At 42.4% G+C, this 103,417-nt stretch overlaps 1 protein-coding gene across 1 annotated transcript; it reads right to left on the reverse strand.

The window, feature by feature from the left end:
- Positions 1-12,290: 12,290 nt before the first annotated feature.
- TAFA4 (TAFA chemokine like family member 4) lies at positions 12,291-81,690 on the reverse strand (the record flags this gene model as incomplete). The annotated part of the gene is made up of 6 exons (XM_083869285.1): positions 81,582-81,690; positions 56,960-57,095; positions 53,834-53,949; positions 18,458-18,613; positions 15,156-15,280; positions 12,291-12,302 (listed from the first exon to the last, which is right to left on the reverse strand). Exons 2-6 carry the CDS (start codon positions 57,037-57,039, stop codon positions 12,291-12,293), a joined length of 489 nt encoding a protein of 162 aa, XP_083725411.1. The 5' UTR covers positions 57,040-57,095; positions 81,582-81,690.
- Positions 81,691-103,417: the final 21,727 nt, after the last annotated feature.

Consider the following 103,417-nt stretch of genomic DNA (forward strand, 5'->3'; position numbering starts at 1 on the left):
GTTCACAGCTCCTGTCTTTACCCTGTTTGATTCTCCTTTGCACAAACAGCCCCACTCTCACCAGTCCCTGCCCTCTGACATTGCATTCCTAAAGGCAGCACCCCACAAAAAGTTTACTTCTCATTATATTTCTTGATCTTCACTGCCACTGTCACCTCCTCCCACCACACCATATGTTCCTCATCTCTTCCCTGCTGAGCAGTCTCTGGTCTCTGAAATCTGACAGCTGAAGTGACCTCCACCTCCTGTCCCCAGCTCTGTCTCAGCAGAAGTCAGGGACTGCAGTTGGCACACTCTGCTCTCCTCAGCAACACACCTGCGAATGAAGGTAAAAGCAAGTCCTCATTCCACCCTCAATCAGCTCTCTCTCCTGATGGGTTTTTTGGGACACAGAGGTCTCCTGTTATTTGGCTATAGAGTGTTTCAGCAGGTCCTCTCACCGGGCTGAGGTCACTGGGTGCTTCACAACACAGAATCTGCTCCCATATTACTACAGACTGTCTGTTTCTAAACCTTTCTGTCATATTTTTCTCAGCAACACCACAGGAGAGTTTCTGCCATGGTGTGAACTCTCAAAGAGATTCTCAAGACCCAAGGTCAGCATCCCACCCACAAACAAACCAGCTACTCCTGTTCGTGCTCCAGCTCCTCAGCCAGGACTAAAATAAAGCAAAGTCAAGTTCTCTAATCTTCCACAGTATAAAACACCCAGCAATCAGAGCCTTATTAGCAGACAATGATTTACTTTCTATCCACCAGTTATTTGCAAAGATCATCCACTCTCCCTGTCTGAAGTGTCATCAGGGTTCCTCCAAAAGTCTACTCCATTTATCATTAAGGGGATTTACACTGTAAACAGGACAGCTGCATTACTAAGTCTAATTACCCTGAGAAGACAAAGCACCGTGTGCCTACACATCACACTGGAATTAGAAGTCCAGGTAGAACGAGAGAGAGGCTTTTAATTAAACAAAGTCAGTTACCTTTCACAGAAAGCCTACAATTTAATTTAAGCACACACATGGGAAGAACAGCAGGTCAAGCACCTTCCCCATCTCGTGAACCTGAAGCCTGGTGATTGCCACACACAACACAATCATTTCTACCCACCTGCCTCACATTTCTCTTTAGGAGTATTTCATTCTCTTCTTGGCTCGCTTTCCTTTAATTAGGAGTAAGGAAAGGTTGTAGTGGTTTCATAGCATGTCAGATTTAATCTGCATAAGACCCCACAACATGTTGGGGGAATGTGTGGCAGGAGTTTTTAATAAAGGATTACAGAATACACCTGCTGTGGCTGAAATATTGTGAGCTTTTCCGAAGCTCTGGGAGGCCTGCATTAGGTCAGCTTTGACTTGAACATTTATTACTTCTCAGCCTTTGGCGTTGGGATGGAGTCTGGAGCATGGTGATGATATCAGCTGATTTAAATTGCCAAAAAAGTGATCAGGTTGTTTGCACAAAACCAGAGAAGTGTTTGTCTTAATGGCTGCTGCAAAGATGGGTAGGATTCCTCTGCCCCAGACAATATTGGTTTTTGTGTTCCCAAATGTCATCAGATAATGACTTTTATGCCAACAAGTTAATTGCAAAAGCAAAGCAATGAAAATATATTCTCAGCCATAGTCACGTATTTTCTACATTTGCTTCCAATTTAATGTAATGAACAGAGAGTTTTGTGAAGGAAGATTGCAGATGCCATGGAAAATAAATGCTGTTTCTCTGCAAAACCATCACACAGCCAAATGAGCTGCCAATTTTCCCCTTTCCTTGCACCTCTTGTACTATTCATTTCTCCCACCTTCTGCAGGGTGTGGGAGATGGGGTCAGTCACTTTCTCCATGTGAAGGAGCTCAGCCCAGAGCCCTCCAGGACACACCTTTGGCCACCTGGTGCAGGTTTGGGACAGACATCCTCACTCCAGCCAGCTCGGGCAGGTCCAGGATTCCTGGGGCAGACAGAGGCAGCACCTGTACACTCTCCTATGTGATTGAGGAGCCTCCTGCTGACACTTCCTTCCCATTTTCCGGTTTTGAGGTGGTTTGAACTAAGAAAAGCTCGCTGTAGAGCACTGCTGGCATGTGCAGCTGCCCTGCCTGGTTCAGCAGCTCTGCCAGCCCCGAGCAGAGCCAGGAAGGAGTATTTGCACAGTTCACCTCACCAGGGCTGCAGAGCTGGACCAGCAACCCCAGGAAACAGCCCCCTTTGCAGTGTGTCTCCTTTTGAATCAATCACTTGTCAGTCCATTGCTCACAGCTGCCAGCCTGCACCAGACTATTTACTGCATCCCAGCCCTGTGCCTTCTAATGGCTCACAATAGAAGTGAGAGACATCCTGAAAATACTCGGAGCACTGGCAAGTGCTAATGGGACTGCTCTCCTGCTTTAAAGCAATTCTATTAACACATTATGCTGCAACTGAGGGTAATTATTTCCAAGGGAAATGGCTCCCCACGACCCACGATGGGCTCTCAATGGCGATTAGACTCACATGTGACTAATGCACATGAAGACATTAACTGAAGTTTGAGGATTTATTAAGATTTGCAGAGACCTCTCCAGGGCTGCAGAAGACAAGTCTCCTTGGGTTGCAGAGACCAGATACAAAGTAAGAAAAGTTCTCGTTGGCTCATGAAGCTGAGTAAATTAATTTCAGATTTTCGGTAGTACTTTAAATTATAAAGGAATACCTCTGCAAATCCAACATTTTATTTAGCAAACACATGAAAATAAAAGGGTTGTCACTCATAACAGGTAATAAAGTATTACATTTTACCTTCAGTTAACACTACTTTTACCTACAAGATTGAAGAAAATCCAAGAAGGGTTTGGACAACACTCTCAGGCACCTGGTGTGATTCTGGGGCTGTCCTGTACAGGGCCATGAGTTGGGCTTTGATGATCATTGTGGGTCTCCTCCAACTCAGGCTATTCTATGGTTCTACCTCTGGATATCAAGATAATTGAGAAAAATTAGAAAGGGGTTTTTTAAATAGTGTTTACATTCCACTGTTTCTCATCTAGTATTGCCTTTGTCTCGCTTCCTGCAACCTGATGGAAGCACAGCATTGTGCATTCAATCCTTCCCTGCCACACCTATAAGCAAAATACTGATAAATGGGATTCTCCTTGTTCCTTTGCAGCACCCAAGTGGCAAAGCCAGTGCTGGAGAGGGATGAAAGCCAGCAGCTGATTCCTCTGCCACTGGAAAATCTCCACCTCTCTCCCTCCTGACACTGGTTCTCTATTACATGCCAGTCATGCTTCCATCTACCCCCCTGTAAATCCATCCCAGCAGGAGCTGTAACAGGACCGACAGCAAAGTGACAATGCAAGTTCTGCTGTGCCATGCATGCTGCAGCCTGAGAGTGTAACAGCCTTGCCAGCAGCAGGGAAGGAAACCCTCCCAGGGGCTTCCACAGTGGCTTGTGGTGAGCTCTACCACCACAGACAACTGAGAGGGTTCCAGTGAGCCTCCCACACCTCCTAGGGTGGCTCTGCTCTGGAGGGATGGCAGCTGGCTGCAGCCACAGAGCAGCTGGCAAACCTTTAGCCCTTTACAGGAAACCATTCTGCAGCACCTGTCTGTAAGAACCAAATGCTCTGATGAAGAGTTTCCCTGGCTGCACAATACTGTAAATGCTCCTGAAGAACAAATTGTGCAGTTTTGAAAGGATAAATGATTCTCATCTAATTCTGCCCATGCAGGAGCAGTGCAGGAGGCTCTAATGACTATCTCTCCATTGCCTTTTGAATGTGTGTTTATGCACAGTTTGGATATAAGGAGTGGAAGGAAAAGGAGAACAGAAATGAGGAAAATTTAGATCTACATCTCGGGCTGAATGAGCATAGCAGCAGCTTTCACCACACAGCCAAGTTTTCCACTGCCTGTAAAGCCTCACAGTAGCTGCACACAGTCAATATTTGACAGACAAGTTGGCAAAGCTCTTACATCTCACATTACCTGCTTGCTACACAGCAGACTGAGCTGTGGGTGGTTGGGCTGCAGGAATGCACACTGGGGAAACACCACAGTCTGGCTTCTCCCTTGGACCTGTGCCCTGGGGACAGGATGGGAACAGCCCCAGCCTCTGAGCTCTCACTGTCACAACCAATAAAGCAGAGAGGGACAGAATTGCTTTCCAGCATTGATGGAAAACCTTTGGGCTCCATCATTCATGCAGGATTTCTATGGATAAAGGATATCCACTGCATTTACCAACCTACCTGCATTTATTCAACCACCTTGGTGCTGCCTGTGTGCCCCAGCCTGCAGCTGGATCTCAAACACAATGTCCATAGCAGGACTCTGGCTAGGAGCAGCACCAAATCCAGCATTCCTCTCTCCCCTCCTGCTTGGCCACTCTCTGAAATCAGCTGAGAGCCAAACCTCATAGGTGCAGAACAGGACATTTATGAACTTGACAGATACAAAAAAAAAAACCAACTTAAAGGACTGACATTGTCATTCATCAAATATTGATTTGTCCTAGATCTGAGGACACAAGGAATCGCCCTCTAGAACATAATGTGCAGTGGGCATAAGCATTAATAAAGGAAATAGTTTATAATTTCACAGTCTATTTGTTCATATATATATATGAATAGCATACTTATGAAGCAGGATAGGTTCTTATCAAACTTATCAAACACAATCACTTACCAAACTTACTTAACTTATTTATCAAACACAATTGGTAAGCTCAAAAATGTCATTCCTTCATTGAAAACACCTCTAGAATCTCCAAAGCAATTCTTGAATTGAGCCTCCCGTAAGGAAAAATAAAAATATTGCTGGAGAATACAGAAAACATTCCTGCCTCTTTCAGCCTGTCTGACAGAATATAATTCTGCACACCTATGGATCAGCAGATCAATGATCCAGGAACATAACTCTGTTGAAATATTCTTGATGTGGTGAGCATTAATGGCTCAGAATAGGCCTATGGGGTCTCACCCATCAGTGCACCTGCAGCAATTCAGAAAACTGTAGCACCTCTGAAACTGCCATCAGCCCATTAAACCACAGGTCTACAGAAGCACCTGTCTCTAAAGGAGGAGCAAAATCTGATTTGGTTTGGCAGACTCAAACAGCCTCATCAGAACTATTAACTAAAATATCTTCAAAGGTGCTTGTGGGAGCTTTAGATCTCATTGAAAACCCCACACCGTTTGCATGCCGTGAATCCAAATGGATAAACCAAGATTCCATTCATGAATTCCTGTCCACACAACACAGAAAAACCTCCCCACATAGCCCAGCCAGCCTTCCCCATCCCTCAGGGTCTTTCCCCAAAAAGAGGATGTCCAAAAGGGACTGGATTTGTGCCATCACTGCTCAGGGGTACAAGGGGGAAAAGACACAGCATTTAGAGCAATACCCCATCCATATTTTAAGGTTTTTCTGCAAAAATATTTAGAGATACTTAGAAAAAGCCTCTCTAAAATAGGAACTAAAATATTGATACATTAATCATAAATAAATATGTACCACAAATGCAGCTCTGTAAGAAGAGTCCTGAAAGGTATTATAAACACCTCAAAAATTTCTTCTTGCATGAACTCCAACACTCCAGATCTCTTTGGTGTTAGGCTTAATTCTCAATCATGTGAAAAAAAAAGGTTTTGCTAAAAGAATGCAAATATCCCTCTGCTTCATAAAATAAAGTTCCTTTTTTGACATGATTACCCTAATCTAATTAAAAACTGTGCTTGTCACATCATGGAAAATTAACTGTCTTCACACAGGGCAAGTGCTATCATTTCAAAAGGTCACAATAAATTACTTATAAACAAGAAAACAAAATTAATTCCTGATCTAAGCACCAAATTCTTTGCAGACCTAATTAAAGAGCAAAAACTCAGCATCCTGAAGTGACTCTGAGATGCCTCTCCACTTGCAGAAATCTGTGTTTAAGGGAACAGCTCAACACATTTGGGAAAGAGATGGAAAGCAGCAAATGAATAATATAAAAGATGAGAGGCAGGATTTTATGCAAATGCAATATGCATATCAATACACCCCAACACTAGAACAGTGAGTGCATCATTACTGTGGGAGCTGGGGGATTGGCTTTGTTGTCATTCAATGCCAAAAATCAATGCTCAGTATCCTTTTCTCATAACACTGTTACAATTCATAAATTATTAACTGCAGTCTTTTGTAAAAAGTTCCTGTTTACAAGGTTACTCTGTAAGTTAAAATGTTTGTTTGCCCTCAGATCTCTGCTGTAAAGCATCTGTGGGTAGATTTACATGATGAAGTTGATAGATTTGTATTTTGACAGTACATCTGTCATCCTGGCTTCCCGTGTCAAGAGGTCAGGTTTGCACTTGGTGTTATCAGGTGGCTCATTAGTGTCCTCTGGGATGTGCTACCTTGTCTGCTTTGCTTTAAGTGACAAAAAGCACACGATCTTTCTGGTCCTTGCTGCAGGAATTCACATCCCCTCTGCAAACTGTATTTCCTTACTGCCAGAAGATTGGATGCTCAGCACATGGACAGAGGGAATGTCTCTGGACACAGCACTGCGTGGGGGGAAAGCTCAATCCTTTCACATACACCCTGATCCATCTGAGGGTGCAGAGTATCCCCATGGCCTCTTCCTTACAAGCCCTGGAATGCATATTTAGACACTCAGCACAGCCACATCACATCTTGCATTATCCCTGTGTAAAAAATGCACCTTAACCAGAGCCAAGGAGCCCTGAGCTCACTGCCAACCATGGGCAGGCACTTGTGCTCTCTGCAGGGCTAGTGCCTGGTCCTCAGGCTGTGAAAGCCATGGGCTACTGTGGGATGATGCAGTTTTCTCCGTTACTTTCCAAAGGCTCTGTAAAAGTTGTTGAAAGCAGCAGCACATTCCTCTGCTCTTCCTGCAATATTCCTCACGGGTTTGCTAATGCCTCCTGCTGACTGCAGGCACATCTTCAAAAGGCAGATCGAGAGCATCATTGTGCATTCATGTGGGCCCCTGTGAACACATCAGCTCCAGGAGTTCCACAGGAATCCGAGTGACAGCAGAGTTTAGTCCTGTGAATAGCAGGGCTGCTTTACAAAGCACCGATTTTATTTTGTTGGGAGTTAGAGTAATGCATTTTACATTGATTTTACCACTGTAGTAGATTACTTTGTGAGCTACTTAATTTCAAGGGTAAGCAAACAGCTGACAATTTTGCTTGCAAATCACTTGTTCTAGTGAATTTTAAGCAGTGGGCATATTTGTCGGGAAACACGGTAAAGAAAAAATCATCATGAGTCTGTAAACTGGAAAATCACCCAGTGCACGAGCTTGGGTGGATCAGTATAGTGCTGTACAGCAGACAAATAGATTCTGTAGCTGATTTTGTTGTATTTTAGGCTGTTTTCCCACTGCTATAATGTTCACCTCTGTCTCACGGCAGCTCAAGGATAGCATCGTAGGTGTTCCTTTAAGGTGCATCAAAATTATTTTGCAATTTATTGTGGCTGTCTGAGGCCTCAGCCACATGAAGGCCACAGGTTAACAGTCCTTGAAATGTCTTGCCTAATGCTTTGTAGTAATAACATGAAGTATCTTGAGGTAAAGTTGTCCTACCCATGTCTCATTGTCACTCCTCTGGCTCACTGAGAGCATTTGTGGGGTTGGATGAACTTTGCCCCTCACAGATTTCTTTTCATGTCTGAGCCAACCATTCCCTCTGCTCAGAAGAGCCAGTAAGAAGTTCCCTGACTGGAAGGCATTTCTGTAAAAAAACTCACTGATGATTTAAATTAAAAAAAAAAAAAAAAAAAAAAAAAAAAAATAAAAAAAAATAAAAAAAAAAAAAAAAAAATACATCCACCCACAACCTTGAACTGCAAAGAACACGAATCAGGATTCTACAGCCAAGAGCCATGAATGGGATCCCCAAACCTTCACCCAATGAGAACACTAAAGAGCAGAAGGGATGCTGAATTACTACAGTTTGTACAGTTTTGTGTAAATTCCTGTACCAGCCATGCAACCTCATGGCAGCATGGATTGTCAATTAGTGAAGCACAACTCCAGTGAGCAAACAAAATGTTTGTGTTCCTATTTCTCTGCTGGAGGACTTCAATGCCTAAACACCAAGATTGAAAGTGGGGTGAGTTCTGCAAAATTTCATTTACAATAAAAACCTTTTATACTCCAAATTTAAGAAGTCACTGCTAGTGCTGGGTTATCCAGTGTCCCTAAATAACCCCTGTGAGGCAGATATAAAGCAGGTTATGGCTGAGACAGACAACAGAGAGAGTTAAGAGAGCTTTAAAAGCTGCAACCTTCAGAGCAGCTTGAGGTACCTCACTTTATATCCACAAGGAAATATGGTACCTGCATTTCAGCTAAAGCTCAGTGTCCTGATTAGATCACTGCTTAACCACTTGTGATCTGGCCATGCTCTCAGATACCTTCCAAAATGGAAAACTTACATGGGCTAGAAGAGATTTATAAATCTCTGAACTTCAGTCCCAGAAAAGGGCACAAAGACTGAAAGTACAAGTGTTTTCTTCTCTGTTATGGAATGGGCCAGGAGAGTGAAAACAGAGCTGATTTTCCAGTTAAGTCTCCCTCATGTCTGCACCCTTTACAAGTCATTACATCTCAAAGGACCAGAAATATATATTCATTTCCAGGACCCATCTTGAGCTGGTAAAATGCAACAGTGGCTTTTCACAGGTTTGAGCCTCCATATCCAGAGCAGCCTGTAGTGATTTTTCTGGCTATCACTGACTATTATTTTGCATAAATGATGGTAATAACAATATGCTACCAATAAAACATGCTACCAAAACTGCCCTTCTTTTGAGTGCATGTGATTTCTGTGTAATAATGGGAATGTCACACACACAGGGCAGGGCAGAGTGGCCCCTGAAGTGTTTTTACTCAATTTCTCCTGGTGGGTGACTTTGTCTTCACAACCATAATAAAGCTGTGGTTCTCTATAAAATGCAAAAGGTCTCCTGGAGGTTGGCACATGCTGTTATTCCAACCCCCATCTGTGAAATTTCATCCAAATTAGAAAAATCAGGTAACTGAGACATATTCAACAATAGAGTTCTAGACTCTAAAGTACAAGCTGTTAACTCTGCCCAGGCACTTTTTTGTTTGTCTTTTTAAGTAACTTTAACAGCAAAAGACATAAAGAGAATTATTTGGAGAAATGCTGTTTATTCATCAAGGCAAAATCATCATGTGGGAAAAAAGCTCCAAGTTTTATCATTGTTTAGTTAATCCTGCTCTTACAAATGGGATTCTGATTTCTCAACTAAGCTCTAAGGTAACTGAAGTGAAAAACAGCACATACTTCCTCTTTTCAGATGTAGGATTCTCATTCCCAGGCAGTGAGAATCCCTTAACCTTCAAAAAAACCACCCTCCTGAACATAACCAATATATTCCAAGTTCCAAGGTGAGCAGATCTGTTGTGAGTTTGTCCAGAATTATTACCCCAGTGCATTGCTGAGAGACACTGCGCTGCAACAAGCAGTCCTTTAAATGACATTATTACAGTTTAGAGGTACTAATTTATCCCAAATGTTTGTTACAGGATCTTCTCTATCTCAATAGATACAGAAGCATCTATTGTTATGACAGAAGTCTTAACTGTTCTCTTACCTCAGGGTCTTTTCAGTCTGCAAGCAAATTGTGAGTCTTCAAAGCCATTTTCTATTGTTGTAGGTTTGTTATAAACTAACCCTTGAGAAAATTTACAGCAAGTGTAAAAAATTTATCCACTCTCTTTAGATCCAAATTTGAACAAAAATCCTTGAAGATAACAGACTTAGAGGTAAATGGAAAATGAAAAAAATCTATCATGAATTTAACAGAGTTGTAGGATGCAAGGGGAACCTTGAAGGGAGTTATATTATGATAATTTAATTTCTAGATAAATAAAGTGCCATATATCTAGTTTAATCTATATATCCAAGCATTTATTTTGATACCACAGATATTTCCTTATCTAACTGGAGAAGACAAAGATGGTGGTAAGGAATGGCTGAGGAGTGAGCAGTGGCACTTCCTGCTCAAAGTGAGACAGGATGGAGCCTCTCACCAGTCAGCCCTGCCAGGGTTCAACACTCCTGTGTGGCAGCAATGGCAGATGCCAAATAAAGCACATCATTCTGGCAATCTGTGTGCAAAAACATTCACCAAAACTGCCAGGAGGGCTGCAAAGGCAGGCAGAGGGGAGAAAATGGACATGAAGAAGCCATTGTTATTTTATGCCTACTGAAATGTCACCTGGATGAAAGGAAAAGCATCAGGGTTGTCCTGATGAGGGACAAAAAGAACCCAGTTAAGAAATAAGATATAGGAATAGTCAGGATATAAATATATTCCAGTTACTGGTCAACACTGTACAAAGAGCAAATAAAAAGGATCTTCCCTGATGACACCATGAATATATGTGCAGAGAAACAATAGAAATAGTAAAGGTCCTTTTAAAATTTAATCAGAAAATCAAAACAATGGAAAAATATTGGGAATGTAGAGCTCATTTGGGCAAGCAGAGTCTATTAACTGTTCAGCTGTCCAAGCGCAGAGCAGAAAATCTCGTTTGCTTATCACTGAGTACAATGACCACTATGATCCCAGCTGTCATCAAACACATAATTGAAAGTGACCTAAACCAAGGAAATCAAGACCAAGAAACACAGGGCCAGATCTTTCCACCACTGACTCTGGTGGAATTAACTGGCTGAATGCCCCCACTCACTCCAGCAAATCAGAAGTTAATAATTATGACCCTGAACATCTTTCCACTGCTGATGGGATCTTTCCCATGTGCTAGAAAGCTTATGCACAATGACTCACATTAATTCAAGACATCTTTTTTTTTTTTTTCCATCTTTCTGTCTATATAAAAATTGGATGTGCATTGTTACCCCAGTATTTACATAAAGCACAACAATGACTTCTGTCTCTGGGTCACCAGCAGTTCATCTGCACCACTGCACTTCAGTCTGCTGCAATGTCAGAGGGAACAGACTGGCTACAGCTTCACCTCTACCCTCTAATCTATTTACGAAGACTGATGACAAAAAACTCTAACAGGCAAATAAGAAAAATAGCATGAAATGCATCTACAATAATAGGGAACAATTATGTGTCTCAAAATGTAACCACTCAGAAATTCAGTCTGTCAAGGAACTGGACATTTAATTATTATAATCATTCTAAACAAGAACTAATTGAAACTGAAGATTCACTTTTATCTAGAATTTTCCTTATGAATTTTAAGTATGTTACCTATTAGGATATAGCCAAAGCTATGAAAATCCAAACAAATTACTCCCCTCCCTGTAAGCCTTCGTTATGCAGTACAAGCCTGCTCTCCTTTTTTTTTTTTTTTTTTGAGGCATCTCAATGAATATTTCTAGCTAATGGCTAAATTCTTTTCCATATCTAGATTCAAAGAGGCAAGGAATATGTATACTTTGCTATTCCCCTAGAGAATGGATTTATTTTAGGACAAGAAAAACTATGCCTGCTTTCAAATTTTATCTCTTCCTCATGCTTTCCTGCCATCACTTATGAATGTAAAGGTTAAACTACCTAGAACTATCTAAGGAAATAAATCTAATTGCACAGCTATAACCAAAGTTTGCCCTACAATAATTGCTACTAATTCTATAAGTTCCATCTTTTCACCTTCATACCACCTTGATAGGTACTAAATTACAGTTAAAAATACACTAAGACATAACTTACTAACACAGTCCTATCAACTCACTGGGATCAGCTTTGTATTTTTGTGTTGTACAGTATGCCAGGAACACCTCAGACAAATCCATAGAATCATATAGGTTGAAAAGACCTTTAGAGATCCTCTGTACCTGTTCTAACGTCAGCATTTTCTTTCTATGATCCCCTAAGTTACATTCATTACCTAAGCTCATTTAAAACAATTTTACATATCTTTGTGTCATTAAGAAAGTCTTATCCTTGGTGCACCACAAGAAGCTCAGGTGTGTTATTCCACAGTTTTCAGCCATGTCTCAGATCCCTGAAGAATTGAGAATCCTCGAGATCCTTGAGAATCCAAGGTGCATTTCAGGTAGAACCAAATCTCCTTGTGTTTTCTTGTGAAATTATAATGTTCCACTGAATAGCAAAATCCAGGTTCAGGAACTGCAGCCACGGTCGAAAGGAGAAGTGCTGTCCTTTTTCCCAACTCCTTTGCAAGCTCAAAGGATTAAGACAATAACCTCTTGACAAAAAGGGGTCTCTGTGTAACAGCCAAGGAACAGTTCCAGAGTTCTGAGAGTGACCCTCAGCATTAGCCTTTGCTACCGTGTTACCTATAAAAGAAGAGGAAAGAGTTACTAACACAGAATTGACAGAGAATAGGGTGATATCAAGTGCATTGTTACTGCAAAAGAACTGTGCACACAAACAGACAATGAAGGAACTTGTCCCAGCCACATCTTTATACACAGAGAAACAGAATCTCTGTAGAAATGTTAATTACACTGTTATTTGATAGCATGAGGGGGATTTGCAGATAAAGAAATGGCAGTTCACCATCAAATTTGCCACCAACATCTCCTGGAAATTTCCTATTTTGCTTTGCTTCATGTCATTCCCAACACCACTTGTGCCTCCAGCACAAGTGTGGGATTTACATCCCAAAGGGCCATTCATGCAAACTGCTGCCCATTCCCAGAGGTCCATCCTACCAGGGAACCAGGGACCAGGCAGCACACGGGGAGAATAAACTGTTCTTGCAGCAGAAATGTCCCCCAGACAGCAGAACTCCCCCAGGACCCTGGAGGGGCTGCAGGAGTGTGTTCAAGCCTTATTGCACACACAGGGCACAAACCAAACCGCTCTGGCTGCACACTGAGGAGGGTCCTGTTGGATTTCCTGTCCTGGAAATGGATGAGAACAGGCAGCTGGAAGGAGGAAAGCTTTGTCAGCTCTGCTCTGCAGTGTCTACATGTGTCACAAAACTAAACAGACACTCAGCATAGAGAAGTTTTTATCTCCTTCCCTGAGGGAACTGATGGAGGATGCAAATTCCTCAGCTTTGCACATTTTAACTGTCCCACTCAGACACTAACTATTCATCTAAATACTGAGTAGTGTCAGCAGTCTCCTGTGCTTCAAATATTTTAGTTACACTGCTTTTACTTATTTTCAGAAAATGAAAAGATAGAGGACTTAAAATTGATTAAATGGTATTTCCTCTCTCAGTGTATAATTAACCTGTGGAAGACACTGTCCCACGTAGCACTGATCCCAGGGTCTTAAAAAGCTCTAAAAGTTGATTACAAATTTAAATGGTAATGAGATCATCTCTGGTGCATAACACAGAAAAAAATTAGTATGGAATGGATCTCAACTATTGTGTTTTAGACATAAGGGAGTTATTAAATTGGAAAAAATCATGGATGTTTACACTTTCTGTAATTGTCCCAAAGGGTTTTGCTGAGTCTGATTTGAGCATCCCATTGCTGAGGCTCACAAGGGGCTGAACAGTTTGGGCTACTGGTCTGACAGTTCAAACAGTCCTCTTTGTGTAAAATTTTAATAATATACCTAAGAAGTATTTTGTTTATTGATCTGACCTTTGGTCATTTTCAAAATAAAAATATGAGTTACACCATTCTTCCCTTTTACCTATGACAAGGGAACTTGTCTTTCCATTCTGTTTTCCTTACTTCTGTCCACAGGAAGAGGCAGCTGCATGAATGAGGATTTGACACCTCAGGTCCCCAGTCATCAATGCCAGCATAAAACTCTTTGTTCTGCCCCCCACCCCTCAATACCTGTCAAAGGTATCAAGGATGATTAACCCTCATTCCATGGCTAATTAGCCTGACTCATTCTTCTCCAATAAGGTCCTTTTGGTATAAATTGTCATCTCTCTTCTGGTATGTCCAGAGATGAAGCTATCTTGTACAATACCTAGAGCTCCTAATTCACCAGTCTCAACCTGCAGTGTGATGCTACAATGCTACTCCTTATCTACAAAGGAGTAGTTAAAAATCAGAACTGGGGAAAAACTGAAGGGCTGAGGGTAACCTTTATCTTGCAATAAGTGAGTCCCAGTTACCCACATTGATTGCAGAGTCTATCAAATTGCAGCTGCAGTGGCCACCACAGGATCCAGGCATTCTATAGAACACGCATTTGGCATTTGCTAAGGAACACTGGCCATTGGAATCACAGAAAGGTTTGGGCTGAAAAGGTTCTTGAAGGTCTTCCAGTTCCAACCCCTCTGCCATGTACAGGAATGCCACTTCCTCTGTGCCACTGTGCAATGTCTGCAGACCACCACAGCTGTCAAAAAAACATCCCATTTCCTCTCACCCATCCAGAAAATTAGTGCAGTTTCCACTCCTCAGAACAGCCTTTACTGAACAGCATTTGGTGACAGTACTGCTTATTAACTCAGGCTGTAAACTAATGAACATTCTTTCCCAGCTAGAGGAGGCTGTAAAGGGAAAAGCTGAGCACATGTCTCCCCTTGCTATTGCCTGCTAAAGACTCCTGGTTTATGATGTATTTAGACATGCAGTTTGCTGTGACTTGTTGAACTTCAATGCACTCAACTCATTTTCAATTGTCAAGCAGACAGAGGACATGATATTTTCTCTCCATTAATTAAGAAATAAGATGACATAGCAAAGGTTTGGTTCAAATTTAAAAAAAAAAAAATCATGCCAGCTACAGGGTGGTCTGGAATTAGAAATATTCTGAACCAGCCTGATTTCCAGTGGTGCTCAGTGTGGCACAGTGGCATCAGTGCAGGTTCCCAACAACTCCCAAGCCAGGCTGCTACTTTTAAAAGACAAAAGGCTGTCCAGTACAGGAATCTAACTTTATGTGACAGTGGTAAAGGTCTTGGATTTCTGTACTCAGCCTGGAAATTGAAGAATTGGTTCTGGAACATCATTATCCCTCTAGCACTGAGCACAACAAAATAATTTCTTTGGCTCACTGAAGACTGAATCAGAACCACTTTCAGTTTGACTGCAGGAGTGAAGGGGCAGTTCTGACCTAGTACATCCTCTCTGAGAACAACTACATTAATCACAGCTTTCCAAAACTCTGAGAAGGCCAAGACTGGTTCTCACACCCACATACACAACGCAGTAAGAGCAGTCAGCAGACTGGCACCTTTAAATACAGGTGATCTCTGTACTTGCCTTTGTGGTTTTGACTTTATTTCCACTGCTGCAAGACCAACCTGAATAGTCTGGTAGCACTTTACAGTCCTCTCCATCCAAACAGGGGTTCATGTGACACCACCACTTCTGCAGGACAATGGAAGCTGGAAAAAAATGAAGCAGGAAGGAGAAGCAGGAAGGAGAAGTTATCTTTTTTAACATTGCTGTTTGTTTGCAGGGAGGTTGTCTGTTCAATTGCTTGATTTCAAAAGGTAGAAACAACAATTACTGGTTTAACAGTGAATTACATGGTGGTTAAAAAGTGGCTGAACACTTCACCAGCCCTCAGAAGGGTAAATGCCACATGTAAATGGTGAAGAGGTAGGCACCACCAGAGGCTGACTCCAACATTTGAATTGACCTCTGGAAGAGCCTTTCCATTTCCACTGACCACAAAAACAACTTGTCTCTGTCATTTGCATCTTCAGCCAAGTACCTGCTGTAAGGGGGAATGAAGCTGAGGCTTCTTGTTTAACCCATGTATGCATTTGGGAGACTGGACAGAGAAATGCCAGTTTCTTCCTTCACTGGGTGAGAAAATAGAATTGCACAGAGATGTAAACCCATGAGGTCTGTCAGCAAATACTGCAAGTAAGAATGGGGAAACCTCTGGAATGCACTAGAGTATGAGTTAAAGATCTACTTGCAGTCACACTGCCACTTTTGCAATATGTTTTGGAAGGCTTCAGTTGTACACCTTAACTGGGCAGATTTAATAATTTTCTACCCTTAAGCCAATTTCTATTAAGACCCTGCCTATTACTTTTAGAAATGTAGTCATGGCTTTATAAACCTGCTGTTAACAACAGCACAGACACCTGCATGTATTTCTCAGTTTGCATTTCTCATTTTTCCATTGCTCATGGCACACATCAAATCCCAGAAAATTATTATGAAATGTATCAGTACGCAATCCTACATAATCTATATTGGATTTCAAAATAAAATATGGCTTAAAATGTTGATTCAGCTGGTCTGCATTATGCTACTGTGTGCACAAAATATTGAATCCTATGCCTTAAAAGATCACACATTCAGAAGAGAGGAACAAAAATAATGGAGTTCACTTCTTGTAAAGCACTTTTTTTTTCCCTTTTAATTTCAAGACATATTTGTTCTTCTGCAACCTTTAAGTTAGGGTGTCAAGAAGGCAAGCTGACATCAGGATATTGCCAAAATCTTCATTCAATTACTTTTGTTTTGCACTTTTACTGAAAAGTGTTATGAAAAAATTCACTTCTGGAACACTGCTTTGGCTTTTATAAACTAATCTTTCAGCCTTACAACATTACAAAATAAATGTATGAAATTCCACCAGTCAATTGGGTTTCAGATCATTTGCTTTGATACTGATTGATTGTGGACATCAGGTTGTGGACAAAAAAAAAAAAAAAAAAAAAAAAAAAAAAAAAAAGGGTGAAACCTGGCTGTGCTTCCTGGGAGGTGAGAAATAATTTCTGATAAGGTCAGTAAGGATGGAGTGAAAAGCACCCAGAGAAGATGGCAGCAGCCAACAAGGCTCCTGGCACAGAGAAAAACAGACAAAACAAGAGAGTGTGGGGTGGAAAGAGGCACCATGACCCTTCCTGGAGGAGTGGGAGTGAGGAATGCCAAGCCACAGCTCTGCTGGGGAAATGGGCTGGGTGATCTGAGGTGGGAACACCAGACACCAACCACAGCAGTGAGAATTGCTGCCCTAGTGCAAATGATCACCACTGCTGGATAAGACCTGAAGTTCAATAAAAATAAAAAACAGCTACAAGCAAAATGCTTTATAAAATCTCTTTTCTTTTTGTTTTTGGTTGGAAAACTCTATGCTTTGGGTATATTCTTCCCTTTAAACTCAGGAAAAATTAGAGGCAAATTAAACAAGCCTGAATTCAGGACAAAGGTGCTGGACAAATACCCTAAATATCTGTATCAGTCTGCAATATGCAAATTCAAGAGCCAAACAGTTTCTTGCTTTCACCATGTAGGAGTCCACTGAAGGGTATGTGTAGAGTGGGAGAAAACACATCTAATCTTGAGGATAAGAAAAGAGAGTTACAGTTTCTGTGCTGCAGCAACTCACTGTAGTCCCAAATGCTTGCAAAAATAAGCAAAGCCTGCTAAAGCTTACCCACACAAAAAAGGTGTGAGAGGGAATCAAAGGCTCCCACTTTAAAAGTCAAAATCTCACATTCATAATATTTTATTGCACTTAATTAGAACGATACTTGAAGAAAAAAAAAGCAGCTATAAAAGTCCTTCAGCAACTGTTGACTGAATCAAGATTCTGCAGTATTTATATATTTCTGCCACAGAATGGCAGTGTCAACTTCGCAGCCTTTAAGTGAGTTTAAAATAATGCCCGACTTCTATTATCTGTTAAATGTAAAAGTATTTCTGCTATTTGATGTGTCGTCTAAAAATGCAGAAGACACTTCTGATGTAACAAGAAAACTCTCTAAGAAAACGTCCAGTTAAACTTGACTGCATTGCTGAATAATAAAGCATAAAAACACTACACCTCAAAAATATATTTTTTAAAATCCACTCTTTAAAATATCTGTTTTGACAGCTTTATAATAGGCAAAAAAAAAACCCTTAAACAATGGATACACGTGTATTTAGAGTTTTATGTCTGACACTGAATATTTCTGAATATTAGATTAGAATTGGACTTTGAAGCTTTTTGTTTTATATTTAAGCGAACAGGTTGCAATTTTATGTGTAAAAGAATGAAAACGGGATCTTGCTTATGAATTAATGAAATGAGGGATTTTGGTACCTTTAAGATTAGAAAAAAACAGTGTATAACAGTGTATCTTGAAGTAGATTTACTAACTTAACAAGAGCAGCAACCTCTACAAAAATAAGCATTTTAAATGGGCAATATCAGATGTCCCAGCACCACCTGCATGCCCAATGTTAGGGCTGCATTTTTTAACCAGCGAATTTTGAGCCAAGCTACTAAGTCTTAAGACATCTGGAAGAGTTAATAACATAATCTTGAATTTCCTGGCTTATGCTGTTTCCAAACTAGTTTTAGAGGAGAATTCTTGTGTGAAAAAAAAAATTAAGAAGTTTTATTGGCACAAACCTGAAATGGGCCAGCACATACATTAAGAGGATTAATTACACCGAGATTTATGCACAGGCTCATTATCATCAACGCCCAGAGATGTTTCCAAAAATTAACAAAAGGAAGGATTACGCTCTTTGAGGCAGCAGGAAGTCAGACATCAAGGAGAACAAACTTCTCCAAAAAATCTTAACCAGGAGGGAGCAGAGCCTCTCACCTTCCACACAGGAGGGCTGAGCCCGCGTGGTCCCGGCCACCTGCCCCGGGAAGCAGGAGCACTTCACGGTCTGGGAGCGCTCCTCGATCCGGTTCTTGTTGCAGCACCTGTGCACGGCCACCACCTCACACGTGCCTTGCTTCACCTGGTGCTGGCCTGGTCATTCCAGAGGTGAGGGGTGGAGAGAGAGAAACACGTCAGTGCCTTGAGGAGGAGGAGGAGGTTGTGCAGCCCTACAGGATGCTGGATCTCCCCATTGCCGGCTTGAACCCCAGGAATGCAAAGAAGCAAAGTGTCTTGTAGTATATGGCTCGTTCCCTGAGTTTATATACTATTTTTTCTTATAAAATTAGTTTTTGTAAATCAGTTTTCCAGTCCATCTTCCGTCACCCTTACAAAGCCGTAGGGAGAAGAGCAGGTTGGAGTGTTCAGTTAGAGGATGAAGGCAAAAAGAACGGAACACGCCCCTCTTCCTTTGCCTTCCTGACATCCATCAGGTTTTATATTTAATTCTTTCCCTTCATAAATGGACACAATAAAGGGCATAAGGGATTTTACAGCAAGTTGCCAAAATGCTGAAGATAACATAAAAGTACCTTACAGAGCCACTGTAATAAGTTTACTGGTAGACTCCAACTTTTCATGCAAGTACCTACTACCCATAATATTTAATACAAGAGAGACCTCTTAAATAGTCGGGAAACTTTTTAACACGTCAACAAATAAGCACTGCTTGCTGTGCTTGTCATCACAGACAGGCTGAGAACAAGGTAGGCTGTAAAGTTGTCACGAATAGTCAAGTTTTGTCCAAAAGGAAAGAAAAATAACCACCCGAACTGTGTGGATTTTTTCAGTTCCCTCCCAGACCATTCTGGACAAACCTCTGATAAATATTGTGTCCTCCTGCTTTTCTCATGATTCACTGTCCTCTATTTCTCCAAGTTTATTTTCCCCCTCCCTTTCTCTTCCTTGCTCTTGCCTTCACACCTCACCTCACTGCTCCTTGCAGCTGATCATTTTCCTGCACTGCCAAACTTCCTCTCCATCCTGCCCAAATCCTCTCTAAGAAACTCCACAAGCCCCTCAGCTCCTTGCATAAGTCATTTCCATGTCCTCACTTCCCTGAACAGCTTTCAAGTGCTTCATCTTGCGTTTGTCTTGTCTTGTTTAGAGTAGAGCCTTGGATGGCTCTTATCTCTGTTTGTAAAGCACCTTGTAAATTAACAGCACTACAGAGCAGGGTGAGTTATTTCATAAGAGAGCGAGACAGAGAGACAACACTGAGGATAATAAAAATAGTCACCATCAAAGCAGCTCCAAGTGTGAGAAAAGAGACAGATATGGGTGTAGGTGTGGCTGGTATCAAAGGCACAGAGAATAAAGAGATGCAGGAAGGGAGAGAACTCTTCAAAACAGACAGTCCTCCAAGCAACAAACCTGAGAATTACCCTGCTCCCTTCCTCACTCCATGTTTGCCCTGTTTGGAGGTTTTTGTTTGGATATTATGGGTTGGTTTGGGGTTGGCTTTTTTTATTATTATTTTTTACAGTATCTGCTGCTAACTGATATCAGGCACAACATTACAAACAAAATTTTACTGAGGGATTAAGATCACTGTAATTTTTGTGCAGAAAATGTTATGACTTGATAAGGTGTGAAATCTCAACTTTCAAAGAGAGTTAGCAATGCAATTTAGGCTTCTATGGAGGTTCTTAAAAAATTAAATACATACATATAACTTTTTTTTAAAAGTTGGCTTGGCAGTGTTCCTTACTGTTTTGGTTTCACAAGTATTTCAAGCACAGCTGAAATACTCATGAAAAAACACTTGGCTGCCTGAATTTTGTTGCCAAATTTGTATTCATAACAACCTCAATGGACAAGAAACTATGCATATTCAATCTTGAAGTGGAAATGTAGTGTTCTACTTGAGCACTCAACTTTTAAAAAAAATTATATATACTGAGATTTTGTTGCTTTACTTTTTTCCTTTTTTTCCCCTGAGGACAAAGCTACACTACTTTTAAGCAAAATGTGCTACAGTAGAAAAATGCATAAGGTATTTTACAGCAAGTTGGCAAAATGCTGAAGATAACATAAAAGTGCCTTACAGAGCCACTGTGATAAGTTTATTGTCAGACTCTGACTTTCCATGCAAATACCTAATACCCATATAATAATAAACTGCTACTTGTCAGGAGGACAGCAGCTTCTCTCTAATTCAGTATGGGAAACAAATACACAAAAGAGAAAATAAATTTGCCACTTCTTCCCAAAGTATTGTTCCTCAAAATACCTGACGTGACAATGCTTGGAGAAAAGGTGGCACAAGTTCTGACAGAAAAGATTCTGTAAAATGAGATTTTTAATTTAAGAGTGGTTATTAATTTAATGAGGTTGTTTATTTATTTATTAAATAAATTTAATATTTATTTAATTATTTGTTTTTTAGTGCTGCAGCCTGAATCAACACTCTTTGGAGTAAAGAGTAGAAAATGCTCATTGGTTTCCTACAGTGCTCACTGTGGTGCTCCTGCATTCACTGGAATCAACAGCAAAGTTTCTATTCACTTCAGGAGAGCAAGGTCAGAGTCTGGTTTGTCTCTTGAGAATGAGATTTTATAAGGGAAGCAATAAAAAGCAAAAATTCTGAGCTTCTCAGGCCACATATTTGTGTTTCCCATGTAACTCATCTGAAAGACCAAGTGGCCAGGTCTTGTCCTTAGTCAAAGTCACTATTCACCAGACATCAGATGCTGAGACAAGAGAAGAAACCTTTTTTCCAGGAGGTACATCATAAGAATGGACAAGATCCAGCTTCAAGGATCAATATGTACCTGCAGGGATGTCTATTTTCCAGCTCAAATCCTGCTTCCTTTAGGTGAACAGTCCTGTTAAGCCAATACCAAAGGCAATCAAACACACTGTCCCTGAGTATACAGCCCCAAAAACCTGGGGCTCCCTTTCAATTATCTTGTTTGACTTTTAAAGCAGTGACACTGCTGCCCTGGAGTGCCAGGAGTCAACACACACTGCTGTTTGCAGAAGGTGAGATTAAGTTTCCTCATGAAAGCAGCCCTTGGTGCAGGAGCTGTTTTTCTGTCACATTCCTGTTTGGCAGCTCCACGAGCAGGTAAGGGAAGGATGTAGCCCTTGTTTTCTGCCTGAGATGTTTTGGTTTTCTGGAATTCTTTTCTCAAAGAAAACAAGAAAAGTGTTTTTGTGAACTGTACTTTGTTTTCATTCCTTTTCCTAGGAGGGATTTCTTCTTGAGGTCCCTCTGGTCTGACCAATGTGATTGAAGAAGTTTCTTACAATCAAATTGGTCTGTGTAAAGAAGTATATTAAAAAAAAAAAAAAAAAAAAAAAAAACCACACATCCCAAAAATAAAAAAGTTGTTTTCAACCTTCTAAAGTCAAAGTCTGTGTCATTGTACTGTACAGCAATATCAGATGGTGTCCCCTCTTCATCCCTTGGGAGGAGTGGGATGCCCAAGTTTGAAAACAGCCACACGAGGGAAGGCAGCACTCCCCTCCCTCATCCCTAATGCACAGCTCTTATGGAGCACAACAGTGGAGGCACTAAACAGCCACAGACATCTGCATGCATCATTTGCATTAATTGGATTGCCCTTGTAATAGTCTTTCCCCTCCTACACGCTCACATCGATATTTCCTCCTGCTTGTTCACACACATCCTGACACTTTTTATGCTGTTGAGCACCATATGAATTTCTCCTTAATATTCAGACACATCTGTGAGCAGGTGCTGAACAAATGCTGGGGGTTAACGTGGTGCCTTTCGGTCCTGTTTTTGCCGGTGTTCAGAAATCTAGAGGATAAACACTCATTTGCAGAGTGTCTTTCACAGGTAAGAAAACTCACAGAAAATCTTAACCAGCCCTAACTCAATCTATTCCTCCCTAGATCTACTGAAACCTGTTGTAGCTGCATTCAGCAGCAAAAAGAAAAAATATAAGAATTCTCTCCTGTGTGTTTTAACATTCATCTTGCACTAAATAAACCTTCATCTTGGGTTTAGTGTACTTTAGTACACTTAACATGCAGCTGAGATTATACTGACAGAAGCACTCAAGAAACACCTTAAAATACTTTATAATCAATGGATTCTCCAGAAGCCAAGTCATTAGAGGAGCAGGGACTGAAGAGTTTTTAAAATGTGAAGATCACAGTAAGTGAATTCTATGCTGGACACATCAGGAAAGCCATTTCAGGGAGAAATGCAGTGAGAGAGGGGGAGAAAAGCTGTGGGGAGCAAAGCCCATAAATTCATAGCTCATCACCTATAAACCTATTCAGACCTGCAGCTTAAGGGCTGTCAGTGTTTGCAGTTGAAATTCAGTTACATCTTCCCTTTTAAATAAGAAAACTGTCCAGAGGGACAAACCTTTTATCAGCAACACCACCACACAACAGCCTCTGCCACAGAGCAGCTTCTGCATGTTGAAGAGTGAACATGGGCCAGCCAGGCAGGGTGGAGGACAGGGGATGAGTGCTGAAAACCATGTAGCTCTGTGTTTCCTCTAGCCAGGAGTTTGGCACTTGTGTTGCTATCCATGTCCTAATTTCTTCACAGCTCTGCTTCCCCAGAAACCCCAGTGCTGTTCTGGGACACACTTTCTCTGTGTCCCAGTACCAGGCACAGACACAACAGGACAATGCTTCCCTAATGGAAGCAACCCCCAGAATACACCCTGCTATCAATGTTGCTGCCTTCCATAAGGAGATACCTGCAGGTAACAACAGCCCTCAGGTCTAGAATGATCCTGAATGGCCTCAAGGAGTGGCCACACGAAGGTTCTGTGACCATTTATTTGCCACCTGTAGGATTTTCATCCCAGGAGAAGGTGCTGTGTAGAGTTACAAGACAACCCCTCTGGAAGTTCAGAGAACACAGACATCATCTCTGAAGAACAAGAAAATACAAACCAGGAAGTCATTAGGCTTGGACATTACAAACCAGCACAAGTGTTGTGAGTAGAGTTGACTCAATACTCACTACTGAGCTGTTTATTCTCAGTGGTGTTCTTAATATTCTCTGTATTATTCTTAATGTTTTTTTTCAACAAACATATTTGACAAGACCTTATTTTCACTTTCTTCACAGAAGTCAGAGGGCAGGTACTCAATTAATACTTCTAAAACTCTTTGAAATGCTCAAAAGAAAAGAGGGAAATACAATTATTGTTAATAAAATATCAGACATGGTAGTGATGCACTTCAAAACCACAAGGAACTTATCAAAGAAAGAAAGAGGCTTTCAGAAGGTTGCTAACCAATTCTGTCCACATCCATTTCATCTCTGTGACTAATTCTGATCACTCCCAGGGAGTGAGTGCTGTCTCAATGCAATATACATGCAGGCAGCATGCCTCTACCAGAAATCCTGAACAACCACCTCTTCTTTTAATTTCTTGGCTAAGAAACATGAGGAAAAGACAGATTTAAAGGGAGTTTTTATCTCTGTTTCATAATCTGCCACCTCTGATGAAGAGAGTTGCTATGCTGTGGAGAGCAAATCTGGAGTAGGATGAGCCCAGCTCAGCACATTCCTCAGAAAAGCCTCAAAACCAGTGAGCTTGGTCTGCACAAAATCAACTGCATCATTTATTTAAAGGGTAAGAGGATGGATGTCAATAGGAGGATGAACAGCTATGGAACTAAATATTGTAGACAACATTAAGAGAAACAAATTAGTTTAGAAGTCAGCACTGATGCTGTTTGGAAGAGGAAAGCACTTAAAGAAGCTTGGTGCCAGTTCATCATCTGCCTTCATCTCATGCTGGCTTTTGCTTACAAATACATGAGCATGGGAAGCACACACCAGAAGGCAAATATTGTTAGAAAAACACAAATATTAGAGGAAATAACACTTGCTATTTTTGGTATTCTTCACCAAACATATTTACAAAAACCAATCCGGCTCACGTGGCAGGTTTTTTGAGGGGTAAAAGGGGAAAAGGGGTATTTCTAAAGATGACAGCTCTTCTAAAAAAAAAAAAAGAAGCTAAAAGTCAGTTGGAAAGTAAAATTTACACACCATGTTAGAGGCTGAGAATATCAGCAGAGCTTTTTCTCTACTACCATTCCATCAGCTACTGGATTTTTTCACAATTTCACATTCATGTCACAAGGTTCTATCTTAGATGCTCTCCTCCTTCAAGGATATACAGTATATATGTGTATACACACATACACTTTCTCAGAAATTGCCTCCGAATACACAAATCAGTCCAGTTCCACTTTTAAAGTTCAACCTTTTCACTTATGGGCAGTCAGGGAGTGCTCAGAGATAGTCCAGAACTGCCACAAAAGCCCAGTTCAGCTGTTCGGGATAAATAGACAAGAAATATCTTCCCATAATCACCTGCCTGTGATAGTAGGAAAAGTAAGATGTAACACACAAAAAGAAAATCAAACAAAAACAAACAAAAAAAGGAAAAAGGAATTGTGTTTGCTAACCATTACTCTTACAATCCTCAAATACACTGCAGGATTGTGATTTCTAGTGCTAACATCTGTAAGAAAAAAGCAAGCAAAGATACAAACATTTTCCAGATGTAGGAATAGAGGTTGGAGCTTCCACAACGTGCAGGTTTCAAAGCAAAGAGTTTTTCTCACAACTTATGAAGTTACAGATTTTGCTCCCATCAAGACATTTGTGCTGTTTTCCTTGTGGAAACCAGCAGTGTGGAATGTGCAAAATCACAATCAAGATTTTAACTGAAGAAATCAGGGAACCAGCCCTGAACCACTTTAACTTGTTTCAGGTGAGAAGTGACACGTGGGGTAGAAAAAAAACCTCTCAAAACAAGCAACTAAGTAAAGAGGAACACCAGGGGTACAGTAGGTGCACCTCTATATTTGAAAATAGGTGAGTGCCCTCAAAGCCTGATAATGAGACCCACGGAGTTAATGAAATCATAACCCTTCAGAGCAGGTGGAGGAACCTGCTGACACAGCTGGAGAGAATCATGTAGCACAGTGAATTCTGCACTGAGTGTCAGAGGTCACATCCATATGGAGATTAAAGTCCCCTGGAATAAGGAGCACGGGTGACCTTAGATCAGACACAAGCACAGAGACTCCTCTAAGGCACGAAGTATTAAATCTGAGTGGTCGATAAATCAAAACAGCTGAGAAGGTGCTGGAAATAAGGGAGGGGAGGAGGGAAAAACTGCTGCAAACAGAAAGGTGGATGGAGGAAGGGTGACCTGGAAGCAAAAGCAAATTAAGACATGAGTGTCTCTATCTCCTGGGGGGCTCGCTGGAGTCGATCAATGAGGGCTGCTGCCTTTCAGCTGGGCACCAATATTCATCCTGGTTCCAGCACACACATCACTTGTGCAGACAAAATCCAAGAGCACAAAACCTCACAGGGCACCTCAGAGCAAAGCAGTGTTAATAATTTCCTAAGGGGAGCTTCCTACTGTGGGGCTATTTTAGGTGAGGCAGAGGAGAAAATGCAAAGGAAAGATTTGGTTTTCAATCATAACTTGTAGCAAATGAGCAACATTGTGCTCTCTAATATAGAAGTATTTCCCAGGTGTCCCATTAACACTCAACTCCTGCTATTACACACGGACCTCTATTTTTCTCTCATTTGTTCCTTCCTTCACAAATTTATCATGAGAGAAAGGGAAAGAGAATGAAACCAGCTCCCTGGAGAGATTTCTGCTTGCCTGAAGAAAGCAGGTACACACACATCCATACAGGCCAGGCTTATGGTTACTCACCACTTTGTAAGCAAAAATTAAATTTTCCGCCTCAAGTGTGAGAGCTGATTTCCTCTTAAAACAGGGTTGTTCTTGCCACAGGAAAGAAAAAATAGCATATTTGGGACCACAAACTGAGAAAGGCAGTCCTATCCACATCAATAATGAAGCCATCCTGCCCAAGGTGCCACTAACACGGCCCTTGCAGGCACCAGCAGCTCACTGCCAGTCTCAGGGCTGTGCTTGTTGTCTCAGAGCAGTTTATTGCTACTCATCTATGGCATGGCAGAAGTTCATTTAATAGCATCATAATCTTTAAGAAATTTTTAAAAAAAAAAAAAACACCTTTAAAGTCTGTCCCATCCATGCAACAAAATATATTTTGAGGATTAAGCCTTGTGCCTTTCTGAGCATTCCTTCATCACCTGAAATACCTAATGATCATTTCAGGCTTACTTGTGTAAAACAAACGTTTGTAATCTACTAAATACCAGAGGTATTTTTAACCTAGTTCGAGGTCGTTCATCAGACAAGAATAATATTTGTTTAGAGAATATGAAACACTAATTGTCCTCTAAGTCATTAGGCTTTGCAGATTAAGTAAATGGAAACTGCCAGAAAACAAAGTAGATTTTTGGGGAAAAAAGGATTCCCTTCATTTCAAGTGAAAATTGGATCTTTATTCTCATGTCCAAATAGAATCAGTAAAACTGGGAGAGCAACCAAGGAAACATGAACTGTACTCCATTTCACTGCTCAAACCAGCTCACATTTACAAGACATAAAGTATTTCTGCTTTTCTGGGGTTTATTTTTATAATGCAAAGGTATATATCTCTCCTTAAATTACTTTGATGAGACTACAGAATAATAGGACTTTGCCTGAATTTGACAGTTTGAGGTAGGCAAATAAATAATTATTCATTAATTAACCCTCATTTGGCAATCTGCTCCAGAAAGATCCAGACATAACTGTTATCATTAAATAGTGTGGTTTATGAAACTCTTCTGGTTGTCCTGTTTGATATTCTTAATTTAAAAGACGGGCAGTGAATCCCTCTTTCCACTAATTGCTCTGTGTTTATTAAAATCATAGAGCAGCATTTGTTACCACTGGAAGAACTGTCTTCTGCAAAAAGCAGCACCAGCAGATAAGACTGAACCTGAATTATAGATTTCACTGCTGAAGTGGAATGAAGTTTTCCTGCAAGAGGCAAATCAGGCAAATGGAATTCTGAGGAATGTTACAAGCAATCAGATCAGTTAATTCACTGGGCACCAGGCCATCAGGTCCTCAGCTGCTTTTTAATCCCTGGGAAAAGCCCTATGTCTTGATCACCACTGATTAATTATTTTCAAAGTTTGTCTCATTCTAGATCAGCTTTTATACAGCTGTAATGATTACCTTGGGTTTATCTGATGGTATAGACAAGGAAAGCATCACAGCAGCCCGAGTATAAGATCCAGCTGCCAGTTAAGCAATAACAGGTCATAAAACTAAATTGAACAAATGCATTTTTAACTCTGAGTGCCACGAGGACTTCTAAGTGGTTTCAGCATGCACAGACTCCATCCAACCTGGCTGAACAGTTCATTGAACTTCAGTTGTTTTAACTGCTATATCCAGAAGTGTAAGGCATAAGTGAAATTTCCAGAATGTCATCATACATTTTTTTAGTCATCATTATTGAAATATGAGGGGGAGAGGGGATTCTTACATGAAAAAAAGAAAAAAAAAAAAAAATACACCACAGACTGCCCACCACTTCATGCTGCACTGTAACAGATACACAATAAAACATAATCACAATGAAATAAAGTGAGAATCAACCTGGTAACTGTTTCCCATAGGCCCACATTTAAACTCCTGACCCCAACTTATACTGCTAATGACAGAATAATACTTTAAAGGTCAGAATTCAGAAGTTGTCAGGGTCTGTACATTTCCTATTTTATCCTGACAACTTTCTGTCAAAGCTTCACCATTAATACTTTTTCTTTTCAAGATTCTGCAGCTCTCTTGAGCCTCTCAACTTTCACTTTTTAATCTTCTTTACCTAAGAATAAAGGTGCAAGACTAAAATTTTAACATTCTAGTCACAGGCTGTAACCCAAGAAAATCCCAGAAGGTGCAGTTCAAAGAGCCAAATGTGGGGATGGATCTCTGCTCTGTAACTGGGCATGCACAAGTGGCTGCTGCCACAACACACAAACTGTGCTGATCTCTCACCTTATTTCCTCCATGCCATTTATATTATTAATCCTATTATTTTCTGCAGCAAAAAGTTGTTTTTGAAGTCAGTGTAGAGCTACTTCTATATAAATTTAGCTTTTTTCATTTGGCAACTAGCAATAATAAAGATACTTCACCCAGAATTAAAATGTGAATTACTACACAAAAGCTGCTTGATTCAGTAAAGACAGAGTGCTAACACACCCTTCTCAGAAATGAAAGAACTATCAGTTAAAACATTATTTTTTTTTTTATTCCACACATCCCATTCCAAGCATCCAAGAGTCCAGCTCTTCTTCCATTCTTATTAAGATTGACAGTCCTTGACAACTGTTAGGTAGATTTTCCATTTTAATTAAGCCATTCAGCTTGAAGTGAAAAGTTAAACACAACTTTATAATGACATATAAGCCATTATACCCTGTAATTTGTACCACAGGAACCAACTGGAGAGCAGCATCAAAAGCCTCCCCCCACACCATGTCACAGCTTTGACAGAAAGAGACAACTCTGGGAGAAACTCTGAGAGTTTGATCCTTGAATCAAACTCAATCCTCACTGCCATCACTCAAAGGACTAAGAGAGCTCTTGACTCTTGCAGATTATTGTATTTGGAAGGGGGGTTTTGACCATGAGATGGAAATTTGCCCCCAATAACTGAGCACATTTATTTCGTGATGCAGCAGAGGCAATAACAGCATTTCCCTGTGCCTGAAGGAAACCAGACAGACACTGGCTTAGCTCCAGGACACTTGACAAAGCATATTTGGATTAGAAGCTCAGTGGAGTTAGAATTGAAAGGGAAGTCTCAAATTCCCAAGGGCTTTTGAATGTCCTGTTCTTATATTGGCAATGAAATATGTTTGAAATCAACAGCAATTAGATGTTTAAATAGAAGGATAGAAGGAAGACACTTGGATATTTTTCTAGATGTTGGCCAGAAAAAAATAAATCATGCATGTACGTCTGAAAAGGAGATTTACTTCATTCACCACAGAAGAGAAGGATTGCTCTTTTTAGCAGGAACACTTGTCACAACTGGGCAAGTTGCAGAAACAATGTAGTGAAATTGTCCCTCCAAAGTATCCCAGACAGCTTGTCAGATTTGACAAAGTTTCATTCTTACCAGAAAACAACAGGCTTCCTCACCCGGTGAGTTTTTCCTTGGCCGTAATAAGACTATCAGCAAATGCAGAGATGGATTAAAATAGTCATTAAGGAGACAGAGCATAAAAAATGAGCCACAGGAAAGGTCAGAGCAACGAGGGTGAATGAGGAGGAGCACGTGCCCTGTCACCACCACTGCAGATGTGAAGGGAAAAACCAAGGGAGAGAAGCAGATGTTCCTGTTAAAAGTCGTGCAAATTTCATGGCTGCTTTCAAGGATAATGGAGCAGCCATAGGTGGCAGGAGAGGACATGTCATTACCTTCTGCAGTGCTGGCTGGGCTCCCCCAAGAGCCATTGACTTTAACAGCAGTGCTGCACCATCTCCTGTCTGAGAAAGTTAAAGGTGACCTGGCACAGTTGTCATTGGTTTCACTCTTTCCACAAGGATGGTACTCCAAATTAAGCAGTTGGGGTTTCCACTTGAAGTCAGCATATTAAAAAGGGGAAACTTTTAATAGGTTTCTTCTGGTCGTATTCTCAAAACAAAATTTCAACTCACAGTTTATGTGGAGGTTTTCTATCCTTTAAAATTGTGTTGACTTTATCTTACTAGAAAACATTTTCTGCCAGTGTGGTTGGCTTTTCCTCATCTCAAAACACACATTGCCTTGAAATATAAATTGTCAGAATAGTAGATAGCTTTGAAAATCCACGGACATTGTGAGATTATATTCAGTGTCCTTTTGATACTTCAACTCAGTGTCTCAGAAGGGACAGGGTAGGAAGCAGCTATGGTTTGCAAAAGCTGTTCCTACAGAGCAGCAGCAGTTCCATAAAGGCACATTCCTCTCAAGACCCCTTGCTCGAAGGTCCTGAGATGCCAAGAAAAGGTCAGATTTGATGTGTAGTGAATCCCAGCAGCAGCAGCAGACAGTGACAGTTGCATTATTGCCACTGTGTGTAATGAGCTGCCAGGTGCTCCCCAGCCCTGTACCCCACACTTGGTGGACAGCCCACAGAAAAAGCCTTCCCTTCCATTCACACCTGCCCAACTCCTGTTATTTTCAAAGCTTCTCAGGATGCTGTGCGGGGTTGGACCGCCTCCCTCACACTGTTCTTTGAGCCTTTAAACATGAACCTCTAGCAGTCTCTGCTTTGAACACAAACTACTGTCCTGCCTCCTGCTGCTGGGCTCCCTCCAGTGCCCACGGCAGAGGACTCGTGTCCAGCAGCATCATCACTGCCCAGCAGGCAGCTCCCAGCAGCAGGAACTTGGCCAGAATCCCATTAATCTCCTTCAGTCAGCACAATCCAAGAAAACAGCAGAAATCCAGTCTCCTATCTGGATAAGAGGGAAGGAGACAGCCAGAGAGAAAACCAACGGGCAGTTTTTCTTCCGTGAATTTGTACTTATCAACAGCCCTGAGAGGTCAAGCTCACTGCAGACCAAGCACCTGTCTGAGGGCACTTCCCAACAGCAGCAGGCAGATCTGGCTTAGAAACAACAACCTTGAGGCAAAAAGCTCTGTATTTCCTTACTAATCCATCGAGGCTCCCTGATCTTATGTGATTGCATCTCGTAATTATCTGCAAGCGCCTCTTTCAAGCACAAGAAATTACAAGACTTTCTTTATAGTGACTGTCCACCTTCAGAGCATGCAAACCTGACCAGTCGAGATTAAACCATATAATTTACAGGTTGGTTTCTGCACTACCACCACCTCCCTGAAGAGAACTCAATTGTCAGCACACTGACAGGCCTGGCTAGCCCAGTTTAATTCTACCTTGGCAAACAGAGCTTTCAAGGAAAATAACTCACCCACTTGAACTGCCATGACTTTTCTTTAATGAAATAGTCTGAGTGCTGTAATGTAAAAATACCTACATTTCTGCATTTAATAAAAATATGAGTTTTGCTTAAAAATATTATAAAATTTTATTGTTGGGGAACAGGCATGGTGGTATTCAACATGACAATGCAGAAATAGAAATGGCTTTTCAAAAATCTTTTGTTATTTCATATGTGATTAAGTGCCTGCAAGGTTTCTGTTTAAATATTTCTAAGAAAGTCATTTACTTTTTACTCCTGAATTACAGGTGAAATGTGTAGTAATTTTAATTGTAGTCTCCAACAAGCTGCTTCTGAGAACACAAAAATGACAGTACAGAATCTAAGATAAAACTTCCCCTTTATTTTTGGGCAAAGGTTAAGGGAGAGACAGAAATGTGGAAGACTTAAAACATTCTAAAATGAGTATAAAAAACTTACTGGGTTTAAAACAAGAAAATGCAGCAAAAGATACATTCCACTGTGAATCAGTGGCTGTGATAAGGCAGGATGCATCTAGAATGAATATTTTAATTCATCTTGAAATCGGTGGCAGATGTCCTGAGGTTATCATAAATATGTACACTTTGGAAGTAGCCTTAGCTGAGAAGGGATCTGGCTTCAGCAACAAAACCCTAGAAGAGTTCACTTACAAACAAGAAAACAGGTTTCTCACTATTCTATTCCAATCACCCTATGTTCTGTGAAGCTGCAAAATAATGATTTATCTTTAATCACAATTCAAAACTACACAGCAAACCAGACCAATGAGCTGACAGTAAACGTGCTCATAATTTGACCTGTATAGAGTATAATTTGGCCATGTATAGAGTGTTCCTAACTCCAAGTTATACAAAGCAATAGTTTACAAGGCTCAGCACCAGAGAGAATTAGACCTTTAGATATTAAAAACATCTGACACTTTACTCACAGTGTCCTGCTTTTATCTAAAGGAAGTTTGCCATGCAAGTTTCCTAAAAAACAGGGAAACACCAGAAACCACATCCATTGCCAGCACCTGCAGTTTCACCTGGGGTGAGTAAATTGCACATTTCAGCATCACCTGCTCCTCAGAGGCTCTTAACTCAAACACATCCTGGAGATGAGAGCTGGACACCAAACCATCACAAAGATGTGATTCCACCAGGTACCAGGATAACTCCAGGGAAGGAAACATCCACATGAATGTCCCTGAGCCAAATATTCTGCACTGCTGGTGGATGGGACAGCTGAAGAAAAATGTGATAATCATAAAATAATTGAATCATAGATAGTTTTGGATTAGAAGGGACATGAAAAAACACCTTGTTCCAACCTGCCTGCCATGGGCAGGGACTCCTTTCTCTGTCCCAGGTTGCTCCAAGCCCCATCCAGTCTGGCCTTGGACACTTCCAGGGATGGGGCAGCCACAGCATCTTTGGGCAACCACACCCACAGCCCAGAATTTCTTCCCAATATCCCACCTAAAGCTGCTTTCTCTCAGTTTGAAGCCATTCCCCCTTGTCTTGTCACTACAGGCCCTTGTAAACGAGTCTCTCTCCATCTCCCTCACAGCCCCTTCAGTCCCCACAATGATTTCTCTGCTTTCTCTCTCCACAGAGCCCACAGTGTTCTGGTGGACCCAGCTGGCAAATGATTTCCAGAAAAGAACTTGGAGGAGGTTTCAAGCATTTCTTCCAAACTGACTGCAGCACTGAGGCACCTGAAGGCCTGAACCACTGAATTTCATATCAATTTCACTCCCTACCTAAGTTTTAGATATAATTACCTTAAATATCAAGTACCTCAAGTAACAATGCTAAAAATCTCAGACCACCAACACTCTTCTTTAGGTACAGAGGCTGCCCTTTTTTCCCTCCTCTTGAAACCTATTGAGGCTGTGAGCCAGGGTGGATTTGTTCCCAGTGTGCCCTGGCTTCACATTTATTCTTTCACACAGGCAAGGCACTGAGAGCACTCAATTGCCACCTGTGGGTATCTTTTACAAGCCAGTGAACAGCAGGGTGTCAAAAGAAGAACTCAGCTCCCTTCCTACTGAGAACTATTCCACTTTTCAGTTTGTACTCATTAAATTCCACTAACTATTAGACATGAAATCAGATATGTTATTTGGCAACAAACCTGACATCTATTTGCAATGGTCTAGAAAAAAACCCAGCATTATTTCTCCTTCAGGAATGCATTTTGCTCTCTAAGATTAAAAGGTGAAGTCTTTTGAAAATCATAACTCATTTTCCCTTTCATTTATTTAAAATCATTGACATTTTATCAGGAACTTCAGTAATATATTGTTATTCAAAAAACAATGAAGTTGGGTAAGAGAGAATATATTTCTATTTCTTTACACATTCTTGTCTGTTCAAACTAGAAGGATATTTTTATTTAGTTAACTTTTCACATGTCCATCAAATTTCAGAAAAAATTCCAATCAGTAGAGAAAAAAAATCTGTTAATCTAGACCCCCATAAAACCTGAAAATACTGCAAGTGAAGAAACAGACAAATTTGTGCATGAAACACCTTGTCAAAATTGGGACAACCCTCTCTAAAAGAGTTTTTCACCTCGTATTTCTCCTCCTAGCATTATGAGCACAGAGCTATGACTGATCATGATTCACAGCTTAAAGCACAGGTGAGTTTCACATGAGAGGTGGATGGCAATTACCAGGATGAATAGATTCTGTGTTAGAGATCCAAGGTGCTGCCAGTCCAACACATTATCCTTTGTCAGCTTCTGAGCAATTTTACGTATCTGGATAGGGGTGGATTATTAGGTAGTTTATGTTTCATGGCACACACAGAGCATTCATGGGGAGTCTGTTAGAAGTGGAAAGGAGCTTTGTTTGCAGGATTCTGTAAATGGTTTCCTCAGATACCTTTACTCTGGAAGGTGCTGCTCTCATGGGGGCTGAGCAGGGACCCTTTTCTCTCAACTGACACCTTGGACCACACAACAACATGGAAAGTGATGAACTAAAATACTGACAGACAACCCTGGAGCAGGGAGTGACCAGTTTCTGGCTAGAGGTAGAGAGAAAACCTTCAGTATATAATCAGGCCTGGGTGTAAAGATAAATGCAACGTGGTTTGTGTCTTGTCTTCAGAAGTACTGAACCAAGACAGGCAATTAGGCAAAATGAGAATGGACTCAGTGAAACAATTTGTTATTTGTTTATTATTCACTAACATCTGATAGAGACTCCACAGAAACAAAATCCCTTCCTGGAGGTCTTTGCCTTGCTTAGAACTCATTACCCCAGAGACTGGAGATATCACTGATGCTATTTTAATCCACTAAGCTGCTGTTGCTTAGCTATGTGGCAAGTCTTATAAAACTCTGCTCTGCACAAAGCAAAATCTTTTCTCTCCTGGCAAGAAGTCCTTGAACTTGAATTTCTAGCAAGTCAGACTGTGGCAAAATGACTAGTCATAATAGCAGTGCAGGATAATGCCTTGTATTTTCAAATTTTAGGTTTTGCTGTACTGTATTAGTGCACATCCAGCAGCTCTTGTCACCAATAATTACTATCCCACAGCAACTACACTAAAGTACCCACCAATTAACTAATTTCATTTTGACAGTTTTAGAAGCAGAAGAGGAGAAATATTGATGTCTCCGAAGCACAGTCAGCAGCTGACACACATCTTCTTTCTATCCAAAGGAGCTGCTGTCAAATGAATTGCTTAAAAAGGTATTTGAGGTGATGCTATAGAATACAGCAAGGATGCACTGCAGAGCCTGCTGCAAGTATTAATTCTTGGGGAGCTGTTAAGGTTGGTACAAATGAAAAATACTCCTTGGTGGCAAGAAATGACAACCTGAGAAAAGCAGTATTTATAGATGGCCAGTATTTTAAAGGCTGAGCAAGTTTTGAGAATAGACATTTCCTCTGAAAAATAAAGCAAATCTTGACTTTTTCAGCAATGTGCACTAAATATTTAATAAGGGATCCTGGAGCTTGGGAAGGTTTAAGACACTGTGTTAGAACATTGAACTAATAAGCTCCTCCAGTAAGCCTCTAAATACGTATAGTTAAACATTACCTAGTTTATTTTAATTATTTAACAGAGAGACTGAAGGAGGTTAATGTGACCCAGTGGACTTGTTTATGTTGAAAACTATTGCCTCTCCTTACTCAAAAATCTGCATGCTGAGCTGCATCAGAGCACTGAGCTACAAGGGAGCCATAAGGAACAGAGGTTTACAGCTGCCTGCTAACACCAGGATGGGAGTGTTTGCACCAGGGCTGTGCCTGCACAGAGACACAGCCCATAAACAAAGCCAGGCCCATTAATTTTATTTACATCACTTGGAAAACTAATATACTCAAGTTAGAGGTGTAGCTGAGAACACCCTGGGTGATGGGGGATATTGCTCATTTCCAAAATTTGGTTTTAGATATATAAAAATCCCCATCATTTACTCTTCAGTTCAAAAATTCTAATGGCTAGTGGTCCTTGTTTTTCTTCAGACAATGGATGATACTTCACTTGGATCTTCAGCCTGGTCCTCCAGCTACTACAGGAGAGAAAGCTGCCTTCACTAAGCCCCAGAAAACAAAGAAATAACTCAAACCACCCTGAAAAGTTCAAGTGATGGAGGATAGGTACTAAATATAATGGAGAGAAAACCAGCTTTGCAGTCTTCCACATCCGAACAAAAAGAAGGAGATGAGGGAAAGGCAACTATTCATGGCCCCCATGAGGAAATAGGGGGGAATAATCCAATTTGAGGCAATGCCACCTAAGACCCAGCATATTCACCCACATATCTCTTCTTTAGGAAGATTAAAAGCAAGTCTTCCTCAAGTAAAAGGCTTGAGTTTCATTTTAGCTGGGTATCTTGTTTATCAAAAGAAATCTTGTTCAACATTTGCTTTCATTTGTCCTTGGGAATGCCAGCACAAGCTGAGGCTTATGTTCCTTCTTGCCCATGGAATGCAAAATCATCCATCTCATGCACAGCACAATGCGCCAATGAGCAACATGGCTCAGCTCTGCAATGTCTCTGTTTCAGAGCCATCGCTTTGATTCTATAAACTGATATTGATAAAATAAAGGTTACTACAGACTAAGGAGAAAAGCCACTGAGAGCAGAAGTCAGGGGACTCTTAGAGGATGAGCTGGCAGAAGGAAGGCACTGGAGTTCACTGTGCTAATGGAGTTATAGGCATTCAAAAGGAGCATATAATGAAAATTTTGCATATGTGTTTCCTAGAAACAGAGAATCCTCTGTGCTAGAGCAATCCTATCAGCAGATCCATGCACAAAGCTCTGTGCTGCTCCACCATTGGAGGATCTACTGGTTTAAAACTGCAGGATCCTGCCCAAGTGGATGGTAAACACCTATTTCAGCTTCACAGGAGATCTGCTCTGCCACCTCCACCCTTTCTCACCACCATCACCTTCTTGGAGGTTATAAACGTGGGTGACCATGACTGTGTTTTGTTTCCAACTCATTGCTCTGCTTGAGTGAAAGGTGTGGTATTTTTAAACCTTCACAAGTTCCAGGTGCCTAAATTCCACAGCTATTCAATTTCCAACATTTAAATAAGTTGGTGTTTGTGCTTTAGAGCTTTGCCCTCTAGAAAAACAAAACTTCATGAAAATTATTGATCTCACAGTAAAAACAACCTGATTTTCAAACAAAGCTGAGGTAAAACGATGCAAAACCTCCAAGTAACATCAACTTCAATCACCTAAAAATCTCAGGGAAATCAGTGGAGCAGGAACTCATCTGCACAAAAAGAATATAATAATTAGTGATTCAAATGTTTTATCTGAGAGTGAACCCAGGGGGTACCAGAGTAATTTTTAACCCCAGTCCTGAAAAAAAAAAAAAAAATAGCATGCCTAAGTCTTAATTTTGTTGGCTTATTTTTCCTTTTCTGCAGGAATTTCATTAGCGCTTTCCTTTAAAGCTCTCCCAGAAGTCGGTTATGTGCCCGGAGAGCTTTTAAAGGAAAAGCACTTACGCACTTGGCATCTCCCTCCAGCCCCTCCTAGCTCTAATTACAAGGTACAGATTAAAAATACAAATTAGTTCTATCATTGCACCCTTGGCCTTTTGGAAGGGAGAAAAAAAAAAAAAAAAAAAAAAAAACATAAACAGAACCTCAAATAAATAAATAAATAAAACAGTGGAGCTTCCAACCTAAAGTAAAATGTTGAAGTCAGCAGCTTGTACTGGGATGGGGGGGAAGAAAAGATGAAGTCCAATTTTTAAAAAAATTGCAGTACAAAGCTCACATGCCCATGGCAGTCTTGCTTTGAGAACAAAGTTGTGCAGCATGCAGGTGACATAATTAGGTCACTGGGGGCAAGGTTTCTTAGAACTGTTATATAAAGAAATCCATAAAAGTTCTCAAATTACACACCTTCCAGGTTTCAAGAAAGTTCAAAACAGCAACTCTGCAAGCAACCTGGTGTAAGTCCTTGCTGGCAGTACAAAGCATTGCAGTTATATATTCCATCATTATTCTGTTCTCACCTTGCAATTATTTATGGGATCCTGCTAAACATATTTTATAACTTAGTCATTGAACACAAAACAACATTAAAGAAATTAAAGGTGGGGTGCTCTTGGTGTTTCCCTGTCATTTGAGGATGAGGAATGACATTGTTCTTGTAATAAATGAGACTAATAAGAGAATTTTCAGGTGGGATTTTCAGAAGAGTCTTAAGGGAACACTTGAAACAATGACCTTTCCTGTTCAGCACTTGCTGATGATTTCTAATGGATGAGATTTAACTCAATGGATGATATCTAATGCATGATATCTCAAAGGGATGATATCTAATAATCAAAATCTAATGGAACTGAAACCAAGTGTGAGTTGGACACTCAGACATGAGAGCAGCACAGGCTGTGCTGGGAGGGAGGGACACAGTGTTTGGGTCACAATCTGCACTGACAGCAACCTCTGCTGGCCCAGCACTCTCAAAAATAACTGGGGACTCAGTGACAGGTGGAGTCACCGTGAAATAACATCTGTCCTACTCCTTTAGGACTTCCAGTCCTTCAGGGTTAAGAAGGGTTTGAAATTCAAGGTGCACACTTGGTTCCCCTTTAGGAAAGCACTGTGAAATACAGAGTCTCACTAAACTCAGCAAACCACACCAATTTCCTGTTCTCTGCAGTCACAGTTCTATTTACTCTGAAGCATTTCATAATTAATTCAGAACATGCTGGACTGTTGGACTGACAAATATCATAATAAACAAGAGCAAATTGAAACGGAACCAACTAAAGAGAAGAAATAACTTGCTTAGGACAGAAACAAAATATTGATCTCATCACCTGTAGCCAACTCCAACACTTGGAACAAGACACCAGTATCAGGATGAATTTAACAGCAGCCTGTCTACACCACTGCCTAAATAATCTCTTGATTGCACTCTATCGTTTCATAATGAATGTACAGAACCAAATCCCAGTACACTTCTAAGCTGTGCCCTTAAAACTTCCAAACTCCCCTAAAACTCCTGAGTTTCATATGGATTATTTTATATGTCTGCCAGCTAGAGCTGTTCTGTCCTCTCCATGGATATTCCATCTCCTGTCACCTGGAGCATACACAGCACTGTCCCACAGGGCCAGGCACAGACCTAGATTAATAATGCTAATGAGATTTCTTCCCTGGATGGCACAATTAACCCTAACTGAGGGACCTCTTTACTTTTAAAAAATTCTCCTTCAAAGCAATTTTTCCTTTAGGCTTTTAAGCCAACCAGATAAATCCAACAGCTGGGAGAGTCATGTAAATCAAGCAGCCTCAATTTCCATAGTGCAGCATCAGATAATACATTCAGCCAGTGCCGGTGTTGATAAGTTTGAAACAGTTTTGTGTCACTATATCTGCAAGCAAGTTCAGAAGGAAGTGAACAAGTTGCCAAAATCTTGTTTCATTCCAAGATTAAGGGCTGTAACAGAGGTCAAGTCTGTACCAGCTCCAAGCTTGCGGTTTTTTTTCCATCTAGCAATTTTCCTCACTTCTTTGTCTCCATATTCTTGCCTAAAACCATCACAAAGACCTGTGGCTGGGATTAAGTCCATTCTACATATCCAAAAGGAAATACTGGGGATTTACTGTTAATAATTCAGCATTTACAGCCCTGCTGTTCTAGGGAAATAGTCTGTTCTGATCTCACATTTCCTGCTTGTAACAAATAGCACTATCCTTATTGCAACCACTTAATGCCATATTCACACCCCAGTAAACACAAGTATTTTCTCTTGAACTCAGAACCACCTCCAAAGAAACCAGGTGTGATATTTCCTAAAATAGAGATTTGTACAGTTAAGGGTCTCTCTTCAACATGAGAAAGTCCCACGAAAATTGAAATTCAAATGGTAGTAACATTTTGGGTATCTAGGTAGAGCCTGAACTTCAATCGACAAAACAGAGCTTTTAAATTTTTAACATCTGGTCTCTTGCAACCAAATGTTGAGAGTCAATGCATTTTTTAAAACTGCTCTTGGCTAATTAGTAAATACTGTAGCTGACAGCAAGATACATTTTCTCTCACAGTACAGAGTCCACACACAAATAGCTAAAAAATACAGCAGTGACACTGAGGTGAACTGCCCACACTTTCACCCTAATAGATTGTTAGCCTTGGAGGTGAGATGGATCTCATTTAAATACTGGCACACATATAAAGTATTGCAGGTCCGAGCACTCAGCATAAAATCATGACATTTGGCTATGAAACATTTAGTTATTATGTACCTTTACAACATCAATGCTGAACATCTCCGTGCTATACAAGATGTTGTTACAAATTTTAACAAACATAATTTACATTTTAAATAGACTCAGAAACTCAGATACGGCTTCTAACACGAGGACACCAACATGAGGAATGTGGGACTGCTCAAGGTCAAACCTAATTACAAAGCCTGCTAAGATGAGGATCATTTTTTAAGCAGTGCAAAATTAAATTATTTGTCAGCACTATCAGGCAGTAAATACCTGCCTGTTTTAATTGCTGTTGATACAGCCTAATAAAACTTGGAAAGGAAACGCTCAGTGTAGTATTTTCCGTGGATGGTTGGGACAAGGAACTTTGCAGAGCTGAGATGTTCTAGAGAAATGTGGTTTTATTACAAGGGTTGTGGGTAAAGAGGGCTTTGCCTTCAGCCACCAGCCTGGGCTGGAGCAAAGCCCTAAAGAGAGAATGGGGAGAGAGAGAGATAGAAGAGATATAAGGGGTAAAAACGGGGTAAGAGCAGGGGAAAAGTGTGGGGAGAAAGCAGGAGCAAGAGAGGGAGAGAGAGGTAAGAGAGAGCAAGTGAGGTAAGAGAGAAGAGAGCGGGGGAAAAAGGAGAGAGCGATCACCCTGTAGCAATACATTATATCTCTTTTTGTGTTGAATATTCTAATTTACACTGACCAACCCGTGCAAGATACAAAACCTACAAACTTTACATGCAGCCTATAAAAACTACTATATTATCATGTCATTTTATATTCTAAACTCTATAGACCACTTTTCTTATCTGTTTTCTCCCTGATACCTTTGGCAGGGTGGAAGGGCTACATTCTTGAGTCCTTTTGTTTTCCTGTCTTTCAACCCATCTTCAGCTAATCACTGTTTTCCTGCCTGCCATGCCTACATCTCAAAACTAGCTTTCATTTCTATTTCACTCACAGGTTTTACATCTGCAGTATTTTTTACCAGACAATCATATCCATAAGTCTTTCCTGTTCCATCATTCCCAACAGCTCAGGCACAATTTCCTTTCCCTTCCCAGGTCGAGATGTGCCTGACAAGCAGCGGGCAGGGCTGGGCAGGGCAGGGCAGGGCTGGGCTGGGCTGGGTGTCACCTACACAGGGACAGGTCACCGGCTGACCTTGCCCCCTGACCTTGGAAAATCTGGACCAGCAACACCCGTGTAGGAACTAGACACCGAGCTTTGCCTCTCCTGGACACGGAGGAGCAAATAAAAGATTAATTAGGGAGAAAACCCCGTGGAAATGTGGGAGGAGATGCTCGGGGTGGGACCCCCTTGGCTGTGGCGCTGCTGCCATCCAGCGGGGCGGCTCTGCAGGGACCAGGGAGAGGCACAGGGCACAGGGATGCTCCTCCTGCCCCTCCCCGCCAATGCCCAGCGAGGCTGGAGTCCGCAGAGAAAGGGAAATAAAGCAGGGGCTGAATGAGAAGCCGCTGTAGGAGTCCTGCTCCTTCTGCATGAGGATAAAAGAGGCGCCTCCTGCCCGGACTCGCTCCTGGTGCTGCCTGAGAAATCACTCCATGGGCTCCATCCACTCTGATCCTTCAGCTCTTTAGCTGGTTTGAGATGCTGGAGCTCAGAGAGGAATGGTTACTCAGAGCTTTGAAACATGCAGGATCTTATCTATCTTATACAAGCACAAACTCCAAGACTTCACATCTAGAATTTCATTGCACTGAAAATGGAAGTTCAGCACATACCTTGCACTAAACCCACTTAAAAAATCCTCCTGGCTGCTAATCTGCTGTGATAGGTATCTAAATATCTTGTTAAATCTAGCTTTAAGAGCCTGCATCTGCCTTGTTTCAGTACTTGGGAGCTCAGAATACATGTAGAGCAAAATGAGACTTTGATATTCTGCTATCTCCTTATCATCTCCTCATAGATAACAGAGGGGCTAAGAATTTGTAAATGATAGCACAACATTTTCATTATCAACATCATTACTCATGGATGATGAGGCAGAGACAGTGACAACAATTTAAAGCCAAGTCAAATTTTTAGGGTACTGTCTACAGGGCAATTTATGAAGAAGGTAAATGTCTGATGATAACAGGACTCTACAGCAAGACATCAATGGCACAAACCCATCCAAATCAAGGAGTGGGAGGGAAGGAGGAGGAAAGTGGCTGACCTGGGACCAGAAAAGAGGAAAACACAAGACTTTCCTCAGCAGTTTAGCTGCACAATCAGTATTTTGCTCTGTGAGATGCTGCTGAGACAGAGGGACAAGTGTCATTCTCTGTATTTTTCATACCTTCATATTTCCTGTAAAATTGCTATAAGAAACATTAAATGATCCTCTATCCACTTTTAATTTAGCCCATCTTTAAATCCCACAACACAGAATTCTCCCAAAGAGCAGCAGTGGTGTAGCAGTCAACAAAGAAGGGGATGATGCTTTATTTTTGGTGTATGGGAGGAAACAGGTGAACTGTGACTGATAAACAACACTTACCAGTGCCTGATATTCAACTACACCACTGGCGGAATGGGAGAATCATAATCCACATTTCACCTGGTTTGGTTATCTTGGGGGTTTTGTAACAGTTAGAAGGCCTGACACGTTGTCCTCCCTGTACACTCAAACTTCCAGAACAGCAGGGGCACAGCCAGAACTCCTTCACTCCCCAGAAAATCCTGAGTGCTGTAAAAAACACTTTACTGGAGTCACGGGCAAAAGCCAGGGCTGCCCTGTGATTACAGGCTGTACATTGCACCAAGGTAGCTTTTGGAGAGAACCTGCAGGGGTTCTGCCTTGATTTGCTGCCACATGTTCAGTTCAGCTATGTCTGAGTGAGACACCCAGCCCAGGACATTCCCAGTGCTTCATTTCAGGAGGACTCATCTAGGATAGCTGTGTTCTGTCAATAAAGAAATTTACTTGATATATCTCTATACCAAAACACAATAAGCCTATTTACCTCTTTAAAAAGTTAACTGTAGCATTAAATCCCTGATAATTCACATACCCCTACTAACAAGACTTGCACAGCACCTAACATGAAGAATAAACTCAGCTTTGCACATTTCTACCATGTTACTTCTCAGCTGCATTTTAAAGTTCAGCACTTGTTTGGATACAGGAGCTCAGACTTAACTGAAAATGTAAAATATCTTATTTGATACTAGTCAAGAGGTTATGTAATCATTAGTGCCGACCTATTTATCTCCCTCTCGTTTCATCATTCAGAAATTTAAATGTGATTTTTGAATTTCAATTGGCTTATCAAGTGCTCAATGACATCATGAGATCCTGTCTCCTCTGAAAGGGATTTCTGCCTTTCTTCTTCCTTGAAGCCTCACGTCCTGTTCACTCTATTACACAGTCCTTTCACAAAGCAGATAGCTTAAGTCATCAGATTTATGCAAAAAAAGACTGAGTATCTCTCATTGCCCCAGAGAGCACTTTGCAATTGGATGCTGTTTTTACACACACTCTTACTGAAGCACGGTGTTCATCCTGGTGATTTTCACGCCAATTTCTGTTCAAATCCAGAATTACTTTGTTTAATGCTTTATTTGCAGTGTGTTATAACATCAATGACTCCTTCCCTGCTGGAGGCCAGCACATGCTGTCCCTCAGCTCCAGGTACCTTGGTGTTACCTGTGCTTCACACTGCATGGAACGAGGGTCAGCCAATGGCTGCACAATGCCTGTGCTCTCACCTCACTCACCTGAGACACAAAGAGCTCATTTCTTCTCTCCCCATCCCCACAAAGCCAAGTAACAAACCAGTTCCTACTCACCACACTAATATAAGAGCAGTGGCAATTAGCAATATCCACTCAGCACAACCATCTGCTGAGCTCCCACAAACCAGACATCTCTCCACTGCTTGTCCCCTGACTGAATTCATCACTGCACAACAGCCAGTTTTCCCTTGGTCAAGGAGTGACTCTGCTAATAATATTTCTCATCTAACAGATCTCAGACTGAAAGGTCATGTCATATTTCACCAAAAAAAAATATAGGGAGCAAAAGTTAATAAATAAGAATAAATGTCCTTTCTTTGCAGTGCCTTTTGACCAAGTCAGCTCACAGACTCTGGACTGAGAAATGCTGGAAATAAGTTTGGGAAGGAGCTCCCCAGTCACTTGCCAGCTCTGACAGGTACAATTTAAGTGTGTTGTTTGCATAAATCACAGCCCAGCCACCAAGCCCCAGGCAATATAATCTAAACCTGACCCCAGGCTCTGTTCTGCAGCTGAGAGCTGTTGGTTCCCAAGTCATGGAAATGTTCACCACTCACACAAGGGTTTCATCCCCCATCTCATAATTGAAAATAACCACACTTCCTTTGTAGAGCAGTTCATGTGGCTGACAAACACCTTCTATGGCTTTGATTTGGCTGCCAGAGGAGTCACCCCAGCAGAACACTGTTTATTTAGGCTGCAGAATTTGGGGCAAAGACATTTCTCCTTTTTGGAGAGGCGATACAGAAAAAATGCTGAATCACCTTTATTCCCTGGTAAACTGGTCCTTCTGCAGCCATAGTTCTTTTTAATGCTGCTTTGATGCTGTTCTTGCTACAGCCCAAAGAAAAATGGAAATGATTTTGCAAAAAAAGCCCTACTCAGGTTTTGAGTTTGATCCAGAATTCAGTCAATCCAAATCCCTTGATACTGGGCAAGGGTCAGGAAAAATCCTTCACAGTCACTACTGGATTAGATTTGTTGCCCCAGAAGAGGACATGTTTTCAGAGTAAACTCTCTTTTCTCTCTAGCTTGGCACAAACTACCATGTGATGCAGTCTGATAAAAGGATGTTTCATTACATTAGCATAGCAGACTTATTTGTCAGTTGCAGACTAATTATCTTGGCTCCTTGTTTGGGGACTGTGGCATCCCTTGCAGTAAATTGCATTTTGCTGAGGGCAGCAGTTTTCCTCCATTTCTAAAGAACATCAACACAAAGTTGTGGGGTCTTTTATATTTCCAAATAAAATGTTAAAAATAGTGTGTGGCGGGGGGAGAAAAAAAGCCCATCTGTCACAGATTTCTAAATGAAATATCAAACTATTGCTTTTTTCTATATAATTCAAACAGCAAACAACATTGAACATAGGTCTGATAATAAAACCCATTATATTGTCTCCATATTTCTGAAAGCTTGGAAGAAGAACAAAAGCTGAAAAATTAACCCTGGGCAAGTAAATTATTAAACTCTATTGTCAGCAGCCAGTCCTACAAACAAACAGAGTTGGACACCCAGACAAGCAAGTGACAATCCTAAAAAACAACCAGCGGAACAATCAGACTTTTTTTAACAATGTACATTTAGAAATACTGAAAATAAAATTATCAGCTACATTTTTTTTCTCATTGACACAACAGTGCATACTCCAATAGGTGCATGTAGAGAACACAACAGCAAGGACCTCTTTCTGCATTCAAACTCTTTTAGATGAGAAATTTCATTTGACTTAATTTTGGTTGGTTTGGTTGTTTTTGTTTGGGGTGGGGGGTGTTTTGCTTTTTTGTGGTTTTTGGGCTTTTGTTTTGGTTTGGTTTGTTTTTGGGGTTTTGTTTGTTTGTTTGTGTTTGTTTGTTTGTTTGTTGTTTTTTTTGTTTTTATTTGGTTTTGGTGGGGTTTTGGGGGGTTGTTTGTTTGTTTTTGAGGTTTAGGGAGGTTTTGTGATTTTGTTTTTGTGGGGGGGGTTTGGGTTGGGTTTGTTGTTTGGGGTTTTTTTGGGGAGGAGGGGGGCGGTGTTGTTGTTGGTTTGGTTTTGCTTTATTTTTTCCAGTTGGAAGAATAGCAGCATCTTCTGAAAGGACTCCTCAGTGCACAGAAATCATCAGCATAGCCAGACAATTTATGTCAGACATTTGTGTTGCTGGGGTGAGTTAAGCCAACTTACATCATATGCTCTTTTCTCAAGTTGTATTCTGACTTGATTTTATTATTGTCAATAAATTATGTTTTCTAAAGACAAATCTGAGAAAATTTAGAAGCAAGCGTCAGTGCTGACAAACAGTCTTAAGATCTTCCTGTTTGATCTCCTCTGGAAAGGGCATCTCCTCAACATGGCAAGTCAGGAGAGGCTTCATGTCCCATCCAGAGACAATCCAGGGACACAACAAATGAGGAAGGTCTGTGTCTGCTCCTCATCAGCCTCCTGAAATTTCCTAAGTAAGGAAAGGCAGCTGTAGAAGGGATATACAGAACACAAAAGATGCTTTAAGGTTTTACACCCAATCTGAAAATAAAATTAACCCAAAAGACTGCCTTGGTAGGTTGAGATTTTTGCTTTACAATCACTTTCAATTTCGTTTTTGCTATCAGGAAAAAAACAGCCAGCATGATGTAACACCCTACAAACAGCTGTTAACACACCCCAGGTCTGCTAAACACAGATCCTGCCATTCCACCCCAGCTAATTTGCAACAGTTTGTGCAAAAAAAAAAGAGGCATCAAAAGAAATCTGCTTATTCCAAAATATTCACTGCATCTCGAGATGCTACTCGAAGGAAACACAGGTATAAAGCAGAACTGGTGTCAGGAAGCAGGAAATAAAGCTACAAGAAATCTTGCCTCATGTTTACCTGGTCATTATTTCTCCAAATAACATAAATCAAAAGACTAGTGACCATTCATGGACTGCAAGGCATATGGATGATATCCATAAGGAGAAAAAATAGGTGGAAATAAAGAAAGGAAATAAATAAATTAAGGCAGACCAAACACTAAGTAAGAGAACTGTTGATCCTAGAATTTTCCACTCATAACTTCTGGCATTTCTGGAGGTATTGTTAAGGATTGCCACACTGGAAGATAATGAATGTCAGGTGTAGCTTCCATCTCCAGTGTGATGAGGAGAGATTACCCTGCTGAAGCCTACAAGACATCTTTAATCTCCTGATTTAGAATCCATTGTCTGCTATCAGTTGTCACTCTCCTGAAGGAATGCAAGAATGCTGCCAAACAGTGAAAAACAGCTGCAGCAAAGAGCTACCAGCAGCTCCCAGGTGCTCTGCCAACAAAACACTTAAATGTTAGTCAAAAAAAAAAAAAAGAAAAAAAAAAAAAAAAAAAAAATTCCATCTCCAGGTTCTTCCATTATTAATTAAATGCTTTTTGGTTTTCAAGAAGAAATGCTTGCTCAAATATGTCCTTGAAATCAGGCACATCAACACCACAAACTTTCAAAGTTGAAGTCAAGGAGCATTTCTCTGGAGGGGAAAACACCAGGCTTGGCACAGGAGCAGAGCTGGGCACTTCTTGGAGTCTGACTGGACCAGGCACGGGGGGGACATGTTTGATGCTACAGCCAAAGATGAGAACACATTTCCTGCTCTTAAATACCAGGTGAATATTTTATACCCACCCACAGCCAAGGGGGCAAACAAAAGCCACCATGGAGAGCCAGCCCTCCCCAGGCTGCCCCTAAACCAAACTTCATCAGATAGCACTGACAAAACCAGACAGCCTAAATCACCAGAAACTGCTTCCCATTTCCATGGACATTTATTCAAGCTTGTGCAGCCACCCATTTGGGAAGAAAGGCCTTACAATCAGGTTAAAATGGGACTTTAGTCTGGGGCAGGCTCTGCCTTGTTGTCACAATCCATGTAACTGCCTGGCTGTGGCAATGCAGCCCAGTCAGTGAGCACAGATGTGGTGATCAATAGAAGAACAGGCCCTAAAACAGTTCCCATCCTTCAAAATGGCAGTGATTTGGCAAGCACTGAATGGTGACTTCTGTGAGAATGACTGCTTTAAGCTTTAATAAAATCATAACTATGAAGTTTCACTTTTCTGCTGAGACATATCCGGAGTGGGCTGGAAACTAAATCACAGAAGAATCACAAACTCCCACTTCAGTGGGGTCAGGGCTTCATCTTAGGCAGGTCTTTTAATCATTTCAGAGCAAGGAACTCGATGCAAGTCCTTTACATCTCAATCTCTTGCCTTCATCACTCTGGCATCCATCCTCCCAAGGACTCAGTGTGTTGACCTCCATGTAAACCCAGAACAGAGCATGTGCTGCTTTTTGTTGTGAACCCCAAGGACAAGATCTTTTCCATTCTATTTGTGGATTTACTCTCATCCAACCATTTCTTTCTGCACAAGATAGCACAAGACTATCCATTTGTAATGTAATATTTTCTTCTGTTATCAGATCTAAGTTTGGGAGAAGTAGATTTAAAAGAAAAGACACAGAGTAAAGAAAGCTTTCCTGGTTAGAGTTTTGGTCAATGGAATATAAAGATTATCATTTACAGCAGGTGGCAGCTATGTAAAAAAAAAAAAAATGATAGTGTCAATGTAAAATGAATAAAATAAAGACAATATTTCCGCAAGCCCCAGTGGCTTTAAAATAAGGTCACTTTGATACTGCAGGAAAGAGCTTGGTATCAGCCTCTGCTGTACAGTGTGACACACTGGGCTTGGCCATTTGTATTAAATGAAACTGTCTTCTTTTTATCACAGAATTCCCCCACACACACTTTGAAACAATGACATTTGATACATAAACCTGCACGTTTACCAGTCTGTCTGTAATCCTCCCCCGCCCACCCCTCAATTCCCAGGAATACACAAATCTTTTCACATGCAATCACATTTCGTGCAGTTAAGGTGCACATTCATGGAAAATGACACCAGGAGCTACATTTTACCCTATAAAAGAGTAAATCAACACTGAATTATTATTTACTGGTAACACAGCTATGCATCTAATTTGAAGTCATTGTCAAAGTCTGTCACATATATTAAAAGCTCTCATTGCTATTTAAGGGAAAAAAATAAAGAAAATAAATATTTCTTATGCTTTTTTCTCCTCCAAAATAAGTAAACCAGCAAATTTCACACAGAGAATTCTGCTCCTTTTTGTCTTAAAGGGAACCTATTTCTCAGGTGAATTGCCTTCCCTACCTTATTACCTGAAGAGATTACAGTCATGGTTGTATATTGTAGCTCCCCTATATTTAGAAGCTGGGTAATAAACCACATAAATAGCACACTGAATAAAACATTAAGACATAAAAGGAGTTAAACAGAGCAAAGGGCTAAAGCTTATTGTGCAGTAACCATGTCTGACCCGTGGAAATACAGAGGACTCATAATTCTAGTTAGCAAAATGCAGAACTGGGGTTTAAATCAGGAGGAAGGCAGCAGTGGCTGAGTGCTGGAGCCTCTTCCACAGCCTTGCAGGGCCCTCTGCTGGAAATGGGAATCCACCTCATGGATGCTCAACAGCACTGCCAGGAAAAAGGATGCTCCAGTCCCAAAATAACGGGAGAGCGAGCAGCATGGGTTGTCCCTGTTTTCTTGAAAGCAGAAATATTCCTTGAATATTGAAATATTCTTGAAAGCTGCATTTTTCAGCTCTCCTTTAAGAAGATTAAATCCTGGAGTCTTTGTAAGTAAATAATTTTTCCTCTGACTCCAGTGGGGACAGAGTCTGTCCATAAAGCCCTGAAAGTAGAAAAGAGAAGTCCTCGAAGTTGTGAAAAACTGCAGTTGATGTGGAACATCCTGCCCAAAAGTTTAGACCCTTCAGCAAAGCTGGAAGCACTTCAGGTGAGCATCATCACGTAAAAGAGTCTCAAAAAAGCCAGGCTACACCAGTAACTCATGACAGAAACTGCTCAGCTGGCTGTGCCAGCCCAGGGTCTGCAGGGCCAGCCCTCACATGAGCTGACCTGACAAAATGTCTTTTCAATGCTTCTTCATTTGTGACTTAGAGCAGTGAGGTGGAAACAAATCTTTTCTGGTACTGAATGTATGTTGCTTCATCCTGCACAGCATGGAATTGATCATTATATTGGTATTATGTACTCAAGAGCCTGAAATACTGCCCAGTTGTTTTTGGGGGGTTTTTTTAAGTAAAATTGGTGCTTATAGTTCCCTTAGTTATTGTCAGGGAAAAAGAGAAACTCTTCAGAAGGGTATTCACAGCAACAAAGCCAGATGAACATTCTCATGTTTCTTCACACAGATAAACAAAGAGTGCCAAAATAATCTGCACAAGCAGCATCTTCGATGACCTAACGGTGATGAGAAGGAAAATCTCTCCTCCACCTTTTGCCTTTTGACTCAGTCAGTCAGAGCAATGACAGTGCTCCAATGAAAACCAGGTTGTGGCCTCCAAGATGGATTCAAGATCCAAACTGCTCCAAAGGCAGGATTGGCTTGCAGGATTGAACAGTCTCTCCCCTGACAGGTATTTGATGGTGGGGAATATTTCACAGAGCCAGAAAGAGGCAGGTCTCTCTTACACTTCAATACAGTGAAGAGGCCTCCATTGTCAAAGGGATCTCTCAATGCCATTCTCTCCCACTTTTCAGAAGGATAGTTATTGGGTCCATAAAATCCAGTTTCTGTCCCTGCCTGAATAGGGCAGACAGCTGTCATATGTCATTTATTCAGGCACCATCCAGCATGACCGAGGTCAATAATTGCGTTTTCCCACATTAGGCTCCTTAAAAATGGCAGTATTTTGAAAAGAAAAAGTCGACTCCCACTTTTCATCCTAAATTCTTCTGTCTGCTCTTAGTTAATAAAGTTTCTTGGCTGTAGCAAGTACATATTTATTTAAAGGTGCTGATGATGTCAAGTAAATCACTTGAAACACATTGATTGCCAGGAGCAAACACAACCTGTTCTGAAAAACCAGTTCCTCCCAAAGCATCCCAGGCTGGGCACCTCCTGCCTCCCAGCCCAGCAGGGACCTGTCAGGTGACAGCTGCTGGACCTAAAGGACAAAGCCTTTGCTGAACCCAAAGCTTGGAATCATTCCTCTAATGTGCTTCAGGACATTCTACTTTGAAAAATGTGAATGCTGCCTATTGACTGCAAAAATTTTATCTCAATTGCTATCCACGAACGTGCTAATTTGTACGAAATAAATGAGGCTAATTATTTGCTTTCCACAAAACAGGCTCTGCTAAAAGCTCTGAATTATTTGCTTTCTTGATGAACAAGGCAGCACCTTGCTCACATAATAGATTCCATCAGAGATTTGATTATCCATTAGAAGGTCAATCCATGTGTTGTGTCAAGCAGCAAAGATAAGACGAGGCTGGAAAATGCAGGTGCCTTGAGGAGAGACCCCTAAACCCTCTGTGGTGCCAAGAGTCAGATGGAGGGAGTTGAGGAATCAAAAATGGAATCACTGCTTCATCTGCCATATGGAATAAAGTGGGATGAGGGTCACTTCAAGTGTACAGAGGAAGGAAACTCACATTTAGGGAAGGACAGGACACCACAGTCTAAAAACGTGCATGAAGGCTCCAGCTTCAAGGGTGCCCATTTGAAAAACAGCCCCACAGCTGGACCAAGCTATTGATGAGGAGCAGAACCTTCTTTTAGCTCACCAGAGAAATCACAGCACACAAATTTGCTTAAAGTTGAGCAACTTGACTGTGTTTGTGGTACCTCTTTGAAACGACTGAAAGAATTCCTGGTGTCAGCTTAAGGTATGGTCTCAAGCATTCTGAAATTTTGTGTAAAAAATATTGCCATGATTTACATAATACACTGTGTTCATCATACAAGCCCACAACACAAGATCACTGCTGCCTTATTGCAGGTATTTCCCTTAGGCACACAGGCAAAGTCCATCTGGAACGGGCAAAAATAAAATTTCTCCAGACAAGACCACTCCCCAAATGACACAAAGTGCAGAAAGGTCTTCTCCAGGTTTTTCTGCAGAGTCAGCTCCAAAATGCTCTGCTATTAACTCGTGATTGTGCACAGACCCCCTTCCTCATGGAAGTGATACAACTAATTCCCAGAACAAAGCAGCAACATGGGTCATCCTCTACCACTGCACTCACTGGAATCACTCCTTAGGCTTTTGCCTCATAATGCACTTACTCTCCAAAAACTGTATTTTATAGCAAACACAAGTGTTGCACAGCCAGGGAAAGCAGAGCTGGTGGTGGGGGAAGGCAAGGAGGAGGTTTTGGAGCTCTCAGAGGCACAGCAGCTACGTGCAGGTCAGCCAGTCCTGCTTGCCAGCTCTGAAGATATTTTGGTGACCACAGGAGGAGCCTTCAGCTCCCACCTAGACAACCACTGGAAGCAGCCAGGAAAGAGATCAATAGTTCGTCTCTTCTGGAGGATGGACCCTCTACCAAATGCATCCTCCCTTCCCAGCCCTGAGGGGAGTGGATGCTAACATTAGACCTGGACCCACAAGAGTCTGGCTCAGAGCTAAGAGTATTTCATATGGATTTGAGGACTAACACCTAATTTAAAAATAGAGCCACATCACAAGGAGCAACACTTGCGCAAACCCCCAAGTCAGAGTGCAGCTGACCATGGTGCTGAAAACACAGAGACATTGTGGAGCTTTGCAGCCAGAATTTTGGCCTCTCCTGAAAAGCAGCACTGACAGGGGGTATTTTTGTTACCTTACCCTGTGTGGTTGTTATCTCCTTTTTTTGTTAGGGCCAGGATTAAATGCTCGAGAGACACAGTTTTTGTGTTTGGACTCACTTGTTTATTAATTCTTATCTACAGCACAGTCTCATAAATTGTGAGTTCTAGCTAACAAAGTAGAAAATAGCTGACTCTCTCTTTCCAAGGTATTTTAAGCACAAATGGACCAATTATGAGATGACACCTAAATTATTTTTACTTTTAACCCAATAACAACCCACCTGTGGTCCACAATGCAGATTTTTTTCTACCTAATTACAAAAAAAACCCACCAAAACCATGAAGAAGATGAAGAAGAAGGACTCAACCTACACCCAAAATCCTCCCTCTTGCTTTATATATATTACTATATACTAAAATCTTAAACTCTACATTTTTCACCCTGTCATATCACGCACTTCTATTCAAACTACACACCCACAATCTCAGTGCTATCAGTCAATTTTGGAAGCCTCTTCCGTGGCCTCAGGTCAAATGCAGTGTTTTCTTGAGGGCCAGTGCCTGTTAGAACAGAAAGCCTGAAATTCTCAGCTTCCAGGGTTCCAACACTACCCCTCTCTCTAGTGGGATCAAAGGTGGTACAGTCTTAGCACATTTTATTTAGGTCTTCCACAGATACCTTTGCATTAGCACAGGTACATCTTTATCTCTTTCTGCTTTCAAGCTGAAATCTGCATGATCCTTACCAGAGATGTTGCTACAAAAATCCAGTCTGGAAGTCAATCCAGCTTGTTCTGAGCTTTTTCTGACATTTATAATATGCTGACACATTGTGCCTGGTAGGTATTTCCCTACTACAATAGGGAAATTTCCCCTTAAATGTAAGATTTTGGTTTCCTCACTATGCCAGTTAGGGAAAGAAGGAGAGTATCACAGGCTGAGCTAAGCACAGGTCAGAATTTGTGTCAGTCAGTGAAAGAACTGGCAAACGTGAGTCTGAGGGCTTCGATTTATTGCCCACCAGAGCAAATGATACTGCTGTAAAGTCAGCTGATAACGACAGGATTAAGAGGGTGAAGGTAAAGATACATCTCAGAACGTCTTTGGATAAGGATAAAGCAAAATTACACAAACAAATCCCAGAGTCCTAGCAGTCATGAAGTCACTCCAAAAAACCCCCTGGCGAGCTTCAGTACATAAATAACTAGAAAAAAAAAGCCACAAAATTTTACAATAACTCTTTTTTTTTTTTCTCGTTGGTGGTGTATTTTTAACCTATTGCACTGATTATAACATGCTGTCAACAGCCTCATCAATTATCCATTGCTAGAAAGTGGGCTCTAACATGCTGCAAGTGGTATTAATTGGTCTCAGTAGCACATAATGAGTTTAAAAGCTCCTACCTGTGTGCCCCCGGGGATGGTGACTAGAGGCGGACAACAATTTACAGCAGACCATTAACACATAGACCAGAAAGAGCCAGTCAGACAGAAGCATTGATTTGGCACAGAATCTCATCCTGGAGGCAGAAAAGGAAGCAGTTGAGTGAAAGAACAACGCGAGGAGGGAATAACATAAAAACGATGTGGGGAGGGAAAAGCCAAAAGGACGCTGAAGAATAACTAATGTGGCTTTTTGCAAGGCAGCACTCACAAAATCAGACTCATTATTTGGCTGGGACCAGTTCTTTGTTAAGGACATTTTATAATTAGAAGCAATGTCTATCACACATCACATTACCCACAAGCACACGTTTATAGTAACACATTATGAGTTCTATGAAAGTCAGATAAGGGAGGGGTTCTTTTGTTTTTTTATTAAGATTCAGCTACACTCAAATTTAAATATACATGTCTGTGAGTTGTGCTACTATTTTTAAACTGCATCTCCCCTAATGACAGAAAAAAAAAAAAGTCATTTTTACTTAACACTTCTCAGGACATATTTACTAAAGCCACCAACTCCCCTGTAGCCATGCACAGGACTTGGCTGGGTCTCCCAAACACACAATATTTGGGAGGTTTCCTGGAGATCAGCCTGTTTGCTGAGGGCAAAACACTCATGAAGCAGCACCTCAGTCAAACATGCAAGGACTCACTTCTCTGCCTGGGATTTGGAAACTGCATTTCAGAAAACATTTGCTCTGAAGAAGGTGCTGTTACTCTTATGTTGTTCTTAGAACTAAGATTCCAAATCCTCTGTAATTTTCCTGCAAATATCTACAATTAAATCCCTCAATAGCTTATGTTATGCCATTCATCATATAGAAAGGGAATCTAATCATCTTTTTAAACTCAGTTATGGTGATTTATTGCTTGCATGATACATAAATGGGCGTTATGTAGTTGAACCCTTACACTCTGTGTTCCACACTTCCAGCAAATTCTGCAAGCAGGAATACATCAAATTAATTAAAGGCAATTTATAGATTTGCATAAATTGAAGCAAACACTGTTTTCATGGCTGTGACGTTAGTCTGCAGTTAATCAGCAGGCTGGGATTTGGGCAAGCCTATCACAAGTTTATTTGCACCAAAAAGTCCTTTGGGAAATTCTTTCCCTCTGCAGATTCCAGTTCTGAGTCTTCCAAGTATTTTCAAAAAAAAAAAGTTATTTTTAGATCTCAAAAATACCTAAGACTATTCAGCTAATCCAATGTTCAAGTGCTGAAGAGAAAAATTTGTTTTAAAAAATCCCAAGCAACACATGCCTTCGACAGCTCCAATGTCACAACCAGATGACACACTTAGATGTTGTTTGAATTTAATAAACATCTACTACCTAAACCAAAACAGAGGCCATGTTTTCTCATTTAAAATTGCTTGCACAATTTCTATTTTCACATTTTGCAAAACAATACTTTTTCTCTAATTGTACATGTTCATAAAGCCCAAACAAATAAAAAATTAATTTATTAATATCAAAAGTTAAGAGACCAGAAGCCTGCTGCATGTAAATATATTTTAGCAACACATACTGGTTTATACTTCAGAAAGAAATACATCAGTGCAAACACCACCAACTTCAGCCTACATTTTTTTTTAAATTATACAAATATTGTGAAAAAAACAGCCCACCATGTCTCCAGATTTCAGAGAATGAAAATTATACATAAAGAGGCCACACTTTAATCACTGATTTGGCAAAATGGTACCTTTTCTGGCTTTAAGAAGATGCTCTGTTTTGAGCCCAATGTTGCCACCCTGAATACAAACATTCTGATGGCATTTTACAGCTGTATATAGGAGATTTCTGTGAGCATGAATCAAGCCCAGAAGATAAACACATCACTGCTTCTCACCTACCCTGTGAGTACCCTCTTCTGGAGAACTCCCAGAATAATTCAGAGCAGCTGAAACTACCTCACCTCTTGCATCCAGCTGAACCACATAATGTCACTGCAGCTTATGGGATTGAGACACTGTGAATTCAGCATAAATATCACTATTGCTGTGGATCCAGTATTAGCCTAAGAACACTGTCTGGTAAGTTCTAAAATCAGTGTACCATTTCAGAATTTGGTCATCCAAATCTTTCCCAGGTGACTGAACCTCTTTCTTTTTTTTTTTTTCTTTTTTCTTTTTTCTTTTTTTTAGGAGTGAGCTTTATTTAACCTTATTTTTCTTGGCCTCTCCACGAGAAACACACAAGTTACAGCTCATGCACCAGTCATCACTGAATAGGATGCCATCATCTGCTCAGCTTCCAATCCCATCCTTCTGTTGCTCTAAATGCAAACACTCAGTTCTGATCCAAGTGTCAGTGGATACCCCAGCTCTGGTGTCACTCTGATACCTCACCACGAAGACAGAAACCTTCCTCCAGGTTTCCTGGATTTAACCTGTGGAATTAAACACCCCGGCTCAGGCATGCTGAACATGCCATTTCTGGTGGGAGTTGGTGGAAGGGACAGGTGTGATGAAGGACAGGTCCCAAATCCTGCATCATAAGCTCAACAGCTGCTGTTCCAGCACTCAAGTGGACCCAGGTGTTCCCACCGTTCCCAGTGCAGCAACAAAACTGCCTTCAGTGGAAATGGCCATGCACTGACCTATTTTCCAAAGTTTTCCCCAGCTGAGTTTGACTCTTTTGAGACATTAAACAAGGAAAGGGAAACCAGGGCTCATCAGGTTAACAGGATAACCTTACCCCTGTGTAAGAATGTTCAAGCCCAGGAACAAGTGTATCACTACAAAACATCCACTTGGTCATATCCAAACTGAAAGGCTGCTAAAAACATCCAGTGCCATCCAAGTGACACATCTGCAGGCTTCAGTCTGCCTTGCAGGTAGACAGGACACAAGTTTTCAGCCTGCTAACATAAAGAAATACAAGAGGATCTTTGAAAAGGCAGAGAAAAAATGGAATTTGGCAGACAGATGCAGCAAGGGGTGCTGAGCCCTTCAGCATCACTGGGCTGCCGCTTTCAGAAATGTCAAGCCTTCATTCTCTATTGGACTCAAGTGGATATTGTTACTAACCAGAACAGCAAATCTCCAGTGTCATTTGAAAGATAAAATGTGCTCTTACCTTGGGGACTTAGCAAGAATTTTGTTCCAGTCAAACACAATTATTTCAGTGTGTTTTTCATAGTTATTCCAGATTCCCATTTGCGGCAGCAAATAAGCCTTTCTGCATCTCAGAATTTTCCCTTCACTTCGGGGACCTAGAAAGAAAGCCACATTACACTGCAATTAATGTCTGGAAAGGTGCTGTAAAGCACATCTTTGTTACCAAAATCTTAGTTTCACAGTGCCATCTACAGTGCAATCCGGGGCAGAAGGCAGCAGTTGTGTTGCTCTTTTCTTTCTGAGAACACAGAGGAGCAGTGGTGAGGCAGCTCTGAGGTGTCACTGCATTCACTAAAGGCAGAGTTTGCTGTACTAGGGGTTGCAAACAAAATGTTTGCAGCTCACTGGGGCCTCATCACCACACGCCCTCTCACCACCCAACTGCTGGAAAAGCTAAAGCTGCACCATAGTGCAAACACATTTCCACATGGTTCCATGAAGCCTCCAACAGTTTGAAGCAGAGATTATTAATAGTGGGGGAAATCTGTCATTGTCTCCATAAAGGTTTGGCCCTGGCCCTGGAGCCTGCCTCAGCAGCAGAGGGCAACATCCACAGGAGTGTGTCTGGGACTATGCATCACTGCAGCCCCTGACCCTGCTGCCTCCCCTCGCTCCCAGCATCTCCTCACACCAGCACACAGGAGTTACACATGGAAATCTCCACATGGAAACACTTTTTCTGCAGCACTGACACAAGTTCTGCAGAATAAGGAGTTCAAACACTCCATTTTATAGACATTCAGGCCTCTTTGCTTTTGCTGTTTATATTTGTTCTCTCACTTCCATCCCTGGGCACAACTTGACCTTTTGCTATTGAGAATACGAGACGGAGCAATTTGTGAGAGTAATAATAATGTAGTTTTCACCTACACAGTGATCACAACGACCTTTCCTCATCTTATCCACCATTCTTTCCATTTCACTCCTCCTTTGATCAGTTAGAAATCTGCTTTTAAGAAGCACAGAATTAGAGCATCACATTGGAGGACAGAGCATGTCTGGGGTCATAAAGCACATAGGCAGACACCTTTCAGCAGCTCAGGACAGGAAAGCCCCTGGCTCAACACGATCATAGAACCACAAAACCTTCCAGCCACAGGTTGAAAGGGACTTCAAAGCTCATCTTGTTCCAAAAAATGGGCAAGGACACCTTCCTCTGAACCAGGTTGCTCGAAGCCCCATCCAACCTGGCCTTAACAGCTCCTTTTTGTTCAGAATGCCATGAGAAAACAGAGTAATTGCTGGAATTAAAGAGGAGCCAGGCCAGCAATCTATAATTAATCACATTTTACTCTCTTTGCTTTCCAAGGCAGAGTTCCAGGGTGAGCCAAAATCAGTGGCTCTATCAGATCAGCACTGCAAATCAAAACAAAATGTGGGCAAAGACTCGTCTTAAGAAAAAGCACTACCATCCTGTATTAATCCTTTCTTCCACAAATACACATAAAATAAAAAAAATAAAAATAAAACAACAGTGTGCCTCAAAAGGCCTATTAAGAAGAAGCAAACGAACAGGATTTTCAATACAGCATTGACTGACTGAAATGGTTATGTGGTACATTTTTACCCATTTCATAACAGGACAGGTAGATAAATATATTCTTACAGTGCTCTTGTAGAAATCAATACTGCAATACACTAACTTGGGTTTTAGTGCTTATCTGTTCCATAATTTTTATTAGAGAGGAAAATAAAACCCTGTGCAGATGCATCTGGAGGTAAACACAAACATCAGTGTAACCTGCTCTGTAAACACATGTTGAACACTGGTGGAAGGCAAGGGAGTATTGATTAGTCCAACTCATTCTAATTAAGTGGATGCAGCGAAAGTGACAGATGATACCTCCACCTGCATATCTCCAGGCTTTCTGATGCCTTCCAGGCTGTGATATTTCTTTTAAAAACAGAGTTGTATTAGAGGAGATTAAGGCAAACTCCTGAAACCAGCTTCAGCTGGTTTATGTCAATAAAGGAGACAGATCAGAACAGAAACAAGAGGCTCACCTGGTTAATAACTGTAAAAAGGAATTCCAGGCTTTTCATGGCAAAAGAATATGTTCTGTGAGCAGTGGGTCTAACTCCTGGTCTCTGTCTTGTCTCAGGGTGTCACGTTACTTTGGAAAACAGAGTTGCTTGTTTATTTTTATACAATGAGCTCTGAATAGTGAGCAGCTGAACCCCACCTCCATCTCCAGCAAAGATACAGAAAAGAAGAAGAAATGGGAGAGGGGAAGGGCTCCACTTTCAGTATTTATGCATGGACTGGCCATGAGCAAATCCTGCTTTGCACAGGAGTTCCCCAGAGGCTACACCACTCCCCTGGGTCAGTGTTGAGGGCAAATGAAGATTGTGGGCTCTGGGATGTGGAGGGAATTGCAATGGTCAGGTCTGCTGCACCTCAGTCCCAGCACAGTCTGCTCTCTGTGCCTCTGCACTCTAGTAAAATGGGCATAAACAGCATTTCCCTGTGCCAGGGAAGTGTTTCAAGAACAGAAACAATAGAGGTCTAAAATTATTTGAAAACTGTATAGGCACTGTATAATTCCTCTGACAGATGGAATAAGATAACATTTTAAATTAGGTGCACTTCCTACCAATATTTACATGTTGTAAAACGCTTTTTACGGCTACTTTCTGCAAAGAATAAATTACTAAACCATTTTGTGCCATCTTTTATAATAAGCTATTAAATAATTTAGAAAACCTCCTTTCATTAAATATTTAAACGGCCTTAATTTCTCCATTCTAAATAATTCCTCACTTAAAATACAACTGTGCATCTCTTAAAGAGTCCTCTTCTGTAAAGCAAGGGGTGAGAAGGAAAGAAATTTGGGGGCTTTGTGCTGTTCAGGGGATTTTCCAGCCTGACTTTAACCCCACTGTCAGCCTGGCCAAACTCTTATCTCATACAAAGGGAAAATAGAGAAATATCTGACATATCTTAGGCGAGGGGAGAAAAAATCTGGTCAGGTCACTGTGTGTATTTGAAAACTACTGCTGCTTGAGGGAAACTAGAGACAAAAGAGAGAGCTAAAGCAAACACCCACACACTGGCTGACCAACCCAGACCCCCATTTTGGGGCTAAATCACTACACACAGTAAGTATCCAGTGACAGTACAGATGAAGGGGGGTTATAAAAAAAAGGAAGAGCAAGTTTTTACACAGGCAGGTATTGGCAGGACAAGGGGGAACAATTTTAAATGGAAAGAGGAGAAATTTAAATTAGATGTTATATAAAAGTTTTTCCCTGTGAGGGTGGTGAGACCCTGGCACAGGCTGCCCAGGGAAGCTGTGGCTGTCCCAACCCTGTCGGTGTCCAAAGCCAGGTTGGATGGGACTTGGAGTAACCTGGGACAGTGGAAAGTGTCCCTGACCTGGCAGGGGGTGGAATGAGATGGGCTTTAAAACCCCTTCCAGCCCAAACCATCCCTGACTGTGCACCGATGTCACCCCATGGCCTGGGGCAGTTCCAGGGCTGCGGGTGGATACAGGTGAGGGATGTCCCTGTCACGGTGCAGATCACTGTCCCTGTAGGGATGCAGGTGACTGATGTCACAACACAGGTGACTGATGTGCCTGTCAGGGGATGGGGTGGACTGCTGTTGGGATACAGGTGACTGACATCCCTGTCGCGATAAAGGTGTCCAATGTCCCTGTTGGGATACAGATGACTGATGTCCCTGTCAGGGTGCAGGTGACTGATGTCCCTGTAGTGATACAGGTGGCTGATATCGCGACACAGGTGACTGATGTCCCGGTAGTGACACAGGAGTCTGACGTCCCTGTCGGGGTGCAGCTGACTGGTGTCCCTGTCAGGGTGCAGGTGACTGATATCACGACACAAGTGACAGATGTCCCTGTCGGGGTGCAGGTGACTGATATCGTGACAGGCACGTCTGGTGTCCCTATAGTGACACAGGTGCCTGATGTCCCTGTCGCGATACAGGTGTCTGATGTCCCTGTACTGACACAGGTGTCTGATGTTCCTGTCGCGATACAGGTGACTGATGTCCTGTAGTGACACAGGTGTCTGGCGTCCCGTCGGGGCCGCTCCCGGCTCTTCCCGAGGATCCATCGGGGTGGTGCTGCCCCCTGGCGGCCGCGCTCCCCTCTCCTGCTGCTCTGCCCATTCCCGGCTCCTGACAGCATCGGGAATCTCATCGGGAATCTCACCCATCCTCTCACCCAGCCTCTCATCCAGCCCCTCATCCAGCCTCTCCCGCCCCAGGGAGCCGCCCCGGCCCCGGGGAGCCCGGCTCTCCCCGCAGCAGCGCTGCCCTGTGCGGGGCCGGCTGTCCGGGGCAATTAGCGCCTGTTGTTAATCACATTAACGCTCTCACAGGGTTGGTGCCATCAGCCTGCCCTCGGAGAAGGGATGTGCTGGCCTTCCCCTCACAGTGACCGCCGTGTCCTCCAGGTGGGCCCCAGCAATGGGTGGATACAGAGAAAGAACATCCTGGATTTGGTCCCTTGACCCTCGCCCAGAAATCTCTGCATCGGCTCCCGTACCTGCAGCTCCATCTGAGGGCTTGGAGTGTCAGCAAATCCACCTCGGCCGAGTTATTCCAGCAGTGAGGGGAGTTGATTAACATCACCTCAAACACTGCCCCTCCCAGCTCCTGCCTCCTGAGACATTCCCGTTGTTTTCCCACAGGGATGTGTCAGGCATTGAAAGGCCTCGGCTCTGCTAATCCTTACTCACACCAGGCAGGAAAGGCACTGTGCAAACTGGGACAGGACACAAAACTACCCATGTAGTGCAATCACAGAATCACAGAATGATTTGGATTGGACAAGACCTTAAAACTCATCCCATTTCACCCCCTGCCATGGAATAACACACCTTCCACCATCCCAGGCTGCTCCAAGCCCCAAACAACCTGGTATTGAACATTTTCAGGGATGGGGCAGCCACAGCCCCACTGGGCACCCTGTGCAGGGCCTCATCACCCTCACAGTAAAGGATTTTTTCCTAATGTCCAGTCTAAACCTACTCTCTATTTGTTTAAATCCTTTCCCCACTGTCCTGTCACTTCTTGCACTTGTAAAAAAAAGTCTCTCTCCACCTTTTCTGTAGGTTCCCTTCAGGTACTGGAAAATAGCACAAGACTAAGCTCACAGTGCAAGAAAATAAAACTTTTGTTGAGCCCGTTCTCTCTTCCCTTTCCTCCCAGAACTGACATCAGCTCTTCTGCTTCCCTGCAGGAATCTCTGAGGGATGGAGGTCTGGTCACATCGAGCTCCCCAGGGCAAAGTGAAGTGAGGAGGCTCTTTGGACCACACAAAAATCATCCAGGCAGGTCTCCATAAAACCACAGGGTCACTGCAGCAGTGCCCAGCCCTCTCAGACCCCAGCAGACTCCCCACACACTTCATGGGCAATTTTTGAACTGTTTTTTTTATGGCATCACGTCCCATTTATGACATCAGTCTCTGCTGGCAGCAGCTCAGTCTGACACCCCTGGTCAGGCCTTTCCACAGGAATATTTCAAAATCTCACTTAACAGGAACTGAGGGTGGTGGGGAGGAAAAGAAAACAATGCCAGTGAGAGCTAGAGGAAATAAAGCCCACATCCTCCTGAGGAGGGAGAACTGAGCTGCTGTTACATCCACATAACAGGAGGTATCAACCACACCAGCAGCCAGACCATCCCCACACAGACAGACATCCTCTGTGCCATGGGTTTGGAGGGAACTGAGCCTGTCTTCAGCAGCATTTGGAGTTCTCTAGGGCAAATCTGTCCTCACCACCTCCTATAAACATGAGAACAAACCTTTTGTCTGTTGTGAGCATGTAAAGATGATGCCCTGGGAGGATTTCCTGCAAAACATCCTTAAATCACTCTAATTTTCTAGCCCAGACTTCATTAGTTAATAGTGCCAGAGTCATAATAGTGACTTGTGTGGATCATCTGAGGAAAAGGTTTTTCAGTTTGACTCGTTTTAAGTGAGAGCCTGTGGCCTCCAAATTTGAGCCAGCAGAGCTCAGGTCACACAGAAGCAGAAAGAGCAGTGCACAGGATCAGGAATCAAATTCAAGCAAGGGACTGAGGGCAAGGAACAGAGGACTGGCTGCCAGAAAACCCAAAGTCCCTGCAGAATAAGGAAGAGATCAAAATCAAAGCTGTTGCTTCCTCTGCTCTCTCAACACAAAGTGAGTTCTCATCTTTCCTCCAGGATAAAGCCCACCAAGACCAAGAGGACTGCTCAGAGAGCAAAGTGCAGCTATTCTGACTGTCAGGTGGGGGGAGAATAGACCCTTTTCTCCATACAGCATTATTTATTATTCATCACCACCCCACTAAGGACCGTTCTGCCCAGCTCCAGAAAAGGGAGGTATTACCATCAAGGTTTCATTTTCAGGGTTGCACAGACTTACCAATGTGGGCAGCCAGCACAGGAGATCTCATTACAGCACAGCATTTCAACTCTTTCAATTACTTTTATCAGAAAGAATTTTTCCTTGTGATTATCCAGGTTCTTTCAGTCCCTCACTGCAGCTCAAAATCTTCTCCACCCCCCCTGTGCAAGCCCTGCTTAAGAGATGTGCAGGCTTCAGGCACTTTGTTCAAGGGAGAGCAGGAATTCCTCCAACTCTGTTCAAAGAGGACACAGAGCAGAGACAGTGCCCTGCTCCACTCCCATCTGCCCTCCCAGAAGCAGAGCAGTTCTCATCTAAAGCAGGCAGCACACCAAAAAAAAAAAAATGTGGGGAGAAATGTCTTTGAAGGAAATCTCTTCAGCAGAATGTTTCAGACACAGCAAAAACACTTTTTCCCCTACAGTAAACTTTGCCTGCCTGGTAGCAAAGCATTAAAGTTGTTGCACAGGTTATCTTGAGCCATAAAACACTGTTTTCTCTACCCTGAACTGAGGGAGGAATTTAATTTCTCCCATGGAAGGCAAAGATAACTGACCTGCTATAGAGCAGGTCACTCATCTTCCTTCCCTCTCACCAGGGACCCAGTTGAGCTGGTGGTTATTTTGCAGAGGTCACTCAGCAGAGGGAGGAAAGGATGGAAGAGATGGAGGAGGAAAACTCATGTCCATTTGTGCCTCTGGATACTGCACTGGGAGGTCCCAGATCTGTTCTGGGTGTGTGGGGCTCACATGCAAGAAGCAGGTCATTCCTAAGGGTGGCTGTTCAAATTAAGAACAAGAGGCAATCCAAAGGAAATAATGTGAAAATTAAGAGAGTCAGCAAATGCAACTGGTGAGGAAAGGTGGAAGTAACTGTTTGTTTAGTCAAGAAAAAGAGTTTGATGGAGACATGTCAGCTGTCTCCTTGAAGAGGCTTGCTTTCAAGAAGGGCAGGATTTGAAGTGGTTCTCTGTAGCTACTGCGAATAGCATAAAAATAAATTCAATGTTCTGCAAAGATTAATTGTTGTGTGCATGAAGAGAATCTTTCTGTGTCTAAGTGAGGAAACCAGTGGTACAAACTGCTCAAAATCTCATGGAGCCTGGTTCCTGGAGATTTCTTTAAATTGGATGAACACCTGTGGGGTCGTCAAGATTCCCTTCTCCATCCACAGGGTTGGATTACGTTTCCTCAGGATATATCCTTTAACAGGATATATCCTTTATGCCCTGAAACAAAAAATCCACTGGGATATAAATGTGAGGTAGTCAGTCACTGTCCAGTGTCATCCTCAATACCCTGAATCAAGGCAGAGGTTACTGGAGGAAAATCCTGGCAGAAACAAACTGAAAATCCTCCTGACCATGTTGGGTGTTTCATGTAGGCAGAATCAGGGTGTGTTGTATTTAGAGATCTCTCTGGTGGTTCTCAGGGTCCTCATGCAACCAAATTTGGTTCTTTCTGATTCTACTGCATTGAAATATTTTATTCTCTTATTATTCCCCAAAACACCTCACTCACAATTTCAGCATGTCCACTTGTGCTTCCCTGACAGCAACAGGGCCTATCCATTTCTCTGCCACCAATGTCACCTGGTCCCTGTTTTTATTTCTATTCCTGAAACTCTCCAAGAGGAAAGCACAGAACAGCCAGTTTTGCCTTTAGAACACAGGCGTGTTTTATGAGCACTGGATGCACGTTGGCTGATGAAGGATCCTGACTGTCTGGGTATATGGGATAATTGTTCCACTTGGGACTCATTAGCTAATTATTTAAAGATTCTAAGGAAAAGCATTTCATAAATAGAGCACTAAATTTCCAGAAGTGTAATTACAGGCTGAACACACATTTTTTAGCACCTGTGTTATCCACTACACAAGGCAATGGCAAATTACCTTGTGCTGTGCTGTCCCTGCTCTCTGGCAGCCTTGGGGCAGGACAGGGGAACTACTGGGAAATTGAAAGGGAACAATTTTGGTATCCCCATTCTGGTAACAAAAAACACACAGTCATCTTGGGGTGGTTTAAAATTCTGCCCCTAACATACAGAAACTCAATAATGAAGGATAAAAGTTCCCTCACAGGGTGAGGGAAGCACAGACCAAACAGCCATAACCCAGATTCTTGATCTGGATTTGTTACTTGACTTTGAAGTTTCTTACTCAGTGTTAGAAGACATTGTTTGCTTCTCAGTAACTTCCTCAAGTTATTCTGGAAAAACATTGTTCTACTGAGGAGGAGAATTCCAGAATAGGATTTCTGACCCACCAGTTCAGGAATTGTTACTTAAAAGGTTTCACATCACAGATTGACAAAAATGAGGCAATTGTGGGGCATGGAGACTTGGACTTGGGTCAATAAACAACTGCATTTAAAGGAGAACCTAGTCTTGTTCAGTCTGGATCCTCATTAACTGAGCAAAAGCATATTTAGAACCAATCTCAGAGTTGTATTTGCTTTTCTATGCTGGATGGGAGCCCTGCCCATCATGCCCATCACACCCACACTGTCTGTTTGTGCACGACTTCTGCATCCATCCAGCAGGTCCTGCCTTTCTCCTGGTAACCAGAAAAATTCCAAATCTCAATATGAGTACATAAACCAACACTCTCAGCTATTTTCATTTCCAGACACATTTGCATTCCCTCATGCAAGAAAATTTCAGAGGTCCCGTAAATTTTGCTCCTCATTTCCAGAAGGAATTTCCTCCACCCTTTCCTTCCTCTTCCTGCCCAAACCTCCATGTCTCCTTCCCTGTGAATCTCAGCCCTCTGTGTTTCTTGCTTTCACAGCCTCTCTCCCTGCCTTCTCTGGGAAGTTCTTCTGCTTGGCAGCAGCCCACGTGTGAATCCCCCCAAAAAAGGGCTGGGAGGCAGGGGAAGAGACCCCCCCTGAGGTTCCTATTGATAAATCATAGAAAAGGTCTCCTATGGCAGGTTAATCAACTGCTGGATGCTGTTTTCATCCCTTCGAAGGCCCAAGGAAGCCACACAGAGCTCTGGGTCTGTTGCAGTGGGAAAGCAGCAAACCTTTCAAGGTCCCAGACACCTTCCTGTGGCTGCACTACCAGGAGAGGAGAGCAGCAGCCACAAAAGCTGATACCTGCTCTGCAGAAACAGTAAGAGAGGTGTTGATGTGGTATTTCCTTCTCAGGTACCTGAATTGTGAGCGGGTCCTCCTTCCAGCACCTGTCACGACTGAGGGAACAGTTTCCATGCAGGAGGTTCAGCCAGTGACTCTGCCTTTGAATGAGTAACACCAAGTCCTCTTCATGTCTAGGGCTAGAAACTTCCTTTTTTATATGAGTTTTTTATGAGGTTTTTATGGGTTTTGTCTCTCTCTCCCTCTTCTCTTTTTTTTTTTTTTTTTTTTAATACTAATATTTTTCATTTTCATAAAGCCCAGAGAAGCCTGAACTTCAGGTTTCAGTTCCCAATCTGCCTAAGATGGATTTTTTTTTCTTTTCCTGTTCTTCATTCATGCAAAAGCCTCTCCATGATCAGGTAGCCATGTGCATGATGGGAAGAATAAGGGGAGGGTAAGTGGTATAATTTTGATTATGCTTTGAAATGCTCAGGGCTGGAAATGAAGTATGAGATTCCCCCCACTTCCCCTGCCTCTCTTGAAGGCAATTATGATTGCCTTAAAGATGTGAGATCTGTTGAAAGTAACAAATCGCTGATTGTTTATTTTCAGGGTAGACAACAATCAGCTTTTAATCAGCTTCTCATCACCGCTAGAGAGCTATTAACTCTCTTAAAAATAATTAGAAAACAGAAAAGAAAAATCTTCTTCAATTATTTTCATCCAGGAAACTGAGATTTTATGGAGAAAAAAGAAAAAACACCTCGAGATTGAGAGAAAGAAAAAAAAAAGTTAACATGGTGGCACATTAAGTACACTCTTTTAGCAAATGAGATATTGTTTGCCAGAAGTTGGATTGTGCTTCCTGAGCTTGTACGAGGTTATGGATGTTGGCACCTGAATAAGAAACAGTATTTTCAGTCACCTTGGGCAGACACGCAGATATTTCTGCTGAACATTTTTAAGGAAATGGATTGCATGAGTCTTCCATATCTCTGATTTCTGACTGTTCACAGAACCCTGGCTTACAGATTCCCACATTTTTGTGGGATTCTTTCCATCTTTGAGTAAACAGTCTGTGAATTTCTGTGCTGGGGAAACAGTACTCAAACTTAACTACAATAAAGACAGCAACATCCAAATTTCAATTATACTGGAATTAGCAACAGGTATGAAACATCCCAGATATCACCTTTTGTGACTTCAGATGGGCAACTGAATAGTCATTTCAGCTCATGTACAACTTTCCAGGAGCTTTCTCCACCAAAAATGCCATTAAAATCTCCCCTCAGTGTGCCTCATTTACTACTACCACAGAGAGTTTTAATAGTACACTGTTTGTAACTCAAATGTAACTCAATAAAATCAACCATGAGCAGTTTGGAGGGTCCTGAGACAGCTGCTGCCTTTCAGGTGATGGCCAGGCAATGTCTTGGCTGTTCCTGAGCTGCAGTTACACAACAAGGAGCCTTTGGTTGGAAACTGGAGGACAAACAGGTTTTGTCACTGTCACATTGCAGGGAACCTGCCCTCCAAAAAAGTAATGGACTGCAAATCCCTTATGGACTCTCTAAGAGACAGATCTCTAAAGAGTGTGTGAGTGCTCAGCTAATTAAGCTCTCCCCCACCAGGACCCCAGTGACTGTATCTTTTTATTCTATTTCCTTTTTGCCCATTGGAGGTGAATTGTGATGACTTTAAAAAGGGATTCTTCCTGCCCATGGATCAGTGTTGTACCCATTTGACCTACTAGTGTCTCTTTAAAGACTGATGAACTGGAACACAAAAGTGGAACTCTCTCAGTTTAACTGTTCCCACCTGAGTTTCCTGCACTGTGAGATATGTTTTTAAGGAGGCTCATGGAGTGGTTGCACCATTGGTTCAGGTTCCAGGGTTATTGCACACAGAATTTCCATGGCCTGGCAAGAGGCAAGACAGCAAAGACAGTCACAGGACTGGTTTACATTGGAAACTGCTTTCATTAAAAATGTGCTACATCTCAGGACCAGATCAGGAATTTAATTCTGCTTTGGTACTGGTCACTAATTAAATGAGAAAGGGCAACACTAATTTAAAGAAAAATATGGAAAAAATTACTTACTGGATTTATATTTTCCCCTCACTCACCGAAACCCCTCCTTGCAAATGACAAAAGTCTTGACTAAGACTAACAAGAGAGGCTGCAGGCAGCCAAACCTTCACTCACCAGACAGCACCACATCTAAAAAGGAAGACTCACATTTTTAATTTAGAGCTGTGCCTTGCAGTAGGCAAGCCCCACATTTTCACATAGTAATGTACTGCCAATATAGTCTAAAACATCATTTTTAAACCATGGATGAAGTCCTGTCCACCTCTATCCTCCCTTAAAGTTGACAGACAAAGTTGGCAGAAAAAAATCACTTCTCTGCTCACAGAAATTGTTTGGTGAGCCAAACCTAAAGGAATTTTCCAGAGAGTGCAACCACCCTTATTCTCTCTTCCTGATCCTTTTTCTAGGCTGATGGCTTTGGGTAAATAGAATAGCTGCTTGGGTATTTATTTGTTCAGCTTTATAAAGATTGTATGATTTTGAGGAGTACTTGTGAGTATAAAGTGTCTTGTAGCAGGTGTGTGTCAGAAAGACAGAAGAACCCTCTTGGAACACTGATATTGCTGCATAAACCAGAATAAATGGCCAGTGGAGGGTATGGTTTATCATTTTAAATTATTTTTTCTCTCCAGCCAAAGACAGTTGGTTTCTTAAACCATGATTTTATCCTTTCTAATTTGACTTCTCAATTGTACCAGAATTCTTAATTATTTCACTGCTCGCAATTTACACCACCCAATTTATCACCTGAGAACAGCAGCGCAGCATAAATAATCTATTGCCTTTTTAACCTGAAGGCCTCAGCATTTAGTCTTCAAGAATATGAAAAATTTCTAATTTAATAATGGAATGTTCCTGTGACGGTCACCCTAACGGGAAAGAATTGCTGTCTGAAGTTTCCTGTTCTCCACTCAAGAGAAGTCAGCAGAGATAAGTGAACACAGAACTCAAGCCCAGCTTGAGCTCCATTCCAGCAGTCTGGAAACAGCTGGAGGTTGTCTGGGATCCCCTGGAGCTCTCACCTACCAGAGACCCCTGGCAAATCATGTCCTGAGCTGGATGTCCCTGTTGGAACCCTGGGCACTGAGAATTTTAGACTTTCTGTGCTGACAGGCACTGACCTCCAAGAAAACACTGCATTTGACCTGAGGCCATGGAGAAGGCTTCCAAAACTGACTGATAGCACTGGGATTATGGGTGTGTAGTTTGAATAGAAGCATGTAATATCACAGGGTGGAAAACTTAGAGTTTAAGGTTTTAGAATATAGTTATATATATATATATATATATATATATATATCTCTCAAGATGGAGGTTTTAGGGCATAGGCTAAGTCCTTCTTTTTCACCTTCTTCTCCATGGTTCTAGGTGTTATTTTGTAATTGGATAGAAAAGTCTGCATTGTGGGCCACAGGTGGTTGGTTATTGGGTTAAAAGTAAAAATAATTTAGGTGTCATTTCTTAATTGGACAGTTTATCCTTAAAAAGCCTTGTAAAGAGATAGAGAGAGAGCCATTTTTACTTAGTTAGCTAGAATGCTGTAGAACTCACAGCTCGTGAGACTGTAATGTAGATAAGAATTAATAAACATCTGAGTCCAAACACAAAATACCATCTCCAGCATTTAATCCTTACTCTGGCAAAAAGAAGATAAATGCATCATGCCCCAAAACATAGAACCACAGCCAGGTCCTGCCTGTGTGTTGAACAGTGTTGAGCAAAAACCACGAATGAAAGAGAAACTCCAGAGGCTGCTCCCCTGGCACAGAGGACTGGGAACAATCTCTGCTGTGAGTGGGTAAATTTCAGTGATCTTGCAGTAGAAACAGGATTTTTAAAAAAAAAATCTCAAAGAAAAATCTGCTGAGCACCATGTAATAATTAAGGTAACAATTTTCCTTGACTCTTATTCACATCTTTGATTCTGAAAGTCTTGTTCTGGACAAGAAACACTGACTCCCATCCATCACTCCTAATGGAGCAAGACCTACAGTGTGGCACAGTGTTTGTTACTCATCTCAGACACAAATATTATGTTTAATCAGGAGCTGAAGTAAGATTAAATTAATAAAACAAACAACACAAAGTAAAGCCTGAAGCACCAGAGCATCCCCAGCACTCTGCAGTTTGGCAGGGTGGAGCAGAAAGAATAAAATTCGCTGCCCAAATCTCACTTTACTGTCAAACCATGTTGTGGGAGCTCTACAGAGACATCTTGCTCAAATCATGCTCTGTCTGCAAAGCAATGTCCTACCCAGAGGTCCTGAAAAGCCTCCCCAACCCCTTCCCATTACAGGTGTGGCCACCTACAAGCTGCCCCTTTTTTTCTCAGCACCCTGAAGCTGAGTCACTTCTCACAGGACAGCCCTGAGTTAGGAAAAGGCAAAATCTGCAGATCTGTCCTACCCTAGAAACCAAAGAGAGATGTTTAAAAAAGACAGGAATAACTAAACTCCAACCCAGCCATTGGACAATGCATTTGCCACAGAAAGGCAGTGACCCAAGGGCCTGAGGCAGAAGCTCAGCCATGCTTGTCAAATGATGCATTTGTAGCTGCACTGAGATTTGAGATTCAAGCTTGAAAGGCAGCAGGACTCATCCCTTAGAATCAAAGCAGGTGCAATGCCATGCACATCATTATTCCCACCAGAGAATCCTCCCGTGGGACTCGTGTGGGTGCCTGCTCCATTAATGTGAGACTGAAAAAACCTTGAGTGTGAGACACAGAGGAGCCCTTCCAGCACCCGCCTGTTTGTCTCCTCCTTTAAAAACATCAGCTGCCACATCTTAATAGAGCAGCTCCTCCTCTCAGCTCCTCCTCTGCCCTGGGTACCCTGATGATGCCTCCTGGATTTTAAAAGCGGCGTCGGAGGAAAGACGGAGGCCCCGAGACGTCCCTTTTTTTCATCATGTATAATTTGTGAAGCTAGTCAAAAAATAGCAGGCAATTTAGGCTGGAATTTCTCCAGCTGGGATATTCATAGCACATGTGATCAAACAGCAGAATTTGCCAGTCCCTGGGAAAACAATCAGGCTCCTTAACCTGACTTCACCGCCGAGGACAGAGCCTGTAAACATGGTTATTGATCAGGGCAGAGCTATTTCCATCAGGCTGCACTGCTCTGGACATCTGCAGAGTCAACACCTGCACAGCTGAAGTTAGGGCAGATAGCTCTGAGAATTTAACATTCCTGAGACAGGGGAGATTTCCAAAAGGATTATCAGCCAAAGACACTCTGAAATTACACTGAAAATTGGAGAAAAAGATATCATAAATGGATTTTATGTAAAACTCCGGGTTATGGTACAGCTTATTGACATATACAACAAATTAAAACAGCTAATTCATCTTGCTACCTTCCACTGATAATTTTTTAATTAAGTTACTTATCTTTATCTACATATTTAAGAATGTAGGTCTTTCATTATTCATCTCTTAAAGAAAATCAATGTTGTCCTGATTTGCTACAGCTCAAACAAGGGAGCAGTATTATCTATGCTAGGACTGACTAATAGAAAAAAAAATTCATTAACTTTATTAACAAGCCCTAAGAAAATGCTATTGAGCACATTTTCATACTCCTAAAAGTCTGAATTATAAACCAAAGGCTTAATAGTGTTCAGTAAGACTAAAATAGACATTGTGATTTTTTTTTTTTTTTTTTAATGCTTACAAATAAGACAGGAAAAGGTAGAAAATTATTAAAGCAGTCTAATGAAATGTTTTAGAAAGTTCAGTCCTAATTCTGGATTATATTATAAAAACCACTAGCAAAAAAAAAAAAAAAAAAAAAAAAGCTTTATATTCTGGGTTTTATTATTTATTAATTATTATTCTGCATTTTATTTATTACTGAGACTGGAAGCTGATCTGTAGCACTGGTTAGATGCAAGTGTCTAAATGCCTATCCACTGCACAGTTCTGAAATATTTGCACATCAAAACAGACCCTGGTTTTACACTTGGGATTCCAAAGCTTTATAAGAGACATTGTGAAAAGAGTAAACTTTGAATCTCAATTTCTGGAGGAAACGGACTTTTTCTAGTCATCTGGAGTGTCCTTTTCTTCTCAAGGTGACCTTAAAATTCACATTTGTGAAATGGTTTCCTCTTGTGCTCAATCCTACTGTGAAATAAGTTTTAAAAATGACTATTTATCTTCTTTAATATATTAGTCATATACAGCAGGAGAAGCCTCTGTGGGAATTTTTGCTATCGGGTTTGCTCAAGCCTAAGTCAATGCTGATTTACAAAACATAACTTACCCTTAGTAACAAACAATCATGGATATATTTATTGGAATAACATCTTCCCATTCTCCTCCAGCAGCGTGTTCTGTTTATCAGTTCCAGAGCTGCAGATTGGGGGATATTTACAGTGACCAAGGCAATTTGAAAGCAATGCTTTTATGTTGCCCATCTTATTACAATTTTTACAAGCCTGAATCGCTGGCATTTGGCAAAACAAATAGATCTGATGGTTCTGAAAAATGTTAATGAAATGCAAATCAGCCAGGCAGGTATAAGTTATATTTATGTCTGAGAAGTGAGAATTGGTGCATTGCTCAGAAACTGCCCGTTGCAAAAGTTAAATTTAATGAAGTTTGAATTTTTTTAGATTTTTGCCTTGCTAATCATGACCTCGGCTGCCTGCACCATGTAATGACAATAATGAATAAACATGCTGTGCTTATGAAGAACTAGAACCTAACAAGCTGATCAATTGTTAATTCTATAAAGTGACTAAAACGTGTCTCCACTATCAATAAGTAAATCAGCTTCTATTTGCAGTACTAATGCACCTTGTACATATCCTCCAGCTATCCTGCCCTTCTCTGTAATAATGTAATTATCAGTTTGGTCATATTTAAGTACAACCTGAATGAGATTTGATATTATTTTTGTCTTGAGGGTGGAAAAAATAGGAGAAAAAAATTGTTTGGGTATTTAAAGAGACACAATACATTTATTTGGAGGAGGCAGATTTTCCACTTGCCCTCCAATTAGTTATACAAAATTATTCGTTTGAAAGCCAATTATTTTACAGCATTATTCTTAAATCATACAGGCTATTATTAGACAGACATTCCAGAGAAGAAGGTCTTTTTATTATTAAAGCCCTTTTGCTCTAAGCCTCTGTAACAAAGACTTTAAACAAAAGACAACGGTGCTCATTAACTGTAACAGAAGATGTTTCTTCTGTAGGGGAAAAAAAAGTAAAATAAGACTAATTTGGCTTTAATCAGGCTTTATTTTTCCTCTTACATGAGGAAAACACAGAAGGTAGATCAGATCTTTAGCCATAACACAATTATGTATATTCCAAATATGCTAATTGCAAAGAGCTGACTGTCTCCACTACATTTCCAAGCAAGATTTAGCAGTGATAGTTTACCCATTGCTGAAGAACATGTTCAAGAAAAAGGATGTTTAACACATGCAAAACCCAGGAGTCTTGCTTGAATTATCTGTTTTTCTTCTCATTCCTAGAGCTGCCTGCAATGACACTGGGAGGAATCAGTTCATCCACCCCAAACCACCACCTATCTCAGTCTGGGGTGCAACCAGTGAGGAAACCTCACCTGGAGCATTTCACAGGTGAGTGATACACACTGGAGGGTGAGTAATTGTATTTAAAGTGGCTGCACTAATTGCATCTGAAGTGGCTGCCCCTTATCCAGAGCTATAAACCGTAATTATTCTTCATGTTTAGAGCTTCTGTGATTATTCTTCTATTGTTAAGCTGAAATATATGTCACAAAAATACATTAGAAACATTGCAAGGAGGAAATGTTCTGGAGGGAAATGCTCTTAAGTGTGTGGATAAGCTCAATATACCAATTAATTTCTAACACTTAACCAAGTGTCATTTCTCAGGTGGAAGGTTACACTCATTCTGCCAGAATTTGTCCCATTTCACCCCAGATCCATCTCTCCATGACAATTTGGTGTAGAAAAGGGGGGGATAGTCCTTTTTACCTGCTACTCTCTTAAATTAAGATGATCAGCACAGGATTTTAAAAACCTGACCTAACAAAGTTTTGTTCTTTCAGTGATCTCTGAACAGAAACAAATCTATTATTAAACAGAAGCAGAATTAATCATTTCAGCAGCACACAAAAAATACACAGGGGTAGTTTAGTACTAAAATAATTATTTTGCTTTTTCCTCCTTCAGCCCCAGTCAAGCCTACACACGACATAACTGACAGGCATTTCCACAGTTAAACTCTTACTCCAGCAGTACTTTGCAGTTAAATAACCCAATCTCAATTACTCTGTGATGTGCTTCCAAACAATGGGCATTAACTCAGAGGTTCAGAGGCACTGTTTAACTGAGGAATGCAACAGGAACACACACATCACAATCTCTCTGTATTCCACAAAATAAATATTCCTTTTTGAGACTCAATGGGCTGTTTTATGTGCAGGTCCACTCACTGCTGTGGATCTGTGTTTGGGGAAATACTCATAGCCCTTGACTTCTAACCAGGGTGCTTCAGAGCCACTGAAGTGGCAGTGCTCAGCACAAACAGTGACACAGCCACCAGGAGCCCAGCAGCCAGGATCAGGCTTCTGCACCTGCCTGGATCCACGAGGGGGCAATTCCAGTTGTATCCCAGTTTTTCTCAGGGAGGAAGCAATGCCCCAGGGCAGGGCAGCCACAACACCTTCTGTCATTAAGATTATGAAGATTTTCTTCACACTATCTTATTTTTTCTATAAGAAATAAAGCAAGTGGGTATCCTGAGTACAGCCCTGGCTTTGCCACAGACCCTGGCACTGGCCAGAGGAGGAGGGAACAGCAGAGGGGAAGGGATGATCCCTCCTTCCCCCCTAGTAACCCTGTCTGCTGAGCATTTGCCAGGAAATTGGAAGGAAACCAGCAAGAAACACGGGCTTCCCAAATGCCCAGTGAAGAGATCATCACCAGCAACCAGAACTTCTCTAATTTATTTTCAGAATTATCCTAGAATGGTGGAATAGTATGGGCTGAAAGAGACTTTAGAGTTCTCCACCCCAGCACGGGCAGGGACACCTTCCACCAGGGTGCTCCAAGTCCCATCCAGCCTGGTCCTGAGCACTTCCAGGGATGGAGCAGCCACAGCTTCTCTGGGCAACCTGTGCCAGGGTCTCACCACCCTTACTGGGAAGAATTTCTTTTCAATATTCAAACAAACCTGTTTTCTTTCAGTTTAAAGCCATCCCCCTTTTTCTTGTCACTACAAACTCTTGTAACAGGGAACTGAGTCCCAAAGACTTAATTTAAGCAGGGCATATTCACCCCCCCCTACTTGTGTCATAGAACCATACTTCCATTAAAGAACTCAACCACACCTGTTTAATAGCTTAAACATAACAAGAAGTTCCATTTAGGAGTCCAAGCTAAGTTAATTTTGCCAGGAAATTGTAATATGGATGTATTACATTAAATTCTGAAACACGGCGTTTCTCTTCCTGTCTCCAACATTATTAGCATCTTACAGTGGCTTGAATTAAAAAAGAAACATTTATTTTATCACCCTGATATCAGCCCGCTGCAATATAACATTTTTGAAACGGGGAAATATCACAGCTTGGCGACATAAATTCAACACTGCAACAAGATAAATCCTCCCCATTAATGTAAACCGCTGCACTTCCCAATATATCTGCATCTGCAACACACTTGTGTTTGCTGATCAGACCATCATAAACACACATAACTCTCAGTGAATGATGGAAGCTGCAAGAAAATCCGAGGGTAACTGCTCTCCAGACTAAAGCAGCCACAGCCTGGTCCTTCAAACAGATTCACTCGTGCAGGGATGTTCCTGCTTGTGTTCAACAGGATAAAATACCATCCTCCTCACCATTGGAACCAATGTAACACAGCAAAGGACATCGAGGTACACTCACTCCTTAATTACACATGCACAGAATGGATGCTGGAAGCTTTATTAACTTGCAATATGTATAAATCCCAGAGATGCACAAAGGAGAGGTTGGGTACCCTGTCAATTAAGAATTTCTGGATTTCTCACTGAATGCTTAAGGTGACAATGAATTGACACAGGAAAAAAGAAAAAAAAAAAAGCTCATTTAATTTTGTTGAAAAGAAAAATCACTTAGTGCTTTCTCCAACAACTCAATTTCCACCTTTTCCCCTTAACACTGAGATCAACACTCTGAAACTTGCGCCAAATGGGAATTTGGCACACAGTTTAGGAAATGCAAACACATGAATTAATAACCTGAATTATGCAAATACGAACCTGAAATTTGCAATTTGTTTTAAAAAGCTGAAAGAACTCCTCTTAATTGGTTTATCCATGTCTAAGCATTACTCAAATGATTCTGGTTTAGCAGTCAGCTGCCTCTTGCAGGCTCAGAAAAAAAGTCTATAAATGCTTTAAAAGCTAAAGCACTGAGTTCTGCTCTCTCCTCTATAAGGAAAAGGTTTGTTGTTTCCAGAACCAGAAAGTCCAAGCTGATTCCATGTTCTTTAGCTCAAAGGGATGTAGCACTGGCTGAGTTATGTTTTGCAAGAGGCTGGAGAACAAAAACGAAGCAAGAGCTCTGCACTGATGGTTGGGGGGTAAGTTCTTTTACCATCCTGTAACACCAAGGGTGGGATTGCTGCCCCTTAATATATTTATCCTTGTTAGAGCTCACAGCACATGCAGCACAACTGCTTTGGAAGGAGGGAAAAAACTTGTACTGGTGCTGTGCAGAGGGAAATATCCTTGCAGGAGAAAGGCCTGACCCCACCAGTGTTTTTATTCACAGATGTTCCCTGTGAAGTGTAGCTGAAATTGAAACACCACAGAAAGGGGAATAAAAACAACGGGTCACCTTTGGAGTCACGGAGACACCCGGTGCTACTTTCCCTCATTTGAGCTTCCCTCTGGCACAGCTGTGCCAAGCCTGAGAAAAATCAGCCTTTCAGCTCACGGCCTTTCCAAAACAACTGCTGGAAAATACACAAAATAGAGCAAAACCCGCCGCCCTTTGTTCCTCCTTACGAGCCTCTCCAGAATAGCAAAGAGGCTTCGGTGGCAGAGCCCGACAGAAATCCCCTTTTCCCTTGCAGGCACTGGGGATGCTCTGGCACTGCAAAGCAGCTCCGCTCCATCTGCCTGACCCCAGGTGAGGGTGAGCTGTGATCTCCTGATCTGCGGGCTGGCACTGCCTTCAAAGCGATGGTTATCACATTTTCAAAGGGGAAAAAAGAGATGCTGAAGGAGTTCTACTAGACCTTGAGAAAAGGAGTCCCAGGGCCATAAACTCTGAGAGAGAGAGACAAGGAAAATCCAATACCTCAGATGAAAATCATTTGTGTAGGGGAGATCTTTATTCTGAGTGTGCGTACAAAATCCAGGACAAAATATAATGCTCAAGGTTTTCCTCCAGAGGCTGGAACAAGGCTTAGGACTCAAAGGTGTCTTGCTGCTCCATATTCATATTGATAGCGAGTTTAAAATAATAAAAGGTTGGTCTTAGAGAGTTATAAAATATTGGTAGTTCAAACAAATTTTTTTTTAACTCACAAATTCAAATTTAGTTCTAGATTAGGAGCTTTTTACAATGGCATTTTTTCAATGGCCAACCAAGGTAGGTGGAATTACAAAACCATAATAATTTCAAGATGTTGTAAGAAATTTCATTTTACACAAGGCTGAGAATTAATTACTTTCCATCGAGTATTTTACATTTTACTTCTCCATGTGCAATTTTTCCTAACACTGAAGGAGTGCTGGCCAAATTCTGCCCTTTTCACTCTCAGCCCAGTCCTTAATTGGGAAGATTTGCCTGAGAGAGGACAGCAGGTGCTGGCCTTCAATTAATAAAAGATTGGCATGGGGAGATCAGGGGCTGCTCCCAAGTCCCACCAACCAGTTGCCAATTCAGATCCAATCCAGGGCAGCCACATCTGGAAGGCAACACCAGCTGACACCTGCACCTGAGCTGGGTGACCAGGACAACTGGTGGACTCTTAGTAATTTATATAAAACTCAGAGAAGTCAAGGTGATTTTTTTGTTTAATTTAAATAATATTCCACAATCACCAGAGCTGGAAGAGCCTTCTAAACAGCTGAGGAAAAGGGCCATGGAATAAGTGGCTTGAACCCAGACAATCTCTGCACCCTGGAAAGGCAGAAAGGTCTTCAGTATTGGACTAAAATCTATCACCAAGGCTCTTGTTTCCTTTTGCCTGTGTTTTTCTTCAATAATTGGGAGATTTTTACTATCAGAGTATGTCAAACCTCTACCTCCCAGAACACTGAAGTCACCCAGACCAATACATCAAACATCAATATGAAACTATAAGGGGAAAAAAAAAAAAGAAATCTGCTACAGCATCATCTAAACATAAGACACTAAGTAATAGCATTTTAAAAAAAAATCTATTTCACACAGATGAAAATCATTACAGTTCTCTAGAGACCCTCTCTCTCTCTCTCTCTCTCTCTCTCTCTCTCTGCAGCTCCCCATATCATTTCCTAGCTGGTAAAAATGTGCCACAGGATATCAAAAGACGGTTACGTTCTTCTAATTTTAATATTCCTCTAATCCAATAATGGCTTGTTTACTGCTTTCTAATTTAAAGGTAATTCATTAGATGTATCCTGTCACGTCTTATTGGCAATGAAGGCATAAGGATCTTACACAGAGCTCTGAGGCATGTCAGTCATATTGCTAATATTCCGTGTGGGTCCCTCAATGCAAAGGGCTATTGATGCAATGGCACTGGTGAGGGACTCTGTGTGTGCACCTACATACAAATCACAACCAGAAATATTAAAAGACTTTCAGGAGTGAAGTCTGGACCCCAAAAAAAAATTATGTTTTAGCATTGAGAATTCTAGCAAACAGAAATATAAGTGATTTGAGGGCAAATATTTGTGATAGTTACAAAAAGGGTCTTGCACAGCCCGTGGGGAAGCCCCTGCCTGACCTGAAGGGGAATTGGATGAGTCTGCAGCAAATGATGAAGGTTAAGGAAACATCAGACAGAAAGAGCAGCCTGAACTCCAAAATTAACATTTCAAGAGCCAGACCATGCCAGGCAACATCTGTTGTGATTTTCCAAAAGCTACTCCGAGTTTTTGAGTAACCCCAGGGCAAAGTGACAGGGACCGAGGCCAAGGGCTTCGGACCTGCTGGACCTTGGCAGCAGGAGCACCCAGGTGAGGGTGGGAGCACAGCAGGAACCACTGGCACAGCAGGGCAAAGCACTTTCCTGCCTCACCAGCCACAGCAGCATCACCTGGCTGCTGGGGCTCCCTCCTCACTCCCCTGGCACAGAGCCTGTGCTCACCTCCACGGGAGCAGCTCTTCTCTGAGCAATCAGGCAAAGGAAAGCAATTTACTGCGGGTGAAAGCCCTGTGAGCTCCAACACTCTGCTCAGGCAGCTCTCCTGCCACAAGGGCTGGGAACTCTTGGGCTGTTCCCACTCTGCCACACCAGCTCTGCCACATCAGCTCTCTCTGTGCCAGGGCACTGATATGCCCATTTTCAATAATCTCTTCCCCAGAAGTGAAACCTTTAAACCTTTAACCAACCAGAGTAACCACTCACTGCCTCACAAATCGTGGCTGTGTCAGAGGAGGACACTGAGAATCACAGAGGGAAGCACAAACTGTCCCCATTCCCCAGGAGCACGGCAGGATCACCGCTTTGGAAGACACTTTGGGTCAGTACGTGTCCAAACCCATCCCCTCATTGGCTGTCGGTGATGTCATGGCCGTGCATTAATCCCCGGTGACTGCAGGTTTAATTTAACATCGCCCCATCCCCTGCTAACGACACTGACCGCGCGCCTGGCAGGAAATTACTCGAGCAGAGAACAAAGCAACTTGTTGAAACAGGCAAAGTCGCGTCTCTTAAGTGATTATTTCCAGCTTTTCTTTTGTCAGAGTGAAGTTGTTGGGGTCAGGAGATGCCACGCGCCTCGCTGGAAGGAGCGGGGATTGTCAGAGCTCTGTTTCAAAGAAAGTAAATCCTCCCACTCAAAAAAAAAAAAAAAAAAAAAAAAGTGCAAGTGCCAGTGGTGGGAAACCAACCGCTCTGGGAAATGAAAGTATGTAAGTATATATATGAAAGTATTTCAGGAGCTATAAAATCGGGAGCTGAAATTATAAACACTTTTTAGGGAAGGAAAAAAAAAAAAAAAAAAAAAAAAAAAAAAAAAAAAAAAAAAAAAAAAAGAGTGACATTTAAAGAGCAAAGCCTGACCCTTTGCTATGGGCGCTCTCATCGCTGGGGGAACGGGGGCAATAAATGAATTCCGCTCACACGCCCCAGAGCAGAGAGAGACTGAACTCCAGGACTAATACCTGGGGATGCTCCGGACAGACACACGGCCGCTCTCCCGGAGCCCGCCCGGCCCCTGCAGACCTTTTGGGAAGGGCGAACACCGCAGGCACTGCCGGCACGGGGGGTGCCCCTGTGGGGATCCCTCTGCCCCCGGGGCCTCTTGGGGAACAGATAATTCACTGTTCGCCCCCACACTGCCGCTAATTGCGCTCCGAAACACAAGTTCCATCGCGGCTGGAGCGATGCTTCTCTCCCCGCCGCCTCCCCGCGACGCGCATCTCTCACCCCCCGGACCCCCCGAGGCTCCCGGAGGGATCCTCAGCCCCGGCCCGAGCCCAGCCCGGCCCCGCTCACCTGGCCGCCGTGTCGCCCGGGGAAAGGGGACTCAGCCCCGGGGGAGCGGGGAGAGCCCCCGCGTTCAGGATGCTCCGCAAGGCTCCCGCAGGCAGCGCCCCAAGTGCCTTCGGAACTCCCCTCCTCCTCCTCCTCCTCCTCCTCCTCCTGCTCAGAGCCGGGGGAGGAAGGCCGGTGTTACGGCTGGGGCGGCTCTCCCGTGTCCCTTGAGCATCCTCCCTTGGCTCTGGCTGACCCCGCCGAGCAGAGCCGGAGCTGCTCGGGCGAGGAGCGCTCCCCTCCCTCCTTCCCTCCATCCCTCCCTCCGCCCCGGGGAGGGTCGCGGTGTCTCCCGGAGGCAGAGCCTTCGCTCAGCCCGCGATTTTAATCGCTTGACGGAGCCGTCCTGACCTTATTTCAGCATCCGAGTGGTGGCCGCTGAGCCGAGGGAAGGAAGAGCCAGGGGGGCCGGAGTTCGCAGCATCTCTCGGAAACAGGCGCAAGTTGAGAAGGCACCGGGGGCTCGGGCCGTGACCTGCCCGCCCCTGTCACCGCCGCACGTCCACGGTCCTGCGGGTTATCAATAAACCAGCATCTTCACCCCGTTTGGTTTAAATGATCCAAATGAAAGCTGGTGTTTCCCTGGCTACAAAGTCGGGGTCACTTTGCTTTTTTTTTCCAGCAGCCACCGGGAAAAGGAGTCTCCTCCTCGCTCTGCCAGTGACTCTGTGCCAGTGAGACAGAGAACCTTTATCCCTGCACTTCTACACCCCCGGATCCTCCCGTAGCTCTGCTGCTCACCTAAACAGTGACGTCCAAATAAACGCTCCGGTGGCTGCCAGGCGTTTGAATATGTGTAGAATGGAGTGTGATTTCTGTGAGAGAGGGCAGTGTCTCACCACAGGGAACCACAGGGCTCAGAGCAACAGTAGGTTGATCTCTAATCTACTACCTAAATCCTGTCGTGATACAAATCGTCACCCTCCTGGATAAACATCCCTTAAATGGGAAGGATCGCTGTAAAAATGCCTTGTGGAGCAGAGCAGGTTACTTTTATCACAGGAAAACCCTCCCTGGATACTGTTGTGGGATTGCAATTTGCCTTTTGAGTTGTCTTAGTGCAAGTTCTCTGATGCACGTGTGAAAAACAGTAAAAAATCTCAGCAGCTCCCACACCACCATTCGTAGTAAATTAATAATCCAGAAGCAGACTCTCACATCCTGGATAAATTCACTCAGCCTGAAAGAGAGGGTCTAAATGCCCAGCCTCAGCTCTCCCTCATCCTGTGTTATCACAATGCAGTTTTGCTCTTTTAATCAGCGGGAGTTGCAATATAGTCAAAATAGGAGGGAAGAAACCCACAGCATGGGACCACATCTCTCCATCTCGTTCCTTACCTGAGGAGCTGTCACCTTCTTGCCTACTGCTCCTGACACTTAACACCCCTCCAGACCTCTAGAGAGCCTGGAAAAGGGAGAGAGACAAGGCAGGAGCTCCAAGGTTGCATAAAGAAATGTGAGAAGTAGATGTGGGTAAAAGGGAGGGAACTGGATGTGCTGATGGGAAATGGAAAGATTTAGAGGACAGGAGGCACAAATTAGCAGGAAGAAAGGTCTCATCTTGCTGCCTGGGGTACAGTTTGTTGAAAGTAGGCTGGTCAGGACATCAGACAGGGATTATGCAGGAACAACAACCCCCTGATATGTGTGGATGGAGCAGTTTACCAGCTGTGGGTGCTTTGAGTCACAGGACACAGCAGCTCACAGCTCTCCCTGGCCTGGTGCTGTCCTGTGCTCATAATTCCTTCCCATCTCTCAGCCTCAGTTTTCCCATCCAGACAGCAGAGACAGCCCCGTTTCCAGCACTGGGCTGCTGTCAAAACGAATTAAGAGGTCCAAAGAGTACTTTGAAATGCAGATATTATGCTCACTAGTTTTAATGTCTCCAAAGCGGTCTCCAGATATCTCTAAATCCTCAACATATCCCTGATCAATTCCTGTTTTGCATAGGAGGAAGCCAAGCAGAGGGACAGAGGCTTTAGCCCATCTCTTTTATGCTGTGTTCTGAGGGTCCCCCTGACCTTGCCACAGCTCAAGTTCCCAGATTTTTGTCCCACAGTGTCTGATCCCACCCAAAGCCATGTTTTGCTGGTGACACAGAACAAGCTCCATACATGCAGAGCCTCCACACCTGATTATTAATCATTACCCTATTAGGAATAAATTACTATCCCCCAGAAAGCTATTTCCTCTGGCAAATAAATGCCCAGGCTTGATCTCCCTCACCCTGGAGTTACACCCATATTTCTGCCACCCCCTGTGCCCTGCAGGGCCCTCCCAGCAATCTTGGGTGCTGTGGGGCTGGACTAAACCTCCCCCCCTGTGTTTTCCTTGCCTTTGCAGGTGCACTGGGGAAGGAGCAGGGCACAGGAGCTGCTGGTCCCCAGGCCTGTGATCAAATTATCTCTCCCTCTGTCACACATCCTAATCATCACAGCTGGCGGCCATGCCAACAATATTAACGCCGCTGAGTAGCTTTCAGTTTTGCAATTAGCAAGGTTTTCTGCTTCCCTCAAATAAAAAAAAAATAGGCTGGTGCTTCTTAACGCTGCATAAATGATACAGAGACACTCAGGGCCCACGTTCCTGCCTTGTTGAGATGAACCGACATTAGGAGCGCTGGAGATATTTTAAGTCTTCTGAAGATTAAAATGGTTACAAAGCTTATTATTTCTAAACATGTTTATCCTGCCTCTCTTTTTTGTTTGCAAAATTAGGCAAAGTGCAGTTTAAACAAACAACTATTGTACTATTAAACATTGATTAAAGAAAAGGGTTCCATTTAAATTATTAAGTGGTAAGATAAAAAGCATCCCTTCTTTTTTTGTGCGCTACTTTATTCAGAAGTCAAACTTCTGCAGTCTCACTGAATGCTAATGAGCAGCATAATAATGCACAAGGGCAAGAGGGGGCTGAGTAATTAAAAACAGAGGCCAGAAATCAAAGGGCTTGAAATACACTTAAGAAAATAATTCAATTATACATTAGAAACCTGGGATAATCAAGACACGTCCCACAGTTTCATTCATCATTATGCCCCAATTTTATATCTCTACTGGTTTGCTGTACACAGGAAGCAGCAATTGGGACTCTCATCTGTGATGCCTCAGCTGGAGAGACAAAGGCAACGTGCACTCAGGCCCCATCCTCATCTCTGCTCCTTGAAAACTGCTTCACTTGACTGAGTAGATTCTCACTTAGCTGAATTAGGGAAATACTTTTGGTCACAAGATAATTCTGTCTTGGTTCCACATTCCTTTTCTCTGTAGCTTTGCAATTAATTAACAGAGATCTCCACACCCACCATTTTCTCTTCCCTATAAATCCATCTCCCACCACCCTCCTTGGCTTCACCATTTCCCACGGCTTCAGACTTGCCTGGTTACCCACAAAAACCTCTGCCAAGCAAGGCACTGGGTGGGTTTGTCCAGAAAACCACTTATTTAGCTGGCATCATGAAACTCTGAGGTTTTCACACAACACAAGCTGGGTCAAAAAGTCCTGACATGGCTTTGCAATGTCACTTTTACAGGCCAAGGAGTCCCAGTACAGCTCCTGGTCTCCAGGAGAGCAAAGCAGGCTGTACCATTTATAGGGAATTCCAGTGCCATGTGATAGAACAAGGAAAAATGAGACAGTTTAGTCTTGTTCAGTGACTTTGGAGATCAACAGAGGATTTTAAGTGATTTTGCCTTGTGCAGTCTGGATGCAATAAGCAATTATCAAACAGACTCATTGCACTGACTGCAGCTTAAAGGAGGGAACTGTAAGTGATGCATTGTCAGGCACCATGGAAAAAAAAAAAAACAGAAAAAGTGAAAACAAGAGTTTCCATCTGACAAAGAAGAGCACTGCGTTCACAAGCTTTGCAGATGCACAAATTTTTACCTCCTTTTGCTACATAATTAAGGCAATGCCAGGAAAAATAAATGTTGGAAACAACCCAGAGAAAAAAAAAAAAAACCAACAAAAAACTCAGGAATTTTAGCAGAACTGACAGTGAATTACATATCAGCTTCCTGAGAAATCAGAGTCTGTCTCATTAGGATTTTTAAAGGTTTAAGCATGGAGACTGTGAATTGTCTTTAATGAGCAATGGAGTCAAACCAAACACTGCTGTGCTCCACAAGGCCAGAGAAGGCCAGAGTCCAGCACAGGTCACTTTGAACTTTGAACAATGAGAAAAAGCAACAAGAATCTCAGGTCAAGTTTTCCAAAACTAGGGGTCTCAAAATGAAGGTTATGACTCCAGCAGATGAGGGCTGTTTAGTGTAGTTCCAACTATTCCTGTGCTTTGTTGCATCTTTCATTCAGGAAAAAAACCAAAAGGCTGCATGTGAAGAGCCAATTTCAACCAGTGTATGACAGCAGCTAAAGTGCTTGTCTCAAGATCTCCCCAGCCTTATCAGCCACGCCTTCCTCAATCAGAAATAAAGCTCTTTTGGAGATGATTCCTCTTCCCCCCCAGAAAAGATGCACACTCACTTGTTAAACAGGAGATCATTAAGACAAACAAACCAGCTCATAATGTGAGTGGAGCAGTGTTTGCCAAAGGTGGAGAGGGTAATGTGCAAATTAAGACAGACATTAAATTTCAACCTACAGTGAGTTCAAGAGGGAAAATATCCATTTTCCCCTATTTTTCTAATGAGGAATTAATTTTTAGAAGAGAAGACAGAGACAGACACGTTGCTTGATTTTGCAGAGGGGGTGACTGGAAGGGGGGAGCTGCACCCAAGGGCAGAGCCTGAGCCACAGAGGAGCCCCACTGCTCAATATTCATTTCTCAAGTTTGTGGTTGAAATACTCTAATAGATATCTTAGTGACATCCTTTTCCAAGAAACAGTCTGGGGCAGTAATTCTGACAGGACAAGTCAGCTGTAATGAATCTCTTTCCTCAGCACAGATGGGGCCTTGCTTTACTCACATGCATTGCTCCTTCCACTCCCTAAGACTACCTGGAGACAAGAGAAAGCAGCTCTGGCCTCTTATCTTACCTGCCTGAAACAATATAGTGGCAATCAATAAATGAACTACATTTTCTTTAAATATGCAATTACATGGAATAGATTATAGAAGTGACAAAACCCAGAACAACTCCACAAACACAGAGCTGGGCTCTGATTTCTATCAATATGAGATGAAAGTCATGTAGTTGCTCATTTACAGCTCAAAGCTGCATTATTTTCCCTAACTCAGGCTCTATTGGTAGTCAGCTGAACACTCTGAAGCAGAAATACCAACTCATCTTGATATTCCTTCCACAGTAAATAATGATTTACAAAGGAGGGAGGGGGGAATTTTCCTTCCCCTCCCGCTTTCAATTCATTAAGCTCAACTGTGATAACCAGTGAGGCATACAGGAAAGGGTTAGGTATCTCTGCCTCTGAATATTTAATTCGGGACTAAATGTAATGCACAGCATCTTTGCACCCTTGGGAGTTCAGCAGCCAATATGCCAATGAATATATTCTGACAATAGTGATTTTTTTTCTGCACTTTGGAGGCATGAGTGACATTTGCTCACCACATATGTTACATCGGATGCTGAGGTCTACACTTGTGAGAAATTAATCAGAATCCATCTGTTTCCTTCTCATCCTGGACAATTTCATTACAACTTAACCAAAGATTATAGGATTCCCATGTCTGTGTCCCCAGCCCCCAGCCCAGTCTTGGTGTTTCTATCCCCAACGATTAAAGCTGCTTAGTTTAAGTAAGGTCAGAATCAATCTTCCTTCCTGTAGGGGAAGGCATAATGCTCATGGGCAGGGTCCAAAATCTGCTCTAAATTACATGTAGGTAAATCCAGAATATCCCTACTGAACCAAAGGGGGTTCAGATTTATCATGGAGCAGGTTGTGGACCTTGATCTATCAATACACGTTTCTGGTGGCTGATTTTGATGGATATCAGGCTCAAAATGGCACAAAGTCAGTCCCTGCAGGTCCTCTATTTCATTTTCATTTACCTGTCCAGGTGGTGAAGGGGATGGCTCAGCCCTTCTGTGGGGCTTAGAGACACCATGACACTGCTGGGAAGAGCTCTGGCTTAAAATACTGCCTGTACTTAGGTGGCTTAGAAAATTCTTCACTTACTTCATATTCACTGGTACTTCTTTAATTCATTATAGTAGCAAGAGAGAACTGGACAAAAAGGTTGCTTGGACCCTGATTTATAATGCAAACATTTGCACAATGGTGGATGAAGAGCTTTAAAAGTGGAGGGTTCTAGGAATTCTTTGGACAAGGCACAAATGGCTTAACAAGCCCAGAAGCAGAAATACCCATGAGATTCTGGTACCAAATTACCCTGTGAGAGTCCCAAACATGAGGCTTCCCGAGCAACAGAGAAGCCAAAGCTGTGAACCAAAAAGAGAGGTTTCCATTACAGAAACTGGGCAGAGAGACACAGAGTGGGAGGCCTGGGAAAGCCCAGTAAGGAGGAAAAAGAGCTCCAGTGATGAGGAGCTGAGAGGCAGCTCTAACACCAGGGGTCTGCAGGTCAGGGAGGCCACACCTGATCCAGAGGGGCCAAGCTGGAGGTTGCAGGCTGAACACAGCCATGGCAGCTCCCAAAACCTTCCTGCCACTCACCTGTGACTGTGGCAGAGACACCTCAAGCAGAGGAGCTCACCCAGCAGTGGGGAGGTGGAAGCTGAAGGAGGATGAGGAGGATGAGAACAAAACCCATTCACCAGCCTGGGATGGAACCAGGAGAAGCTCCCTGACCCCACTCTGAGCTGTGCTGCCTCCCCCACTTCTCTCAGCCATTATTCCAGCTGACTTGCAGATACCTGAGAGTTATTTCTGAAATGAAGGTGTGCTCGGATCAGACTGTCACAGCCTGTCTGTTCAATCAGGAGTTACTTGATCAGATGGTTTTTTGCTGTAACACAATCACACGATTCCAGGGCTGGAAACAGGACCTACATTCCAGCTCTAGGGCTGGGCACTTCCTTGCCAATAAGATATTGACACATTGGGAGATAGCTGTAAAAGAAAGATCTTGCATAAATTAACTTATGCTATTTATAGACATGGAGAGCAGTCTATCCATGGGACCATCTGCTAATCTATGTCCCATGGCAATTAAAGTCAACGTTTCACTATATCTTCTCCATCAAGGGCTGAGATTATGCACTGAACTCCTTTTTTTTTTTTTTTTTTTTTTTTTTGTATAACACTAACCTTGCATCTGTGCTGTTTAGTGTTTCTTTCCAACTTTCCATGGCACTTCCCATGTCCATTCTCTGAGTGCCTGCTGCAAGAAAGAAAACCTCAAATGGATGGATCATTTTAATTTATAGTGAAGGGGGCAATAAGTTTCTCATGTTTCTCAAGAACTCCTCTCCTTTGATAACAAGAAAAACACACCTTATGTACTAAATTAATGAATTTATATATTTGATACAAAATGATCTTCACACAGTCAAATTTTATCAATGCTTCTTGTTGCAAACAAACCTCACAAATTTTTCAGAAGTAACTTATGATTTTGGACATTATGTTTTCAATGTTCCAACCCAAGATGTTTCCAAAAATCATCAAAAACCTGAGAGCAGACCTCTTTTATTCAGACCATTTCATTGTCTTCAAGGAAAGCTGGAAGCCTGAAAAGCATGGCATCCAAATATTCTGCTTTAGAAAATATGTGAAGACAAAACCCATCTGTAATTACTGTACCACTTGTCCAGATTATAGATAAAGAGAATTTTCTGGAGTAACTTGAAAGCTTGAGTCCTACTGCCTTATTCTGTATCTTTTTATACACATCACATTTTTATTACTCCATGTAATTTTAATAATTTATACTGGCACCATCACTTCAGCAATTGCATTCACTACATTTAGCATTAGGAGTTTCTATAACAGCGAGGAAGAAAACACATAAGATTTGATTAGCAGGAGGGTTTGCAGAAAGGCAACTTTACAGCAGGACTGAAGGGCTCCTGCTCAGGCCAAAGATATTATTTTACAGAAATAATTACAGAAATACATGTTTCCTGGACACTAACACATTTGGTTGATTAAAAAAGACAATAAAGTGAATTGATCAATTACACAAATAAAAACTCGAGTAATGCTCCACTTCTGTCACAGCTGATATTACAGAAAGCTTCTCTTTTCCAGCTGTGTGGGGATGTGTGTGAGGGAGGGAAAGAAAAATGGAAACATTGAGCAGTGACACAATCAAACCTTATCCCACGTTGGTCTGAAACCTCACTGCAGTCAGAACACCATCAGGAGTTACGCGAGCACAGAGCTTCCCCCACTTTGTGCTGACTGAGCCCCTCTGTGGGGAGTGATCACCTCCCAAATATCCCTCCCCTCTCTCTGGTTTCCACTTTCCATCACAGGATACAAAACCTGGGCTTTACATCCACAGCTGTCTTCCCAAAGGTCCAAACTCTCTGCTCAAAGCCTAAAGGTTATTATGCAAAGTCCTAGAGGAGAAAACTGGTGTAATACCTTCCCTCAGCACCTAAAAAGTCATAACAGACCATTACTGGCTGTGGCTATAACATCTACAGAGTATACCAGGGCAGAGATGTAAGTATTTGTGGAGAGGCTTTAAAGCCATTGTTGTCCATTTTTGCACATTAAAACCCACAAAGAGTTTTATTTAGAGCACTAAATCCTTTCATTTCTCTCTGGCTAGATTTTTTTACTGTTAAAATATTTATCATGCACTCCAAGAATCTCGATGCCAAGTATTTATTTTATTTTTTTATAACCTTTTAAAGTAGTTTCTTTAAAATATCTTCAGGTGTGCATATTGCTCTTAAAACAACCACTGAAAATAATGGTTAATTGTAAAACAGAAAGGAGAGGAATGAGGCATCAGGCACTGCTGAGACCACAGCAGAACAAAGGGTGGATTTCACAAAGTTCAGTGCTAAGGGCAAACAGAAAGGGAATTTTTGCAAAACTGAAAGTTTTCAAAGTTAAAATTTTTAGGTTTCACATAAATAAATGTAACTTCCTATTGCCAGTGGGTTGGGTGGGGTAGAGAAGAAAGCTTCTTTGGAGGGGATATTTGTGTCAAAGGCTTACATTTACATTTCCCTTCAGATAAGCAATATTTTTTGTGAGGTGGGCGGCTGACACTGAGAATAATCAGTATTTCCTGTCTGAAAATTCCCCTCTAATCTTGATAACCCTGGAGGCTGAACCCAGCTCATCCTGCAGCTTTTGGGATGTGGCAAATGAGGCACCTTCTGCCTGGAAAGAGCCTTTGGATGGAGCCCCTGAGAGCTCAGCCAGGGCTGTGCTGCTCCTCACCCTGCAGCCTCCTCAGCCAGGGCTGCTGGATGTGAGCAAATGCAATCTGGCAGCTGCGAAGCTTGGTTACAAATGCCTGGGAAGAGATTACCTTCAGCTTCCAGAACATTTCTTTTAATCTGAAGAGAAGCAGACACCTCCCCTCTCCTCCCCGTGCAGCCTCTGCTTTATGCATGGAGTCAACCTCATTCTCAACACCACAATTTGAGCCATTATGTTCTCTTCTCTATTCCCATGTGAGATTTAACTTCTTTCACATGGAAAAAAAAATATATATATCTATATTTTAACTTTCCTTCTTTCTGTTTCTTCTCACAGAGGAAGGAGTCAGGGTGAGGCACAAACCTGAAAAATTATCCCACATTTTTATCAACTGCTTTGGCACCTCCTCCAAGAGCTCTCTGGCCACTGGTGCACCTTGGAGGACACAACAGCATCTCCATGTGATTTCATGGAGAATTTGTGCGATTGCTTCTCTGTCCAAAGATCTTCCATTCTGCACCTATATAAATATAGAAAGTAGAAGATAATATTTACCATCAACCATCTCCAAGGAGCAAGGGATGTGCTTGTACATAGTTATTCCACCTGCTTTGTTTTCTCTCCCAGACACCAAGATTAATGAAAAAAAGGCAAGGCTGCATTTGTAGACACTGACTACCCCATTACTGAACACAGAACTTAACATTGAACGTCTGGGTCATTTAAAAGGTGACCTGCATTGGTGAGAAAAAGCATTTGGTTTATTTATGGACAACAGAGGGACACACTGGATTCACTATATCATAGGCTTCTCAAGCAAAATGCTCCAGTTAAGGCAAAGTAAAGATATCCCACAGCTGGGGAGGGAGCTTGTTCTTTTTCAGCAAATTGCTGGTTCTATGGCATATTAGGTATCATTAGTGGCTTAAATAACTTTTATGAAACATGACCCGCTATTTCCACAAACAAGTCTCTTAACTTCACCACAAATATTTCCTCCAAACTCTTTGATTTTCATTTAGTGTCTATCTAAAAGGCTAAAGACCCAGGCACTCCACTCAGTTGCACTGACATTATCTTTTAATTAGCAGAGGTCACTTAATGCTTTTAGTGCAATCAACAGTTGCTTTCTTTCCATGATCAACTACAAGAGCACCACAGTTAATGCAGACTGATTAAAACTTGAAAATCCTTTAGTGCAGAAGTATCTCAGGGCAAATATAATCAAGCTACTGCCTGTAGATCATTTTCCTTGACAGCTTTGATTGCAGCACCACCAGGAAGAACAATCCAGGAGCTGTGGGTAAAAGGCCTCTCTTGTCCCGTGGGTCTCACTGAGCCCTGATAAAACCATGGGTGAAATTAATCCCCAGGTTTATCTCCACCTGCATGTGTTGGATATCCTTTGAGTGCTTCCAAAACCTTGTCTCAGTAGGGGGAAAACTAAAATTACTGCTCACATGAGATTGATAAATGATAAACAAAGCTCACAGTGGAGAGATGTACACTGCAGCTGAAAGCACACACAAAAAATTAGGACCAACAATACTAAGTATTGCAAATGTAAATCAGACTCTCTCATGTGAAGATGAAGCTGAGATCTGTCTGATTTCAGTGGAGAAAGACCTATTGGGTATTTGGTGGTGAGGAACTGCTCTGGAGTGAACAAGTTTTTTGGGATTAGGGACCATGTTCAGTTCAAGAGAGTGGCAAGTCTTCTGTTTCAGTCACTTGCCCAGTTAAGAGACAGGTTTTAAAAGCTAAAGGCAGACAGATTGGGCTGTTGTCTCCAATACCTAATAATTTTGTTAATCCTTATTGTTTTGACCCACACACAAAGAAAATTATTCCAGGAAACCAATAGTAGCCATTCCTTTTTAATCCCTGCATTATATCTGCAATGGAGGACCTAAAGCCAGTAAAATGAGAAGAGCTCTTACTATGCCAGTTATAAATTCACAAAGGGTTTTAATCTTGGTAGCTTTTCATTGCTAGGCAAGGAGCATATGTCAGAAGCCATATCACAAACAACAAAACCAGGATGAACCAGACCAAAAAAAAAATAGAGCAAGCATGTCCATTTAAAAAACAATTACATAGAGCTTCCTTGGAATGGCCATATACATCCCCAGCCCAGCCGCTTTCATCTCCTCTGCTGCATTTAGGTTATGAAAGGATTTAGTTTCCCAAGAAAAGAATTTGAGACACAAGGAAGGCAGGGCAATTTTAAATTAAACAGCATGACTATGGTAACATCTGCAATAGATTGGATGCCCTAAACACAGTGCAGGAGAGATCTGTCGTCTTATCTACAGTTTGGTAAATAATTTCTCCTACTTCAAGGGTCATTACATCTTCAGCTCTTTCTGTCATTTGTGATTCCACTGAGGGGCTGGAGAATAAAGTCTCTACAGGTGCTTGTGGTGCAAGTGAGCAGCTATAAATAACATCCCGGAGTTCTGCTGTGCGGGGTATGAAAACCTCATTCCCAGCCTGACGTGCCTTCATTAGGCACCAGCTCCCAGCCCCACAGATCTCAGCCTCTGCCAACATTGAATTTGGCAGGTGGTCACTAAACAGCAATATGAGCCATTAGGGAAAAGGTTTTGCCTGTTCCCCCACGTCCCCAAAGCTCTGTAGTGCTCTCCTGAGAGAGATGGGGATTTGGGGTGGAAATCCTGCCAAGGGCGTGTTCCCAAATGGGTGATTCAGCAGGAAAACCTCCCTCTGCAGTGCTGAACCCTGAACTCCTTATGATGACAGAGCGTGGGGTGGGAGCAGAGCCCCTGATACAGTTCAGCACATGGCCAGAGTGTTATGAGCCCCCTGTAAATGTATCAGTCTCTGAGGATCCAGCCCTGGCAGATTGGCTTAAAATAATCTCAGGGAGACTGGTCTTCAGAGGCGTCTTGTAATGTAAAAGGTTTAATAAATGAAAAATAACAAATGTTGCAGAAAATAAAAGAAAAGCAGTTCACAGGTGTCCGAGACTGACACCCTGCTAGAAACACTCTAAAAGACCCCTTAGTTCTTTTGTGCTTCTTCCTAAATACTGAATGTTTTAGGAGGGGCAATTTGGTTTGCTGCCAATAGGGAGAGGGGCAGGATTTGGAGAACAGTGACAAGGTCCGACAGGGCTTCTCTCTTGGCCCTGAGCCAATTACAATGAGAAGGGCACAGAACTTTCTAGTTAAACTTCCTAAAATGTCTAAATGTAAACTGAAACTCTTTCCTTATACAGAGGTGCCCACTCGGGGCTGGGGGACACTTTACTACAGTCCCCACCGTGGGGTTGCTCTCCTCATCTCTCCCCAGCCACTGCTGGGTGTTGGCTCCAGCCAAGGGCAGCTTGGGGCTGGAGTCCTGGCTTCGTGCCTGAGATGTTCTGGTTTTCTGAAATTCTTTTCCCAGTTAATTTTCTGTAAACAAGAGACATGTTTTTGTAAACTGTACTTTGTTCTCATTCCTTTCCCTAGGAAGGACTTCTTGATGTCCCTCTGGTCTGACCAATGTGATTGAGGAACTTTGTTTCACCAATCAAATTGGTCTGTGTAGAATAGTATAAAAGGGAGACACATCCCAAAAATAAAGGAGTCATCTTCAGCCTTCTGAAGTCAGAGTCTGGGTACAACAGCATCAGCCACCTGGCTGTGAGGCACACACCACAGCTCCAGGGCAGGCTGAGGTGAGCTAAAATAACCCCCTCAGTCTGGCTGGAGATTGCTCCTGTGGCTGGGGAGGAGATTTAAGGCTGGGGATGCTGCAGCAACATCCCCCTGCTGATCTCCAGAGAAACACAAGCTTGGTGCTCTACCAGCACAGAGAGGACCCATAGAGAGCATAAATGGATCATGTGGAGGGGTGTGGAGGGGTAGAGGGGTGTTGGTTTTCGGGGAGTGCCAAAAATAAAAGTCACCCTAATTAAAGAGAAGGGGGAAAAAATCCCAGCCAGACTTCACGTACGAGGTGTTAAAACTAAAAGAGCTGAGGAGAAGATGAAGGGGCAGGCAGAGCTAGACACGTAAGCAGAGCACAGAGACCTCGTGGGACAAGGTTAGGACAGAAGTGACAGCTGGTCTGAAGAAATAGCATTTTAAGATCCAGAACTCTGTCAGGAAAAATCCAACGGCGCGGCCGACAGAGGAGTTCAATAAAAAATGGGCAGGCAGAGAAAAGGACACAAGGTACATAAATACATGCTTATTCAATAAAGCAAGAAATGGGATGGCAAAATTGAGCAAACAAGGCTGCCTGGTGGTGGGAGACAGCCTGATTTATTTGCCTTGCTGAGACACAGCAGCGTGGAAAACACAGCGGGGAAACTGTGTTGTCTCGGTAGGAATTATTCAGCAAAGGAGGGTTAGGTCATGGCTGGAGCATCACAAAGAGCCTCTGCAAGCCAAGTTTCCACAGGAAGAAAAATCACACAGACGATGCATAATTGATGCAGATGTACCAGGAGTGCTGAACTCTCCGGAGATGGGGAGGAAAATTATTTAAAAGAAAAACAAAAAAGTCAACAAATAGTTAATAATGAAGGGGGAGTGACTTCTAATTACCTGTACAGAACTGCCTACAGCCCATGCCACAGTGACAGGCTGTTTCTTAGCAACTCAGAGGCAGCTTTTGGAAGGGCTCCTTCCAAGGAGGGAAGCTCCCACCTTCTGGGGACCAAAGTTCAGCAATGAACTCTGACTGCACTTTAGGTTTTGGGGGCTGTGGTACATTGTAGTGATGTATTTTACCTCCTGTAGGAAGAGAGCAGGTATCAAAAAAAAAAAAAAAAAAAAAAAAAAAAAAAAAATCTGGGAATGTGGGCAGGAATCAAGCAGCCCTGTAAAGGAGGATGTTGAAGTAATGGATTTGGCATGAGGGACACCCAGGAGTTTCTGGCAGAGGAAGGGTGCAGCATCACCTGAGTCAGCAGCACAGAGAAAAGTGCAGATTCTCAGGGCCAGATGGTTCCACCCAAAAGCTCTGCAAGGAGAGAGTAACAGAGCTGCTAGCCTGGAGATCCCTTCCCATTAACCACCTTCTTTGAGAAATGCTCAAGACAAATCCATTTCCCAGCCACGATTTTTTTTTCCTTTCCAAAACAGCTGATTGTTTTGGGAAGTCAGCAAAAGCTACACACACCTTGCTGAACAACACATTTCTACAGAGCAAAACTGCACCTTTCTGCAAGCAAATCTGAAAATAATATGGGAAACTCAAAAAACCCCCATGATTTTTAAAATCATCTCATGCACAGGTACTGGCAAGGCTCTGTTGATGAGGCAAAATATCCAGGAGAGAGGGAATATTGCCATGGCCAGGAACTGGTGAGCAGACAGGCGTAGGTGGTTAATTTTTAAGTGGATCAAAGACCTGCATCACCATTGATGTTTAATAAATTAATGAGGTGGAAAAGTACACAAAGAATAAATGTCAAATAGCAGAGAGGAGCTAGGAAAATTGCAGGGGTTCAGGAAATCTGCATGAGCAGACATATAGAAAAATAAACACACCCAGAGAAGCCCTACTCCTCAATAGACATGAGGATTTTAATTCATTAGAAACTGCTTCCAGTGATAATTAATAGTGAAAAAACAAAATTAAATGGAGCTGCTTACAACAGACCTGCCTAAACTTTTCTCTGTGTAATTGGCTGGGAGAGTGGTGAGCAGGAGTGTCCCCATGTCCAAGGGTATCAGACCCTTCCACTCATGTAATCTTAGTGGCATTGAAGTCCCAGGAGTGATGAGTTGTGGGTTTCAGTGTGGGTTTCACCCTCCATCTCAGGCTGAGGGCAAAAGTCCAAAGGATAACCAAAAAATAGCATAAAAAAGAAGTAGCTGGGCTCTTATTAACTCCAAGTGTAACAGAATATACTGGAGGTTTATTGACACTTGCCCCCAAAGGAGAGAATCTTGGGATTTCTTCTTAGTAATGAGAAAAAAGGTTCTATATTATTATTATTATTATTATTATTATTATAAAAATAATTTGGGTGTCAGGAATTTGAAAGTGATGGAAAGATAATCTGGATGACACAAAAAGGTCTACACAGGATCTGCATTCCTATTTATCCTCTTCCATCTAAATGTTCCAAGCACAAAATTTGATAAGGAAGTGACTGCACTGGTGCGTTCAGCAGAAGCCCTTCTCACACAGCAGTGCTCTGATGTGCATTGCAGTGCAAATATTCTCCTGAAAGACACTTTAATAAAGTGCTCTATTAAAAATAATCTGCCAGCAGAAGAGTATTGACTGTGTAAATATGATATTGGAGAGCTGGGAGAAAGTAAATATGGGAACAAGCAAACATTGTTTTGTCAGGAGGGGGCAAACCCCCAAAGCCACAGAAATAAGCAAAATTGTTTATTATTTGCAAAACATACGGTAAAAGTGTTTAGCCAAGCACTGAGTCAGTGGGATCTGGGGTGTCCTCAGCCAAGTCCCTCCTGCTGAGAACAAGCTCCAGCCTTGCAGGGATTGTGCTTCCTCCTGCTGTCCCCAAAGTGACAGCAGCATCCTCTGCTGATGTCACTGCAAAAGCTGATTTCAAATGCTTTCAAATCTGATCAATAAAATAGAACTTACATTAAATGGCCAGAAAGCTATCAGTTCTGTTTTTCAGTCCCAGACTCTCTCCTGAGTTCCTGACTGAAAAAGAAAACATTGTGGCTATTAAGTAAGTAAAGCTTGATTTATCACATAGCATTTGAAAATGTTTTCTTTGAAGCATGCACTAACAGGTCAGATATTCCCAACTTCTTTTTTGGCTGGAATGTTAAGAAGCATTGAATAGATAATGTCCAGGGCATTTTTGCAACCAAAGCCATAAGGAGGAGGTTTGAAACATCTGTGTTCCTCTCAATTTACTTAACCTTTATTTTTTTTTTTTTTTTTTCTTAAGGGAGTGTGATAATACTCTGAGCTGAACGATCTACCCAGTTTTCTTTTGTTAGGGAAAGGCAGTGCTGGGAACATGACACCTTCTGGACCCTCCGTTCCTGATGCAGGCATTACCCGTGGAGTCTGGGGGGGAATGACACATTTGGCAGCATTTCAAACACCGAGCCCTGGGAGCAAACAAATTGCTGCAAGAATTCCAATCAAAGCATCACTCACACTTCACAATGCACAGACTCGGGTTTTTTTCCGCTGCAAATGTTCCTGTTGACAGCTATCCAACTTTGTAATTAGTGACAAGACAGGGAACACTTTGCACTCCAGGTGCACCTCCATCAAAGGGGTCCCCTGCCTCTCACCAGCGCTGGCTCAGACACTCCTGCGGGGTGGGAGGTGCTGCCAAAATGGATTTTCACCGAGTCCCGGGAGGGGGACTCCAGGTCCCAGCAGGAGCTGGGGTTCCCCTGCACCAAGAGCTGCAGTGTCTCATTTTCCCAAACTCCCTAAAGTGCCACTGAGCCACTTTCTGTCTCAGGGGAGCTCTGAGGCCTCCGAACAGCACATGATGGGGCATCACTTCAGCATGTCCTAGGGTGCTTTGCTGGAGCTGCAGCCCTGGAGCTCTGTGCTCACCTCCCCTCCCTGCCAGGCCCTCTGCTCCTCCCCAAGCAGGGGAGCTGGGATGGGCATTGGTGAGGCCGCACCTTGAGTGCTGTGTCCAGCTCTGGGTGTCTCAGTTCAGGATGGACATTGAGTGCTGTGTCCAGCTCTGGGTGTCTCAGTTCAGGATGGACATTGAGGGCTGTGTCCAGCTCTGGCCCCTCAGTTCAGGAAGGACATTGAGACCCTTGAGCACATCCAGAGGAGGGAACGAGGCTGGTGAGGGGCTGGGAACACAAACCCTGTGAGGAACAGCTGAGGGAGCTGGGGGTGTTTATCCTGGAGAAAAGGAGACTCAGGGGTGACCTGATCACTCTGTACAACTCCCTGAAAGGTGCCTGTGCTCGGGTGGGGTTGGTCTCTTTCTCCAGGCAGCAACTGACAGAATGACAGGACACAGCCTCAAGCTGCACCAAGGGAAATATAGGTTGGATATTAGGAAAAAGTTTTTTACAGAAAGGGTAATAAAGCATTGGAATGGTCTGCCCATTGTGGAGGGTTCACCATCTCTGGATGATGTTTAAGAAAAGATTGGATATGGCACTGGTGCCATGGTTGAGTTGAGGTTAGTGTTGTGTTGGACTTGATGATCCTGGAGATCTCTTCCAACCCAATGATTCTGTAATTCTGGGTGCAGGAGATGAGGGCTGGGGGATCAGCACCCCAGCCTGCCCCTTCCCTCTCCCTGCTGGAAAGCTGCTGACACGGGTACACAAATAACTGACAGCATTAAGGTACCAGGGAGGAGGGTGTTTTGCAACCAGCAGAACTCAGACTGCTTAAATAATGAATTAAGAGGCATCAAAAATGCGTATGTAAAAGGACAGAGAGGGAAGGGCTGATATTTTAGACTATGCTAGACCACAATGAATAAATTATAAGAAAGGCTGAATACTTTACTAAGTATAAAGATGTCTAGCAAAAGAAAAGTTCCTACTCTTTCATCCCCCACTGGGTCCCAAATGAAGACAGAGCTGAGAGGGCTCAGCTGGTCTGTGAGGTTTTCTCTCCATGAACATTTTCATCTGGACTGAGGCATTTTTATTTAACAGCATCCACCCTGTCTTTAAGCCTTTCACACCAGAGACAGGCTTGCTTATTTTTCTGACGCTGCTGAAGTTCTCCCAGTCATAACAAACTCAGAACACCCAGTCAGTGTGACAGAGATGAAGTGATGGGTAAGAGGCACATTTCATTTCTCTATCAAGGCCTGGGAGCAGTAATTGGTGAGGCAACAATTGGGAGCTGTCAGCTCCAAACACACGCCCTGGTGCTGACTGCTGTGCAGAGCCCTGGATGGGTGATGAACGATGGCCACTGTGGTCACCACTGCCCTCTCACTGGTGCCAGGCTCCTGCCACAGCCCTGGCCACCAACCCTGTCCCTCACAGCCCCCTCAGTCCCCTCCTGCCTGTCCCAAGGTTCCTACACCTGACATCTGAACGTGATGAGGATTTTAATTACCTGCAAGATGCACAACAAATCAAATGCCAACCAGGCAGAGCTGCCCACACTCCACTGCATATTCAGGGTCTGCCCATGTTCCTCACCTGGCACAGATCCACAGAGAATGGCTGAGAGATGATGAATTGTTCCAGTGATTTATTTGCTGACCTTCATTGTCCAAGGCAGCTTTCCCCTTCTCACAGGGCCTGCCCACCAGACAGGTCTGACCTGGTGTTAGTCAGCACGGAATTCTTTGGGTTAGAAATGACCTTTTATATCCTTGAGGCCAACCATTAACGCAGCAGGGCATCAGTGAGAGCAAAAGGAGAGTTTAGGTGTTTGCTCACACATGGGGATGTCAACAAGCCCTGATTCAACCACCAAAGCTGACAAGGGACACCTTGCTCTTCCATCACATCACAAACTTCACCTCCCTTCCACCCTTCTTTCATAGCAACTCAAACAATTCCTACCCTGTATTAAGGTTTACAGCTTATTTTTGTTTTGCTCAGCTGCTGAGAGCTGTGGATCAGATGTCAGGCAGACAAACCATCTCCTCTGGCTTTAGCCAATGCAAAGGGATAATGCTGGACACCACAGCCCTCCTTGGGCAGCCAGAGTCAGCTCAAGGCTTTCCAGAGCTGAAAAGAAAAGCCAACCAATCCCATCTTTAGTGACCAGCTGGAGGATAAATTTGGAAAGGGGGCAATCTGCAAAGCTCAAATATTTGTCTTTAAAAACAACTCTCTTCATGGTGGTTGCTGTTTAAAAATAAACAGAATAACAACTCCATCATTTTTCAATATTTTCTTACTATTTTTCAAGTGTTAGTGGCCCATATTTCCATGACACCAGATGCATGTGCACACAACCACCCTTCCTAGTGAACTGCACTGGAGAAGTGATTAGGTAGTGGAAGGTGCAGGATATATTGCAAAGCTACATAAGTGAAAATCAAGACGTCGCAGCAAAACAGGAATTGCACTAACTACTAAAAGGCGACAGTCTGGCACAAAGTCGTTTCAGAACAAAACATGAAGCAGAATTTTGTTACAAAAGATTAACTGAAAATTATTTCCCAACACCAACTAAGTTGCTTAAAGAAAAACTGAAGAAAAATATACCAATATTATGGCATCTGAATCATCCTAGGCTAAAAGCTAAAATCCCCACGGATTAATTTTTTTGCTTCTACAAACAGGAAGGAGGAAAAACAAAACCATGACTGCAGGAGCTTTTGTCGACTGCTTTGTCGTCGGTGAGCAGATTCTGCATCTGAAATGAGATTCTCTCTGAGCGTTGGGAAGGGCTCTAGTGACACCTACTGCACTCTGCCACAATCTGTAGTGAGAGCTCTGCTGCCCTACCTGGAACAGAGTGTCCCTGCAGGGCAAGGGGCATTTCCAGCCTGCAGAGACCCCCGGGGCAGCAGCAGCCCCCCGAGGTGAGCCTGTCCTGATGCCTTGGGAAGGCTGACCTGAAAAAGACTGGACAGAGCTAGAGAAAAAAGTAGGTATTTATTGAAAGGCCTCCAGGATACACCTTGACAGGCCAGGGCTATACCCAAGGTGGACTAAGAATGTTCACAAAAATGGACCACTGGTCATGAGGTCTCACACTTTTATAAGTTTTGTTCCATTTGCATATTGGGGTTTAATTGTCCAATTACAGCCTCAGGTTGTGAGGTCCCATCCTTCTTGTTCCTCCCTTCAGCCACCCTTGTTTGTGCTTTTGGTCTTCAGCAGGAAAAGGATTGGTTTTCTTTCCCTACTCTGTGAAGAGAACTGAGTGACACTGAACGTGAGGCTCAGAACTTAAGTTCTGGGCAGCACAGAATCTGAAATACATGAAAGCTCAAACTTAAGGCATCAGTCCCCTGCCAGCACTGGGGCTGGTGTGTCCTTCTGCAAGCACTGAGACACTGGAACAGCCCCAGCAGTGCCAGGGAGAAGAGACAGCAGATTTCAGGTTCTGAAATGGGGATGATCAGTGTGGAATCACAGAGTCTGTAAGTTAAAAAAGAGCTTTGACATCGAGTCCTGCCTTTACCCAGCACTGCCAAGACCACAACCAAACCATGTCCTCACATGCCACATCTCTGTGTCTGTCAGACACCCCCAGGATGGGGACTCTGTCACTTCCCTGCACAGCCCCTTCCAGCACTTTCACCAAAACCCTTCTGGTGAAAAAAAAGTTCCCTAATATCCATTCCAGTCCTCCACTGGCACAACTTAAAGCTGTTTCTCTTGTCCTGTCCCTGTTCCCTGGGAGCACAGCCTGACCCACCCCTGGCTGTCCCCTCCTCTCAGAGAGTTGTGCAGAGCCAGAAGGTCCCCCCTGAGCCTCCTTTGCTCCAGGCTTTATCAGTTGTGATTGAGTAGGTAAAATTTCTTCTTTTTTTTCTGTATGTTTTCTTTATTGAGACTATTTATATTCTACTACAACTTTATTATCAGCCCAATCTAGAAAATAACTGAGGCATTCTCAACTTTCTCTTTTAAAATCCTGGTTGAACTGTCATCTTTTGTTCAGTTTTTAACAAACCCAACCCTCAAACACCTGGCAACCAAAATTCACATTCCTGACACTTTTTTGTTCCCAAGTGATGGGGGACCTGAGCTCCAGACTATTGATTTCTTACCCACTACCCATAAGCTTTATGCAATTTGTGTACTACATTAATAAATACTTTTCTAAAGGCCAAAACAAGGTCTGATTTAAAAAAAAAAAAAAAAAAAAAAGTCAAAAGAACAATGCCACTGTAGAAGTTATACATATTCAAAACCAATTTATTCTCAGTCATAGTGCAATTTACCTTTTTTTCCAACTTCTCCTCCTTTTTGATTTGCCATGTAATTATTGGAAAGGGAAAGGAAATTGAGAAAACATAAAGGAAATTAAGAGACAGTTTGTTATTTGAGTTTTATTCACCTATCCAAAAGATAATGATAATAACAAATACTTGATGTTATATTTATTTATATATTATTTATTTTAGTATATTTATATACTAATGTTATTTTTGTATTTTATCTATTTTATAATGTTATATTATAAAAATATTTCAGTGTTCCAAGAGGGGACAGCAGTCAGGAAAATATTACACCTGTGAATGTGCTGTGAGCTCTACCCAACCATGGCAGCACTCCCTTTCATCCTCCCCTGCCCTTCCCTTCATCTCTCCTGCCCAACTCTCCCAGGTCACCACCCAGTTTTTCAGCCCTGTCCCTTCTCCCCACCTGCTCAGGGATGCTGCTCCCCTCTCCTGGCTCAGACTCATGGGAATTCAGAATTTCCTTTCCCCCTCCTGTACCCTCCCTGCAGTTTGTGACATGAGTATTTCCACTCCACTCATTTTTGGCTCTGTCCCAACAAGGTTTCCACACATTTCACTCGATTTATCACCACGTTCCCAGAGCTCTCCTGAGCTCCAAGCTTGAGAACGATTCCCTGCCTGTTTAACCCATCTGAAACTTTACCCTTGTAAGGTTTTCCCTCCTTGCCCCTCTCGTTCCCTGTGTGCATCTCACTCCCCCCAAACACAAAATGCTGTTTTCAGCTGCACTGCTGGCACAGCTCAAACTGCAGGGTTTGGGTGATGCAGCTGGACTGGGCTGGGCTGAGCCCTGGCACTGAACCAGGAGGGCTCCCATGGTGAGCAGGGCTTGGAGTGGCTCCCTGGAACAGAGGCCAGGCAAGATAAAGAGAAGAAGAGCAGGTATTTACTAAAGGCCTTCAATAAATACATTTTGGGCAGTCCAAAGCCTCTGAGAGGATTCTGTAGAGAATTCTCTAAATGTATTTACAATAAATACATTGTCCATAAATACAATCCATGTTTTTATGGACCCAAGATGGATTCTGTAGAGAATTCTCTACAAATCCATTTCCCACATCTCCCACTCTTGAAAGAAAAAAAC

The sequence above is a fragment of the Zosterops lateralis genome, assembly GCF_965231275.1.
Source record: "Zosterops lateralis genome assembly, chromosome: 11".
Lineage (NCBI taxonomy): Eukaryota > Metazoa > Chordata > Aves > Passeriformes > Zosteropidae > Zosterops > Zosterops lateralis.